This window comes from Archocentrus centrarchus, chromosome 24 (assembly GCF_007364275.1).
Source record: "Archocentrus centrarchus isolate MPI-CPG fArcCen1 chromosome 24, fArcCen1, whole genome shotgun sequence".
NCBI lineage: Eukaryota > Metazoa > Chordata > Actinopteri > Cichliformes > Cichlidae > Archocentrus > Archocentrus centrarchus.
In genome coordinates, this window is record NC_044369.1 from 25,333,214 (window position 1) to 25,438,768 (window position 105,555).

The window sequence follows — 105,555 nt, forward strand, 5'->3', positions numbered from 1 at the left end:
CAGGCAATGATGCTGGCCATATACACGCCCAGTTCCAAAAAAGTTGGGCTACTGTGTAAAATGTAAATAAAAACAGAATCCAATTTTAATACTTAATCATATTACTGACCTGCTGCCAGTTAACCTAATTAGACGTAAAATGTTCCTCCATCTGTTTCTTTTTGGTAACACTTTACCAGCCTTTTGTTGCCCCATCTCAACTTTTTTGAGACATTTTGCTGCTATCAAATTCAAAATTAGCTAGCAGTGAAATTGTATACGTTAAGAAATCTGCAAATTGTTGCATTTTTATTCTTTTTTATTATGCTTTTATTCAGATTTTGCACAGCATCCCAACGTTTTCAGAATTTGGGCTGTAGTTGCTAAATTTGTCCATATGCCATGTGCCACTCCGGTATTAGAATAATTCAGTTTCTCTGAAAGTGCTAAAAGTAGATACCCGCCTAACATAGAGAAAAACATTGGTATTCTTGTTACATTGCACTGGCTTGCTGGGAAACCTTGGGTCCTGGTACTGCATGCACTGTAGACAAGAGTAGTTGGAGACATATAACTCACCTAAATATTATAGCAAACCAAGGTCAGTTTCCATGGCAAAAGCACTCCTGATGGAAGTGGCCTTTTCCTTTTCCATCAGAACCATGCAGTCTAATGCTCACAACAAAGAAAGGCAGGCAACTCCAGGAGTCCCAAAATCATTATGTGTGTCTGTGTGTGTGTCTGTGAATGTTTGTGAACATGCGAACAAACAGAATTTTTTAAGCAGTTCCTTTTTAGATCACAGCAGTGTCTTTTCTGAACGTCATGCACTGCTGTATTTGAATGCATGACTAAAACCTGAGAACAACCAGTTATCTCATCAGTTAATTTTTTCACGGGTTTCCCCCTGCCCTCATCTGTCAGTCTCACCTCATGGTGAATCCATTATAGATGCCCACTTCACAGTGTGTCAAATCATATCTTGATTTGCATGTGTACCACACATTTGATCTTCTTCAAGCAGGAATAACAACCAATGCCGAGAGATCTGAGAGATTTTCAGTAGTAGACGAGAGAGTCGTGGAGCTCAACACTAATGAACACATCTTTGTGCTGAGGCTCGGAAATGATGTTGAGCTTGTGATGTTTTCCAGAGCAAATGTATTTGAGCTACAGTGCAGCCCGAACTTTGCCTGCATAATTGAACTGCAAAGGATGTTTTGCAATGAAAATGCACTACTTTCCTGACTTCATTTTCCAAGCCAAAATTGAAATAGCTGCAAAAAACAATATTTAACAGTGATGACCCTTTTCTAAATGCACACAAGCCAACTGTTAAGTCCACAGCAAGGAGCACAGCTGTTAGCCAGAGTACAACCAAAGCACAGGACATGGGAGTGGTAGTAAGCCTCTTAGCGTTTACCAATGCTATTGTGTTCTACATTGTGCAATTTGTGCAGATAATTTCATTCATGGTTTAGTCTTCTGTCTGCAGTAGCTACCTTTCTTGGAGCCTGCCAAGAGAATTCAATCTTAATCTATGGGTCTGTCTGGGATTCTGCCTAGGTGTATTGTGACAAACTCTTTACAAAAATAGTTCATATTTCTTTTACAATATCTGCCAAAATCAATCAAATACAGTGCAAAAGCAGAATTATGAAATGGCCAAGCATTTTTCATACTGCTTACAGCATTTAGCTTGTCCTGAAAGCCCCTTTGAAAAGATTCACCCTTTAGGTCACAAAATACAGTATGGTATTATAATCTTAAATCAGAGCTGTCTTCAGGGTCTTGAGCTTGTTCAGTCTGGCTTTCTCGCATATCATTCCAATTATCTTCCGACATCTCAAAGGCAAAGACATAAACAGTAAAAGTTCAAAAAGTCTAGTTTTGGCTGCTCCAGTCTGCATGCCAAAGTATCCTTGGGCAAGATACTGAACCCCTAAGTTGCTCTCTGATGCAACCGTTTAAGTATGAATGTGTGTGAAGGTTAGATAGTAAGCACTTTGCTGTAGAAGGAAGTGGTGGTGCGAATGGGTGTGAATGAGTAAGTGTAAAATGTGTTGTATAAAGCACTTTGAGAATATAGTTCTATATAAGAACTAGTCCATTTACCATATTTGCTATCTGTCATTTTGTGTGTATCACATGTATCATTGAACTAGTTCGGTTAACTTTATGTCATTTTCAGGGTAATTAAAAAAAACAGCATTATCACTAAGGTGTTACAGGTTTATATACCCAGCTCTATGGACTGTTTTTTTTGTTTTTGCTTTTCCAGATCTTAATCTATACTCTGAACACTACCTTGGTCCAGTTGTTTTGCTTATCTGGCTAATATTCCTGGTGTTAGCGACTACCATTTTACCTAGTAAAACATTTTTAAAATACTTTTTTTTTTAATTCAGATCGTAAATGGGTAAATGGATTGGAACTTGTGTTTCTTTATTCTTATTGATCACTTAAATCAGGATGAACCTCTGACCTTCCAACTACAACTAGCTCTATCTCCTGAGCCACAGCCACCTCAGTTCTCTGAGTATTGTGTATTCCACCATTTTTCCAATTCAGCAATTAGAACAATTCTAATCAGAAGTCTGGCTTTGAGAAGCAGGCAGTATTATTTGTAATGTCAGTACTTGTGTGACGTAGACAGTGTCCAGTTAGTCCAGTTTGGTTCTGAACTAAATAATGGCAGTCAATAGTGAGAACACTTTACTCTGATGCTTCTTACACTTCCCATACATTTCACAGTATCATCAAGGATAAATGAAAGGTCAGACTGATACCTAACATCTTGGTTCATTAGCTTTTTGCTTCAATATCTTTTATATGTTTAATTACAGACCAGGCAGAAAGGCAGACAACTGAGCTCTTCAAAACACTTAGCCTGGCCAAGCAAACTGCAAACATCTGGCTTTGTTGTGTTAGCTTAATTCCAGGTAGCCTGCTCAGCTCAAAATTAATGCTAACACTAGAAGGCTCAGCAGAACCAGTGTTGCCAACGCTAAATTTAGCAACAGCCCCCCCAGCAACATTTTTTTCCAAAAATCAACTAGCGACAAGTCTAGCAACTTTTTCCTGTGACTTCAGCAACTTTCTGAGACTTTTGGAGACAGCTCAGAAAGCTGAAATCGTCTACCATCACCATGTTTTGTGTCCATACAGCTCCCATAACATATCCCTTCGCACCGAGAGGGAGCTCCCGATAGCAACTTCTAGCAAGTTTTGATACAGCCACCATCAAGTTTTCTCACAGAAAAGTAGGCAACAGTGAGCAGAACTAGCTGCGCAAACAAACAGCTAACTGTTGCCTCTGCTAAATTAGGTCTAACCCCCTGCACACATTGTGATGGTACATGCTGAAAATTATTTGACATAATTTACTGATTCACTTTGGGACATTTAATTACCAAAACTATTTTTTTTATATTCCAGAGCCCCCTCCCCAAGATATTTTTTTGTTGCCTAGGGGCAACGTTGTGCAACAATGGTATAAAACTACAGAGAAAATTATTAACTCATAGATCATTAGGCAAGTGTTACAGAGCAATAAAAACACCAGAAGTGTTTCCAAAAATGTCAACAAATGATGAAACAAAGAACTGAAAAACACTTGAAACATATAGGCTCAGGTTCGTATGGCCCATTGTCATGCCACGTTGATACTCATGTTGTGAGACATTGCTGTCATTCTGTGTGTGAAACTTCACAATACAGTTATTGTATGTTGTAAAACAGAGGTGCACATTACATTTTATACACATTGCTTTTGGTGTTCCTGTGCACCCAGGAACGCTCCATCTTCCTTTGTGACAGTGGCAGTGGTGAAGAAGGTAGGTGCTCACCTTACAACCGGAGGGTTGCTGGTTCAAGTCATCTTCTGAGCGCATGCTGTGAAGACATTTAACCTACATTGCGTAAGTGTCAATGTGGTTGTGTGGTGTGGTCAGAGAGGCTGTAGGTGCAAGTTGGTCAACCGAGTATGATTGAGGTGTGCATGAAATTGTAAAGCATCTTTGAATATCTTGAAAAGTGCTATATAAGTCTAATTTATTATTATTTACTCTCACATATTGTTGGCCATTGTGATGAAATGTCCAAGCGGATAGATATCATGTTTAGGAATGGGGCCATGGGCCCCTGCTACTTCCTCTTCTCATACTTTTGAGATATCCCATCTCTGGTTTGCCCTCTCTTGCTTTTCTATTTTTGATTTGGACAGACTTTGCAGAGAATTGCACACTCTTTGTGCAGTTTGGGATTTGAATCCATACACTTGCATGTGGTCACTTTTTGTCATCCCATTCCTTCTTGCTCCAGCCTCTGACGGGGACGGTCGCATTCTATCTCTCTCCCTGCCCTCCCTATCTTTCCTGCTTGCTGCTTGCTGTGAGAGCGGCTCTTGCACACTGTTCGAATAAGAATAAGATTGAGAGCAATATGGATTTGGCAAACTGGGCCTTCAAGACCATGGATCGAATTTTTTCCACTATGAGATCTGGGAAAGGGGAGCCTGCGTGTCCGAGTGGAACAGACCCGGTTGGATACGTCATCGACTCTTGGAGCTCGTGGAGACCTGTGTGCTTCTCGGCCCTAGAGGTGGAAGACGTGGAAGACGCTTACATATTTGGCTATCTGGTAGTGGTATCTTTTCTGTTTGGGCTTGGAGGATACCTGATTTACCGTGAAATCAAGAAAACCTGGACGGCAGTTCGACATCTGCAGAGGCTGCCGACCCAGGTGGATGGGCTGACCAGAATGGTACAGACTCAGACTCAAAGCCTGATGAACCTGAGCCGTAGACTTGGGGAGTAGCAGGTGAGAGGGGTTCGATCTGGAGATAAGGTACGGTTCTGCTCAGTGAGGACGGTAACTAATGAATTTGGATTATTGGATTTATTGAATGGTTTCCCAGTGAGACTGAAGGCTGTTGAAAAAACAAGCAGCCTGTTCCAAAACAACATCTGCATTATCAGAATTCGGCTCCCTAGCCGGCCTTGGCTGGCAATCATATCTCTCCAGAACTATGTGTGAAGGCCGCTATCCCCCTCAGCCCTCTCTGTGATTTGTGAAGCTGGATCTGGTGTACCAAGGCTGCTGATGAACTTCCATCACTATCAGCAAACTGTTTGCCTGGGAGCTGGCATCTGGGCTCCACAATGCCCCCACCCTCTCGTCTCCGTCTGCGTCCCCTCCTGACCCTGACCCTACCCACCATACTGCTATCCCGGCTTTATATGTGCAATATGCTTTTTGCTGAGGTGTTTTTTGGAACCTCGTAAGGTGTTCTTTATGAACACAGTATGAGATGATTTTTTTGAACCTAACTATCCCAATGTATCTCTTTCTGTCTCTCTGCTAAAGGTAGCGCCGTTGAGAAACGGTTGCATGACCTCAGACATCTGTCCCCCCCTGTCTGTGTTATGTTTTTTTTTTGTTTTGGATGGATGTTCTGTTAACTGCAATTTCCCCATTTGTGGGACTAATAAAGGCATTCTTGATTCTTGATTCTTGATTCTTGATTCTCAGTGCAGTCCAGTCTGTAAAGCCGCCAGCATGTCACCACTGCCATGTATATCAAAGTAAAGGCAGTGGTACCACTTTTTTTGAGTGTTTGGTTAACTTACCTTAACTTACCTAAGGTGCCCTAAGCCCAAGCCTATAAGTCTCCCTCTAGAAGTACCCCTTACTGCACAACGTTGCCCTGAGGCAACGAAAAGAAAAACTGAATTTCTGAAAATTGAAAAAAATTCAAAAAACCTGACAAAATCCCTCTCTACAACTTCATAAACACTCCTGGATTTTTTTAATTGAGGATTTATGTCATTTTAAATGATTACTAGGGCAATTATTCTTACCTTCTTCTCACACCATGTGCTGCTTGGACAAGGATGTCCCGCCTACAAATCATGCTTGATAGTGACTCCAACATGTTATTGGACTGAAATTTAATCCTTTTTAAAACATTCTGATTGGTTTGCATCATTTAAGTTCACATGTACTGGGCATGGGGCTTAGAAAAACTTTCTGTTGCCCCAGGGAAACGCTGTGCTGTAGAGGGCTAATGCTGCATCTTGACACTGTTTACAGGGCAAACAAAACTTTTACTGTCAGTGCTCCTGTGACAGTACAGATGGTACTGCACGGGGGGCGGGTGATGGAGATCCCGTTCTGTTCCAACTGTTCATTATAACACCAAACACGACTGTTTCAGAGTGAAAAACATCCACCAGCTAAATAAAAGATAAATGAAAATTCAGATCAACAGATCATCAGATTTTTGTGAGGTTTTTAAAGAAGCCACACAAAAAACAAACAAAAAACTATTGAGTCTGAAGTACGAGGATGGGCTGAAAAGCTCATAGGTTGACCACGATGCAATGGTCGAACTTGAGCAAATGTGTTTTTATTTTTCAACATAGTCTCCCCTGCAGTCCACAAACTTCTTCCATCAGTGTTGCAGCGCTTGGATTCCCGTGGTATACAAGCTCTCATCCTGACCCTCAAAAAAGTTCTCAACAGCGAAGATGACCTCATCATCAGTCTGATACTGCTTCCCCACCAAGTGTTTTTTCATGTTGAGAAAATAGTCAGATGGTGCTAAATCAGGAGAATATGGAGGGTGATCAATCAGATCAAAGCCACAGTCATGCACAGTAGCCATTGCAACCAAGGACTTGTGTGCAGAAGCATTGTCCTGGTGAATCAGGACCCCCTTCGTCAGTTTTCAAGGCTGTTTTGACTTGATTACCTTTCGCAGCTGCCTCAGAAAGTTGGGATAGTATTCTCCATTGATAGTATGACCTTTTTGAAGGTAGTCAATGAGCACGATACTCTTTGCAGCCCAGAAGATGGAAACCATCACCTTCCCTGCCAATGACACCACCTTGGCTTTCTTTGGTAGGGGAGAAGACGGGTGTTTCCACTGCATGGACTGCCGTTTGGTCTCTGGCTCAAAGTGGTCAACCCAACATTCATCTCAGGTGAGGAAACGTTCAATAAAACCAGCTGGATTTGCTTCAAAAAGTGCTGAGTTTGTCAGCCTGGTATGTTTTTTTGCTCAGGCGTCAAAAGTTGTGGCACCCACCGAACAGAAACCTTTGAAAACTCCAAGTTTGTTATGCAGAATGTTCTCAACTCATTCACAGGAGATCCCTACAGCATTAGTTATCTGATTAACAGTTGATAAAGCTTGAGCATCATCCCCTAATGTAGCAACCATGTCAGCATGAATGTCCTTGGGGGTTAACCCCTTTTTCTGCAGATATTTGATAACAAATTTGATCCATTTTCACAAAATGTTACTAGTACTACTTTCTAAGTCCTTGATTCTGTATCCAATGTGTGTTTAGCTGGAAAGAAAACATGCAGTTGACATCAGTTAATTGACCTCGCCCCTCCTTATCTAGCTGAAATTCTTCACATCACCTCCTCCTCCCACACCCTCCAGTCTTCCTCCTCTATCCACCTTACTGTGCCCTCTGCCCGCCTCAGTACCATGGAGAACAGAGCTTTCTCCCACTCCCCAGCTGTGGAATTCTCTCCCACCAGACCTTCACAATATTGACTCTCTTCAGGTTGTTCTGTTTTAACACCTGTAAAGTGTCCTTGGGTGTTATGAAAGGTGCCTACAAATAAAATTTATTATTATTATTATGATATCTCTTCTTAATCAGCCTATGAACTTTTCAGCCCACCCTCGTATACACCTGCTCCACATCACAATTCCTTACAAAGGTGAGAGCAGCTGCTGTGATGGACAGATAGAGAGGAGCAACAGCACTCCTACATGAAAGATCAAACCGAACCCGATTGTCACTCAGTGCATCAATCACAAGTTGGAACTTGGTTCTCTGATTATGCAAAACACGTTACAGAGTCAATTTCAAGTATTTACTGACTCTCAAATTTGGCAAATCTGCTGCTGAGTTCAGTAACTGAACCAAAGGTCGCCTCCTTCCCTGTCCAGAGGTTTCCAGAGATGTGGGTGAAAGAGAGGTGATGCCCCTCCAAAGGAAAGCAGAAGAAGTCTTTTTTTTTTTTTTTTTTATTAAACTGAGCACTTATTAGATTTAAGATTTATCTCCTTGTTTGATCTCTTCCTTTAACCATCTTCCTTTGTTATTACTATATTTGATGTTTTTCTATAGTTAAGCACTTTGTAAAATCATATGTTCAGTCTACAAATGCCAGAGTTGGTTCATAAAACGCCCAACATGAACATCAACCCTCAAAAGTTTGGTAAAAAAAAATAACACATTAAACACTGATTTTTCTCAGATGATAAAAACAGAGTTGAAAGGGTGCAGCTGGACGCACAATCTCAGGAAAACAGAATGCTTTTGAATTTACATCATCAACACTTTCTTGATGATACAAGAAGAAGCACGAAGAAGTTTTACGGTAAAACTGCAGAGAGGAATGAAGTGTCGAAGGCGTGTTCTTGTTCTGAAAGAGGACTCTGAAAGAGGAAGCACGGAGCAGGAAACATCTGTTGCGCAATTTCAAGTTAATGCAATGCTGCAATAAAGTATTTAACTATGCAAATACTTCTTCTGTAGGTTGTGCAGCTTGTAGATGTCTAGGTTCTCCAATCACCAGCAGATTAATGCTCTGCCTACCAAATATACAATTCTGAGAAAGTTGGGAGTATAATGGAAATAAAAGCTTGAATGCAATGATTAGCAAATCTCATAAATCCAGATTTTATTCATAATAGTACATAGAAAACATATCAAATATTTAAAACAGATCAAGTACGTCATCAAAGCAGACTGCTTTCCAGGCTGTTCTGGAACGCTGCTCAATAGCTCAATATTTTATTGTTTGGTTTTGGGGGGTTTTGCCGCTGTAAAATTTTGTAAACCTTACACCGACAGTGGTAATAAATAATAAATACTCTAACAGTTCAGAGTATACAGGCCCATTGTGGTTCATGAAGAGAGGACAAAAGAAACTGGAGCTAAAATTTGCAACAAACTACTGTAGTTTGTTGCTACTGTAGCAAACTAGATGAGCATACTAGTTGTTTTACTAGTAAAACAACTAGTATGCTCCTGTGCACGTTCACATGGACTGCAGAGATTTCCATTCGTTGTAATGCAGCGAAGCTCTGATAGAATTCTGACTGGTGGACTGCACAGATTGGAACTGTTTCGGCACTTATACAGAGCTGCCCACTCAGCTTTCTGATTGAGATGCTTCTTACTCATTTTCTTCACAGAAGTCATTGTGTGTGTGTGGGCGCTGACAAGGGAGATAAAGTGTAAGTGTGCTCATTGTGTAAACATTCTGCTGCAACTTTTCCACTGACAGGCCAAAGGGCGAAGAGTTGTTTGAGGCTGATGGCCATCAGGTTGCACGTACTGTCTCTGCTGCAGTGCCGATCAGCACTCTTTGAAACCCCTGGAATTTAGTCGCCAGACTGCAAACACTTACACTGCAAAGTTTTCAGCCACCTAATCCACTGACCTGGCATTTATTTCTTTATTTTGGGAAAAAATACTAGAATCAAACTCACATATTTGATGTCCTGCTTTACAAACTTTTCATGTAACTACAACAAAATATTCTTAATTGTACTTTTGTCAGCCAAGTGAAGACTAATGCCCCTACAAATATAAAAATGTAAAATATAAAAAGTCTTTTCAATCATGATCGAATCCTCATCATGACATCTGTGATCACAAGTGTGTGCTGTTATGAAGCTGTCAGGTTGTCGATCTTGTCCATGAAGAGGATGCTTCCAGTAGAGTTCTCCAAAATGAAAACCAAGAAAGGTCTGTGGAAGGAAAAGAAAGGAGGCAGTCAGAGGCTAATTTCTAACTTTGTAGTGAGTCTTTCTTGCAATGTGTACTTAAAGGAAGAATCAGTGGTTGTGGAAAATATTTGGTACATAAAGACCAACACACCTCAGAAACAGAGAAACAGCTAACTATACAGTTAATTAACTGTGAGCACCTTCAGGTGACTCAAATACATGTTGTTCATCCAGGTTATATATTCCACTGTTAGCTCACCATACCAGATATCCTGCTTCAAGCACACTCTGTGTCTCAATTTGGATGTTTCTGTTAGTGCATTTATATGTATACTGTGTACTTAATTCCATAGCACATGGATTCTGGGCAACATTTTTACTGCACAGTCAATTAAAAATGCCGCAACACCTGTAACATGAAAACCTGACACATTTCTGCCCATTTGTAGCTAGCTCGTAACACTGGCTTTGCTGTCATGGTTGATTATGGAAATTTGGGAAACCAAGATGACAACATTTAGGGAGAGAGGTGTGCAGCCTTCCATGTTCAACTTTTTAACAGTTATGAGTACAGCATGTGCTTGCAGTGCATTTCACGCAGCTCTATTTGTCAGTGTAAATGGACCCGGGCACTCAAGATAACGAGTGTGAGATCACACGTAAGTGATTTGAGACACAGCTAATGCTGGCAACACACTTCATCTCCTACCAAGCAAGAATATTCAGCTATAAATGGGATTAGTCTTCCATCATATAAGCTGTTTTTTATGTGCTCCTAGTTGGTGTTTTCCTCCACCCTCCTCATCCAGCCTTCATTAGAAAGGATAATCATCATGGAGGTGTTAGTCTTATAGAGCAGCAATGATGATGTTGCCATAGTTCATCCCCTCCTTCTCCTCATCATATCAACCTGAACTTCGTTGCCCTCAAAATGGAAGTCCACTTTATGTGGCATTTGATTGTCAAATGGGTTCTTCCAGTATCCTGTATGACACAGTGGACAGTGGTGATGAGCCATAGCTGCTGTGGAGGTGTTGGTCTGCCCAGGTTATGGCCAGCAGCAGTGCAATGAGTGCCCAGTTACAAAAAGGCAACTTTAGAGTGTGCGTACTGCCCTGGAAATATGTAAAATCCCTATCGCTACAATTACCAGGATATAACAGTAATATATAACGGTACCCAGCAGAATGTTTTTCATCTTCCTTGAAGAAGCAGACATTATAACGGAGGTTTAGCTCTAAAGCACATTTGAGGGATTTGAAAATGTCTCTACCACAGCAGATGTTTGGATTGTACATAACAGGCATAACTTTATATTAAATAATGAGCACAAAGACAAAAACAGTTACAACATCACTAAAATAATAAAGTTAATGACAGAATGAAAGTAGATATTTAAAAGTAAAAGCACTTCACCCCAGTAACTAATTACTTTTATATGCAGTGACTGGTAAAGTAATTCAGTTATATCTGAGAAGTAACTACTCGATAATTTTCAGTAAGTTTTACAACACTGTTCTTAAAAGCTTTGGATCACTTCATAAATACTGGGGGAAAAAAAAGCAAACAAGGAAGAGAATGAAGTGAAATGTTGAGAGCTCTTCATAACTCTGTGCACAATATAAACAATGAAACAAATGGAAGAAGCAGCCAATGAATGCTAAATAATGGCATATCCATTAAAACTGCATCATTACATCCTCAAAGGTTCACCTCTGAACCTCTTAACTGTCATTTCATTCTTGTATTTAAGTCCCCACAATTTCCTATTCAGCATGTCTATGCAGGCTGATACCATTAACATCTTCTTTAGTGCAACTAAAACTCTGTTATATTCAGCACGCTTAAAGACAGTCAGCTGACAGTTCTATAAAACATTCATGAAAATCTGCCTTTTCTTTACTGAACGTTGATTCTTTTGACTTTGTTCATACGACATACCATAACAGGACAGGTAAATACCTGCAGGTGACTCAGGGTCCTTTTGATAAAAAAATATAATTAATAAATAAATGCTGTCTGCATATAAGCCTGGAGGAGTCATTGCATAATTCCAAAAATACTCAAGACAGCAGAAATCTGGAGCCTTTGATGAAATATGTGGCAAATCATTCAAATCTGTCATTTCAAATTATTTCCAGTTTAAATCATTTCTGGAAAAAGACACAGTGGCTCCTTTTCCACAATCAGGATTAACTGGCATTGCAAATCATACAGACACCAGACAGCAAGACTGAGCTTGATACTAGTATTCATTTAAAGCTGAAAGAGTTAAACAATATTCAGAATCTATGAGCCACACACACACTGTTATTAAAGTGCATCGTAAGTACAAAAGTCAGCTGGATAATAATCTATTAGATGTTAAGTTTAGCATCATGGGGAGTCTCCTAAAGACCAAAGATGGATTTAAAAACTAATGTTTATGTTATTTATTTGATTGGTTTGTTGTCCTGTTAAGCAAATTGTCCTCTATTAATCATCTCCTCAACCAGCTAAAGATCCCAGTTTTATCCATGCAGTCCTGACAAAAGTAAACATATTTTAAAGCATCATATAAAAAAAAGTGAATGGAAAGCTTATGTATATAACTTTTGTTCTTCCTGTGGGGGAGGAGTGAAAGAGTAGATGAGCACTGCCACCTTTCTAAGTTGAAAGAGCAACATGTAGGCTATAAACTCAGTCCTCACTGAGACTCAGCAGAGCCTGAGGAAAGTAACTCCATCTAAGCCCATCTTTACCTGCCCTCAGGCTGCATGAGTGTTTTCTTTTAGTCTTTTTTACAAAAAAGGAAGTGGGTGTCTCCAAAACCATATTTTCCTATCATGACATACACGCACAAAAAGCACGCACACATGCACAAGGGGGAAAAGAATACAAGCAATGCTGCTGTGGCTGATATAAAAGATGTGAGTCATACATGAACTGATGGAGTTTTAGGCTAGCTTAGGCATGTGTAGCAGTATTTTAATACACAATTACAAGGGCACTCAGTGCAACGCAAACCTCGTCCACCCCAGATTTTCTATGTGCTGATATTATGCTGCAATACATCCCACCCAGTGTTGTCATACTTCATCAGGTTCATCTTTATTTTGGTGTTAGTTGTATGTCACTGCCTTTCTCACTCTACAGGAGTGAATTCTTTTTTTCCATCCATTTTCTTCTGCTTACCCGGGGCCGGGTCGTAGGGGCAGCAGCCTAAGCAGAGAAACCCAGACTTCTCTCTGCTCAGCCACCTCCACCAGCTCATCCAGAGGGACCCCAAGGCATTCCCAGGCCAGCTGAGAGATACAATCTCTCCAGCATGTTCTGGGTCTGCCCCAGGGCCTCCTCCCAGTAGGACATGCCTGGAACACCTCACCCAAGAGGCGCCCAGGAGACATCCTAGTCAGATGCCCGAGCCACCTCAACTGGCTCCTTTCAATGTAGAGGAGCAGTGGCTCTACTTTGGGCCCCTCCCTGCACTCCTCACCCCATCTCCAAGGGAGAGGCCAGCCACCCTTCAGAGGACACTCATTTCTTGTATTCGTGATCTCATTCTTTCAGTCACTACCCAACGCTCGTGACCATAGGTGAGGATAGGGACGTAGATCGACCGGTAAACTGGCAGCTTTGCTGAATTCTTTTTGTGACCCTAAAAATTTCAGCATTCTGGATCATTACATCCAGAATACTCCTTGGATAGTGAACAAACTTTGTTGTATGACAGAACTTACAATATTAAAGAACACCTCAAAAAATATGCCAAGCCAAGTGGGAGATGCTACACATGAACTCCTGTCATTTCATAGTGCACGCTCTGACTCATCTCAAATTTGGTGTGACAGTGGGCACAGGGTTCCTCTACATGTCTGAAAAAATAAAATGTGAATATCTTGATTCATTGAGGAAATACAGCTCTGCAAACACAAAAGCACAGTAGGCAGAAATTGCACATGTGAAGATCTGTCATGATGTGTTCGTGTGCATTTTAACAGTTTCTGCTGGGATTGTCTTCCATAATTTAATTTACATGCTAATTGAGTGTTGATTATCATGTATAATATTGATTTGCTGTTTGCTAGTTGCAGCACAAAACTAAAAAAGGACAGGTTGAGAAAAAGGGAAGAAAGGCAGGCAGCCCAGGGTAGCAGCTCTCTTCTGTCCCAGACTAGACGATGTAGCAATAAGGAGGCTGAGGGAGATCACTCAGTATGGAAGCAAGTAAAAGCTGTCCTACTGTGAGCAACTTGATTTTTTTGTTTTTTATAAATACTCTTTTGTTTGTTTGGTTGTTTTTTTTTTTTGGCTTGAGCACCTGCCTCCCAAAATGTCTGTGCACGACTGTGTGCGTTTGTGGGTCCCCTGCAATGCTCAGGTCCTGCTGTGCTGTACAAATGTTACTGTAGTTTTTAGATGTTTGCTAGGCAATATGATGATGTGATACTATAGCATAGATAATTTAAGTTGTGTGGATGTAAATTAGATGATAGTGTTGTGAAATGAAAACAACACAATGTTTTTATGTGATGTGGTACTGCAGGTGTTTCAGTGCTATGGATGGGTCATTTTAACCTGCTGGTAGGTGATTGATATGACAAGTTTGGTTGCTCAACACCTGATTGTGTAGGAGTTTGCAGACTGATATTTCATACAGTAAGTATCATATATGTGTGATTTTATTTTTGAACAGTTAAATATAGTTATAACTATGTAAATAATATGAATGTCTAAATATACACATTTTGATATTAATTATTTGGCTAAAAAAAACAGCGAGATTTACAAAGATGCATCAAGAACTGTGTAGAACATTCTTATATACATATGTTTACAAAAAACAGTCTGCAGGTGTGTGCGTGAACAGACTGGCTTAAATTCCCAGCCTGAATTTAATCTTTTTCAGGACTCATTGGCCTCACTGTGTGTGATTTGATGCTATCACAAGTTAATCTTTAACAATGATTCCCCAGGCAGAAATGCATCACTGCAAAGAGATCGCTTAAAGTCAGACGCTAGCTTTTGAAATTTTCACCTGGGAAAAAAAAAAATCTCCAAATTTGTCTGAATTTAAGTCCAAAATGAAAAACCTCGACTTCTATGGATACGTGGGTGAAACCCTTGGGTGACTTATGAAACATTACAAGCCTCTATTGCCAGGTCAGAGTGAGATTTAAAGAACACCAAAAACATCATATTTTTAATTCTGCCTAAACACAACTGTAGATAAGAGATCAAACAACACCCTTACAGCGATGACACTGACTCCATTTCAGAACAAAAATTGTGTGAACAGTAGCAAAGATAACAGGATGGAAACAAAATGAAATATAATATAAAATGCAAAAAATTGTGCACAGCAAGTCTTTATTTCACCTCATGTTGAACTGTATTCAAAACACAAAAGTACATTAAAAAGTTGATCTGCTGTGTTAGTAGATGCTTCAAATGATACACCGACTTGTGTTTGTGTCATGAATTGCTTATATTCAGACATCTACACCCCTAGCCAAGTTCAGTTTTTAATAATGGTTATAAATGTTTCATGCTGACAGATTAATGGACTAACATTCCTGTTATCTGTTGTCCTGTTCATCAAAGTGTTGCCTAAACATCAGTCCCCAATGCTCTTCCTGTTAGTCACACCTCCACAACACTAACGAAAGATACGCTAATGCCGCGGAGCTACTGCTGCAGTGTGAAAATGGAACAAATGTAACATACACTTCTCAGGCATCTTTAGGCTGTGGGGTTGTTGATCTTGCCCATGAAGAGGATGCTCTTTGTTGAATGCTCAAGGATGAAGACCATAAAGGGTCTGTTGAGTGTGACGACCTTGGGCATACTCATTGGCATGACCTCAACGGTGGTGGCAGCTGCAGCCTCTGTTCCTGTTTCATCCACGCTCAGTACAGCCTTGTGAGACACCTGTGGGAGGAACCAGTGGACAACAGTCGATGTCAAGTTTGATAAAACTCTGGATAAAAGCTAGGCAGGCCTTGGAGCACAAGCTCCATAAAGTGAACTTCAGTCATATTCAATGATCCTACCTTTGAGACTTTGAGCTTGACATCAGACATGCCAGAAAAATCAGCTTGTTCTCCAAAAGCATCCGTTATTCCAATTTCTTTGAGCGTGTCATCCAGGGAGGCTTCAGCAGAGATGGAAAATTTTGGCATGCCAACATTCACACTCCTGCAAAACAAAGCACATCACCAGTGTCAGAATCACGAAGATATACACACAGACAAACAGCTTTTCAAAGTGCAGCTAAAATGCCAAGACATTCCCCATCCCCCCATATCTATAATACACCTTACAATCATGAGGCTGAGGATGAAAAAAATTATCTCTTACGTCCTATAGAGCGAATCATGCCAGTGCCTGAGGTGATCTTTGCAGATGTTGTCCTCCACCTCTTTCATTTTGCCTTCATTGGGGAGGACAATCATCATGGAGGTGTTGCCCCGGTAGGGAAGCAAGAAAACAATGGCGTGGTTCTTATCATCCTCGAAGAAGTCATAGCGTCCTGACCTCTTCATCATGTCCACCTGAACTCTGGTGTTTTCATCCACATGGAAATCCTCTTGGTGTGTGAAATTGCCATCAAAAGGTTTCTCCCACTGTCCTGTAATGAGACGAGTGACAGTTATACTGACAATGGTTACTTAGTTTCTAAAGCATCCTTCAAACTTGTCATACACTTGAAAATCTTGAACAAGACATCAAGATGTAGACCTGGCTAACACTGTCTGCTCTTTGTGCATGTGCCTCACCTCTGAAGTAGACATAGTTGATTAGAACCATGGCCATTTCAGGATCCAAGTCCTTTACCATATCTTTGATCTTATCCTGTGTTTTGCTGGCAATGTGTCTGTTGATTTCAGCTGCAGCCTCGTCAGGTTTGGTAAAGTCAACTTGAAAGATTTCACCAGAGTAGTACCGCTTGAGATCATTTCGGAACTCCTCCAGGGGACTGAAACCGGAGCGCACCGCAGCAGCATTGCCAACATCCAGCTGTTGTTGAGCTTGACTTTGACCAAGCATGTGGAAAAGATGCTCATAGCCTTCGTTGACCTGCGTCTGGTTAAAGGTGCTGTAGCCCAAGCTGGAGAACAGCTGGCTGTGGGTTTCACCGCGGGCTCCTGAAGACAGCATGGACAGAGCAGTGGAAATGCCCAGTGGTGAATAGAAGATGTTTTTTCCAGGAGTAGCCTTAGCATTCAGATTTTTGTAGAGGGCAAAGGCAAAGTCAGCATTAGGACGGGAGAGCTTGCGGCAGCTCAGATGGTCCTCACTGCTGTGTGCAGAGCTGTGGTGGTGGTGGTGGTCTGCCAAGGCTACAGCCAGCAGCAGTGCAACGAGGGCACAACTAGCAAAGATTGTCCGCATCTTTGGAGCCTGTCAAGAGAAAGTTGAGTATTTAAAATTAAAAATAATTAATTTTAAAACACACACACATATTGTGGAATGACAGGATTAGTAATATGGGACATCATGATAGTATGATTTGGACTGTAAATTGCTATAAACCTCAGCACGTCATTTCCAAACGTAGTATTTAGGAACAAATAAAGTTTTCGTAAAGCCCTGCTAATCTTTGAGCATATGAATGTACTTACCTTTCAAGTCCTCTTTGCTGCAGACTGTTGGTCAGAAACTTCCTCTTTATATATGAGAGCACAGCTTTGAGAGTCAGTTGACAGTTTGGTTACAAATTAACCAAGAGTGATCTCTCTCCTCTGTCCTGTGGTAGGTGATATCTGGCTGGACCGTCTTTAATGATGCAACACAACTTACACAGCACAAAAAAACACCGATGGAATAATGAGCACATCTGTATTGTATCTTGTTATTTTGTGCTTGTAATAATGAGCGGACAGATCAGTTGATTCGAAAATGCATTCTGAAAGCATTAAATTTTTTTTCAAAAAATTTTTTTTTTTTTAATTGCATTAACATGTTCTCAGTTGTGTAGCAGTGTTTGGTAATGAATGTTATATTGATGGCACTGGTGTCACCCTAATAAAGTTGTACTTTATTAGGGTGACACTCTTAGGTACTTCTCTGTAATGTAAACACTGATGACAAACTGAGCGTCATCAAAGAATGTGCAGGTTAATTAGGATCAGATAGCAAACAAACAGCCCACCAACTGTTATCAGTTTGTGATTTAAATTCTGTAAAATCTTCTATAAAAATGTGGTATGGGCTAAATGGCAGTTATTTTTTCAGAAATGTATAAATCTATTTGATCGCGATAATGTGTTGAAATTTGTCTTAATGCACCACAGTTTGGGGTAGTTGGCTTTGTGGTCATGTAACGGGTCCTCTTACAAATTATCAGTCTGAACTCTTGCCTGCCCTATTGACAAACTAAGTTAATAAATAATGGAAGACAGTAGGGGAAAAACCACTGAAGTTTTTACATTACAGCTTAAACATGTCATATTCAAAGGTGACATGAAAAGCCTTTAATTAAAACCCTTTATGACCTATAATAGAACAAGTCCGCCAGACCATAGCTTTACAGTTATACATGCTGAATGCAGGATATTTAACTGTAAATTCTCTGGTTTTATATGCAAAAAGAATTATTGCTCTATCGTATGTGGTTGTAATTCGACCTGCATTTAAATACAGTTACACAATTGGTCGGTAACAAAGAGCTACTTAAGGGTGTGATGCAATAGTTATTTAAATATGGACATAATGTTACAAATCTTTGATTCATATTGCTGCATTAGGTTTTTCATTTGAAACTGACAAAACTAACTGGTATGTGTGAATGTGAGTGCGAATGGCTGTCTGTCTCTCTGTGTTAGCCCGGCGACAGACTGGCGACCTGTCCAGATTGTACCTGCCTCTCGCCTTATGGCAGCTGGGAAGTTCTGTTGGAGGTGGTAGTTGAAGAGCTTGGGGACTGGGGACTCTGCCAGGCATTCCCAGAGCACCCTCACTGTATGTTCTGTGCTCCAGGTCTCTCCAGCATCCTCCCCCACCACCGGATCCAATTCAACACCAGGCGGTGATCAGCTGACAGCTCAGCTCCTCTCTTCACCTGAATGTCCAGAACATACGGCTGCTGATCTGATGATAGGATTGCAAAATCGATCATCGACCTATGACCTAGGGTGTCCTGGTGCCACGTGCACTTATGGACATCCTTATGTTCAAACATGGTGTTTGTTATAGACAGAAGTTTAGGCAGGCCGTTCCTCCCAGTCACACCCCTCTGTCATTGCCCACATGAGCGCTGGAGTCTCCCAGTAAGATGATGGAGTCAACAGATGGAGCACCCTCAAGCACCCGGCCCAGCGACTCTAAGAAAGCTGGGTACTCTTAACTGTCTTTCAGTGCGTAAGTGCAAATGACAGTCAAGATGCGCTCCCCAACCCAAAGGTGCAGGGAAACAAGCCTCTCGTCCACTGGTGAAAACTAATGTACAGGCAGCAAGCTGAGGGGGTTACAATACCCATCCTAACCCGCTGCCTCTCACCAGATGGGAACAGAGTCCAGCTTCTCACCAGGAGACTGGTTCCATAGCTCAGGCTGTGCTTTGATGTGAGCCTGGCTATATCTAGTCAGTATCTCATGTACTAACTCAGGCTCTCTCACACAATCACCAGCCTCGATACTTGAGGATCAGTCCACCAGGGCTTCCACCCTTGGCTGCTGCCTGACACACACTGCACCTGACCCCTACAGCACCTCCTGGTGGGCCTACAGAAGGGTGGGTCCATGTCTCCTCTTTGGACTATGCCTGGCCAGGCTCCATGGGCTAAGGCCCCTCACAATTTGCCTTGGAAGACCCAACCAAGTGGGTAAATCCCCTGAACAACATAGCCTCTGGGATCCCTGGGACACATGAACCCCTCCACCATGCTAAGATGTTGATTTGTGGAGAGGAATCTGAATTGATATGGGTCAGCAGCACATTTATTTATGTATTCTGTAGCACTGTAAATATTTACAGATAGCTAGGACCAGAGTCTAGGTTCACAAGAGCAGTTTACCACAGTGAAATCTGAACTGCCAGCTGGCTGACACAGAAATATACATACAATTTCCAGTGCATATTAATTTATACATCCAAATCCCAGAAGAAAAATACAAAAGAAGAAAAAAAAAAACAAACAAAAATAAATCTTTTTCCCCGTCCAGTTCAGGTTTGGTTTAAATCCTTATCTGTGTTAACTATGAGTTAACCTGTATTAGTTCCTTGGAGTTAACCTACATATCTTTTTTGCTGCTGTTCTAACTCTCTGATCAATATGAGTCAACTCAGTTCTAATATCTCAGTTTAATTAGGCCTGATTCAACTCATCCAACCCTTTCACTCACTAGACCTGCAGAGTAACTGGTTAGAAATACTCACTGATGCGTCAATGAGTATCAGTACTACAACAGAATGAATGAAATGAAAATGCTGAAACATGAACTGTCCACAGATTCACATTTCCAATCTAATGTGTACTCACTTCTTGGGTTAAGCCCACTGTTCGTTGCAGTTCAGAAGTGTAGAATTACTTTTCTTATCTCTGGATTGTGAGTCAATCCAGCTGGAATAGAAGGCTACAGTGGAAGTTCAGTTCTCCTCAGAGTGGCTCATCATCATGGTTCAACAGTCTCATGTTCACAAGTCTCAGGTTCTCAGTGCCAAGCTAAAAAAAAAAAACTGGCCTGTTGTGCAACAGTTCAATACAAACATTTAAGTCTTACTGTTGGCATTACTAAAAGGTCAGTTGTAAATCAGATCCAAACCTCACTCTGTAATGGCGGTGACAGCTTATTTAGTAAAGAATATGAGGGATCCATCCATTTTCTTCTGCTTATCCGGAGCCGGGTTGCAGCCTAAGCAGAGAAGTCCAGACCTCCCTCTCCCCAACCACCTCCTCCAGCTCATCTGGGGGGACCCCAGGGCTTTCCCAGGCAAGCCGAGAGATACAATCTCTCCAGCATGTCCTGGGTCTTCCCCGGGGCATCCTCCCGGTAGGACATGTCCGGAACATCTCACCCAAGAGGCGCCCGGGAGGCATCCTGGTCAGATGCCCGAGCCCTCTCAACTGGCTCCTTTCAATGTGGAGGAGCAGTGGCTCTACTTTGGGCCCCTCCCTAATGGCAAGAACACAAGGGAATAGCATGCTAAGTGACAGCAAAGAAAAGAGCTTTGACTCACCAAATCCTCATTCAAACTCGACCAAACGCACAGGGGCCGACGTTAGACACCATTACACTCAAAGACTGAAAATAAAATACATCTGTTCCCAACTTGCTTGGCTGTTTAATCTCTGCCTCACTCAGGGTTTTTGCTACTCACGGTCTTACAATCTCCTGCTCGTCCTCGTCTACTGCTGTTTTCTTCCACCAGCGAGTGGCACTTTGGTTATACTGATAACTGTCGCTGGTAAATTTGATAAAAGACCAATGCATCAAAAACAAAAGTACAAAAAAACAACAGAAATGAAATTGTAACTGCTCACATTCATGTATGGACAATTTTCAAACATGCAAAATACGGTTCACATTAGATCATAGTAACCTGGGTTACAGTTCTACGATATCACCTTGTAGTGATGTCGGCAGAGGTGGAAAGTAATGAAATACAAATACTTCATTACTGTACTTAAGTAAATTTTTTAGGTATCTGTACTTTATTTGAGTATTTATTTTTCTGACTACTTTTTACTTTTAGTCCCTACATTTTTACACAAGTATCTGTACTTTCTACTTCTTACATTTTTAAAACAAGCTTGTTACTTTAGGTTTAATGCGTCTGAGAAACTCAGACACTCCAAACAGTAGAGGGAGAGGCTCCTGCAACACTCGCCCAGAGACCAGAAAGAGCCAGAGGAAGTTGCGCTTTACATAGAGGCTGCACGCCGGAACGGTGAGGAATATAAGTGACAGAAAACATAAAGGACAAAAAAAAAGTGTGTGCAGTTTGTCACAGTGTGTCTGCTAGCTAAAAGAACAGCTGCTGTATTTTAAGGGAGAGCAAAGAATGAGCGATAACTTCACTCAGATGGAGAAAGATGTAAGAAAAAGGTAGAAACGTCCTCCAAGGAGCTACTTTTACTTTCTTACTTTGAGTAGATTTCAGAGCCTGTACTTTTTTTACTTTTACTTGAGTACAGAAGTTGAACCAGTATTTCAACTTTTACCAGAGTAGTTTTTAACACAAGTACTTGTACTTCTACTTAAGTACAGAATGTCAGTACTTTGGCCACCTCTGGATGTCGGGCAAAATAACTGTTGACTTAAACTTTGTTGACTTGGAGGGGTGTGATTGAATTGACTACTAATGAGAGTGAAGAAAACTACTGGTTGATATATGATGGTGTATTACACACATTTATGTAGAGTGTCACCTACACAACCTGATGCCTAACAAGCTGTCATGCTCCCTGGGTTTGGGACCCAGGCTTTGAGTTTTGAGTGTATGGGATATTTAGAGGTTCTCTAGCTTTGCATTGTTTATAAGTTAGTTTTTTTCCCTTCCTGTTCCCCAACTCTTGTCTTTTTCAAGTTTATGTGTGTAGGTCTGTTAACTGTTGCTTCCTGTTTTACTGTAGTAGTCATGTCTCTTGAGTTTGGGTTCAGTTCTACTTCCCCTGTCTCGTCATCAGTAATTGGTGTCAGTGTGCATTTATTCGCTCAGTTTCTCCTTGTGCTTTGTCACGTTCTCCCTCTTGTTGTGCGTTTCTGCGGACAGCTTTAGTTATTCCCGGCTGATGACCAGCCAGGCTATTTTTTAGTTTGTTGAAGACTTCAGCAATAAAGGCAGTTAAAAGTCTAATCCTGCTTCTTGAGTCCTGCACTGGGGTCCTATTTCTGCCTGTTATGCGGCGGTGCCATGACACAAGCAGACCAGTTTGCATGTGGTTGGGCCTAAACCCAAACATATATAAAGTCCAACATATGAAGTCAAACAGTAGTATCATGAAATCAAAGTGATTGTTGCTACCCAGTTCTCAGGACTTCATTGTCAATGGCTCTGAACCTGGAGTTTCTGTGACTCAGTGGGATTCTTCCCGATTAATATGGTGACATTTCTGTTGCTTGTGATAGATCTGCTGTCCTATTAATCAAACTATTATCCATTCATCATCTCCTCAATGAGCTTAATATTGTTACAATATCTGCACAAGACTGACTGAGGTGAAAATGAGCTAATGTCCCAGAACTGCTAAACCTTTCTACAGTGTGTTAATGTGACACTATATCGTGAGCATTTTCTTTTGATGTTGGCGAGATGCTCTTGCAAGACAATTTCCAATAACTGCACAGGATGATAAAGAGATGATACAGGAGGAAATGGATTTCAGAGTGAAAAACTGACAAAAAGAGAAAATGCTTTTGTAATGGGAGAAAAGCATTTGTATGTTTTTATTTTGCAAGCATAGCAGAGATGCAGTCACGGGGATAAATTGCTGCCATTTAAATCTCTTTTCATCATTTTATGAAAATGGAGAAATAAACCATAAATCACCCTGTGTTGTTTGAAAAACAAAACTCCCTCCGCAACTTCAGTGAAAGTGCTGTAAATGCCTGTTTTCTTTCCCAGAAATGATATGCTATACTACCGGGACATATTCAAACTCAAACTGTCATTTTCTCTACGTGAAAAAAGTATTACATCAACAGCAAAACACGGGAAAGGTGGGAGAAAAAGAAACATGTGATGTTCACTCTTGTCTAGACATCTGTGGGATCAATAATTCTTCAGATGAGCAGGATGAGCCCTGTGAGAGCATCATAGATTATGAGCATGAACGGTCTGTCAAAGGTTATTCTTGGGGGAGGGGGTCTCCCCCCTTCTATTGCCTTGGTCTCTCCCACCTCCAGCATAACCTCATGAGGTGACTAAGTGTAATGACACAAAAAGAGGAGCAGGTCTTTGTAAGAGGTAAAAGCGGCAAGGGAAAAGTAAACTTCAAAATTTATTTTGCATATGGTCGAATTTCAGGAGGCTTGACATTTTTACAGTATTCCACTTTAAAAAACAAATAGGATATTTGGTTCTTTCGTAACCTTGGTGAGTGTCAGCATCTTTCCCTGCGATATTTCAGAGAAGTTGGCTGAGTCGGAGTAAATGGATGATACTCCAGCGTTCCTCAGGAGACTCTCTAAACTGTAGGATTTCCTGAGCTGAAACTTGGGGAAACGGATTTCTGCCCGCCTGTGAAAACAACAGTCAATCTGTTAATGGATTTGCTCTAAGAAGACTTGTTATACAACTTGTGGGACCCATACACTTCACTCACTGATCGTAATTATATCTGACTTGTAAACTACTCAGCATCATTTATCATGCTACCTAACAGCAGAAAGCAATTGACTGCAGAGGGAGTGACATAGCTGCACGGACTGTGGATTCAGGAATAAGTAAAAACACTTAACAGTGAGCATATATCATAACAGGGTCGTGCTTATGCTAACCTCTGCATAAACGTGGTTATATTCAAACCGACAAGAATGATTCACCACTGTTTGTGAGCACAGCTCACTGTGCCATCCACGAATGCAAGTTAAAGCTCTATCATGCAAAGAAGAAGCCACATGTGAACATTTATACTCTGTTAACTTGCATCTCTATATGAAATGGAGATGCAAAATGACACAAACGCAGTCAGATATCTTAAATCTGTACTTAAGAATCTGTACCCAAAATACCAGAGCACTGTTTGCAAACAGTTCCACTGGTCTTAAAGTTTCTGTATTCACTTGATCACTTTAAAAAGGGATGCAAAATGGTGCAGGTGTCAAATAGCTCATATCTGTATTTAATCACAGTACTTAAGCACTGTTTCCAAACACTTCCCCTGGTCTAATCTTGTAATTTTTCTTCTGCATTCACTTGGAGCAGTTCCAATAGGGATCCAATGTGACACAATTACAGTCAAGAAAGCCTAATTGCAAGCAGGTAGATCAATATGTACCCAAGTTTTAAGTTGTTGAGCCACAAGCTCATGACACTGGCAAAACAGGCTGCAATTCTACTTTGGGTAGGAGCAATGAGGCCAGGTGCTGTCAGCCTGGGGGGAAGGGGGGGGTATCCCCCTGAGTTAATCGGAAGACCGTTGGGGGGGCTGGCATACATGGGTGGGAAGTCACGTGTGCATCGTGAACCAAACTGGCTGCTTGGAAAGTCCTCATGTGCAGGAGGACAGCAGCCTCAATGGCTGGAGCAACTACTAAGACACTGTTGCTTCTTCGATGGGCCTCCAATTGTGCATGGCTCCTGGGTATTTGCCAAGTTTGCCCATTGTATACTCTGGCCTTGGCTCTGAGTAGGTTAGTCGTACCACTGTTGCTGAGCAATTGGTGTCATCCAGCATCATTGCCTCTGATAAGGCATCCCTGAACATCACACCAACTTCCATGATGCTTCCTATAGCATTCAGCTGGAAGTTGTGTAGCACTGTTTGCTCAAATGGTTGAAGACCTGAGTTATGTGTCATTGACAAATGGAAAACAATATGGATAAGATATGAAAGTTTCATACCTATGAAAAGTGCTTACTTTTTTTATAACCACATATTCACATATAAATATATGTAAATAAAGTCTTTTAAACTCATAATAATAAACTACTTTTGAAATACACATAATTGTTAAGTATAAGTTTGTCTGAGGCTTCCAAGTCTTTTGTCAAAGTTGACGTTGAAGGCAAAGGACTCAGTTTTATGAGGAATTCTCATATGTGGGCTGCTCCACAATCTTAACTGACCCCCAGCAGGAACACCATCAATTCCTGTTCTTTCCCTTGCATCATCATCTACATCAGCCCCAGCATCCCACCCTCCATTTGCCACTGCTGCTGTGGTCCCACCAAGCCCAGCATCTGTCCTGGCTCTAGCCTTCTCAAGCCCACCTGCACTCCCTCCCTGCTGGAGAGCGAGGCTGCGTTGCAAATCTGTGAGAACAGATATGATGGCCTGCAGGCTCCGCTCTGTAGAGTTGGCTGTCATCCCCAGGGCCTCCAGGGCCTGGCTCCGGCTATCGGGCCCAGAAACTCACCACAGCAGAGCCAGAGCTGATGCCAGGCCCAAGGGTGAGAACAAGATGTTGTGATGCTGCTGCTGGCTGCCCGGCTCATTAGCAGTTTTGGTGGCCAGGACACGATACGGTTCAAAGGCCAAGGCTATGTTTAGGACTGATATATTAAGCTGCTGCAGCTGATTGGCCTCTCTTTCCCTTCACAGAGACCTGCTCAAGAGTTTCTCAGGCTTTGTTACAGCTGAGCTATATGCCGAGGAACACGTTAGCGGTGTTATAATGTAAAACTACACACAGAACACATCATTTCTACTTCTCTCACAATCCTGGCTTGATCGTACATAAGACCAGCAAAACCCGTGCTTTGGGGAAGTGCTGTTCTCGTGGCTTGGTGTGGGGGTGGTGGTGTTGAAAGCATATCGATCTCCAGGGCTGAGCTTTTGACCCAGGGGTAGAGCTCCAAGCAAACAATGGCTGCCTGTTTTTAAATTCTTAGAATTTGACCGGCAGTGAATGTCTGAGTATTTGATGGACAGGGAGGACAGAGCACACTTTCTGGTCAACATGGATTTTGAACACTTATGCAACTCATGCACACTTTTATTTGGCTCTGTTTTCACTGTGTACACACTGCAAGAGATACTACCTAATATGTCTAAGCTGCTTAAAATTACAGTATTTACAGGACTGGTTCTGTTATGGACTGAAACACATGTACACAGATCACAGATATTGTTTATATCACACATGGTCACAAAAAAAAAAAAAATCACAAAGAAAGCTTGTGGCATTAATAAACTTTAACTATCATACAGCATCTGAGATGAAAACAATAAAGCAGTCCACATCCTAAGCCATAAGTGACACAGTGAGAGAGTGTGAAATGCCAAAGTGCTCATTAAGTATTATCAGCTTAATCTTGGCATGTCAATACAGCTTCTAATTAAACAGCAGGTCACATGGGATCTTCAGCAGGCTAAAGAATGCTGTATAGGCAGTTTGTCAAATAAGACAGTTGCTGCGATGCTGCGATGCCACCATGTGGTCGACTATGCCAAGTGAAATTCAAAAGGAGTAATTTTGCAAGGAAAATCAATTAAATAAACAGAGGATTTTGGACATGTATTCAGCAAAAACAGCCCCCAAACCATGTCTGATAATGTGTGTAGTGCAAGACCAAGCAGCTTAAAATCTGTGTAATAATGGGGATTACAGGATTTATGTTTATCTGAAACTATGGCCCAAGTTTTAACAGATTAAAAATCTGCTTAAACGTTGCTTGAGGGAACTACGACACAGATAAAGAGTCGGCTTGTCCCTGTTTGACTCATTAGTGGCAAGTGAGCTCATGAGCACATCATAATAAGAAGGGTGTACTGCAGTGAGACTCAGAGGTTCATCTGACTTCTGACAATGAGGCAGGAGTACAGCAGGATCCACAGGACCAAGAGCATTCCCAGCTCTGATGGAGTTATACCACAATAGGCTGCTAAAGGTTGAAGAATCGATCCTTCCTCGCTGCTGGAAAAGGAGATAAACACAGGAGTGTGAGGTTAAGGCACTGCACACATTACAGCAACAAAATAAAAAATACAGACAAAAATGTTATATGCATCGTCCGCATAAATGAAGCAGCTGTCTATTAAACGCTGCCCTCAAACTGCCAGTACGTTACGTCAGAGTTTCGTGAAGGTTTCTTTTTTTCAGAGCTGGAGACACACGTGTAAGGAATGGATCTTCTCCCGTGGTAATCCGGGAACCCATCAGATGATGACTTAGCCCCAATATTTCAGGGCCTCCTGTGTGGACCTCCCTGTTCAGCGTAACCAAAACTATGCTCAAATGTGATTGGTCAATACTACTCTGACTACAACTGGAAACCAGGAGGTTTCTGGTACCAAAAAAAAAAAAAAAAAAACTTCATATGCAGATATCTTCATAGGCATTATCCTAACAGAACAGCTTCAGCAATCTCAAGTTCGTGTCAAATATTTACCAACTTTATTTTCTGGGGCTAAAGTTGAATAAATAGTTGTTCAGGACTGAAACCAACCTGCATCAGAGTTCAGGATAACTCTGCTCAGGACTTTTACCAATCTTATGAGTTAAGTGCAATCCTAAAATATTCTTAAACATTTTCAAAACACTACTCTGTCCACAGTGTGGCTGATCTTTTCCTCTCCAAACCATTCAAGGCTACTGTTTGCACAAAGGCCCTTTTAGACAGTGATATTAACTGGCTTTAAACTGCAATTCAAGACAAACAGCAGGTGAAAAAGAAAATGATTGCTGGTTCTTCTTCTGTGTGAAAGCCCCACAGTTTCAAACATTTAATGAACACTTCTGTCTCTGTTATCAGTGTAAACTGTGTATTGAGTCATGCCAAAATAGAAAGCTTAGCAAATGAGGTAACAGTGCTGAACTGTATTTATACTGATAAATCATCACCTGGGTGACTGAGGGGTTGCAGTGCAGGCAGGAGGCCAGTTCTTATTATCATCGTGGACGCCAACGGCTCCCTGTGCGTCTTTTTTGGGAGTAGTTTTACCATCATGTTCTGTTGTTGTTGTTGTTGTAGATGCCAGATCTTTGTGTCTCGTGATCTCCGGTCCCTCCTCCCCATCTGCTGTTTCAACGGGCCCAGACGCTGCTGAATTTATCGGCTCATCAGTGCCTTCCATCTTTTCTTCTTCTTTACCGTTCCTGCCACTTTCTTCTTCTGTGTTACTTCTAGCCGTACCGTTCCTTCTGACTCCATAAGCAGCCTCTTCAATTAATATTTTTCCATTCACTCCATCCTTTAAACTTTCTAAATTTACACTTTTCTGAATGCTCTTGTCTTCTTTTATCATGTCGTCTCCTTCTCTTTCATTCCCTAAATCATGCCCTTCCTCAGGTCTTGTTAAATTTTCTGCCTCATCTTTTTCCTGCACTACTTTCCACTCGCTCACTTGTCCACATATTTTGGAAAGCTCTCTCTCTCCCTCTTCCTCTGTGTCTTCCTGCCAACTAGCCACTTCAATAATTGCTTTCACTGCATTATCTTCTGTTTGCTCGAGCTCATCCTTCACCAATCTAGCATTTTCCATCTCCTCCTCCCTCTCTTCCTCACAATAATCACCATCATCATTACTCTGTCCTGTATTAGCCCGCTCCTCTTCGTGCTCTTCTCTGTTGTCTGTCATTTTTTGGAGACTACTTTCATTTTTGTCCAAATCAAACTTCCTGTGAGCCGCTGACTGAACTCCAGCATCTGATTCTAGATCAAAATCTGCATTTTGTGAAAGGAAGCCTTCTTGATGTTTGGACTCTTCACTCATTTCCTGTGTGGTTTCCTCGTCCACCTTCGGCACTTGTTTCTTCGGCTGATTACATGGCTGGGAAACCTCTTTATTCAGATCCAGGATGTAACTGTATGCATCCTCCTCATCTGAATCCAGTGCTGACAAGCTGTAGATTCCTTCCTCAGAACTCAAGGAACAGCAACTTTCATCTGCTCTTAGCATGCCGTAGCCGTGATCCGGTCCATTTTCCAACCACGATCTGACCGCCTGGCTGAATATGCCGGCGTCCAGTGGACTGGGTGGCTGGAAAGTGCTTTTTCCACTGTCTTTCCTTTTGTTGAAAGGTGAGTCTGGAGCAGTCCCAGCGGGTTGCTCATTGATGCTTTGGTGACTGCTGCTGGAGGAGAGGTCAGAAGAAAGTGCTCCATTTGTGTGAAAGGTGGTGTAACGAGGACTCCCTAAAGATCTCCGGGACCAACGCTTCCATAGAAGCTGCTCGCTGCTCTTCTCCAAGCATTTCAGCAGTGTTTGGGCTTCTGGATCATCAGCGTGAGTCTCTCCAAAGCTGACTGACTCGAGTGATCCAAAACTGGGGCTCTCAATATCAGTAGTGCAATCCTGTAATATAAAGCATGTCAGTGATGTTTACATAACCAAAAAAATACCTTTGGTTGGCAGTTTGCAGTGCATTTGTGTTTGTTGATAAAGAAACAGAATTTTTTAAGAATAAAATAAGAAGCTTGACAGAACTCTGTGATGCTCAGCACTAGATCCTCAGAAAATAAAATACCTGAATGTAACTTGAACATCAAGGTGGCACCCTTTAGAGTAGCTATTGTGCCCTTTATAAGGGATGCTAATTTGAACCCTTGTGGTTTCTACTTTACAGAAACCAGGATGAACCTCAACTAACAATGACACAAAAACCGGCCTTAGTACGGGTTATTAGGTACATGTATACAATGAAACTGCATTAAATTATTTTTCTTTAACTTTTGTATTTGTTTGAGCACAAACTGTCTCCTGAAACAGCAAATATGTGACCTTTACTCCTTGGAAACATACGGCAAGAACCAGATTACTCCATTGTTGGCCGGTCCTCGCTGGCTGTAATGGAATTCAGTATAAAGCTCATGCTCTGCAGTACAGGGTTATTGGAGTACAGGCGCTGGCTTAAAGTAGCAATAGAAAATTTCTTTACATTCACTTGTCAATATACAGTAAAGAATAAAATGTCGAAAACTGTTACTGTGCAACTGCATTTTTTACTTCCCTAAAACTTTGGAATACTATACCTCTGATGTTTGGACTGTACCACCACTTTATGTTTCCTGCCCTTTGTTAATTAACGTCTGTTGTTATCAAATCTGTTCTATTCTCTGTACCATTTGGTTCTTTTTGTTTGTAAAGAAATTTGTAATTGTTCTTTGTGTGTTTTTGCACTATTTTCTATTTGCTGCTGTTTTCTTAAGTTGCAGTGCATTTGACCTCTCAGGGCCACTGTATAGAGATCCTATCCAACTTTGAATATTAATTTGTACACTGACATTACTGAACGTCTTCTCGTAAAGAAATAATTCTCAACACAACCCCTCTAATTTTGTTGTAAGCATTTAACATGTTTTTATTTCTTATTTTAATTTGTGAATTTTTGGGTATGCTGAGCCAAGCTCCCTCCTTCACCTGTTTTCAGTCTTTAAGCTAAGCTAACTGGCAGCTAGTGGTAGTTTCATAAATAACACAGTGATGTTAGAGCAGTTTGTGTTTTCCATTTACCTTGTAGTGAAAGTGTATTGCTCAAAAAAATTCAAATGCAACACTAACCTCATCTATGCCTGAATGACACTTCGGGAACATAGACACGTAGGTAATGATGGACTGTTCATCTGGTGAAGTGCATATCACATCTGCAGAGAACAATTAGGAATTAAGTCAATAGCCAATACTGCCTATGTTTTGGGTAAATTGGTTGAGTGATAATTTTAACTCAAGGCCATGCTGTCCTGTAATCAGGACCCTAAATTCACAAGCATAACACTGTGTACATCATCATGCTGCAAGAATAGGGGCATGGTAACAGGACCTCTGGGGCTGACCTGTAATAAAATGTATTGCTGAAAGTATTTGCTCGTCTGACTTCACACACATATGAACTTGAGTGACATCCCATTTTTAATCCATAGGGTTTAATATGATGTCAGCCCAATCTTTGCAGCTATAAGAGGTTCAACTCTTCTAGGAAGGCTTTCCACAAGGTTTAGGAATGTTTATGGGAATTTTTGACCATTCTTCCAGAAGCATATTTGTGAGGTCAGACACTGATGTTGGATGAGAAGGCCTGGCTCACAGTCTTCTCTGCTCTAATTCATCCCAAAGGTGTTCTATCAGGTTGAGGTCAGGATTCTGTGTAGGCCAGTCAAGTTCTTCCACACCAAACTCTCTCATCCATGTCTTTATGGACCTGCTTTGTGCACTGGTGTGCAGTCATGTTGGAACAGGAACGGGTCATCCCCAAACTGTTCCCACAAAGTTTGGAGCATGAAATTGTCCTAAATGTCTTGGTATTATAAAAAATTAAGAATTCCTTTCACTGGAGCTAAGGGACCAAGCCCAACTCCTGAAAAACACCCCCACACCATAATCCCCCCTAAACCAAACTTTACACACAGCACAGTGCAGTCAGACAAGTACCGTTCTTCTGGCAACCACCAAACACAGACTTGTCCATTGGATTGCCAGACGGAGAAGCGTGATTCATCACTCCACGTCTCCACTGCTCTGGAGTCCAGTGGTGGCGTGTTTTACACCACTGCATCCGATGCTTTGGATTGGTGATGTAAGGCTTGGATGCAGCTGCTCAGCCATGGAAACCCATTCCATGAAGCTCTCTACACACTGTTCTTGAGCTAATGTGGAGACCACATGAAGTTTGGAGGTCTGTAGTGATTGACTCTGCAGAAAGTTGGTGACCTCTGTGCACGATGCACCTCAGCATCCACTAACCCCACTCTGTGATTTTACATGGTTGAGTTGTTGTCGTTCCCAATTGCTTCCACTTTGTTATAATACCACTAATCACTGATTGTGGAGCTCCTGAGATTCACTGAGCTCCTGAGAGCGACCCATTCTTTCACAGATGTTTGTAGAAGCAGTCTGCATGCCTAGGTGCTTGGTTTATACACCTGTGGCCATGGAAGTAATTGGAACACCTGAATTCAATGAGTTGGATGGGTGAGTGAATACTTTTGGCAATATAGTGTATCTGGCACCTAGATGTTGGCAGCTGATTTGTCTGACAGTTCTTTCAATTCTCTTCTGATTTTTTGTGCACCAGCTTGTGCCTTTTCAGCATCTATGATCTGCTGATGATATGTTCCCCTGAGTGGTAAATTCATTAATTTTGATTTGCTTTGTCACCCCACCCCCCCACCCCCATGGGCTAGAATTTCTTACATGCATTTAAGAAGACTTCTTCTCATGTTTAAAATTGGCTGGATATTGAAAAAAACTCACTCATAACTATATACGCATAATAAATATTATTAAAAATTTTGCCAAATTGGTCCAAAAGATCACAACAATGATATTAAAAGACAATGGACAGGCTATTCAGAGCAGTGTAGTTTCTCAAAGTAATGCAGTCACCTGCATTTAAGATGTGGCACTTCACAGAGCCACAGAGTGAACCCTTTTTCTTACTATATATAAGCTTTTACCTTCAGGCTCCAGCAGTGGTGGTATATCCAAGCTGTGATGGGCTATCATGAAAGCCTGCTGGATGTTTTCCTTTGGATCTCGGAAAAAGCTTTCCCTCAGATCAACCATGACTGGGTTTATGGACTTAACCAAAGCAAGAAATGCCAGCCCACTCCTCCAGCTCTTCCCAAAGTCATGCACTTCCACTCCGTACCTGCAAAATTTAACATGAAATTTAATTAGCTGGCAGAACAATTTTATTAAATTGTTCTCCAATATAAATGATTTTAGTCCTAGCAATCAGGGAACAAAGAACATAATCTGACACTTATTCAAAACTATTCTTATTTTTAACAAAAAAATCCATTTTAGACTGCTCCAATACCCCATGGTGACGTAGACCTCGGAAGGTAAAGTAACCAGTTGGAATTTTGTTTTACTCACTGTGCTTGTATGGGAATGTTCTTGGATTCAACATGACTTAAATGACTTTGTAACAGATTAGATCTTTTTTAAACTCACTGCAATGTGCATCTTTGGACCCACTGCAGAAGCACCTTGATTGCTTTCCCATGGTGCTTTGGTTTCCTGGCAGCCTTTCTGCCTTTGCTTGGCAGAGTGCTGCAGGAGTAAGTGCTAGTGTCACTTGGCTGGGGTGAGAGGTCACTTGATGATGGGTAACTGCTCATTGATAAAGAGGAAAGGCTGGAAGACAACTGCCTCTGAAGGCCTCCCATCACTTCCTTTACCTACATAGGAGTAAACCAGAGGTATGAATCAGTCATACGCACCTGGGCAAGAAGTAAGGTAATACAATAAGACATTTGACTGATAGATGATCAGAGGGGAACCCAACCTGGAAATGCAAGATGATGTTCCAAACAAGGTTAAGAACAACAGAAGGATTGCCATCAGCAATTCCAGAGGCATCTATGCCAAGCAGCTTTACCTGGGAAACAAGTTATTCCTGATTTGAACGTATGCAAGTTAGCAGGCGTGTAATACATGTCAGAGCAATGTCGCTGAATTTACAAGGAAAGACACTCACATGTCTGTCATCCAGAAACGCCAAGGCTTTGGAAATGTTGTTCAGTCTAAAAATGCGATGAGAGGATGACCTAAACCTGTAAAGCTAACATAAGAAATTACAGGATGAATCCTTGAGGGAATAGTTGATATTTTGAGGAATGTGCTTGTTGGTTTTCTTGACGTCAAGACAATTAGTATATACCGTATATATCAAATGTGTTACAACCAACAGGCAGTTAGCCTAGCATGAAGACAGTAAACAGGGGGAAACTGCTAACTTAGCCTTGATCAAATCTAATAAGATAGTTAAGCTAACTGGTCTCACAGTAAGGGTTAGGTTTGAGATTGATTACATGAATAAAGGAAATGTTATCAACCAAAATACATGCAAGAGGCAGTCGAAACATTTCACAGCTCTGACCATAAAAAAGCAAAAGATTTCACAGCCACTGTTTCCTCCAAGGTTGTCTCCATATGAATCACTGCTTTCAGCGCTCCTGCTACACTGGAGGAAATAATTATTTGATCCCTTCCTGAATTTGGAAGTTTGCTCACTTAAAAAGAAAGCAGTCTGCAGTTTTTACGGTACTAATTTTAATGAGAGAGACAGAATCAACCAAAACTCCAGAAATGTTATTGAGTTAAATAAATATTTGATCTCTAAGAAAAACATGACTCAGTACTCGGTGGAGAAACCCTTTTTGGCAAGCACAGCTGTAAGATGTTTCTTGTAGTTGTCATCAGGTTTGCACACATCTCAGGAGGGATTTTGGCCCTCTCCTCTTTACAGAAACTCTAAATCCTTTAGGTTTCTTGGCTAGCGCTTGGCAATTCAAAGTTTGAGCTCTCTCCACAGATTTTCTGTAGGACTGAGGTCTGGAGACTCGCTAGGCCACTCCATGACCTTAATGTTCTTCTTCTTTGGCCACTCCTCTGTTGCCATGTCAGTGTGTTTTGGATCACTGTCATGCTGGAAGACCCATGCGCAACCCATCTTCAGTTTTCTGGCTGAGGGAGGTTCTTGTTCAAGATTTTATGGTACATGGTCCCATCCATTGGCTCCTCAATGCATTGAAATCATCCTGTACCCTTAGCAAAAAAAAAAACAGCCCCCAAAGCATGTTTCCACCTCCGTGCTTGACTGTGAGGATTTCCTTCTATGGGTCATACTCAGCATTTCACTTCCTCCAAACAAGGTGGGTCGAATTGATGCCAGAGAGCTGGAGTTTGGTTTCATTTGACAGCAGCACTTTTTCCCAGGGCTTCTCTGAATCATTTAAATGCTAGCTATCAAACTTAAGACGAGCCTATAAATGTGCCTACTTGAGCAAGGGGCCCTTGCAGGCGCTGCAAGATTTCAATCATTACACTTTAGTGTGTTACCACTGGTGTTATTGGTGACTGTGGTGACTGGATTATTGGTTGATATTCTCTCTCCATTAAAATGAAACTACCATAAAAATAGAAACTGTTCATTTCTTGTGAGCAAACCTACAGATTCAGCAGGGATCAAACAATTTTTTTCCCCACTGTACATTTTCAGTGGCCAGATTTAAATCAAGGTTTTGGCATTTCTATAGGTGGAGTCTCACAACTTTTATTGTTCATATATTTTCATTTTTCTTGGCATCAAATTTGTCCACTAAATAACATGATTCTTACTAATCTGCACCCAGACAGCTCCTCCAACAGGGCCATGAGTATTCTGCCATCCTGAATGTCTGTGAACAGGTCGTGCACTTCAATAGGAGGATCCCGCTGGAAGAAACAAGGAATATGACCCTCACTGATGACTGAATTTTTTTAGAGAGACATGAAGGACTAAAACTATTGATTTGTGCCTTACCCTCTGCAGAAACACATCCATCCATCTGGTGAAGGTTCTCTTCTGCACTGCTTCTCTCTCATCTGAGGAAGAGAAAGCAGGGCCTTGTCAATCCAGTTATATATATATATATATATATATATATATATATATATATATATATATATATATATATATATATATATATATATATATATATATATATATATATATATATATATATATATATATATATACATACATATTCATGAAGACAGAAAATGGCAAGAATGGCACCAACACTGATTGTCCATAACTTAAAAACAAGTTCAAATGAACAACAACACTTCATCTTGAATACAGTGTACTCGGCAACCTTTGGTCTTTGGTATTCACGTCAAAGTTACTTTGACACATATTATCCACCTCAAAATTGACGCAGACCAAAATACACTGCACATACAAGACCACAAAAACAAGAAAAAGTGCCCATGGTGTTGACCTGGTCTCCCAAACTCAATCCCAATCTGAACAAGCACCCAAAAGGAGGCACAAGAACAAATCTGATCCACGGAGGCCCCACCCTGCAACCACAAGGACCCAAAGGATCCGCTTCCAATGCCCTGGTGCCATTAACTACAGGACATCACATGGCCTGTCTCAGTGTCATGATGGGTCAGAGCTGTTTTGGTAGTGGGATGGAGGCCTAAAAATATGAGGCAGCTGGTTTTAATGTTGTGTTGTGTTGCTGTGTGTTTATCTAAGAAGAATACAGAATGTTGAGATATCTAGTATTCAGATGTCTTTGATCTCAATCTTTTTATCACATGGTTTATATGAAAGTCCCACAAAACTGTGTTATAAAAGGAAAGCTTCAACAGATCATAATTAAAAAAAATAAATAAATAAAAGATTGGGCAATCAAATGCCTCAAAGCCACAGGACAGCTACCTGGAAAATTCCTTAGGAATCCAGTTAAGGAAGTAAAAGAGGAACAGTAGTCCGTTTTTGTGTTTTCATTTCAAAAGTAACATGTATACAAAGGTGTTGAACTAATTAAAACACACAGGATAAGACTATACCTTGAGATGTGTATTTATCGTTGATCTCTTTTCCTGAGTTCCTCTGCGAATCCCAGTTGTCCTGCATTCTCATTTAGTCACTTGGCTCGTAATCCATTTTGGGGCTAAAGAGTGAGAACACTTCAAACTGTCAGCAATCAGAGGCACTCTGAGGTTTCCTTAAGGAAAAATGTTGAAGGCAAAGAGAGGCACTGTATCTTGCCCGAACACGTTAAAACCTCTCTCTGATGCGTTCTAGCACCACTCCCCCCCAACCACAGTGTGAATCCTATTGGCAGGCTGTGGTTCATAAGGTCCCGTGTGTGGAGGTGGTCACACTATGTCCAGGGGTCTGTTTTGGGTTAGGGGTTTTAAGAATGTCCTACAGAAACAAGGAACAAAGCTGACTTATCATGAGCAAATTATTAATCAAAGTAAATACCTATGTTTCTCCATAGCATACAAGCTCAGATTAAAGGCGTGAGCAGAGGTAGCCAAGGTCTGAAGTTCTTGCAATGCAAAAAAAAATAATAATAATTTGAAAAAAAATCCTTTCAAATGGATCTGACAAAGTGAAGGTTTGTCAGGTTGCTCTACTAAATTCTACAACACGGTTATTATAATAAACCAAAACTAGATGTGAAAAATGCAACGTTTTGAATTACTTACTAAAGGCTTTGACAGACATGTTTACTGAGATGTTGAACTTCCACAAGTCTGTGAGTCACCTGCCTTCAAAAAGTGTTGTTTTTCTTATAATATCTACGCTGAAATTTGTCTGTGATCAATACCGCAATCCAAAATTAATTGAAAAGACTAAAACTTGGAAATTCGTCTTCCCCAGTGATCATTGTAAACATGGTTATCATATCTGGGTCAGAGATATGATAACCATGATAACTATGACTTGTCTTTTACCCCCCCGCCCCATGCCACCAAATTTTTAAAATATTGGTTTTTGGTTTTAGATGTTTAAGATGTGAAGTTAAACAAGTCCCACCCTGTAAAGCAGCTGTAAACATCCATCCATAGACCTGACATAACACAGCATGTTGAAAGAGTAGGTTTGTCTGTGCAGCCCTCCCTTCTCAGGTTTATTTAGGCCTAGCAGTGCGGGCCCCAGCCCATAATCCTCCTGCAGACACACCTTTAGAGAAGAGTATAAAGACCCGACACTGAACTGTGTCAAACATGAAGCTCCAAGGAGTCTCTCCACAGCAGTTCTCCACAGAAGCTCCACAGACCCACTCTGAAGATGAGTCCCTCTGTCAGCCTGCTGCTGCTGCTCCTGCTCGGCCTCTCTCAGGCTCATCCTGCCATAGAAGAAAGAGAAGACGACGGCCAAATAAAGGAAGATGATGCTGTGGATATCACCACCAGGATTCTGACTACAAATAATGGCACCAGTGAGATCCTGCTGGAAGGAGACGTGCTGGTTCCAAAAACCAGAAACGCCATGAAATGCTTGTACCAGAAATGCCTGTGGAAGAAAGGTGCCGACGGCATGGTGACGATTCCTTTCACCATCAGCAGCGAGTACAACAGCAGAGAAAGCCAGCTGATCAGAAATGCCTTGCAGTCCTTCCACAGCCAGACTTGTGTCCGCTTCGTCGACCGTCGGAACGAGAACGACTACATCAGCATCGAGAACCAAGCTGGATGCTTCTCCGCTCTGGGCAGAGAGGGAGGCAAACAGGTCCTGTCTCTCAACAGGCAGGGCTGCATCTACTTCGGCATCGCCCAGCACGAGGCCAACCACGCTCTAGGCTTCATGCACGAACAGACCCGGAGCGACCGAGACAACTACGTCAGGATCAACTGGGAGAACATCCAACCGCAGATGGCCTACAATTTCTACAAGGGGGACACCAACAACCTCGACACTCCCTACGACTACTCCTCCATCATGCACTACGGAAAAACGGCCTTCTCCATCGATAATGTAAAGGAAACCATCACCCCCATCCCCAACCCCAACGTCCAGATTGGCCAGAGGCAGGGCATGTCGTTCTGGGACATCAAGAGGATCAACCTGCTCTACAACTGCTAACAATACATCTGAACTGGTCTGATTTGAAGAGCTCATCAGTTCCTCCACTTACCAGTTTTAATTAAAAGTTAGTAGAGCCCCTTTGGTCCATGTTTGTGTGTTCAGTACAGGGAGTTAATGAGCCCTGTTATGTCAACTATGTCTGTCATAAAGCTGTTAAACACATAAATAAAGTGCACTAAAATGGTCTGTTAGCTGTATGTGATTCAGTTCTTTGACTTCCACCAATGTGTAAAGGTACACCCCGGGGCCTGGCGATGTCTTCTTCAATGCATCATTGGTCAAATAACTAAATCATTTTAATAATATACATTGAAAACACTTGTGATAATTATACATGCAAACAGTGCTTTTTAATACTCCCCATTATATGCCTTACAGTGGCTTGGTCCTCTCTTTCTATTCCTTAACTCCATCACTTTGCAAAGGTGAACCTAATACAAAGGATGTGTGAGACATGGTTCTTTACCTCTACAACAAAATAAAATAAAAAATATATATATATAATTGTAAGCTGACTATGTTAGTGACATTATCTCAGGCTGAATCTTCTGCTTCAGTACAGCCACTATATTGTTACAGAGCACTTGATTCACTACTGTAGATACAGCTAATAGGTAATGTGTAGGATGGCATTTACATATCCTTTTCTTTCCCAAAGGACGACTCACTAAAGAGGCTATTACAATAATAAAAACTGTGCATATGAAGGCTGAGATAGTCTGAAGCAGGGTTATTATAGTTAACGAAAACGAACGAAATAACGAAAACTGAAATTGAAAAAACATTGTCGTTAACTGAAATAAATAAAAACTAAAATTAAAAGGAAGAAACGACAACTAACTAAAACTGAATTGTGAGTTTACAAAACTAACTAAAACTAACTGAAATTATAGATATTGTTATTTTTTCAAAAGTCTTGTGGATTGATATGAAATCATTTTTTTCCTCTCTCCGAGTTTAAGCTCGGAACGCCGTCGGGCAAATGGGTGCGCATGTGCGTCCGTGCGCACACCGCGCTGCTCCTCAGAGAGTCCCATGTGGAGTGTTTTTTTTTTTTTTACTATGATAGCACAGATAGCAGCGAGTGTCTTGTTGTGGATGATGTTGTGGATGATGTTGTGGATGATGTTGTGGATGATGTTGTGGATGATGTACGGAACACTTCTTAGTCAGGAAAAAAAACACCAACATCAAAGTAGACCTGAGAAGCGCACACAAGGCAGCTACGGAAACCGCTCTCATCCTACAAGGCAACCTGGCCTGCACCTCCAGAGAAACGTGACTACTCGTCGGGTCAACGCAGCCCACAGCGTTGTGTTTAGTCCTTGTGCGTTTCCGACTACTTTATCAGTCAGATAATAACAATCAGGACTAATAATCAAAGCATCAATATAAGGACTCACAAATGTCAGCAAATTCCTGGAGGGAGCTGCTGAAACTATGGGAATGGACGTGAAGGAATGAAGAAAGTGAAAAAACAGGGACAAATATGTTTGCACCCTAAAAACTGAGCACAAAGAGCGAGGACCAAAAAACCCCCAGCACACAACCACAAGGTAATTAACACACGCAATCCAGCTATACATGCATAAATGCGGACATGAGGTCGGACACTTCCGTAGGCTACAGAGGCCGCAAAGACCCTGCAAGTCTAATCAGCAGCATCTAACCAAGCTAGCTCCAAAACAGAAGCAGCATCAGGTGGAGAGAACATCAGGATGCAGCTGGATTTGAGCTTTGACTCCTTCAAGGAGTTTGTTTTTGTCAAACACCACATGTAGCTGTTATTAATCTGCTGCCCTGAGGCTGAACTTTATTGGGAGTTTATTGTAGAATTTATCGAGTTCTGGAGTTCATATTGTTCTTTGTTTCTCCCTGTTGATGTTCATGTGTGTCCTTAATATGACACACATTTAGCATGTAGTTCTGCTGTCTGTGAACAGTTGGTTGCTGAATTTATTTCTTTAAAGGGTATCTTTAAAGGGTACCTGATTAAGTATGAAAATACTAAAACTAATACTGAAACTAACTAAAACTAAGCATAAAACCAAAAATAAAAACTAATAAAAACGAGCAAAACCACTCTGAAAACTAATTAAAACTAACTGAATTAGAGAAAAAAAAAGTAAAAACTAACTAAAACTAAACTATAATGTAAAATCCAAAACTATTATAACCCTGCTGGGCAGTGATGATGTACACAAAATGCATTACAAACATTTGTTGCACTGAAAACTGTTCTTTTCTCTTACAACCTAATAAACAAACATATTTACAGCTGTAGGTAGACTGAATATTGAATGCTATTTTACTGCAGGCTGAATCTTTTGCTTTGATGCTCCACCATATTGTTATGGTGCACGTTTATTGAAGCTCGTAGTTTGTCCATAATATCATTCCAACAATCTGATAGTTGAACCAGTTTTCAGTGGTTTGCTGTTGATATTTGAAATCATTCCATGAACAGCCACCCACCTCCTTCTGACTGGGTCTGTGCCCCTTGTACCACTGCACTGATGAGTGCTGGAAATAGCTCTGTATTAATTATTAAACAGCTCAGTAGCATTTAAAATAGTTAAATTCTGTCCAAAATAAAAATGCTGCTTAGATGTTTATACATAAATAAAAATGTCCAATAATAGGTTTGCTCGATTCAATTTAGCTCATTGATGAAATGTTTAGTTTTACTGGATTTTTTATTTGTTTCAGTGTAAGTTTTAGTCTTTTTGATTAATTTTGAATGGCGGTATTGATCAGAGGCAAAATTAAGCATAGATTTTACAAGAAAAAAACAACACTTTTTGAAGGCAGGTGACTCACAGACTTGTAGATGTTCACTATCTCAGGAAACATGTCTGGCAAAGCCCTAAGTAGTTTTCTTAATTCACAAAATTGCTTCTTTCATATCTAGTTTTAGTTTATAGTTTATTATAATAACCACATTTTAGAATTTAGTAAAGCAACCTGACAAACCTTCACTTTGTCAGATCCATTTGAAAAGATTTTTCAATTATTATTATTTCTTTTTTTATTTATTTTGTTGCATTACAAGAACTTCAGACAAAACCTTGGCTCCCTATGCTCATGCCTTTAATCTGAGCTTGGCAACATAGGTATTTACTTTGATGAATAATTTGCTCATGAGAAGTTTTCAGTGCAACAAACCTCTGTAATGCATTTTGTGTACATCATCACTGCCCAGACTATCTCAGCCTTCATATGCACAGTTTTTATTATTGTAATAGTCTCTTTAGTGAGTCGTCCTTTGGGAAAGAAAAGGATATTTTGATACCACCTTACATGTTACCTATTAGCTGTATCTACAGTAGTGAATCAAGTGCTCTGTAACAATATAGTGGCTGCACTGAAGCAGAAGATTCAGCCTGAGATAATGTCACTAACATAGTCAGCTTACAATTATATAGTGTTTTCAGTCTATATTATTAAAATGACTTAAAAAGCCTGGGCTTCTCTGCTTGGGCTTCTACCCCTGCGACCCGGCCCTGGATAAGCGGAAGAAAATAGATGGATGGATGGATTTAGTTATTTGACCAATGATGCAATGATTAATTTTATTTTGTTGTAGAGGTAAAGAACCATGTCTCACACATCCTTTGTATTAGGTTCACCTTTGCAAAGTGATGGAGTTAAGGAATGGAAAGAGAGGACCAAGCCACTGTAAGGCATATAATGGGGAGTATTAAAAAGCACTGTTTGCATGTATAATTATCACAAGTGTTTTCAATGTATATTATTAAAATGATTTAGTTATTTGACCAATGATGCATTGAAGAAGACATCGCCAGGCCCCGGGGTGTACCTTTACACATTGGTGGAAGTGAAAGAACTGAATCACATACAGCTAACAGACCATTTTAGTGCACTTTATTTATGTGTTTAACAGCTTTATAACAGACATAGTTGACATAACAGGGCTCATTAACTCCCTGTACTGAACACACAAACATGGACCAAAGAGGCTCTACTAACTTTTAATTAAAACTGGTAAGTGGAGGAACTGATGAGCTCTTCAAATCAGACCAGTTCAGATGTATTGTTAGCAGTTGTAGAGCAGGTTGATCCTCTTGATGTCCCAGAACGACATGCCCTGCCTCTGGCCAATCTGGACGTTGGGGTTGGGGATGGGGGTGATGGTTTCCTTTACATTATCGATGGAGAAGGCCGTTTTTCCGTAGTGCATGATGGAGGAGTAGTCGTAGGGAGTGTCGAGGTTGTTGGTGTCCCCCTTGTAGAAATTGTAGGCCATCTGCGGTTGGATGTTCTCCCAGTTGATCCTGACGTAGTTGTCTCGGTCGCTCCGGGTCTGTTCGTGCATGAAGCCTAGAGCGTGGTTGGCCTCGTGCTGGGCGATGCCGAAGTAGATGCAGCCCTGCCTGTTGAGAGACAGGACCTGTTTGCCTCCCTCTCTGCCCAGAGCGGAGAAGCATCCAGCTTGGTTCTCGATGCTGATGTAGTCGTTCTCGTTCCGACGGTCGACGAAGCGGACACAAGTCTGGCTGTGGAAGGACTGCAAGGCATTTCTGATCAGCTGGCTTTCTCTGCTGTTGTACTCGCTGCTGATGGTGAAGGGAATCGTCACCATGCCGTCGGCACCTTTCTTCCACAGGCATTTCTGGTACAAGCATTTCATGGCGTTTCTGGTTTTTGGAACCAGCACGTCTCCTTCCAGCAGGATCTCACTGGTGCCATTATTTGTAGTCAGAATCCTGGTGGTGATATCCACAGCATCATCTTCCTTTATTTGGCCGTCGTCTTCTCTTTCTTCTATGGCAGGATGAGCCTGAGAGAGGCCGAGCAGGAGCAGCAGCAGCAGGCTGACAGAGGGACTCATCTTCAGAGTGGGTCTGTGGAGCTTCTGTGGAGAACTGCTGTGGAGAGACTCCTTGGAGCTTCATGTTTGACGCAGTTCAGTGTCGGGTCTTTATACTCCTCTCTAAAGGTGTGTCTGCAGGAGGATTATGGGCTGGGGCCCGCACTGCTAGGCCTAAATAAACCTGAGAAGGGAGGGCTGCACAGACAAACCTACTCTTTCAACATGCTGTGTTATGTCAGGTCTATGGATGGATGTTTACAGCTGCTTTACAGGGTGGGACTTGTTTAACTTCACATCTTAAACATCTAAAACCAAAAACCAATATTTTAAAAACTTGGTGACACCAGGGGGAATAAAGAACAAGTCATCTCTGACCCAGATATGATAACCATGTTTACAATGATCACTGGGGAAGACACCCCACCCCTGTCCACCTGTGATTAGTGGACAGGTTTTTCAGGTTGCAGTCAAATTTCAGATTCTGAAGAATTATCTGCTTCTGGAACTGTTATTAAAGTTTTGTAATTAGGAATTAGTTCACATAATGATCTGTTGATGCTTTCCTTTTACAACACAGTTTTGTAGGAGTTTCATATAAACCATCTGATAAAAATAGATTGAGAGGAGAGACATTTGAATACTAAATATCTCAGCATTGTGCATTTGTCTTAGATAAGGCACTGGAAGCGGATCCTTTGGATCCTTGTGGTTTCAGGGTGGGGCCTCCGTGGATGCTTGTTAAGATTTGGATCGAGTCTGGGAGACCAGATCAACACCTTGGGTACTTTTTCTTGTTTTTGTGGTCTACATTGCCACTACATTGTTACAGCGCACTTGATTCACTGCTGTTGCTACAGCTAATAGCTAACATGTGGGATGGAATTAACATATCCTTTTCTTTCCCAAAGGACGACTCACTAAAGAGTACAATAATAAAAAATGTGCATATGAAGTCAGGGCAGTGATGATATACACAAAATGCATTACAAACATTTGTTGCACTGAAAACTGTTCTTTTCTCTTACAACTTTATAAACAAACTTATTTACAGCTGTAGGTAGACTGAATATTGAACGCTATTTTGCTGCAGGCTGAATCTTTGGCTTTGATGCTCCACCATATTGTTATGGTGGGAACCAGTTTTTAGTGGTTTGCTGTTGATAGTTGATATCCCATGAACAGCCACCCACCTCCTTCTGACTGGGTCTGGGTCCCCCTTGTACCACTGCACTGATGAGTCCTGGAAGTAGCTCTGTATTAATCATTAAACAGCTCAGTAGCATTTAAAGTAGTTAAATTCTGTCCACAATAAAAATGCTGCTTAGATGTTTATGCATAAATCAAAATGTCCAATAATACATTAGACAAGGATCCAAATTTGTTTCACCGCTGCCACTATAGCTAATGAAGGCCTAACTGTACATCAAAATAGGACTGTTTCTTCCTGAAAGGACGACTTTTTTATGAGATTAAAAAAATGAGAATATTAAAACTTATTTTAATGATGCTCTGTCTTTATTAGTGATGAGAGAGTTTACAACTCCATAAAATCACTGCTTCAAATCTTGCTTCAGGACGAAAAAAAATCACGTGACATATGACGTCCGAAGCAGCAACTGCTTCGTTCTCGGAATGAATCACCTGACTGGTTCAGTGAAGGAGTGAGAGCGAGGCCGTCAGCCAGGTTCATACTCGGACAGTTTTAGCGTTGTTATGGCCAACAGTTACTGCTGAGCTATGAATTAAAGACAACCTTTGCTGGCTCATCCTTTGAAGGTGATGACGGATGCTGTCGTATTAAGATTAACGCAAAAGCAGTAGGTGCACAAGCACACCCACTTAATGCCATGCTTTCCCAGCACTCAATTACACAACACACACATTCATCCATCTTTATTTGTAATAGAACCTGATATCATGATATTTAGTCATAACGTGTGTGCCTCAAACATGACGTTTCAAAAGCTGGAGAAGTTGTCAGCAAAAAAAGAAATTGCCTGAGTCCAAAAACAGTGGAATAACTCTTATTCCTAAAAAAAACCCTCTGAATTCCCATCCCCAAATTTCGTGACTGAGTTATACAAGCACAACCCACCTTCCCTGCACCTACTTTATTTCCTAAAGCACACCCGCTCTCAATCCCAGATACTAGTCAACATCAGCCGGTTTCCCAGTCATGGATTGAGCATGGTCCTAGACTAAAAGGAAAAAGTCAATGAAGACCACAATAGGAAAAAATATTTAGTCCAGGATTAGACATAATCCCTGTATGGCAGTGATTCTCAAATCCAGGCCTTGGGGCCCAGTGTCCTGCAGGTTTTTGATGTGTCTCTGCATCAACACACTTGAGTCAAATGTAGAGGTCATTAGCAGGACTCTGGAGAACTTGACTGCATACTGAGGAGGTAATTCAGCCATTTGATTCAGCTGTGTTGGATCAGGGACACATCTAAAACCTGCAGGACACTGGGCCACAAGGCCTGGATTTGAGAACCACTGCTGTACGGGAAACTGGGCCCATATGTCTACAAAATCAGCTGAACATATATTGACAGTGTTTCTTATCTACTATTTCACCACTAGATGTCACTGAAATGAACCTTTGACTGAATGAACCCATGTTCAATACAACTGGAAAAGTGGTTCAATACTGCTTTATTGCTTCATTTGGGCATCACCAGTCTTTATATTCTTCTAAATCAACAGAGAACAAGGTGAATTAATTTTGGTGCGTGTGATATGGAGCAAGTAAAAATGGAACAAATTCTTCATTTTGATCTGCAGTAGCAGTCAAGGATTAAGGCTGAAGGAGTACTACAGTCTTAGCTTGATTGAAAAGAAATGAGCCGATCTAAACATACTAAACTCAGTGGTCTCATTTCCAACAACAGTTTTGTCATTAAAGGAGCAAACAAGCAGGCGTAGGCAAAGATTACACTGACTTAAATACATGTCCTGAGTTGTTTTTTTTTTTTTTTTTATTTGTTAAAATAAAACAGCAGTGGCAATAATTAACAGACATTATTGTGACAGCTGACAGTGTCTGACAGGCAGAGCTTCCCCTGTTTCAGACAATATCCGGCTGCCAGGGTTTACTCTACCTGCCTCAAGAAAGGTGACGGCTACTGAGTGAGGTCATCACCACCGTGGAAAGCAGGGGCCTGTGCAAGGAACATCGCACGTGAAGCTCCTGAGCCTCCAGAAGCCACGCCTTTTCATTCTTTGAGTTGCTTTCTGCAACCTTGTTGTACCCACAGGCAACAGGCTTGGCCAGGGGCAGCTTCACAAGGCTGCACAGGAGAACATTAAGTATAAATCACATCACACACACTTGCTTGCCTGCATGTCTAATAAGATCTTGACTGTTAGGCCTCATGGGGAGCAACTTACACAACACCTGGATGTTTTATTATGCAATTTTATTAAAAAATATTTAACACATTAAATTATAGATTATTCCCACGTTAGAATTCTTAGCTTTATGCCAATTCAAAATGTCCCTGCAGACAAACCTGACATACTAAAATATGACAACAAAGCATAATGAATAACTACAGTGAACAATGTGTCTGACAATCATTCCCGTTGTGGATCCTCCTGCCTACTAAACTAGGCAGTCCACGTGGTGTCTCTGCTAATAAATGGCAAAGTTTTTAATCTTTGCAGCAGATCAGATCCAAATAATCTCCATCCTCAAAGCCTCTAAGCAGCGCTGGTGTCCCATCAGCAATGAGCCTGACAAGAATACAGCGGTCTAAGATTCGCAGTTTCATTTCTTCCCCATGATGAAGCTAGGCGCTTCTGCATCATCCTCAGCTTCTCTTTCATCTTCCTCTTGCTCCTGCTCCTCCTCCTCTTCGTCGTCGCTGTCGGAGCTCTTGTCCTCTTCCTTCTTGCTTTTAGCCTCAAGTTTAGCTTTCTTCACCAGCAGCTTTTTCTGCTTCAGCTTCTCTCGCTTTTTCCGCCGCTTCGCCGTCCTCTCTTCAGCTGACTGTTTGTTCTGCTCCAGTTTATTCAGGTACTCGTCATCCTTATTTTGCTTCTCTGATATCTTGTCCAGAAAGTCCTGCCTCTGGTACTCTCTGCGGCGGAGGTGCCGGTAAACGTGGAACTCGCCGCTGCCTGCACCCGCGCTGGAACCCATCACATCCCGGACGAACTCTGGCGGAGCCCGCGGGTTCCACTCTTTCGGTCGGTCTGGGATCGGAGCAGGTTTATCCGGGTTTCGCATCAACTTCTCCAGCTTCAGACGCTGTTCCTCCGCCGGTGTCTTCGCTATTATAAGAGGCTGTGCCTCTTTTCCCACAGGTTTCCCTGGTTTGTTGTTCTTCTGTGCGGGCGCCGCCATGCTTCCAAGAGTTACAGTCTTCTTCCGCTAAGTGGAAAAATGCTCCGGAAGTTCTTTAACGGCTTCTATAATCGAGAAAAATGTATATATTTTAAAATGTCCTTTTTCCAAAGAAAACACAAGGGAATTCAATATTATTTGTATTTTTACTATTGCAGTGTTACTGTTAGATTTTAAGTAGTCACTGTGAAAAGTGTTCCTTTTACAGCTAAAGTAAATGGCGTGTGATTTTACCAATGGCAAATCAGACGTGATTTATTGCGGGCGAAGTTATCCAATCAGCGTTTAGGTAAACGCCTCTTTACGTCTCTTTATTTTGACGGGTTTTCCTCTTGTTCAGAACTAAGTTGTCCCGTCGCTAGGACTTTTCTTCTGCTGGTTTAACGAGATAACCGACCACAGATCATGAACAATTCATTTAGATTTGTTGCTCGGTGTGTGCGCTCGGGGTCGGCTGTCTATATGCCCAGACAAGCCGACCCCGGCCGCTTGAGGTGGGCCCCGGTCCGGGTCCTGTGCTCGGCGGCGGATCTCCAGAAAAACCTCGGTGAAATGGTGAAGAAGGACAAAGTGGTGGTGTTCATGAAAGGGACGCCGGCGCAGCCCATGTGCGGCTTCAGTAATGCTGTGGTTCAGATCCTCCGGATGCACGGGGTGGATAGCTACGCAGCGTACAACGTGCTGGATGACCAGGACCTCAGACAAGGTCAGTACACCGGAATCAACCTTAGGGCAACAAGTTGTCACCACTCAGATGAACTTTTAGATTTCACAACTGACAGAGGACCCATAACATGCCGGGCGCAGCTGATTTAAACAGCCTTAATGTCTCAGTTAGCCTCTGTTTGTGTCCCTCCTCAGCCTGACTATGACCTCATTCAAAGCAGCCATACCTTTCGGTTAGCATAGCCGTCAACGGCACACTGTGGCCAGTTTTTATCAGTGTTGTGCAGCAGGACCGAAGGGTGTGGTAACGCAAACGTTACCATCAGTATCAGTGTGCCAGGCTTTGTAGCCGTTCACCCCGACGCGCTGTTTTTGTCTCCCATTGTCCCAAATACTAACTTAAGACATGTTGAACAAGGAAGCGTACTTGGAAAATTACGTCAGCGTTAGCCTTCTCCCTGTTTGTGTGTTGTCATATATTAAGCTGAAAGAGACACCTGACGAGGGTTAAACTGGGGCAGTGCATGCATACTTTGTAAGCTGTAGTTGGATGTGCAGCTGCAGTGGGAATCTCAAAGCCAGGCACATGTGTAAGTGTCTCACAGTTTTCAGCATAAGTGTTAAATAGACTTAAACCACATGATAGGCCTAAAATACATGATCAACTTGTCCTACTGGATCACTTATTTATTGTTATTTCTGTCTCCCTCCCCTCACCACCAAACAGTTGTGGCAGATGGCTGCCCCTCCCTACTGGAGGTTTCTTCTGTTGAAAGGGAGTTTTTCCTTCCCACTGTCACCAAGTTCTGCTCATAGGGGTCATCTGATTCTTGGGGTTTTCTCTGTATTATTGTAGGGTCTTTACCTGACAATATAAAGCACCTTGAGTTGCTTGTTGTTGTGATTTGGTGCAATATAAATAAAATTGAATTGAAGAGTTGACGCTGCTGCTGACTGAGATCACCACACTGAGTTTAGTCAATGAAAAATGACCCACCCCTCAGATTTTCCTTTTAAAAACCATTAATGAGATATGCAGCCATAGAGCTACACCTAATTTTAAAACCCCTGAGGTGTTAATAGTTCATTTTTCACTCTTACGTTAATGCCACCTACCTTCCACAGGAGTCAAAGACTTCTCCAACTGGCCCACGATCCCTCAGGTGTACTTCAACGGCGAGTTTGTGGGAGGCTGTGACATCCTCCTGCAGATGCACCAGAACGGAGATCTGGTGGAGGAGCTGAAGAAGCTGGGCATTCGCTCTGCAGTGCTGGACGCAGAGAAAGAATCCAAGTAAAGGACGAGTATAAACACGAAACAGACGACAAAACAGAGGACACATTTATCAGGTTGAAGCCCCGTCTCCCCACCACCACCTATATATATACACACACACACACAGACTATTGCAGATAAATCAAGTCATAAACGCTGGCCAACAATGCAGAGTGATAAATATAAGTTTTCCCAGGGATAAGATAATGTATATTCGAGTCGGTATGGTACAGCTTTTTTCCAGCACAGCCTGCTGAGGGCAACATGACACTATGAGCGCAATGGGAGTCACCCCAAAGTTAAAGCTGTGGGCCAAAAAAAAAAAAAACCCTAAAACAAGCTAAAAGAAGCTATAAAACTGTAGAGCTGAGCAATAACTTCACATGAGGTCGTCACAAGGAGCGACACCTTTCACATTATGGAAGTGTTTACATCCATTCCACTGTCGCAATAAAAAGTATTGCTGACAGCAGCTTTAATACTTCTACACCTCCAAGAACAGCTGTGACATTATCCTCTAATTCCCACCTAAAACTGCCAGCTTTTTGTGACAGAGCCAGTAATGAGTGCAGTATTTAAGCTACCACACGAGTGCTCCCTGTGCTCTCATTGGTTTACATGAGAGTCTTCTATGATCTTGCCCTCCAGAAGCTTGGCTACCTCTGCTGTCCTCCACACTCAGTATAAGACCAAATGAGCCTCAGTCTTATCTAACTGCACCACGGCTGAGTTAAGGTCTGAGTTAGCGCCTGCTAATGATGTCATCACACTTTTAAATGCACTGCCTGTATTTTCAGGAAACTCAGAACAAGAACAAAAAGGGGACAACAGTGCAGCTTCATACTGATACGAATATTTTCTCTCTAATGAAGCCACAGATACATTTGCTGTTAGTGGGGCTAACTACAGATCACCTGTTCACTGCAGTCCCCTGTTTGTTCTTCCTGCCAGGAACTACATGCAAACTGTGTCCCCCTCTGTTTCAATATCTGTCTCCGCTGAAACGCAACAAATGTACCTGGTGCGCCCCCCCCCCCCCCCCCCCCCCCCCCCCCAGGGAAGACTGATTTACTGCACATCTGGACAAACAGAAGCAGTTAATGTTACATCTGTCTAATCCTGTGGTATCTCATCTGTCATTTGAGGAAAAATTACTTTGTTTTGTTTTTCTTTTTAGAACACCTGACATTTATCAGTCCTAGATGTTCCTCCTGCTGCAAACAGTTGTATTATCAAAGCAACATGTAGTACACTGTAAGATATTGTACATTAAAAGCTCATTATTAGATGTACTTAAGACGTATGTAATAAATCCTGCACCAATTAAATATTTTGTGACACAACTGAGTTGTTGGCGGAGTTCCTTCTCATTCACAACTTTGTTCAGTTTGGTTTGTGAATCATAAACAAAAACAAGGCAATTAAATCTCTGCATTTCAGGTCAAAGCAGAGCAAGAGTGGCAGTGATTTATTGAAACGTGCCAACATTCATGGTTCTCCAGGCGTCTTGAAGGACATTCAAAGCTCTTCTTTGGATGTTACTGCCTTTTGTTCTGTCAGCATGATCCCACACTGCTTCAGTAATGCTGAGGTCCGGGCTGTGGGGAGGCCGATCCATGACCCATGCTGTTCTATTGTGTTCTATCAGGTTTGTTTTTCTTGTTTTAACTTCTCCCTGATCCCCTTCATTAAGACACCCTCCCTTCCACTGAGACCAGTTTTGATGAGGCTTCAGTGAAACAGTAGCTGGATCAGCAGAAGGCTCAGCTGCATTCCGCAGATCCCGTGTCAGGTCTCTGCGGGATTTTTTTCCTCTTTCTTACAAACATGATTAAACTACTGTTCATCTGCTGTAGAGTGTTTTTTTTTTTGGGGGGGGGGGGGGGGGGGGGGGTGTAAGGTCTGCTACTTTTTTTGGCCTCTAGTTTCATCATATTTCTTAACGACACATTGCACAACATGCTGCCAAGTTTCTGGCCTCAGGAAGTTTTGGCAGGATTCGTAGTCATTGTGAGATTGGGCAAAATTGTATGTAAATGTTAAAAGGCAAAATTCCACATTATATGTCCACAAATGCATATCGAACTGTTTTTTTTTTTTTTTATATATATATATATATATATATATATATATATATATATATATATATATATATAAAAAATTTCCCTCACAAAATTATCTGAATCCAGGGAGTGAATTTGTACTTGGAGAATTTTCAGCCTTAACTCCCAGAGTACAGAGTTCAAGTGATGCAACACTGGTGTGAGAATAGCACAACTATTCCACTGTATTTCCAGCCAGCATGTCATGCCCACATGGGTCTGAAACGTGAAGCCACCATCAAGAGGCCACAAAACTGCATTCTCGCTAATGTTCAGCAGGGGGCAGGAACTCCACCTGGAAAAACGTGCAACTGCGTTAAAGCCTTGGGGAAAATGGCCATCGGCTCCATTGCTCTGCTTAAGCTGCTCCATCATCTCAAGTAAACGGAGCATTTCCAGATGTGAGACTGTGGCACGTTCAAACCACCTCCTGCTGTGTGCTACACGTGAGAAAGAATTTTGGACAATGTTCGGATCTGATTATCGCAACATTTCCACGTGTGAGAAAACACTTTCATCAAAACACTCTTGTTCCACAGGCTTTTACACAACACACTAGTTGCCACTCAGAAATCAGACATCATGAACACCAACAGAGGCTCTGATCTGTTCAGGGGTACCAGGAAGCACGTGTAATATAAGCACCATGAAATGAAATAGGCTAACTGAAGTCCTCAGTCCTTTTTAATGTGAAAACACCTGCTCTGGCTGCTGCTACAGAGCTTCACAGCTCACAGGAGGTGCTGGTTACAATTTAACAACCACAACTTGTCAGACAGGAGTAAGCCTGAAGAAACATCTTAGACACCTTTGTGGAAATGTGAGTATAGAACAAGTGAAGCACTGATCTTTCCTCCTGATTTTCTTCTCTCTTCCTCCCCTGCAAAGCACAGGCTCATGAACAAAATCTCTAGTTTCACTTTTGCAGTTTAAAAGATTTCAGTTTCCTTAATAAGATTACAGTGAAAATTTTTTATTACAAAATAATATATCTGAGTTTTATAAAATAAAACCAAACAGCAGCTTACAGAGAAACTACTGTAAATATGACAGTTCAGCATCCACATCCTCCCCTTCTGCTTCTGTCCTCAGCCCAATACAAAAGGAAATACTGCTAAAAAACTAACAGTGAGACAGCAGGAGGCCTCCGGTCAGAGTTTCTGCAGGAAGCGGAGGACCAGGTCTCTCAGCGTGGTCCGCAGCGGCTCACTGTCGCAGACTATGTGCGTCCCGTCCTCCTCCAGCTGAATGAGCGTGTCCTCGGCCTGCAGGTGCAGAATGTGCCCGTCTGCCGTCTCCTCCACTTTAACCTCCGTGATCCCGTGCTGGAAATGAGCAGATTTAGCTTTGAAGTAATTGCTAATCTCAAAGCAAATATTTTAACTGCTGGCTGACACCACTGTCGTACACGTTTCCCACCTTTTGCAAAGTGGCCAGAAAAGCTTCTAGGGCCACTGCTCCACTCAGCATGGGTTTAGGGGCCAATGCCACGGGGGGTTCCTCGATCACACGCTTCCTCTTTTTGCTGGGGGGCATGGGAGGGGGTTTGGGCACCGACTGGCAACCCGTGAAAGAAAGATCTCACAGGTCAGAGGAGGCTGGGTGTACTTTTGACAACTGGAAATGAACATGTTGTGGGCTCACCTGTAACGTGTGCTTGTTGTCCTTTGAGTGCAGCACCGCAGATAAGGTCGCCACAGAGACGCCCGGTTTGATCTCAGAGGGAACGAGGGAGTTGGCCAGCTAGGAACAGAAAAATGGGACTTCTAGATATTAAAATCGTCCACCTGCTTTCAGGCAGCATGAGTATTTCTTAGTACACACAGCTGTTCAAACACCATGTTGTGACTGTGATCAGAGAATTCCTCCATCTGCTTCTGAAAACACAGAACCTCCAACACTATTAAGCGTCTTTTAACTAAAATCCATCTCAGAGGCTTTTGAGTTCCTTCTTTTCGGCTCCTCACCTCAGGAAGGATGTAGACGCGTTCGTAGCGGCGTCTGAATGGCAAGTTGAGAACAGAGCAGCGTCTGTAGGGCATGGGAGGAGGCTGCAGCTCCAACATCAGGTCAGAGCGGTGGGACTGGGTCACAGGAGGCTGGGTGTACTGCTCAGGACACACCACGTGGAGAGGCTGCAGAGGGGGAACACAGCTTTAGCTTTTACACACACCTGGTAGGAGACTTAAGCTGGATTTATTAAAGTAATGCCACGATTACACCATAGAGGAACTACAGGAAAGCTTGAATCAAATCCCTCAAACATCAGTAGCAAGAGCTACTGCTCCCTTGTGCTCTGCCCTGAACGCTGCCATTTATTTGTAACTCCCCTGTTAGCCTGTAAAATTGCTTTCCATTCTCCTGTTTCACCCACAGGACTCTCACAGCCTCAGTCATTATTTGCTTGTTCTGCAGATCTCTTCCTGCCATTATTATTTGTAAAGAAACCCATGAGGCAGCCTTTTCGGAGCAATCGCGATTATTTCACTGTCGTTGGCGCCGTTTCAGCATTTTTTTCTGAGTCTGTCCATCTCTGCATTTCTCTCATAATTTAGGGATGATGATCAGGTGTTAACAGCATACCTGGACTTCCTTGAGCAGCTTTGATACTTGGTGGAAGTTGAGCCGTGTGTCAATAGGACAGTAAACGCACTTCATAGCTAATGGCTGGTATGGAGCCAGGGCATCCAAGTAGGAGAAGTCTGGCTCTGGGGATAAGAAAGATCAGCCACAGAAGATGTTAGAAACTCAGTTTTTCCCTCTTTTATTCACGTCTAAAATATGACACAGCAGTGTTTTGTAACAATAACTATAATTACCAGTGAAGATGATGGTGTTGAGGTTGGATTTGCCCCAGAGCTCCATGAAGTGAACGACGTCTCCAAAGCGCAGAGAGGGGTGGCCGGTGAAAACCACGCAGGGCTGCCGGAACTCACTGCTGAAGTCTCCGTGAATGCTGGGGTAGTGCTTCAGCTTGTTGGTTTGGATGAGCTGAAACATCAACAGCACATTTAATCAACAAGCTCAAGTAAGAAACCATATCCACAGACCCCAGAGGTATACTTACTGCCACTTGGATACTGATATCGTCATATCATTCTTTTCTGTTTCAATTAGTGCTTTTAATAATATGCATTCGAGTAAAAGCACCCAATTCCAGCAATGCAGTTTTATGCCATGCTCCTGATTTTAAGTATCACACGCTAACAGTGGATGGAAGCATGAGGTGCAGTAGGTATGCAATTAACTCATGTGCTCTGCAACAAATTCTCCTCTGATTAGCTGCACACTGTGGCATTTATAGGCAAGCACCATTCATTTAAGTAAAATATGACATCATCTGAATCTGAATAGAAATTTATTCAGCCATTATTCTCACAGGACTCTGAGGTCTTTAATAACGTTAAGACAAAATGTTACCACGTTGCTGTAAAGGTTGTTTCGGCTGTTCATCCTTATGCTCCACGGTGACCCCAGTCAGCAGTGCTTGTATGATAAATATGTTGGGCTAGTGTGAGGGATAATAAACACACTGCTGGCACATCCATAACAACAACATGTGTGAGCATATCTGACCAATATTTGAAGTGGCTCTTGGCTACGAACCTTTTCTTTTATTAAATGTTATAATATCTTTGCCCTGTCTGTTAGAAGTGCAGGATTTGCCTGATGTTTTCCAATTCAAAACACGGTTTTATCCACCCAAACTTGGATTTACATAAAATATAAATAGAAATGAAGATCTACTTTCCTCAGTACTCTGCAGGAAATGAATTTCAGAATGCTAGAAAAAAAAATTTTTTTTTTTTTTTAAATGGTCCTTTTATGTTTTTCCTTCTTATGAAAATTATATCTCATATCAGGGTAAGCACTGATAATATAACATTTACATAACATTTAGTTAACCATCATTACCACAGCACACAAATATTTAAGTTCATAGTAACATTTTCTAACTGTGGTCAAAAGTCATACCAAATGAATATTGTTTTAAAGGTTTTTAAATCCAGTTTTACTCGTTTCTTGTGGTATCCGTATAGGCTGACTCGAGCCAAATGCAAAAATCATTGTTGCCCCTCTAGCGCACCTGTTGTTAATTTCACGAACACCAAAGCAGCTGAAACTGATTAACAACCCCCTCTGATACTTACCTGAGCAGATCAATAGCCCAGGAGTTGACCTGGCCTGATGCTAAACTCTCATTAAAACCTGTTCCTTTAGTTTTTTCTGAGCAGTGTAGATTTTATAAATCACATTTCATACAATCTAATCCAACACAAGTCATATTTTACCTCCCTTTGTTCAGTATAAAGGAGAAGTGCACTGCTGTTGCTGTAACCTTAATGATAAAGTGTTCTTGACTTACCTCTGCATGTGGGAAAGGAGGCTCTGGAAGATAAACCTTTGTTTGCTTGTTGTGACAAAGCCTGAAAAATATGGGGGAGAAAAAAAATCTCAATCATTCTGCAGAGAAAAGAGGGCTAAAATAAACACGCTTTCTGATTTCTGTGGCTTTTTGCATTTTTGAGGGTGGAACAAAATATCAGTACTGCAATATATCCTATCACTTCATTTGATGATGCCATTATCAGTACACTGGCTCCAAATATCAAGATTTTTTTCACTGAAACATGCAGGAGTGCTTCATTACCAGAGTATCTACATCATGGCTTCATATGGAAGAGGTGAAAAAATTAAGACACGCCAACTATGTGCACACTGGAGAAAGCAAATGATGCACATTATTATTAAAGCACTTCTTTAACCCAAGAACACCCAGGTGAAAGTGAGTGACAGTCTCTCAAAAGTCACGTTATTGTTCTGTGGTTAAAAGCAGGGCTTAATGTTTGCATGCTGAAACCTAAACTGCTGTACTGTCACAACAGAAAGTGCTCACCACTCAGCAAAGATCTGAGAGAACTCCAGCGAGCTGTTGGCTATGGGTGAGATGAAGTAGAAGGGTGTGGTCCCCAGGTTGGCGCTCTCAATGAACTGGTACAAACACTCCAGCAGGTCGTAGATCACTCCTGAGGAGTAGCACGGCACCAGCACGTTGCCTCCTGCTCGGATCGTCATGGCTGCGGGCCCCATGACAACACACATAATCTCATTCACCTTTCAATAAAGCTCAATTTAAGGAGTATGAGGATTACTTTATGGCAGTGTTTTAACATTTGGTTCTTTTTACATTACTACATTAAAACCCACCCAAGTTACTGCAGAATTCTCCCAGCATGCCATCAGGGTTGGCGGTAGGCATCTGCGTGAGGCCTGTCAGAATGAGGACGTCACTATTTTTTAAGGAACTCTGGTCCATGGGCTGAGAGTAGAGAAGAAGAGACGTTACAGGACAAAACACATCAGGCTTCTCAGTCATTACAGCTTTCACTGACAAACACACTCCTAAAGATTTACCTGCAGGACAGGGAAAACGAACATGACTAAACAAATGATAAATGAATCAGGGTGTTGTTAGCTTTCTAATTTCATTTTACCATCCAACTTTACACCAAAAGTGTCAGACTCTAGATTAGATTAGATGAGAAAGGTGTTTCCTCAATCCCTTCAAGTAATTTTATCGAACCTTAAGCCTGCCGGCCTACCTGAGGATGTGTGGTGAGGAGGGATGAACCAGACACATAGGACACCTTCTCGTGATGAGACTGGATGATCCAGTTGGAGCTGCCCAGCGAGTAACCAGAGCTTAATGGGGAGACCTGTACAGCTCCAAACAACTCCTGCAAGGAGAGAAAAAAAAAAAAAAAAAAAGTTACCACAGAAGGCAAAATGTGAAGAAAATGAAGGGTGTTTATTGTTTGTGTGTGTGTGTGTGTGTGTGTGTGTGTGTGTGTGTGTGTGTGTGTGTGTGTGTGTGTGTGTGTATGTATACACAATAAAAGGACATTCTTAAGGAAGTTCTTACCACTTTCTGTGAATAACCCACAAGTTGCACTTTACTGAGAGCAGAGTTAACCTCCTGCATGCTGTAGCATCGCTTCCACGTCCACACGTCCACTGCATCCTTCAGCGGCCCAGGAAGCATCCTAATAAAATAAAATGGTTATTTATTTAAATGGTGGTGTAATAAGTTTAAAACACCTGAAAAATAAGGGAAGGTAAAGAGAAACTGCAAAAAGACAGATTAAAACTAAAAGTCTGACAGATTAAAAAAAAAAAAAGTAATTACCGGTTATTGAAAAAGTCAGTAACTGTATTTTGTGTGTCAATTTTCATATATTACAGTGAAAAGAAAAAAAAAAAAGTCCAACATAAAACATTATATTTCTAACTATACTTTCCCAAAACTGTATTACCTCTGTATTTCCTTGTTTTTCCAGCATGTGGCAGACTGGGCTTTGGGAACTCTCTCCATGAAGTTCACCAGCTCCTCCATCAGCAGCCTGAGGAAGGAAAGAGCGTGTGAGAGTGTGAATTCACACCTATATCTCATTTTACCAAACAATAACTAAAAAACCAACAGTGTTCACACGAGATCCATAATTTTGTTTAAAATAATATAAAAACAGAAAGATATGTTATTCATCCCATGTATCTCTCACCTGCCAATCTGCAGCGTGGGCTCAGTGGCGTAAACCGTCCCAGTGAAGCCCGTATGCTCTGTGATGTAAGGCAGGGCCATCATGCAGTGGTAGTTGGAGATGAGGATGACATCAATGGTGGACAGGTCCAGCAGTTCTCTCTGTGGGTTATTCAGACCAAATAAGTATCATTGTTCTACGTAGGGTGTTTATTAGCATTTATTTTTTAGGTCCTACTGTGAAAGATAACTGCAGTAATCACACTGTGTTGCTCATAGTAATTGTTCACCCCCAAACCCTAATGGTTATGACATGCATGCTGATCTGTGGCTCATGTTTTTCATGCTCTTCCCCCTCACATGTATCTAGTGTGACCTGATAAAATGAGAACTAATACCAGCAGTTTGTGTGTGGCTGGTTTGGACCCGCTCATATCTGTAAGCTTTTGTTCTAATGTTGAATTAGGTTATGGGGAGGATATCAGAGTCTACAGTCCCTCTGTAGGCTGATCTGAGTGGTTTATTGGGTTTTTGTCCTTTGTTTCGTCTTATTTGTTTAAAATAGTTAAATTTGCTGCAACTCTGACTCTTTTCAGTTTCCTTGCATCTGTTCTGCAGAGTCGTTCTAGGGGTCCTAACGGTACTGAATACAGCAAAAGGGTTTTATTAATCAATGCTTTAAACTAAAGAGTAGCACAAGCTACCAGCCCAGTTCTCAAATTAATTGACTTTAAAGGCCTTTACGCACCAGACATGTAAAATCAGTGTGAATATTTCTTGCATTAAAAATATTTTTCAGTCTTACCTATTCTTAATGCAGCCGTTCACACCGAACACATAATTTCTCAGCACAAATTTGTGGCATTTATTTTTTCAGCTCGAGCTCAATTTTTTTGCATTTGAATAAACAGATCTGAGCAATAAGACCACTGTATTTTGCAACAAGTGTGCTCATAGCCCAAAATACACATCGATACTGAATATACAATGATACAGAAATAATATATTAATACTATTTTACCTCAGACACACAGCTAAATGCTGCTCCAGGTCAATCAGCTCTATCAAATTATTTCTCTGCCTCCTCAGATCCAATCCCAACTCTGCCAACAAGAGTTCAAACCGCCCCACTGACATCCTGAAATATGTATGATGGTCGTGATGCAGCTTCAACTCCCAGATTAAACCATGAAGTTCTCCCTGCTGCTGCTTTCTTGTGAGAATTGATTGAACCCAGAATCTCAGTTTCTTCCTTTTCTTGTTTAGAAACATCAGGACCAGCTCTTCATTGCTTGATGGGTAAATTTTTCGCAAAAATCTCAACGCTTTCAATGTGTATATGTTACACGACAATTTTGCATCTGAAAAATACTGAATTTCGTGTTGTTGTTCTTTTTTCCACAATGCACTCAGTGTGTAAAGGCCTGTCGAGTTTTGCAAAGTACAGGCTAGACTCACCCCCCCCCCCAATTATGCCAGCACTGCACTATAGTTTCCTGATGTAAAAATGAAGTGCAGTATCAGCAATGACTACCTCAGGGAGACAGAACTCTGGCTGTGAGTCAACAAACACCCTTCCTGCACACTCCTTCAGCTCCTGCAACCAAAGGGAAAATAGTGTTTTCTTTTTCACTGATAAATTGTCACGTTTATACAGAAAGGAAGACAAACTGCAGTAATAATACACGTTACATGACAAGTAAACTAAGCACACTATAAACAGCTTCTCATACCTTTTCCAAATTTATTGTTCCATCCTTGGAGACCCAACCGGGTAGCTTAGAGAGTCTTGGACTGAAAAATGAACAAAAACATCACCATCACTCAAAACATCTCTGTTATCCATGAATGAATGAATGAATGATGATGGTGCCAGTGACTCACCTGTGTATCAAAGGTAAGGGCAGGAAGCTGAGGACAGAGGTGGTGTCCAGTCCACAGTCCAGCATGATGGTGGTGGACTTGAACTTGAGGACATTGCAGGGCAACGTAGGATGACCCGACAGACAGTACTGCAAGGAGGAAATAAGCCATTAGAAACACAGCTGTGTGGGGGTGTGTGTGTGGGACACAATGCAGACACAGTAAAAGCAGGAAAAACGCGACACTAAAATAACCGAGGTGCTTGTGTTTCCGCTTGTTTGTCTGCATAGTTAAATACTTGTAGTGTGGGCTTATTGTTAGCTGCTTAGCTTTTCCACTCAATGAAACTGTACAAACAAGGCTGCTAGCTTCCAAGCTAACATAGTTAGCCATTAAAGGCACCTAAAAGTGAGTGTCATTTTCGGACATTTCTACATTAATTATGCTCTTTACTAATGTGCTTTTTACTCACCAATTTCATTTTTTTAACACAGGGAACGGCTGATACATTAGCTGAAAACAGTTAGCTTTGCTAACAGCATCGTTTTGCTCTGCTTTTCTGCTCCCGTCGTTTCCCAGCCGTCTGTCCTCTACTGCCCCCAACAGACGTGGAGTCATATAACATATACAGACGCTTCAGATGTGTCATTTTCATGAGATGCACCTTCCTTGAAAATACCTTTTTAACTCACAAAGTATTATTGAAAATATTGATTAAACCGTCGATAATTGTTGTCAACAAATGTACGTGTGTATTGATTCCAGAGCTGTCAGTGTGAGTCGTTGTGATAAACCAGAGCCGTACACACCTGGGATCAAGTCATATTTACAGCCAGCTACAGTAACTGAAATAATGATCGAAGCACAGACCCCTACTGTTAAATAATAAGATATATAGGTCATAACACGTTTAAGTCGGGGGCGTTTCTGGGCTGGCAAAAGGAAGGGCTGCTCCGGTTTAGCGCCCTCCTTTGCTAGCAGCGGCTAGCGTATAAAAACATTAACCACTCCCAAAGTTGTACGTTTATCCTGTGATAGCCGGTTTAGTCCGCGGTAATATTGCGAAACCGATGTAGTAACACCGGCCGGGCACGTACTTCTGTATCTCCGGTAGGCTTTATTGTATTTTATTTAATGAGTGTGTTACATTTGCCGAGGACGAGCGAGAAAACGTTTGGTTAGCTCGCTGTCGAAAGTACTGTAGTCGATGCTTTCACATGGAGGGTTTCTTCAGTTAGTAGTTAGAAGAGTTTACGAGTGGGCAAGAACAGGTAGGACTTAACACGCCTTTTTTTTTTTTTTTTAAACTGACAGCGCAAGCACCTGAGTTACCTCAGCCAGTTAAACCAGCTAGGTGACGCATCTGTACGCTCCTGTACGGCTGTTTGCTCAGCGAGTAAACTTCGCGACTCAGATACATCTGAGATCATTAACGATACATTTACTACAGCTGACCGTTATTTGTACTAAACTACATTTAAAAGAAAAGGTACAGTACCATGTAGCTTGTAAAGGAATATCAAGCATGTCGCATATATTATCATACAGTATATGTATACATTATGCATATAAACATTATTTGTAGTCTCAGCAGTGCAGAATTGCTTGTTTTTTTAGTCATGTTGTCTTTAGCACAGTGGTATTATTGTAGGTCAGTGGTATTGCTTGCTGCAAGAGATTTCTCAAGTGTGTGTGTGTGTGTGTGTGTGTCAGACCGCAGGAGGTACAGTTTCTTCACCATGGGGAGCAGCTGCAGTAATCACCTTGGGATCCCTCCAGCCAAGGGCCCTAACCCTGTGGGCTGCACTGACTTCATGATGGACCACACTGCACAGGTGAAAACACAAACTTTATGCTTAGAGGATGTGCCCACTTTCTCTGTGTGTATGTGTGTGTGTGTGTGTGTGTACAAGTACTTTTACCAGAAGGAGCTTAACAGGAGATTTTCCTTAAACCAGGAGAAAAACAAATTTTATGGCTTTATTTTAGCATCTAATAGCTGAAGTCGCACATTTTACACTCATGAATGTGTTGAAAATGTTTGTTATTCAGCGTGGTACTCACCCATATTATGTAAAGCAGGTATTTGGGCCACGCAGGGGACAGTAGCCTTTTGCTGTGTTGCTTCAACTACCGTCTGTCTCTCCGACAGGGTACCTTCTTCCGGCTGTACTATCCTTGTCAAGAGACTGAAGGTGCTGAGAAGCCTGACTGGGTCCCATGCAGGGAGTACTTTAACGGTCTGGCAGACTTCATGAAAATCAACAGAACCTTCAGTGAAAGGATTTTCAACTACCTCTTTGGTGAATAACTTCGAGTAAAATCCAGTATTTATAATAATGTAATGGCAGCGAATAAAGTGTGTGTGAGTTTTATCCATTTATTTGTTCACCTATGGCGAATCCTGTACGTGAGCATGTTTATTAAAACGTGTTTGTCATGTGTTTTCCATTTCAGGGTCCTTCAAGATTCCAGCCTACTTGGATGCTCCATTTAAATCAAATGAAAAATGTCCTGTAATCATCTTCTCCCACGGCCTGGGAGCCTTTAGGTACACACCGTACACTGTTTGTCACTGCTGCAGCATTAACTCGCTACAAGTGTTAAGCTCTGCTCACATATTAGCTGCTTTGCTTGTTTCTTAGGACGCTGTATTCAGCTATATGTGCAGAAATGGCCTCTCAGGGCTTCATCGTAGCGTCTGTGGAACACAGGTAACTTTATTCTTAATCAGTTCTTATTTAGTTCACATGTAGTTTTCATTCCATTAAAATCCAGTCCTAATATTCTGTAGGATCTTTACATATTTGAACTGTACCCAAACTCAGGCTGCTTCATTTGGAAGAAATTCTAGCTGAACATTTGCCCTCTGTTACTGTTTGCTTGGCTGTCTCCTCTGCGAGCGGCTGTCTGTTTATGTGTGGAGTAGGAGTGGAAAGGGTGTGCAGACAATGGTACGAACCAGGTCATCACATTTCTTTTCAGTATGCAGACAAGGGGACCATATGGAGATGAACATAATGGCCACAGCTGGTCTGTCGCTCACGGTGATGGAAGCGTTATTTGACTGAGTTTTAGCAGCCGGTGGCAGGCTGAAAAGCCACGGATCGAGCACATGCCAGCCGTGTGAGAGCAGTGGCATGAGAGTGACTTGCAGCGATGGTCATACGCTGCTCCAAACAGGATGCATGTGCTAAACCCCGATCTTTCCAAGTAGCATAAAAGGAAGTAGTGTTCATTTCTAGGGCTGGAACCGCCAGTCACGATGTTTTCGGTTTTAGCTGCAGTGTGATGTGTTCAGCTGATTGTCGACTTACTTAAGTTATAACTTCCTGTCACTTCTCTTTATCTCACATTTCTTTATCTTACTAGTTTTTTTTTGTTTTTTTTTTAAGGAAAATGAAGAAATTAAACACTTCTAAGTCGTATTGAACACAGCCATCTTTGCTTGTGTCACATTTGTCATCTTTTGAATTATTGTCATTTTGTAGATTGGTGCATGGATTTTATTTTTTTTTTCTCTCTCACAGGGACCAGTCAGCCTCAGCTACATATTATTTTTGTGAGAAGCCAGAGTCAGAAAGGTCCAAAGAGAATTTGTCAAAATCATCAGGTGCAACTCAAGGCAACTTGGTAAAGCAGTGGATGTACTACAGAGCTCTGCGGCACGGAGAGAGCGAATTCCCCCTCAGAAACAAACAAGTATGTTGACTCAGTACCAAAGACATTCATCGATCTGGCTGGAGAGGCGATTACTCAGGCTCACTCTGTATTTTGATTGCACAACTCATGAACTGCATACCCATTTGCTCATACGCAGCATGCAACTGATGTTAAAATCAAACCACATCCTTGTTTTTTTTGTTTTGTTTTTTTCTGGCTCACGTTCTTCTCTTTTCATCTGAGCATAGTAAATGGTGGGGGGGGGGGGGGGGGGGGGGGGGGGGCTACTGTGCTTATTTCCACCTTCATATTTCTTTTAATTGGACTTCACTAGAGTAGCTTTGCAAAATTTAGATTATAAATGTAATTTATTTATTTTCATTGGACAGGCTACCAAAAACAAACTGTCTGAACTAAAGCTTTAGCTATTGGTCATTTATGCAAATTCCTGTGTATTTAATGATCTTTAATATTTAATGTCAGATATTTAATTTTTAAAATTTCTGAAATACAAAACAGAATAATGTAGGTAATCATCTGGGTAGGTTTTGTGTGTATCAGTTACATTTATTGCCTTTTTTTTTTTTTTTTTACCTCCTGTGTTTCTCCTTTAAGCTTAAAGAATGATTCCATTTGATTGGCTAAGGCTGAAATATAAAGCACTATCACACAATCAAACGGGCTGTGAATTTAAACAGGAAACTTCACAAATCGATCCACTACTTTATAACGGGACATTGCTTTACAGCTCTCTACAAGTCCAGTAAATAATGCAGTCTTATAGGTGTGGGTTCGAGAACCTAGGGTGGAGACAGAGGAAGTTAGATTTGGTTTTTCACTGAAGAACTGGTTTTGGATTCAGTTTGCTTTGTTAGATGCAAGGAGCCAAAGAGTGCAAACCTCACTTAAAAAATGAATTTAATGTAATTTTATTTTGTTTACTAAAATGCATTTAAAGAAGCCAAAAGATAATATTTGACTTTTTACCTATTTGACAAACTGGTCACTGATATTTTATCAACTATGAACTCTATTCCCTGTTAATGAGGGACCTATCCAAAATGTTGTGGAAGATAACCTTAAAGACCAATGACTGATGGATTTTGTTCCCTGTTATTCTGAAAAGCCTCTGCTGTGGCTACATTTAAAAAAAAAGTCATGCATGACTTGTGTGTAAAGATGTAATGACTGTACAAAAAATGTTACTGGCATGCTAAAAAAAGGAAGAAAAAAAAGAAAAACACTAGATGAGTTCTTTACTCAATCTGCCCTACTTTTATTTTTGTGTGTTTCTCAGGTGAAACAGAGAGCGGATGAATGCATTCTGGCTCTGGATAAACTCACTGAAATCAATTCAGGAATCACGGTGCAAAATGTTCTGCAGACGCAGTTTGACTGGTCGACGCTGAAGGTAATTCTCTGGGTTAACTTTGGATTTCAGAAAACATATGAGTGTCAGCAGGACGGCCGCATACACTCTGTGGTGGCAAACAAAACAACGTGGAAGTCACAAGAATACAGAAAGTGGTTGTAATACAAGCATGGGCATGTCGGCAAGTGTCACAAGACTCCAGGAAACAGTTGTAGAAAAAGATGAGTGAGTTTGTCTCTTTCAGAATCAGAATCAGAATCAGAAGGTTTTTATTGCCATATGGGTGAACAGGTTCACAGCATTAGGAAATTGCTGCGGTACTTCGTGCTTACAGAAAAAAAAAACAAATAAGTATAAAAACTATAAGACAATATACAAGTATACAAATTGCAAATATACAGAGATATTAGAGCTTACAAAATATACAGTGCAGAGACTAATTAAAAGATAGAAGAATGTAAACTATATTCCACTAATATGTACATCAGTGCAATCAGACAGGTGCATAGACATAGGGTCATCAGCGTTTGTGGAGGGTGGTAGTAACAGTCTTAGGGTAATTGTTCATGAGTCCAACAGCAGAGGGGAAGAAACTGTTCTTATGGCGGGAGGTTCTGGTCCGTATGGACCGTAGCCTCCTGCCTGAGGGGAGAGGGTCAAAAAGTCTGTGCCCAGGGTGAGAGTGGTCGGCTGTGATCCGACCTGCACGCCCCAGTGTCCTGGAGGAGTACAGGTCCTGGAGAGATGGGAGGTTACAGCCAATCACCTTCTCAGCAGAGTGCACAACGCGCTGTAGTCTCTGTTTGTCCCTAGTGGTGGCTCCAGCGTACCACACAGTGATGGAGGAGGTAAGGATGGACTCAATGATGGCAGTATAGAACTGCACCATGGTCCTTGCTGGCAAGTTGAATTTCTTCAACTGCCGCAGGAAGTACATCCTCTGCTGGGCCTTTTTGACGACAGAGGTGATGGTGGGCTCCCACTTGAGGTCCTGGGTGATGGTAGTTCCCAGGAAGCGAAAAGAGTCCACTGTGGTGATGGGGGTGTCAGTCAGGATGATGGAGGGTAGAGGGGCTGTGTGCTTCCTAAAGTCCACTATAATCTCCACTGTCTTCTGGGCGTTCAGTACCAGGTTATTGTGGCTGCACCAGGACACCAGACGTTTGACCTCCATCCTGTAGGCCGACTCGTCCCCGTCTGAGATGAGTCCGATGAGAGTCATGTCGTCTGCAAACTTAATAAGCTTGACAGACTGGTGGTCAGAGGTGCAGCAGTTGGTATACAGGGAGAAGAGCAGAGGAGAGAGGACACAGCCCTGAGGAGTGCCAGTGCTGATGGAACGGGAGTCCGAGACATTCTTCCCCAGCCTCACGTGCTGCTTCCTGTTCATCAGGAAGTCAATGATCCACCTGCAGATGGGATCTGGCACGTTCATCTGGGACAGCTTGTCTTGGAGGAGATCAGGGATGATGGTGTTGAAGGCAGAGCTGAAGTCCACAAACAGGATCCTGGCGTAGGTTCCCTGGGAGTCCAGATGCTGTAGGATGAAGTGCAGAGTCAAGGTTGATGGCGTCGTCCACAGACCTGTTGGCTCTGTAGGCAAACTGCAGGGGGTCCAGAAGGGGGGCTGTGAGGGACTTGAGGTGGGACAGCACCAGACGCTCAAATGACTTCATGACCACAGAAGTCAGTGCCACAGGTCTGTAGTCATTTAGTCCAGTGATCCTTGGCTTCTTGGGGACAGGAACAATGGTAGCGGTTTTAAAGCAGACAGGCACGTGGCAAGCCTCCAGTGAGGAGTTGAAGATGTTTGTGAACAATGGGGCAAGCTCGTTAGCACAGTGTCTCAGTGTGGCAGGTGAGACACCATCTGGACCTGGAGCTTTGCGATCAAGACTTAAGATGAAATGGCTGTAATTATGTAACTTTATGGTGTTTAAAAAGCATTCACAGTGGGTACCAAGTTAAACTCTTCACCTTTAGTGACAAGCAGACATTCTGGGCTCCAGTTACCTAGGCATCCCTCTAATCTAGTTACCGTCCTGTCATACGTCAGTCGCGTGTATCGTCCACAGTTGCTTCAATCGCTCACTTTGAAAGAGAAAAGTTTCAAAGTCCACACAGGAATGATGACCAGAGACCACATTCAGTAACTTCAAGCAGCCATAGGTGAAATAACCACTGCAAGGCAAAGGGGGGCGTGGCCCAAGTTAAACTTTTCTCACATTTGAGGCAAGTGATTGAAACAACTACCAATGAGAGTGAATGGTACAGTCGACTGACATGTGAGGGGGGTGTCGAACACATACGACCTGGAATGTAAGCAAACCAACACATCACCTACTAATCAATGGTTGGTGGTTGACTGAACTGCTTCCTGTGTGGACACCCCTTTAAAGGCTATGTCCAACATTCCAACCCATTTCATTCCTTACTGAATATATTTTTTAAAACCATGTCTGGAATGTTAAATTTTACCCAGTGCAAAGGTGCACACTAAAATGTGATTATCCGAGCACTGTACACGACACCCCCCCACAGTGATAGGTGCAGATGAACGTATGGTATCACCTTGCAGACTAAAATGCTTTTTGAATGTATTAATCTTTACTTAGTTCACAAAAATTCAACTTATAGTCTTGGCACATCCCTGCTTCAAGGAGTTTGGCTGCATCTCACAAAGGTCACTCAGAGGTGCATATTAATAAAATGTGATGCACGATGTCTCAACAGAATTGCTGAGGATTTTTGTGTCAGCTTAGTAAGACAACGCATTTTTTTCTGGCTGCTGGGACGTGCCTGGACGTCTGCAGCAGTGTTCCAGTCGCTTCCACGGCCACAGGTGTATAACCCAAGCACCTAGGCATGCAGACTGCTTCTACAAACATCTGTGAAAGAATGGGTCGCTCTCAGGAGCTCAGTGAATTCCAGCGTGGTACCGTGATAGGATACTATCAGAATAAACACAATGCAAAGTGTTGGATGCAGTGGTGTAATGCAGAGACGTGTTCTCTGGAGTGATGAATTACACTTCTCATCCATCTGATGGATGAGTCTGTGTTTGGTGGTTGCCAGGAGAACAGTAGTCATCTGACATGACTGTACCAAGTGTAAAGTTTGGTGGAGGGGAGATTATGGCGTGGGGCTTTTTTTTCTTTCAGGATTTGGGCTGCGCCCTTTAGTTCCAGTGAAAGGAGAAACTCCATGTTTTAGAAGTTTATATACACTAATTTTATGTGTGTGTACACCACAGCAAACTTTACTAAGAAGGCCCAAGTAGTACTTTAGCTGTAAACAGATTCCAAGTAGTTTGTGTGCAGATGGTAGGATTTTTATCATTAAACAAAGCCTAATAAATGCAGAGGAAACTTTTCAGAAACCTAGGATTATCAAACAACTGCATAGTCCAAAGTCCACAAAATGCTGTCTTTCATTAACTTTCTTGACAAAGAACTTAGAGTATCACCTCTGATCTGTGATCCGATGGAAAAATGTGGAGCTGACTGGAACACATTGTAGTATAATTTGTGCCAATCGCTCATTCATTCTTTCTCATCTCCTGGTTAACAGAACTCCATGGACCTGTGCAGGATAGCAGTGATGGGACATTCTTTTGGAGGGGCAACAGTCATAGAAGCTCTGTGCAAGGAGGTTAAATTCAAGTATGGTTGTTTTTTTAAATGTTCATTGATTCTGGTAACTGGACTCTTTCCTACTGTCCATTATCATGTTTTCGTGTCATCACAGAAAGTCCTTAGTTTATTAGAATATTTTTCTTAATTAAAAACTAAACTGCCATTTAGAAAAGTAACTCCAGTTGCTGTGGCACAGACTTCTGGTCATATGTTTTAATAGTCCTTGATGTTGACTGGAGCACACATCAGTAGCAAACTGAAGGAATGGGATTGAGTTTAGGTTGACTGGTTAAAAAAAGCCAGTTGTATTCATTGTATGTTTTAATCTGAAGTGCAATTAAGTGCACTATAGGCAACAAGTCCAAGTGCAACAATAGCTAATAACAGTCCCAGATTATTGAAAGTAATGTGTACTAATAATCTGGCCTCCTACAATCCAAACAGGTGTGGAGTAGCGTTGGACTCCTGGATGTTTCCTTTAGATGATGAAATCTTTCCTCGGGTGAAGCAACCAATTTTCTTCATCAACTCAGAGAAGTTCCAGTGGGCCGGGAACATCAGTCGCATGAAGAAGCTCGACTCAGCCGTCATCCAGAGGAAGATGATCACCATCAGGTACGACTGCTAATCCACTTCATGCTTTGAGACTTTTTTTTGGGGGGGGGGGGCGTACTTTGGTCTGTTTTTGTGGTGACGTTTCTTCTTCAACTCCATTCTTTCAGAGGAACAGTTCACCAGAGCTTCCCAGACTTCACCTTCCTGACAAGCAACTGGATAGGGAAGCTGATGAAACTCAAGGGAGAGATTGATCCAGAGATCGCCATAGACCTCTCCAACAAAGCAACTTTAGCGTTTCTGCAGCGCCATCTTGGTAAAAACTCCCACTAGTCAGTCAGATCAGATCTAAATGTCTTTTTTGGAAGCAGAAATGTAAGCTGGCACTGAGCATAACTGATCTGTCAGGACAGCAGCTGAGATTGACTTTACTCTGTGCGTGAAGTAATTTTGCTTTTTTTCCCCCGTTCTGTGCAAATATCTTGCAGGCCTGGAGAAGAACTTTAACCAGTGGGACCCCCTGATTGATGGAGAAGATGAAAACCTTATCCCAGGAACTAATGTCATCGTGCTTCAGTCCGCGATCTGAACTGCCTCTGTGCCTCTTATACCGTACCCTCTCGTATTCGCCTTGTGCACGGGAGTCAGTGCAATGGTTTTAAAATGTCAAGACAGGTCTACTTGGCATTTTATTTTTAAAACGAACTCAGAATAATATTTTTAAAGCAGTAATCAAATGGAAAGCTCATCTCTACCTCATCAGAAGGATGGATTTGTTTTTTCTGGACAAATAAAGCACTCAGTCTAGCGGTGTTTGTTTCAAGAGGCCTGAATGTTGCATACGAGCAGCTTGAAACTTTCTTCTCACTGTCGGTTATCTCTTTACTATTAGCTGCAATTTCTTGAACAAATCCTTGTAATCAGTTTTATCTTTTAGTGTAAATAAATCCAACAACGATCTTTTTCTGTACCTCTCTTTGGACATGAAATTCTGGCAGAGACAAGGTATTCTATGATTGCTGTGTGATTATGTAACGAGGCCTATGATGAGAATCTAAGCTGTAGTATAGGGAAAGATATAGATTTACTTATTTGATAATGATTATTAGTCCAGCCAAGCTAGCATTTAAAAGGCATCCAGCAACTTCAAACACATCAAAGAATACTGTGAACACTAAAAAGCTGCTTTAATATCCTATGTGCCTTAACCACAATACAGTCCTTTCCTTGGTCAGTGCTATGTAAATTTTATACACTTCATTTGTACACATCAGAAATCCAATAAACCTGGTTTATTTACTAATGTTTGGCACTCATTTTTTGAAGACTTTATCTTTCAGGTTCTGGCAGTAAGGCTGTAAAATGAAAGCTCAAAGGGTTGTCCACACATTAAAAGGCTAGCAGCAACGCAGCAGCCAGACTCCATGAGCTGTGGGTGAAATTCAGGGACCTGTAGCGACAGACAGAACCTGATAGAACACCTTTGGGATGAATCAGAGCAGAAACTGTGAGCCAGGTCCAGTGTCTGACCTCACAAATGCACTAATGGAAGAATGGTCAAAATTTCCCAGAAACACTCCTAAACCTTGTGGAACGCCTTCCCAGAAGAGTTGAAGCTCTTAAAGCAGCAAAGGGTGGGCCGGCATCATGTTAAACCCTGTGGATTAAGAATGGGACATTACTCAAGTTCATGTGTGTGAACGAAGATGAGCGAATGCTTTTTGCAATACAGTGTGTATATAATAGGTTTAAAACCATAGACACCACAAATGATTTATATGCTTACATAACGCAATTATCTTGCTGTACATCACTTTACTGACAGTTGGCAGTTGCACAGGTAACCTAATCTAGTTACTCCACTGAGGTTTTCTTCAATTCCATAGGTAGTTGCTTTAATGTTGAGATTAAGTATAATTCAGTACGCACACCCACACTCAATCACAATCATTACTGTGTGGGTACCCATTTACAAACAGGGTCTGAGCCTAAAAATTGGTAATTATATTATTGTTAGTAAGTGAATACACACTGAATTCACATCCTTAATCTTTATGGTCCTGTTCATGCAACTCTGACAGGAGTATTATAAGATGCATGAAGCGTTTTGATAACTAAAGAAAACCTTATACTAAACATCGGCTGCTTCTAAGGAGGGTCAAAGTGCTGTTCTAGTCAGTGAATAATATCAGTGAATAAGTGTGTGAACACATCTAAGGTGTGAACTTGAAAATCCTAGGCGAGATCGTTTGAGTTACTGCATTTACAAGATTTTCAGAAAACTTGACCTCTGACCTTTAGCTTGAGGTCCAGGTTGCTGTGATTTGTAGTAGTCTTGAGATTTTTTTGTAGATGCATCTATGGTGTGAATTTGAACATCCTATATCACATCATTGGAGTTACGACCAACGTTAAAGTCTTTGTGGAACAGACGCCGCTGCCGCCAAGGCTCTGACAACAGCTCGACTTTTTCTTCCAAACAGCCGAGCTAAAAAAGTATTTTTTAGACAGTCACACTTGATATTTACACAGTTAAAGCAAAGCATCACCAAGAAAGAGGAAATCTCCAAATATTTTTTTTTCTATGACAACTGACCAAATGTTCCATGATGTGCTCTATTTTAACAAACGTAAAAAAGCACCAAGATGGAACTCTATTTTAATCAGGGAAGCAAAACCATGACTCATCGCCACTGACCTTTAATATTTATTGTCAACACAAATTTGTCTTTAACACATGCATCTGTCCACACCAAATACAGCTTTTTTTCTCCAATGTATTTCACAACAGTTACTGAAATCAGATTATTATTCAACTAAAGAATCAAAAACTGCCACACAATTCTTTAGATTTATCAAAACTAACACTGGATACTGAGAGAGAACTGCTAACATTTTGACTCATTCTGACTGACTTAACTGTATGGCTGTTTTTTTTTAAAGGAACAATTAAATTAGCCGATTAAAGGGTCTAATTGGCCTGCTAGGCAATTAACACACACACACACACAAAAAAAAAAAAAGCACTCTTAAGAATGAACACCACAAAGAAAACAGAACTGAACCGGTCTAATACAATACAAAACAATATGCAGTAACTAACTTTCTATCTGAGGTCACAAAAAGAAAAGAAGAGCCGGTCACTCTCCTGGCTGCTGCTGCTCGGCAGGCTGATTATCAGCAGAACCATGAGTGACAATCAGAGACAGGTGAGTTATGGTTGACAGCTGGATTGCTAAAAGGAAGTAAATGAGGAGGGAAAAAAAAAAAAAAAGAGTAAGCAAATGCAGGTTTTATTTTATTTTTTTTTACTTTCAACTAAAACTTCATCCTGTTTCAGAATAAAGGACCAAAATCTACATCTGCAGCAGGCCCGTGTTCCAGAAAGCAGATTTAACAGCTGATGAGGGGAACTCAGAGCCGAGAGCAGAGAACAAGAGCAGACAGCTGGATTTCCTCATACAGTTGATGACAAAGCACATTATTGTTCAGAATTTTCCATCTTTAAAAACACTCAAAGTCTTCTTTATTTAACATGACTGCTTTTATAATTAAGCCATCATTAATGCAGGGACTGAGAGCAATCACTAGACTAGATTTATTGTTAGCGCAGACTAAAATTCTTTCACTTTCACTTGTACACAAAGACAGAAACTGATCAAGTTGTACACAAAATGATTACGTCAAGTTATCGCTGCTGAAACTGGTTCTATGAGCTATTGAATCACGTGGTGACAAAACTTTCACATGGCTCGATATCTTTGAGTCATCACCTTCTGGACTCACTTTTTTTCATCTGTATGAAGCTATAGACACTATGTAGCGATCAATCACTGTAATTAAATGCTATTGAGCAACATTTTTTAACTGTACACAATTAGATTTTAGCTCCCCTGGAATAAAATGGAGGCTCTTTTTTCCATGTGTTGCCATGGTTAATCTTGGTGTTGGCTCCACTGAGTTGTTCAGGAACTGAAAGTTTACACATCTCAATTCATCAAGTCAGAATTCAGGGTTAGACTCAGAGTTTGTTACACCTGCTCTCTGAAACAGTGCCCAGCCCCACAGTCATGGTTATTCATCATCATATTTTAATATGAGCATGAAAAGAACACATCCTCTGATTGGAGATGTTGAGGTGAAAAGAAGAGGGACAGGAAAGTGATTAAACGTGTAAACATGACCTGATTATTTCTGAGACCACAACTTACCAAAACTGTCCTCAGCAGAGGACATTTCCTCTGTCAGCGCACCGTCATCAAAATCCTGGAAATGTGTCAAGTTCAGAATATCAGTATAGTTGATGGAAATAACTCATGTATGTATGTATGTAGTGAAGCTCACTGTTAGGAGTCTGAGGTGGGTGGTAGATTTTTACTAGCTGTCATAATCAGTATGTGTACACTGATCTGTGTGATCTGTGAAGTGTACGCCCATAAGCTGTGGGTTCTGTGAGAATGTCAGATATCCAACAGAAAATCTAAACATTTACAGTCATGAAAAAGAAAGTTTTCACAGGACTATGTAGAAAAACTAAGTACACCCCACGATTCAGTGTCTGGCAGAACCAGCCTTACCACAACTAGCCAATGACCAGTCAATCCTTTTCTGTATGACTATCAGTTTTTCACATTGTTGTGTGGAGGAACTTTGATCCGCTCTTCTCTACAGTACATTTGTTTATCCGTAGCTCTCTTAAGGCCCCTCCACAGCATTCCAACCAGGCTGGGGTCTGGACTTTGACTGGGCCATTGCACCACCCTGATATTTTTCTTATTCAGCCACTCTGTTGGAGATGTGATGCTGTGCTTGGAATCATTGTCCTGCTGTATGACCTGATTTATACCAAGCTTTAGCTGTTGGACAGATGGCTTCACATTTGACTCTAGAATACTTTGGTATACAGAGGTGGTAACGGTTGACTCAATAACTGCAAAGTGCCCACATCCTGTGGCTGCAAAACAAGCCCAAACCCTCATCCCTCCTCCACTGTGCTCAGTTAGTATGAGGTGATTGTGCTGATAAGCTGAGTTTGATTTTTGCCAAACATGGTGCTGTGTATTATGGTCAAACATCACTCTGCTCTGCCCTGTCCAAAGGACACTGTCCCAGAAGTCTTGTGGTTTGCTCAGATGCTACTTTGCAAACCTAAGCTGTGCTGTCGTGTTCTTTTTAGAGAGAAGTTTCCTCCTGAGAGACCTTCATAACAAGCATTACTTGTCCTGATTGTACTGTCATGAACATTTAACATGCTAACTGAAACCTGTAGAACCTGAGATGTAGCCCTTGAATTTTGTTGCAGTTTCTCTGAAACTTGTGATGAATTTGCTGGGACATCCACTCCTGGGAACATAGTGGGAGTGTTTTAACACACACCTGAATGCTCCAGACCAGTAAACTTCCAAAGCATCTGCTTTTATTGAGGTGTCCACACTTGCTGATGATCACTTAGTCCCGTAAAACTAAAATAAGCTAACACAGGTTTATGCCAGTGATTGTGTTTCCACCAACAGTAACAACTCTCAGTAATAAGTTCAGCTGTGAAGCATGCACTCTGAACCAATATTTGTTTCTTGCTGCCAATAATCTATTCTCAGATTAAAGGAATAGTCTGAGCTTCAAAAATAAAGAGGTTGACATTACAGACAGTTGTTACTGCTCACATTTGCAAGTAAAAGCAGCTGCACACAATTATTTACAGTATTTATAGGTGCATGTGTGCAAATATGAAATGAAATACTAGAAGGTTCAGCCCAGGGAGTGCAAGTTTCTTCACCAAAATGTTAATAACCCAAAAGCTGTCATAGTTTATGATAGGGGTGGAGCTCCTCTCTCACACCCTGCTGGCAGTAAAGAGGTTAAAGCGAGCACATATGGTGTGAAAAAATATTTTTCTTGAGTTTGTACAAGTAATTACTGTAATTGTTATCAAAATCTTTGTAAGTAAAATGCATTAAGAGTCTTATGAAATCACCTGTTCAACTAGCTTTAACGTGAGTAAAGGTGTAGGACAGTTCTGACAAAGAAGTTAAGATAAACTGCTTGTTTAGTTGGCCATGATCTTCTAATTTGGCAAACTATGCTGCCCATCTTAGACTGAACTCATTCTTACCTTATTTTGTTGGGGAGATGCATGCACCTGCAACTCACAGTCTTCTGTCACCATTTCAGCTTCCTGTTTAAGATCTGAAAGAACAAGGATGCACGAGTATAATGAGGGTCTCTGAATTCGCACACCAGAGGCATGGTTTTTTTTTTTGGCTTTTTGCATTTTTGTTAAATTAATCAGTATAAACACTTTCTAAATAATAATGTAAATCAATGGTTACATTAAGCATGGTCCAAGTCTCAAATAATGAGGTCAGTGTATGTATATAGGAGCCTAAAGCTAAGGCTTCAGACTCCTCTAAATGCTGGGCAGCCAATCAGACAGTGCATGAAATGAGGGGCTGCACCAAGGCACAGTACGGGATACTACGGCTCAGTTAAGCTGTGACTCATGCAGCATTTCTCTAGTAGACCAGAATAAAATTATGAAGCTGTAAATGAGCCCTCTAATTTATAGAATACCTTGACAGGCGTCTGTCAAACAGATCTCGCCAACAAGACAGGTCACCTCTTCAACCAGATTACTCTGCACAGCAATACAAACAGTGTTCACTCACTTTTCAAAGATAGAATGTTGCATTTTAATCTGTAAAATGGCAAGATATGCATTACCAAATCTGGAGACGGAGCTGTGCATGTCTGTGGCTCTGAGGCTAACACTGAAAATAAAGAAGATAAAATATACAGGAAATGAACAGATAGGGGAGGCAGCTCTAAGTATGTTCAGTAATCAGATTTGAATATTAAAGAGCCAAGATGGCAAACCAGAAAGTGCATCTTCATGAAGATCCAAGGTCTCATCTTCAATCAAGTCGTCCTAAAACAAAAAGATCACGCTCATTACTCCAACACACAAGCTAAGTGAGAACTTCAGAAACAGAGTTTGTAACATGTTTATACTGATGTTCTTACTCTGCTAGGAGTGGAAGTCCATGGCCCCCAATGCTGTAGGGCAACATCATCAATTTCCACTGTGTTCCCTGAAGGAGTTTCTGTGAAGGAAATCACACTTGATATCAACTCCACATCCTCATACAGTGTTTGATGTGAAACCACCACAACACAGTTTTTGCAACAATGAGAATTAAACTCTCTCACCCAGGTGTTAGTAAGCAGAGGCCTGTACTACAGAGCAAGATTTGAGGCTTGGCACGGTCACTCCAGGTTTACACTGTATTTTTAGCATTATACAAGACCCATCGCTGATAGAAATGTCCTCTCACAATTAGTAAGAATATAAAATGAAAGTAGAAGTCAGGATAACATTACAGCTCAATTTCATAATAGAAAACCCTTCAGCATCTTCTTATTTTCTGCAAAACTATTTTGGGCTAATCTGGAGGCCTTGCCCTAAACTTTTTGTCACCCCTGAATTATTAAAGATATCCCGACAAAAATGCTTCCAATATTAGCAATACTATTAGAATCAAAAGAGAATAATATTCTGTAATTATCTTTAACATTTCTACAAAAACATTTTGTTAACCCTGTCCTAGAAAGGACAGAAAGCCTCCATGCTAAACAAATTAGACAAAGTACATAGTGCACTCGAGTACGAGTATATACTACATACTGTCTTTCTATTTAGGGTTCTAGCCAGCGACTGATCGTGTGGCTCTGTGCCATGCTGAGGTTGTTTTGCACCGTGTTTGCTACTGGAACTTTTCGCTATCACTGCATATAGCAAGCAGGTGCGCACCCACACACTGGCCAATAACAGACTGATTTTTATCTTATATATTATAGTTTGCTCGTTTGTAAAATATGATGCTCTGTTGCTAGTAGACCCATCCATTTGTCCAACTGTCAGAGGCTACAATCAGGCACTCGTAGCTAAATTGGAAAATCCTGGGTAAACCCATTGAGTTAACACCACCTTTGTGTGACTGCTTAGCCTGACTGACAAAGTCAGGGCAAGTAAAGCCTGACGAGCAAAAGCTAACCTGGCTACACTGAACATACTTTGTAATACAGACCCCCTTGATATGTAAATGTCTGATATTACATGTTGCCAATTAAAATGTACCCAGATAGTCTGCCATAATAATATTGTAACAAGAAGCTTGCAGTGTCGAATACTGCTCATCTCAATATTAAATATTATATTAACTCAATATTAAAAATGACTCACCAACTGATCCATGCTGGACCTGCAAAAGAAGTTACACTATTTTACTGTAAAGAAATACAACTGAATCAACTGAAATAAAACATTCTATACACATCCATTAAGATAAAATAACTTAAAGCAAAAACGGCATGAACTAAATCACAAGGCAGCTTATTCTGAAAACCCCATAGATGCAAGTTACCATTTCCTCTGCTGTCACACAGCTCAGACAGTCATCACCATCACTGCTTGGTTCTTTTTGCTCTGCAGTACAAAGAAAAATACATATATAGAAAATGGTACTCTGCAACAGAAAACAAAGCTGGAAAATAAAGCAATTATCTGTTCATTCCCACATCTGAGGTCCGATACCTGTGCAAACATCTGCTGAGCAAGTCTCTTCGATACAACAGGTCACCTCTTCAACTTCATCATCCTAAAAGGCCATTAAAAATTAAAAAAATAAAATATTGTTGATTACTACAACATTTACAGTCATTCTGTAGATTCAAATCAGTATATTGTCAAACCTCTTTAGCTGTACTCTACCAAATCTTAAATCAAAATCAGTGCTTTAAGATATTTTTAAAACACCAATAAAAACAAATTAAGTCAGAACAATGCTGAAATTACACATTTTACCAGTCTTTTTATACATAAGACACAGCTGAGATTCCCACAGCATACTGTCAGCACTACCCTGAGGCCAGAAATCCTGTCAGTTCCATCATCGTGAAACTGACAGTGCCGTGGGAGGATTGCCTGGGAGAGGCGCATAAATGTAAGAGGACCAAATATGATCAATTGGTGACAAGCTATCGTGAGCAGGTCTGGAAGGCGAGGTGAAGGCCCACTGAAGTAGGTTGCATAAGTTTTGTGGGGCACTCACTGCACAGAGCGCTCAGTACACTGGGCATTACAGGAGGAGCAGAGCAATCAAGAACATCACTGAAGCAGCTGAGAAAGCCTCGAGATGGCTGTGGATACGAAGAGACGGTCCATGGGGATAAGTGGTAGCCACCTGAACACAGGTTGCAGTCTGATCCAACTGTGGCTGGGGTCGCCTGGGAGAGGGTGTATGATGTTGTAAGACCCAAAACACCCAATGACCCCAGGATACATCACTGATCATGTGTTCAGGAGAATCAGGAGATGAACTACAAATAACCCAATAAGTTGGACATAAAAACTACAGAGTGAATCTTTTTTGGACGGCTGGTCAGACCAAAAAAGAAAAACAATTCTCAAGATGTCACTTTGATGTGTTTGTAAGTATTTACTTTGCAATGTAGCACAAGCCCAGCATCCCATGAAGTGATCACAAATTTCATATTGATTTTTTTTTTTTTGCAGTAATGTTTGTAAGATACAAATAGTTGTTTCTGAGGTAAATGCTGTTTATTATCACTCATTTTACATTTAGTCCCATTGCTGATACTTTGCAGTTGGTCAGTGTATTCTGTGCACCATCATCATATCATTTTTTGGAATACATGTACAGTTGCATGTCTCTACACGGACCATGCAACACCTCTTAAGGACAATGACTGGCAGTCAGAAGAGAGTGGAGAGTGTCCAGCTGTAGCTAACTAGTTACCTTCTCCAGAGAGGGAACTGTGCAGGTGTTGGGCTCACTGGCAGCTGTGTCAGTGTCTGCTAGATCCAAACACAGACAAATCACAAACAGGAGCTTTTAATGGAAAATGATGAGATTATAAAAGTTTACATGCTAAAATTACAGTAACAGTGATCACTCCCATGTCTGATTCCATGTAAGGTTCGTGTTTGCAGTCCTGCATTCTAGCTTGACATGTAAATATCTGACATAATCTCATCAAACCTGATTTTGGGTTGTCGAGATGAGCCAAGGACGACTCCTCATGCACCGAGTCACTCTGAAAAAGAACAGATTAACATTCACTCACCTGAGTGCTCCATCTGGGATAATGTCAGTAATGTAAGAATGTTTTACAAATTAAACAGTCACCTAAACAGTAAATAATCAAACTGATATTTACTAATCACAAGAAAAGCAGTAGTGCTTAACCTCCAAATGAATACTACTATATTTTTCTATTATATTACCTCAGCTTGTGTGGTAGCACACAAAACCTCTTGCTGAGCGATGCCATCTTCAGCCTCACATTCCAGTTCTGCAGAAGGACCTGTGTGAACAATCACACCCATTTGTCCAGGAAACGTCACCTCAGAATTACATACATGCTACATTTTACTTGTCTTGATTTTGACAGATCTTTTTAAATAAAACTTTGTAACATATTGTGCATAAACCAGTCCTGTTGTCGGGGGGGGTAAAGTTACCCAAATCTGAAAGTAGCAGCAATATGGTAGGCTTATGCATGAATATATTAGAGTTGGATTACTTGATTACATTTTTAAATTAAAAGTTATTCTCTGGCAAGATCTGTGGTGTTGGAAGAGAATGGAAGTAATGGTCATCCTTGGTATATGCAGGCTATAAAACACAGGCTACAAAATATGTGCATCATGTTTGTCTACATTTTATGTACTGACATGACTCTAGATGAGAGTACTGAACAGTACTGAATTTCATGCAATCTTCACCCACTGGCTGCCTCTGTGACCAACTGGGCGTGTCTCAGCCACTGCTGCAGCTCCAACTGCCAGCTATGGCAGTGAGCTGGCCAATTTACAATAACCCTGTTTTTTTGGGGGGGGTTTCCATACCTGCCTGCACCTGCCCTTTTCACCTTAAGTGTCTCCAAATCAAAACCAAAACCACATATTTAGAATTGTGTAACAAAAACAGAAAGCACTCACCAAACAACTGCTCCCCAGGAGGGAGAGGGGAGGGCAGCACCAATTCAGTTGGAATCTGAGGAAATGTAGACAATGAACATAAGGGTTCCTATCAATATTTCAGCCATTACACCCAATCTCAGTTACTGCTGTATTATGCATGTGTCTAAAGCTATCAAATATATAAACTATGAGCAACAACATTTTCTTATTTATCGCTATATAATTATGTCAAAATCTACCATGCTCACTGCTCTCCTATGGTAAAGAGAAGTACCACTTCTAACAGAAGCCGTTTCGTCATCTCCATTTTTGACTGGATCTGGAAATGGAAGAAGGAAAAAGGAGCAACAAATATGAAATCATTAAGTACCTGAAAACATGTGAGAATCAAATCTGAATCCATCAGATTCCACATGCAAATTCTGTGTTTTTACATTGGAATTTTCCAGAATATGGCATTCACTATGCTTTAAGCAGATTTGCCAAGCAGGAACTCAATCATATTGTGCACCAGCTAGAAAAAAAGTATAGAGAAATTGAGCTGTTTCTTACCAGAAATGTTCATGTCAGCGCTGTAGGCAGCAGTGTCCACCTCTTCAAGTACAGGCTCCTTGTCAGTTGTTGCAGTTGTCTCCGAGTCATCCATTGCCACAAAAAGGTTCTCACCCACTGGCGAGCACAAGTTATCGGACCCAACAGTGACCATCACCGAGGCACTCTCCTCTTCAGTGCTTTTGTTAGTGTCCTCCACGCTTGTGTTACAGCTTATGTTATCAAGTGGAGATAATATAGTTTCATCTATACCACTATCACATGGCAAATTGTCCTTGATCAATATTGCAGAAGCTTGGACTATAATCCTCTCAGTGGAAACACCTTCTTTTGGGGACTCGATAAAAGAGTCAGGATGAATTGAATCTTTGGAGGATTTGCTGTTCTTCGGACTACTTGATGATTTTAGTACCTCATCTGCTGTGCAAAGATCCACAAATTCATCATTGCTGAACTCATCGCTGTTGTCTCTCTCAAAGTGGATATGAGAACTTGCTACTTCTTGGATTTTTGGATGCTCTACTTGATCCTTAAGTACCACAGACTCATTTACAGTTGGGTCAACTTGCAGTGGTGGTTCATCTGAATCAGGCCCTTCATCTGCTTCAGGTTTATCTTCAGCTGGGAAGCACTTCCACCAGGTTTTCATCACCTCATTTATCACCTGACCTTCACATTCCATCCTAACAAAGATTTTTCCTGTAGCTCTTGTTTGTTTAGTGACAGTCACCTGTACCAGTTTGTCAGCTGTAAGTGTAGACAGTTCGACTGCTGCTCCACTTTCCCAGGAACCACACGAAGCATCAAAGCCTTCAAGCTCACACAAAAACGCCTGTGGTGGAATTTCCAACAAGAAAGGGAGCATTTCTCTCACATCTGCTATGCTGACTTGGGACTTGTTTCCGTAGTCCACAAAGAAAACAGAGAGCTTGTCCTCAATTTTGTCAATGACCTCTGCACGATACCAAAGCTGATCGTCTGAAAAGAGAGCAATACATAGACTGCCAGGGCAGAGAGCATCTGGATCGATGCAGTTGTGATCTGCTAAATTCCCAACTTCAGACAGACTTAGATTGATCTTTTCCAGTTCCTCTGACCTAGCAGACTGACACCAGAAGGTCTGATTGTCATTTATGACTGTGATGCAGACCTCCAACTTCAGTCCCTCAAAATAGTTTTCCTGAAAATTATGTGAGGAGCACTGGCTCAGCACTGATATCTGTGTGTTCTCCGGCACGTCTCTGATGTCAAAGACCAGGGATGGCTCTTCCTTTATTTGCTCAGGTTTCTCTGAGGTGATTTCAGGATCTCTAGTAGGCACTTTACACGTTATATTCACGCCATTATATTCAAGATTAACTTCCCACACAGATCCAATCTGCCTGACAAACTGGCACTTGAGCAGTTTTCCTCCACTGCCAGCAATGTCCTCCTTGAAAGCTGACACCACATCTGGATCAAGTACAACCTCTTTCCCAAGACTTGCAGCATCACTCAGCATACAATGTGTGCTGTACACTGGCAGTTGCAAAACATTCTTGTGGAGTCTGCCTATCTTGGAAAGTGGAGTCATGGCTGTATTTCCAAAATCAACAAACTCAATGAGGGCCATTTTATTGCCATGGATTTCTCTTACAACTGCTCGGTACCATGAGGAATCATCTGAAAACTCTGCTTGAACAAGGTCACCTGGATGCACATCTTTGAGACTGTTGGCTTCTGGAGTTGATTTGGGGTCATTGAGCTTTTCTACCAGGGAAAATATTTCATCCTCTTCGCTTACACACTGCACATAGAAACTTAATGGGCTGTTGCACTGTGAGACATAGACATCTGCTACCATATCAGGTGCAATAGAATTTGAGGGCAAGTCTGAAAGTTTAGGAAGCTTTTCAGGAATACTTTCCTTTTGGGATTCTAGTCCATTTAATGTTGGCTTGATGAGCTTAGCATCTGTAGGGAGATCAGAAGGTTTGATATTGTCACCAGCTAGCTCAGAGCTGGCATCTGGCATCCTCTCACATGACTGCCTTTGGTGCGGAGGTGAATACAATTCTAATGGAGGACTTTTGACCTTTTGACCATTTTCATTAACACGGCCCACTGACTTTGTTGCTTTGTTCCACGGGTTCATATCATTAGATTTCCTGCCATCCCTTAAAAAATGTAGAGGTTTTGAGGCAGAGAAACTGTTTTTCTTCTGGAGTTGTGAGTCATCTTCCATGTTTGTGGCCTGCTTTAAGTAAGCGTTTGCCATCTTTCCTGAATGAGCTGCTGAAGTCTCGGGAGCTCTCCGACCCTGGTAGACAACCTGGCTTTCTGTGCGCATCTTAATCTGAAACTTTTTCTTGAGCTTTGAATTGATCTGAGTGTTTCCATGATACAGCTCAACTAGCAATTTTCCATCAGGTTCTCTGGCCACTACTAGTGCTTGGAATTTACATTCTGTTGCAGTTGTCTCAAACCAGCTGTCCACCTCACTGGAAACATTAGCAGGGACATCGGACAGACCACACATGACTGCTTGCACAGGGACAGACATGATGTCATTTGCCTCTCTGGGAACTGGAAGCAAGTCAGCTTTATCTACTTCAATAGTGTCACCGTAATCCACAAAGTGAACCAGAAGGACTGGCTTTGTAGCCTTAATCTGCCCCCTGTACCACTGCCCATCAGTATACCTTGCAAAGCACAAAGTTCCAAAGACTGCTGGAAGCGTCACATTCTCAAGCTGATGACAAAGTTTTCTCACTTTCATCTTGAGGTCATTCATCACATCAGCATTCTTTTCAAGGTGGCAGTAGAACTGATTGACACTGTTCACACATGTCACTGTGACCACTTCTTCTGTCCCTGTTTTGACATCGTGTGTTGAGTAGTAGTATGTATCCAGACGAAAAGATGCTCCAGCAGCTTTCTTGGGAGGTGCACTTTCCATTAGATTGACCATACTGGTGCTGACACTCTCAAATGGAGTTTCTAGATCCACAATGTTGAAAACAATCTTCTGCTCACTGTACATGACAGCATATACGGTGCATTTCAAAATCACAAAGTTGGATGCAGCCGAGTTGACAAAATTGTGAAACCTTGCTACTGCCTCTTTGCTCCACTCATTTATAGCAGATGTAGGGTCAATGGGATTCAACAGACTGCATCGGAAAGCTTGACCATGCAGAATGAGGAATTCTGGCCTGATTCTCCTCAGATCATGGAGGGAGACTGTCTCCGTCTGGCCATAGTCAACAAACAACACATCCACATGAGGGGTTTCATGTTTATGAATCACAAGGGCTCTGTACCACAACCTATTATCAGGGTGGCGAGCAACACAAACTGTTTCAACATTTTGCTGAAACTCGCTGCCTGCATAATGAGCCTGTATGTCATGCATGAGCAATTTCAAGTGTCCTGCATTATGTACTAGCTGGCACCAAAAGTCATTTGGGCTTTCAATGTAGGACACACTGACATCAAGGACACTTCCAATAGGAAACATATGCTCCTTATAGGTAGCAATTCTCCTTTCATTGCTTCCAAGGCCAATTGTGTTTTGGGTCCTGAAATCCAATCCAGTGTTCCTATTCACACCTGGAAGACTGGCATCTGGATGTGTGGGAGGAATGTCGTCACTTTGCATTTTAATTGTGGCTTTGCGCTGTCTTGGCATGTCAGCCCTTTCAGCAAAGCCAGAATTGCACATCAGTGTACCAACATCTCGTTCTTCTTGTGCTTTGGGATCTGTCAGTTGGACAGCATAGCTGTTATCATATTTGGCCAGAACATGTACATTTAGTTCTTTATCAGTGACTGCTTTGCTGAAAAATGCAGAGGCCCTCTGACTCCATCTTTCATCTTTTGGTTTAACACCAGCGAGAGTGCATTTCAGTGCCAGCCGTGGCAGCTTTTTGAACTCAGCAGGAAGTATCCTGAGATTTCTCCTATCAACCACTTCTGTGTTTCCATAATCCACAAAGAACACCTTGGCATGTGTCTCACCAACTTCAGTCACAATTGCTCTGTAGAAGTCACCATCTGCTGCTCTGGCAGCACAGTAGAGTCCAGCAGTTGGAATTCTAACTGCATCTTTATTCAGCGAATCTTTGTACAGATGGTAGATTTTATCCATCAGTTCATTCAACTGCTTTGTGTAGTTTTGTGTTTGAATGTAAAATTCTGATGGGTTTATTAAGTCCTGAACTGCCGCCACGTGTGAGGAGTTTAGCGGAAGAACTTCAGCAGGCACCCTCTCTGCTACTGCTTTCTCTTCTTTCTCTTCCATAGCCTGTACAGAAGATAGCATCGTTCTTTCTTGTTGAGCTGGATGCTTATGGCTGTGTGCAGTGTTGCGGATGGCATAATCTTCCAGTGTTTTCTTACAGTCCAGCAAACAGCTCTCCTGGAATCCAAACAGCATGTTAATGTTTGTGTTGTTGTCCCCATAAAAAGTGACATAGTGAACACCCTCTGAGATGCTTTGGTACTCAAATTTGACAATCACCGTCTTGTACAGCAGGAGGGACTTGAGGTAGTCAATCTGGCTGGTTGTCCATACCACCCCTTTGTCATTGACTCCATGGAGGGAGCAGATATAAGTGACAACTGGCATCCTAAAGAACTCTGAAGCCAGTGGTCTTACATTCTCCACTTGAACAAGCTGTTTAGTTCCATAGTCAACATTCAAGACTTCCACCACATTACTGGTTGGAAATACATGCTGCAGAACAGAGCGGTACCACCTTCCATCACTACTTCTTGCAGCACATGGAAATCCAATCATTTCTGGGCCTACAATGCAGTTGGACATTCTCCCTTCACAGCTCTGTGTAAGTTGATCTGACAGTTTCTTCAATTCTTGAGAGAAGACCTTCAACTGGCAAAAAATCCTCTGTGGATTTGTCACTTCTGTTACAATGACTGTCTCCACAGTTCCTCCCTGTAGCTCCGGGTACATGAACAGCACTTGCTTGTGCAGGCGTTCAACTGTTCCCACAGAGAGCTGTTGGTTCTCTGGAGAAATTTTTGCTCCACTTTGGGACTGGAGTGACAGCAGTACAAAGTCCTGGAACATGTTGGGAGACAGTTTCCTGGCAAATCCCATCTCATACATTTGTTTGGATATGCAAGGTATGTGCAGGAGAAATGTTCTGTTCACCACTAGCACTTCCTGTACATAAGCTGACACAGACTTCCCAGGAAGGGATTTCAAAAATTCAAGAGCCACTGGAGACCATCTGTTCTCAGGTGAGAGTGGTAGCACGTTAGCTAGCACACAAAACTCCACTTCAGGGGGTAGCTGGAAATATTCTCTTGTACCCCATGCAAGCTCATTTGTAGTGGCGCTGAATGTCATTCCTTTGTCCACGAGGAATACCGTGTAATTTGAGCCATTTCTTGAGACTATGCGGGCTCTATACCAAAAACCCTCAATCTGAACTAAGCACTGGTGACCAGGCTTTCCCTCCAGTTCTTGAAATGTGTCCCCAGGAGACTGAATGTCTTTGGCTAGGCATTCATACTCTGCACTCCTCTCCTGGCTAAATTTTGCCCAGAATTCCACAAGCACACAAAGATGATTCAAGTGGACTCTGGATATGATAACTGTTACATATGATCCACGTGTGGGGAGTCCTGGGATTGAAGACATTTTTGCTTTCATAAATTCTAGCTACCCATGATTTGTCACCTCAACACAGCAGCATGAGTTCAGGATGCTATCTGGAAAACAAACGTGTGTGCACACACACACACACATATTAATTGCAACAATACCAATAACTACTAGAATTTGCACAATTCAAGTCTTGAACCAAGGCTATGACAATTCATTATGCTAAAGAGTCTAATAAGCATGTACAGACACAGATTTTACCAACACTGACCAAAAAGTAGGTGGTAATGACAGGTGACCCAAAACCAAAATTTGTTCTACCTTAACCTGTTAACTGGCTGTGTCCCGCCCGCAGGACATTTGTAGCGCTCTCCGACTTTGAAGCCTCATAGCGTCACAGTAACGCTGCAGTCCGATCTTACGATGCTTTTATATGACAGACTAGACCCTCAGAATTGGATTGACACCTCATTTGGCCAATCATGTTATGAAATGGGTTTTCCAGAGCCAATAATAAGCAGACAGCGTCATGTGACTTTTCTGGACATGCCCCAACTCTTCGCCAATCGTTCTGATTGGTCGACTCTGATCCAAAATTCAAAAGCCAATAGCCAATAAAATTCCTGACACATGGGTATATGGCGCTATGGGGTGTGTTTTCACATGAATGCACAAACTCCCTGCATAGTCAGTGTGTCCTCCGTGTGTAAACCTGAGCAGGAAGTAAGAGTGTGTGCGCCGTCGTGCATTAACAGTGTTTCTCGCCAACGGGTTGTCAGAATGCATCAAACACATACTATATTTATTCAACAAAGTGACTAAATTACTCACGAGAGTGGATTATTATTTATTAGAGGACCTCGTTGCTGAGTCGACCGGTTTTACGAAATCTCACAAACGAACAGCCGTACTCTGGCAGCGATTCATGGTACGTGTTACATTTTATTCTCAGCTCATCCTCGTATTATATGCCGTTTAGATGTAAATATGTATGTAATGGTGAGCTTGACATGCACCATTAAACAGAAAATATCACCATACGCTGTTGTTACGCCACTTATATTGTGTGTATGTGCTTTGCATATGGAAATTTACAAGAGCAGTGTTGGGGGCAGGGAAGGTTGTTATAGGTCTCGATAAGGCTTTCACGGGGGTCTTTATAACATTTATTAAGGCAGGATGAGGAAGACAATGGCTCAGACCTTTTTTGAGCAGTTAAGTGTCTGAAGTTTTACAAAAAGCTTTATGCTTTGTGATGGGCTTTGTGTACGTTTTGTTTGTGGGGGTGGGGGGTATTTGTTTGGGAGGGGGTTGTAAGTTGTGTATCAGAGAAGGACTATTTGGAGGATTGTGGTTTTTTATTTTATGTGAATATGTAGTGTTTACATTTACTGTAACTTTTGATCAATATACAATTTATTTATTTAGGGTGTGTAAAGGAATCAATGAAAACAGACTGGGGTTTTCCGTGAATGAAGGCCTAACATTTTCTTTCTTTTACAAATTAGGGCAACCTCTGATTTATTTGTCTAATTATAATTAATTTGTACTATCAGTAACTTTGCATATAGCAGAAGATTCCTCAGGGTAGTATCTTTGATTAGAGCCCTCATTGATGACTGTATGTTGAAGCATTGAGGAGTTACAGCTATTTGAAGTTTGCATATCAAAGCCTGCTCACATATGGCACGCGGAGTCTCCAAATGGCACATGTGAGACTAAGCCTGGTCATCAACACACAAAAACCTTTACAAAACAGTAGGTTTTTGTGCTATCTTGATAAAATTTGAAATACACATTGAAGAGACTTCATTCTACAGCTTCACTATATTTTCCAATCCATACCTTCTACACTCAGTGTGTAGTTACATAAAAACAAACAGGAAAAATCTAGGCGAGGCAAAAATTATGTAATTTTTCTGTGTTCCAAACTTAATGGCTACATACTCATTACAGTTACAGCATTTTTTGACTGCAAAAATGAAAAATATAGCTTGTCTTCTTCACAAAAACACCAACCTTTTGCATGTACTCCAAAGAGTTCAGGAACAGCAGCTGATTTAATTTGGGTATGCTTTTTCAGGCGTTTTTGGTGATTTTGGAGCGGCCAGTTAACAGGTTAAATACCAGTTTCATTTACTGTGTACAATCCTGACTAGGAATGTTCTTTGTGACAAATTCATTAGCCATTTAAACCAGTGAAGAAAAGTCTAACTAGTTGATTAATCTAAAATTAAAAATTGACAAAACACCATCTTACTATGAGAAATCTCTATCCTTTTGTCTGTAAACTCATCTACCACAATCAGGAGCTCAGCAACCAAGCTTGGCATACAGTGGCATCTTCAGGCCATGAAAGTTAGACATGTTGCCTAGCAAACACCTACCAATGGGCTAAAAATTACCCTTTTTAACCCTGTATTAGCTACCATAGAGCAAGTCTGCCAGAGCTTCTGCAGTGCCATTTTTTTTTTTTTTTTGGAGTATTTCAACTTACTATTCTTTTAATACAACTTTTATATCCCAAATTTTAATATTATGTAGGTAAGAAGTCCATAGTGACTAAAGAAATTGCTTAAAAAGTGCAATAAGATTACAAGATTATAAAAGATTACATATTTGCTGTCCGCAAGAATCAGCAAGGTTATTCAAGTTAACTAAAAATAGACTGAAAAATAAAACTAGTTGTGAAAAACATTTATTTAACTAGAATAACACTAGTAATATTCCCAATGACAATTACGCTCCATCTTAAAAAAACAAATAAGCAAGCACGCTAATAAAAACTACAAGTTTTAAAAATTATTAAACAAAACAAGTGAACGCTATCTTGAAACTAAAGCTGGACTGAAAAATTAATATAAACTAATGAGAACTACAACGCTATGAGTCAGAGCACCTGAAACATTGTAGACGACAACTAAAATACAACACTAACACATCTACTGATTTTTGGAGTTTCAGAAAACATGTTAGTACTCACGGTCCACTAAGGATAACCAAACTTGAACAAATCCTGGCGAGAGGACATGCAGAGGCAAATCTGGAAACACCAGGAAAGCATAAGTTACAAAAAGATGCAGAAAAGAAGCTGCATTCAACAGAATGCTGAATGGAATTTTTTGTATTCTCCTTTAAGATTGTGAGAACCAATAGATTAATCAAATGTGTGTCTTAACACGCAGTTGAACTATTCCTTTTTTTTTTGGGAGGGGAGGGGATGTTAGCTGGCTCATCAAACCCTAAAAGCCCAGTCAGAGATAACAGATTTGGTATCACAATGGAGGTCATCAACCTTTTTTATTAACCCATAATTTCTGCTTCAGGCTCGGGTCATTTGACATCATTTAACCCTTCTTCTCTGCAGCATGACCTGACTGAGTGCCTACTTCACAGGAACAATGTTCAAGCTCTGTAAAGAATATTAAAACTTTACTTAAATAATTTGATTTAAAAATAAATAAATAAATCACAAATTTGTTGCTTCGATGCTTTGTTTAAACTCTGCAGCTCAGCTGTGTCCCTGTAAGTGAAGCGTTTCATTCACATTAGCAGCATTAGAGTTCTCTGTCGCTGTGACGCATTCTCGTCATTTGGAAAAAGTGAACCTTTAACACGAGTAGATCATCGCTGACATGTTTTTCCCACACCCCAGTGCTCTCTGCTGCGAGTTTTGCTCATTGTGCTGAGAATTTCAGATGTTATTTTTTTTTTCTTTACTTCAGCCGTAGCCACCAGAACGAATCGCTATAACCACAGTTTGCTAGAAGGCGCATATATTAGCATTAGCAATCATTCAGTACCGGAAGGACCCCGTGCCCCGTTCAGTACCGAGGGGCTCCAGTAAATTATTATTTATGTTTTAATCCCTGATTAGCAACTAAAAATAGACCTGCAGTAGAAACACATTTAGGAGGATGCTTGTGAATAAAAAGCATTACAACTTTAAGCTCATGCAGCCCCCAGTTTTCAACAACAACAAAAAAAAAAACAACTAATAACACAACAGCAGCAGCTGTTTTACACGTAGTCTGTCTGCACATGCACAGCAAGTGCAAATAGGTGGAGCCGTTACTGAGACGGTGAGCTCAGGTCGAGTGAAAGGAGACGTTTTTCTAGCATGCAAAGCAGCAGCGCTTTTTCCTGTAACCACCTTAAAACCTTTACTGGGAAACAACTGGAGGTCCTTCATCAACCACCTGATTAACAAGTGTCAACTTGAAGAAAAGAACTTTGTAGCTGCTCCATCCACTGCTGTTTGTTTCACATAGTGAAAAATCTGCCGTACAGAACTTAAAATATGCAGATGAATTGTTAATACAAAATAAATATATTTATATACAAAATATATATTGGCAAAAGAATACATTTATTTAGTTAAGAGATTATCCCACTAAATCCTGCATTTTATACTATTTCATCTTTAATTATTTAAAGTGCTCTATAAATGAAGTTGTTTGGACTTATAAAAGCACTTTAAAACAACCACAGCTTACACAAAGTGCTGTAGATTGAAACATACAAAAAAAGCAACTCTTTCAAGTTTAAAAACATACAGTTTAATACTAGGTCTCACTGGGGTCGAAAGCCAAGGAAAAAAAGACAGGTTTTAAGACAAACTTTAAAAATGGACATTGAAGGGGCCTCTCTAATATGCAATGGTAAGTTATTCTATAATTTAGGAGCAATGATAGAGAAAGTCCTGTCCCCTCTGAGCTTCCTTCTGGATCTCGGTATCTCCAGGAGCAGCTGGTCTGTTGACCTGACAGACTGACAATGTATGTAGTGATGAAGAAGCTCAGAGAGGTAAAGCGGGGCAAGACTGAAAAGATTTAAAAACAAACATAAGAATTTGAAATGGGTCCTAAAATATCCAGGCAGCCAGTGAGATGAACCCAAGACAGAGGTTATGTCCTCTCTCCTTCAGGTTCCCGCCAAAAAAAAAAGTCGCGCAGCGGCATTTTTAACCAGCTGCAGACACAAGAGTAACAACTGACTGACTCCCACATGGAGTTAGAGTAAACCAGATGAAATGAAATAAAAGCATGGATCACCGTTTCAAAGTGTTGCCTAGAAAGAAAAGATTTTCACTGTTGTCACCTTAAATGATAAAAAAGTAGACTTACCATCATTTGGCTGTCCCAATTTAACAATCACTGCCCATCTTAAAACCAAGATCAGTAGTAACAGGTTTAAATTATACCTCCAAGGGTCCCAAGGGGCCACTGGGTCCAAATCCCATCCCTTTTGTTTTCTTTGCATTAAAATTTAAAAAGTTCAAGGCCAACCAAGCTTTAATATGATCTAGGCATGCCAGGAGAGGTTTAATTTCATTTATTTAGAAAGCTGAATATTAGATATGAAACTTGATTCATTTAAACACTATAGGTGACTGTCCTAGAGCCTAATGCAAGATATCTGGTTAATTAGATTGATGGTATTCCTGTTAATAAAAAGCCTACAACTAGACTACTTTAAATTACTTTAAGTGCAAAATGGACTTGGCAGCAAATTGGGACTAAACAATGCATAAAAATATATATATAGTTTTTCTGCATCCAAATTTCAGTGGCACTGTCATGCACACTGTCTCCCAATCCACCACATCCCAATGGTACTTTGTTGGATTAGCATCCAGCATGTGATCGTCTCCTCCTCTACACCCCATACTGGATTCTGTGTTCCATGGAAAAAAAAAAAAAACTTACTCTCCATCCCTCACACCAGACTGTGGTCTTTCAGCAACAGCGCCTACCATACTGCTGCTCCCTCTCCAGAGCAGATCCACAATGCCCCAATTCTGGACATTTAAATAAAAAAAAAAAATACTGTTGAAATTCTACCTATTCACTGAGGTCTTTACACCACCAGCAGCAGCCTGAACAGCTGATAAAATATATTTTCAAGATGGCGCCGGTGAGGTCAGCAGCCGTCGTACCTGCTCCTACGCTTTGTCTGTATATATTAGCTTTAGCTTTAATTTTCGACTTTATAATTCCGCCTGCTCTGTGTCATATCACGTATGACAGACAGACTCTTTTTAATATCAGAATACAGCACTCTGGCTGTATTCTGACAACTTTTTCTCCCGACCCGGCTTGGCCCCAGGAGATCCTGCGCGAGTGGGCGTAGAGCGCACCAAACGCCACTGCCGAGCATACTGTTGGCTAATGTCCAGTCACTGGATAACAAGCTGGACGAACTCAGGGCCAGGATAAAGTTTCAGAGGGACATAAGGGACTGCAACATCATCTGTCTCACGGAGACATGGCTGACCCCCCTCATACCGGACCACGCCGTACAGCCGGCGGAGTTCTTCAGTGTTCATCGCATAGACAGAACGAGTGAGTCTGGAAAATCAAGAGGACGAGGTGTGTGCCTAATGATTAATAACAACTGGTGTGACAGTACAAATGTCGTCCCTCTGAAACAATCATGTTCGCCTAACCTGGAGCTCCTAACCCTGAAATGCCACCCCCACTACCTGCCCTGCGAGTTCCCTTCGGTCATCTTCAGCGCTGTCTATATTCCACCTCAGGTGGACACAAACACTGCACTATCCGAGCTACATGAGGCTATTTCCACCTATCAGGCTAACCAGCGTGATGCAGCTCTCATCATAGCCAGGGACTTTAACAGTGCAAACTTGAAAAAGGTGATACCGGACTTTACTCAACACACAGACTGCCCCACCAGAGGAGAGAGGACCCTAGACCACTGCTACTCTCCATTCAAAGAGGGCTACAAAGCAAAGCCTCTTCCGCCCTTTGGGAAGTCCGATCACACCTCTGTCCTTCTCATGCCGAAATACAAAAAGGCTCAGGCAGGAACCCCCTGCTGTGAGAGAAGTGACATGGTGGTCTGATCAAACAGAGGCTGCTCTGCAGCGTGCGTTGGATTCAACCAACTGGGACATGTTTCGCAGCAGCGCGGGCGGAGACATCGAGGAGTTTACGGAAACTGTTGTGGGATTTATTGGGAAAGTTGTTGATGACACTTCGCTTAGGAGAACCATCAGGACCTTTCCCAACCAGAAGCCGTGGGTGGATAAATCTGTCTGCGATGCTCTGAGGTCCCGCACCGTTGCCTACAACTCCGGCCTCGCCTCTGGGAACATGGACGACTACAAGGCTGCGTCATACAACGTCCGCAGAGCGGTGAAAGAGGCCAAACATCGCTACGGCTGCAGACTGGAACAGCAATTACAACAGTCTGACTCCAGGGGACTGTGGCAGGGACTACACACCATCACGGACTACAAAGCACCACACACACCCCGGGTGAGTGCCGATGCTTCTCTGGCTGATGAACTCAACAACTTCTTTGCGCGCTTCGAGTCAGGAAGCCGACAGCCCGCTGCGCTCCCGGCCGGAGACACTCACTGTGACGGAGCGCGACGTGAGGAGGGCGTTTAGAAGTGTAAACACCAGGAAAGCGGCTGGACCAGACGGTATTAGTGGACGTGTCCGTAAGACCTGTGCTGACCAGCTGGCACCTGTGTTTACACTGATATTCAACCTCTCACTGAAACTGTGTGTGATTCCCACCTGCTTTAAAAAGTCCATCATAGTCCCTGTCCCAAAGAAATCACACCCCAGCAGCCCAATGACTTCAGGCCCATAGCGCTCACCTCTGTGGTGATGAAATGTTTGAGAGACTCATCAAGACATTCATCACCTCCTCACTGCCCACCACCCTCAACCCACTACAGTTCGCATACCGGCCAGACAGATCCACAGACGATGCCATATCCTTCCTCCTTCACAAGACCCTTTCACACATAGGGGAACTATGTGAGAGTGCTGTTTGTAGATTACAGCTCAGCATTCAACACCATAGTTCCCTCCAGGCTGGTCTCTAAGCTGCTGGACCTGGACCTGGGCCCATCCCTGTGCATGTGGGTTCACAGCTTCCTGACCAGCAGACCACAGGTGCTACGAGTGGGTCACCTCACCTCATCCTCCCTCATCCCTCACGCTGTGTGCTCAGCCCTCTGCTGTACTCACTGTACACCCATGACTGTGTGGCCACGTCAGAGTCCAACGTCATCATCAAGTTTGCTGACGACACTGCTGTTGTGGGACTAATCTCCCACAATGAGGAGACAGCCTACAGGAGAGAGGTCTCCCGCCTGGAGAACTGGTGCCAGGAGAACCACCTCCTGCTCAACGTCAGCAAAACGAAGGAACTGATCGTGGACTTCAGCAGGAAGCAGCAGAGGGACTACCATCCACTTGTCATCAGTGGTGCTGAGGTGGAAAGAGTGGACACTTTCAAATACCACATTAAAATCACTGTGAAGAAGGCCAGACAGCGTCTCTACCTCCTCAGGTGGCTGAGAGACTTCAAGCTCCCACTCAAGGTGCTCAGGAACTTTTACACCTGCACCATCGTGAGCGTCATGCGTGGGAGCATCACCACCTGAATGGGAAACTGCACTAAGCAGGACTTCATGGCTCTAAAAAGGGTGGTTCGTTCAGCTGAACGGACCATCAGAACCACCCTCCCCAACCTGCAGGACATTTACACCAAGCAGTGCAGGCTGAGGGCCATGAACATCCTAAAACAGCCCAGCCACCCCGGACACTCTCTCTTCTCCCTGCTCCCATCAGGCCGGCGTTACCGCTGCCTGAGGGCTAAGACTGAAAGGTTGAAGAAGAGTTTTTACCCACAAGCCATCCGTCTGCTCAACTCTGAGCCCTAACTGGACTATTATTGCACTATGTAAATATTATAATCTATAATTCCATGTAAAAGTGTGTATAGTGTATAGTATATAGAGTATAGTGTGAATTACTTATTTTTATTCTTATTTATATGTGTGTGTATATATGGTTGCAGGTACAAAATACATTTCACTGTGCATTGTACTGTGTATAACTGTGCATGTGACAAATAAACACGATCTATCTATTGTTGAGAAAAGAATTAGTGATTAAGGGTGATTTTAAACAATTTTAAACTGAATGTACCATCCTCTGGACAAGATTGTGTTAAGCTAGGAATACTAAGCCCCCTTTTTGGAGTTAAGTTGGGCTTTAGTTGCTTTCTAAGAGCATAATGACTGCTCCTTAAACACTTAAGAATGTAACAGCTCAAATGTCAAAGTCAGGCCTTAGAATTCTAAATCTCAATTAAAGCCGCAAGCGGCGTTAAAGGCCCTCGCCGCCTGCGCGCCCGCCAAACCCCACGCGAGCCGCCTGTGAGCCCCCGCGAACCCCCAGCAAGCCACCTACGAGCTCCGCAAACCCCCAGCGAGCCGCATGCAAGCCTCACAAACCCCCAGCGATCCGCTTCTTCTGCCAAATGTAAAACACGAGTTAGAGCTGTTATTGTACGTGTGTCCAGTAGGTGGCGCTGCGGCTATCATTCAACAATGTCATATGCATGTGTTCAGGAGTGGGTCCTTATCACACTTTTGAAGTTTGGTGCAGATTAGACAATGAGTGTTTGAATTAGAGCAACTTCCTATTTCCAGTAGGTGGCGCTGTCACAGTGATTCAATGTCATATGGATGTATGCAGGGGTGTGTCCTTATCACACTTGTGAAGTTTAGTGCAGATTGGACAATGAGTGTTTAAATTACAGCAACTTCCTTGTTCCACTAGCTGGCAGTATCACTGTCATTCAATGTCACCTGGATGTGTGCAGGGGTGGGTCCTTATCATATTTTTGAAGTTTGGTGCAGATTGGACAATGGGTGTTTGAATTAGAGCAACTTCCTGTTTCCACTAGGGGCGCTATATCTGCATTCAATAATGTCATATGGATGTGTGCAGGGGTGGGTCCTTATCACACTTGTGAAGTTTGAGCGCAATCGGACAAAGTATATGAGAATGAGAGGGAATCAAAAGGTCATGGCGAAGGATCGAAGCTCGCCATGGCGCCAGGACCACGCCCCTCTGCAGTGTAACATCATCATGGGCTTCACTGGAAATGTTTGTGGTCAATGTACAGCTGAAAAGACGTGAATAAAGTGTGTCATGCAGAAATGTTCGTTTTTCCATTGAAAATGAATGGGGAATTGGGGGCGTGGTTACAGGGGCGGGGTGCAAAATGAGGCATGGGTCTGATTGACTTTTTTGATCAGGGTGATATACAGAATATGTAAACCAAATTTCATAATTCTAGGAGTAACTAAATAATTTGAGCTCCATGTAAATTTTAGTTTGATTATGTAAGGGGCGCTATTGCAGGAATTGCCATTGTTTCTCCATTTATGGATTTATGGTGGGTCTGTACACGAGTTATTAAAGTTTGGGAGAAATCGGGCAAAGCATGCACGAGTGATGACAGAAAAGGTGAAGGTAAAAAAGGCCAAAACGAAGGCCAAGTTCAGCGCCCCCTTATGAGAAGACCGTTTAATATTCTACAAAACCATGAATAACTTTTGATGCCCTACTTGTGTAGATTATGCTCAGCAATTTTGGTGTCTGTAGGTATAACGCCCTAGGAGGAGATGTTTCAAATACGAGGTGTGCGCAATCGCTGAATTGGAAAAGGTCAAAGTTCAGGCCAAGATGGCTGACTTCCTGTTTGTTGTGTGGGGGTGCTCCAAGAGGATTTTTTGCTTGTCTTGACATGATCTGTGTGTGACACGAATTTTGTGGTTCTATGAGAAAGTTGATCATGGCCTCTCCCATAGAGGGCCGAAAAATGAAATTTCCGGGGGGCACCGTGGAGCCCCCTTTGAGAGTTTGCTCTTGGCGATAGTAAAAAACAAAATTTTTCACCAGACCTGACCACTGTAGCGAAAATGGTGACTTTTCGTGCATGTTCAAGGGGTCAAATTTGAGGTCAAACTGGCAGAAAGAAAAATAAGAAGAAAGAAGAAAAAGAAAAAAAAGAATAACGTTAACAATTCCAATATTCCGCCTTTCCAGTCACCCACATATATACCTTTTCGGAAACGTCTCGACATGACGCACGTTCCCATGAGGTCAGGGGTCACTTGCGACCGCGTCCCATGTGACCGCCCCCATTTTTGCACCGCCACCCCCTTACAATCACTATAGGCTCCTCGCCGACCCTTCGGTTGGCTCGGGCCTAATGATGCGGTAGAAAAACTGCGATCGTATTGTGACTTTCAACCTTGATTGAAGCACCCGCTCCGCGGAGACCTTGACAGACACACTGCACTGTTGTGCTGCAGTGATGATACACAAACTTTTCTAACATTGGAAGCACAAAACCTCAAGTGTATAAACAGCAGGGACTTTTTTTCACAACACAATTAGGTTTCCAAATTTAAAATAATAATTAAAAAAAAAAAAAGCACCGAGTGCATCACAGATCTGTTTGGCAATCATAACATTAGCACTATCGTTAGCACAACGCTAGCGCCTAGCGTGGTCGTTTTATCATGTCTAGTTATTTTCTTTGACAGTCCAGCGCTTTACGTTAATTAAAACCTTTCATGGCAAGCGTATGGCTTTTCTTTGATGTTAATGTTAACCAGTGTTATCTTTGCTATCCAACGTTACTTCGGGAGCGCAACCGTTAGCATCACGTCAAGTACTAAGTTAACACTAAGTTAACTCATTACCATGATCAGTGTCCCTCAGTTTGAAAGCACACACACTTACAGTAGCTAACTAGATAGAAGTTGGCACAGGATAACTCACCGTTTTTCACAAAGATCCCGCCGAGTCTTCGGAAACTACTGTTGACGTTAACTCCGGGATGCCAAACCTACCGTCTGCCTAGCGAAACCCGCCCGCAGCCGCAGTGGCGCTAAACTTATCCTCACCTAAACTTCTCCGCTTTAACTCAGCGAGCCAAACCTCAGTCCGGTCTCACTGCTTTGTTTTTTCGAGTCGTTGAATCTGACGAGATGTTTAAGTTTTGAAGACTTGAGGGGACTTTTTTTCGGTGGCAGCAAAATTACCGAACTCCACCGCAGCTCAACGGCTGATTAAATCCGACCCGCGCGCGTGGCAGTTTCCCTCCTCCGCCTCCACCCGGAAGTGTTACGCTGCAGAGGACAGCCATTAGCTTTTTCCTCCCTTGCTCGTTTTAGTCTACGATGCTATGTAAAAATGACATAAAATCACACTAACTATATTTATTAGAAACTACAGTGTGTCAAATAACCCTAGACAATGTAAAATGTACTAAATGAATTATTAATTAAACCTTTATTTTACCAGGAAAAATGTCTGAGAATCAGTTCTTATTGACAAACAGGACCTGGCCAAGAGGCCCCAGCAGGAATAGGTCCACGATACATACATATAAACATACCGAGGATAAAAGAAAAGTCACAGATTAAGATGTAAACCACGAGAATAAGAAACAGGAGTACAAAGAAGAACAGGTCAGTGTGTGTGTGTGTGTGTGTGTGTACAAATGTTAGTGTGATCTGGGGTGACCAGCAAGGGCAACAATCAATTATAATCTGCCCGAGTTTAAGCTTGAAAGTAGTGGTATCAAAAAGATCTTCCCCCGAACTGCAAAGCACAGCTTGTCCATGCATTTGTTACCTGTAGGCAGGACCGTAATGGCTGTATTCCCTACTATCACCTTCTTCTAAAAGCGACCTGAAAAGCCTTCAGGTGGGGTACTGACACGGCTTAGAGAGGTCATATTTCTGCTGTATAAGCTTCTCTACATTGGCTCCCTGATAAATCAAAAATTAAATTTAAAATACAAATTCAATATATGTATAAGGATAAGCAGAAGAAGATGGATGGATGGTATAGTATAATTTCTAAACTATAAAAAGTCCTGATTCTTAAAGTTTCCAAGAGTAGAATGGGAGGCAGAGCCTGAACGATTCTTTAATTATGCTGTAGATTTACAGTCAGGCTGCTAGGGGACACCCTTAAACCTGGAGTCAGTCCCCTTCCTGCTTAAAGAGAGTTCTTCCTCCCCATTGTCACCAAGTTCTTGTTGATCAGCACCGACTGATCCCTTGGGTTCTCTCTTTAACAGGTTATTGTAATCTGACAGGATATATATACTTTTTATAACTGATATAAGGTATTTTTTAGGGGTAAGACTGACCAAGATTAAAGTGGGTATTGCAATACAAACAGCATGCTGTGAAGCATCTAACTCACAGTCACACTGAGGCTTCGTCTGCTGCACTGACATGTTCGACCTGAACTGATGAAGACTAATTACATGTTCTTTTGTATTTTTGTGATAATTAGTTTGGGGAATAAAAAATACACATAGCAAAAGAAATTAATCAAATTTTATTTTAGCTTTAATAATAAAAAATAATTATTTTCAAACTAAAATATTTATTTCATAAACTTTTACATACAATGATGTAATTATTGGCTCTTTATTTATAAATCAAGGCAGTTTAAAACTTCATCGTCTCCTCAACTGGTGACCTTCTTTGCAGCATTGAGGTTTGTGCAAAGTAAAACAGTAAGAAATGTAGAAACAGCCAAACACTGAAGTTTTTGAAGACTTCACAAACTCAGTATTTCAGTAAAGTACTGCAAAACATGTCTGACTCATTATTTACAGATGAAATCCAAATGTGCAAAAAAAAAAAAAATGCTGCTATTTCCTTAGAATGCAATCATATAGGCTTGAAACTATCATAACAAACAATATTTTGATGTTTCCTTCATTTTAATTGAATGAAGCATCTTCTGTCTGATTTTTTTTTCATTTCAAGCATTTCTGCTCCATTTCTGCTATAACTTTTTTTTTTTGTCTTGAAGTGAATGAATGCCTAAAAGAATTTTTCAAGTGTGCTTTGGTTTAAGAGCACATTTTTATGAAGAGGTGAGTGGAGAAGTGAGGAAAGTGTTGCCTCAGGAGTTATTTCACCACAATCCTTCCTCTACACCAGTGGTTCCTAAAGTGTGGGCCAAAAGGTACTACAGGGGACCGCAGCAATAGAAATTCAGTTTGAAATTACTCACAAGTATGCATAATTATTCACACATTATTTACACTCATACCGCCAGTATGAGTGTTCATATTCTGAGACAGAGATGTTTGCAGAACTAAACAGGGGCATTATGGCAGAACCTTTTACATCATTAAATTTGAGCTTGTGTCAGAGCTTTATTTAACATCAAACAACGGGTTTCATGTATTGGAAAAACAAAAACAAGTATAAGAACAGCAATAAAATTACCACAGATCTTTCATCATGTGCTTCAGACCTGCCACACAGACTGCTGTGCATCATGGCCACATTTCTTTCTGTAGTTTCAGTTGTTATCACCAGTGTAATAAGAAAAAAAGACCTGTTTGCAGAAATTGTCATTTGAAAGGAGTGAATGTGCTTAGACAAGATCAGAGGGACCGCCCCCAAAATGTTTCTTATAATTTTATAAAAGATAATGATATATGAGGATGAGCGCAGTACTGCAGTATAAAGTCATCCTGCAGGGGGCAGGATGCTCCGCACTGGATTCACGTTCAGTCGGAAACCGGAAGTTCGTCACCAGCCAGCGTCCTTTGCCATTTTGAGGAGAAGTATCTGTCGAAGCTGCGTGTTTGTCGTTCAAAGGTGTTATTGCCACAAAATAAAACGTCGCCATGGCTATGCAAGCAGCAAAACGCGCTAACGTAAGTGTGAACGAGTCGCCCGGTGTGCTCTGTGTTAAATATGACTTCAAAAACATTAGTTATCCTAGGGGCCAGCGTTAGCATGCGGCTAGCCGCTTAGCACGTTAGCGCAATAGAAACAACAACACTGTATCAGAACATTTCTTTGTGTTGCCTTTCATTGACGCTGTTTTTAGCTCACGGTTAAATTCTTTTACTGTTTAAGATGAATTATTCGATACGCTTCGTGGTCATTTTTTGTGAATATCTTAATTATATCCATAAGGGCAGCAGAGGAGTGATACGGCCTGTGGTAAAAGAAATGAGAAATGCAGATTGTAGAGTGTGAAACTAACCACTGCGGGCAGAAACCCAGTTTGACTTTTGACTTTGAATGTTCCTTGATGGTTGAAATTTAACACTGTCTATTTAATACATCTGCTTTTTTGTCGCTGTGTGCTGCAGATCCGGTTACCTCCTGAGGTGAACAGAATCCTGTATGTCAGGAATCTTCCGTATAAGATCACAGCAGAGGAAATGTATGACATCTTTGGGAAATATGGGCCAATACGTCAGATCAGAACGTAAGTGTTTCACTGTAGATTTTCTGAAATAGCAACAGTTGAGGTTGTGTTTGGACAAGTATGTGTGTGACTCTTAAAAATAACACTGGAGGTGTAGGTAAATCTACCTTTATTTGTGTCTTGCAATTGGTGAGTAGAGAATTGGCTCGAAAGCAATCCTCCAGGTGCCATCATAATAAATTCAAAATAGAAAAAAAAATTATATATATATATATAAATTAAAGGATCTGGTATTTTCTACTCAATTTGAGCACACAGAGTGGTTTCTTACTACAAGCCTGACTCACCAATTCTAACACTCATTTATACAAGGGCAGTATTCTGTGCCTAAGCAATTTTAACCTAACATTCACACACTTACACATTAGAATAGAATAGAATAGAATAGAATAGAATAGAATGCCTTTATTGTCATTATACAGGATGTACAATGAGATTGGAGCTACATCAGGGAAAACTTGGTGTTCAATATGCTCCTCAAGGATACTGTAATATACAGCCTGGAGGAGCTGGAGATTGACCCATGAGCTTTTTGACTAGTAGATGACTCATTCTACCTCCCGAACTACAGCTGTCCCCAACATGAATAACATTTGTATTTGTAACCTTTGGTAAACATCACTTTGGATTGTCTGTAATTGTTGGGGGGGTGATATGGCAAATTATGGGCATTTAATTTCTGCTTTTGTCTGTACCACATTTACTTACTTGCTTGTCTACATTCAGCTTTCAGGAATTGTGCAAATTTGAGATATTGTTTCTCAATCCGATGGCTATTCATTCCAACAAAAGCTTCACAACAAGTTAGAAACTGTCTCAAACCAGTTTTTTAAACTTAAATTTGGTGAATGTTTTGTGGATACTAAAAGCTCTGCTGCTGATGAGCGGGAAGATGATTCTGGCCAGGGCACTGACTCTGCTTGGGTCCTGATGGAACAGCTGATGGAATTCCATCAGCCTTATGTGTACCCTCTTCTTTGTTTTTTATGTGGACTTGTTGATGTGATCATTATAGTACAATGGCACCAACTGCACATGCACAGTCCCGCAGTTATGAAGTTACTACACTAAGGACTGCTGTTGCTCATGCTGTCTGCATGTGCACATTGACATGTCCCAAAGTTGGTATAATCCCTGCCTTAAACCTGGGAGAGCTCCTGAGCCTCCGGGCCCATAAAGTAAATAAAATGTAGAGTTAATTCAGCTCATGGGAGGAATAATAATTATCAATAGATCACCCTGTTTTCATGTGTACAAAACAATAAGTGAGATAGCTAAATAAACAGGGAAATGACTCACCCTCACCCACCATTGATTATATTCTTAGCTCTAAATAGCTGTAAGATTCCACTGATTGTTCTTTTGATTGTGTCTATTTGTTTTTCCATCTCTTAGAGGGAACACACCTGAAACAAGAGGAACTGCCTATGTCGTATATGAAGACATCTTCGATGCCAAGAACGCCTGTGACCACCTGTCAGGCTTCAATGTCTGCAATCGTTACCTCGTGGTCCTCTACTACAATGCAAACAGAGTACGTATGAGTATTACATCACTGCAGGCATAAGGGTCTTTTGGACCAAATAGTTCTAGGGACTGTCTAAAAGTAACTTGGCCACTGAGGTGCTCCCTCAAGAATTGCACACCTTCAGGGCTCCCTGATGTTTGCATTTTCACGGCCAATATAACTGGTAACACATCCTGGCAGCCAGCTGGTGATTGGTGTAGCAAAAAGTCCAACAAGATGGTTGATGTCGAGATCGGAGCTGTGTCATGGCTTTCATGATGACAGCAGCGTTGTAAATGCAAGGTTGTTAAAGTCAAGTGTGCGACCAGCATGAGGGGAATAGGATGGCAGTTTAACGTGCAGCACTACCTGCTCAGTTTAGCACTATTGCGCTACATGTGAAATGAAACAGCTGAAGCTGTGTTGAGGCTGTAAATACAGCAGATATGGATGTTTACTTTCTTGTAATCCTTTCTTGTCAGCCTTCACTTAAGTTCCCAAAACTGAATTTTTTATAGTTCCTGCGTTGTAGTTTTTATAAAATATGAACACAATTTTCACGTTTTTTGTTTTGTTCTATCAATTCTTTTGCAGGCTTTCCAGAAAATGGACACAAAGAAGAAAGAAGAACAGCTGAAGTTGCTAAAAGAGAAATATGGCATCAACACAGACCCTCCAAAGTAGTCTTCATAAAGCCCCCCCCCCTCCCGTTCCAAATCTAAACTTCACATGTTGCTCTGTTTGTACTGGTGATGATGTACTACTACAGTTGTTGAAAATACAACCTTATTTGTATGTTTTCTGATTTTCATTATCAAATCTGTACGAACCCTCAGGTTAGACTGGCAGTATTTGAGTTCAGACTGGGGCTGAACTGTTGTTCTGTATGCAGTTACAAAGAATATGCCTGGTCTCAAAATTTGCTCGTCAGTTTAACTTTCAGACTTCCAGTTTTTGTTGTGTTCCTGTCAAAGTGATTGACAGGCAAGACAACCTCTTTAGCAGGAGACATGTCCTAGTTTTCACCAGGGCAACATGTTAAAATCTGCTAGAGCACATTGCTTTACTCTCTCTACTTTTTTTTCCCTCACACTTTTAATTTAAAGCTGTGGTTTTTCACTTCTATAAAATAAATCTTTTTTTTTTTCTAAAAGCTCTTGTCTCTCTCTCTTTTTTTTAATTTTTTTTTACATACTGTAGATGTAATTCAGTGGAAGTGCTGTCCTCTGCATGAACCCATTTAGATCAATAGACTGCACATTTTCTGCATTTGCACAAGGGTTAGGAGGTCGCCCAATTCTTAGTTTGCCTGAAGCTTTAAATGGCTTGTGATGCAGTCCCTGTGGATTTAGTGGGATGATAATTGTTGGGTGAGTGTGAGGGTGGGAGCCGCTAAGTGAACCCTGTGCAATCAATGATGTGCCAAAGAGTCACGGGTAAACACTGCAGGCTTTCTCTGTCATTTCCTCTGAACATTTTTTCTTCATTGAATTTCTGCATTCTGACTTATTACCAAGAAAACAACATTGCCACAGAAAAAGGACAAAAACCACAGTTTCAATATTAAATTTCTTAACAGTGAGATCTAGTGGTTGCACAGGGACATTTCAGATTTTTTGTTAGCTGCATCAGTACGAGCTTTTCAGTGTCATCTTTTAGTAACGGACGGAATTATTTTTATTTATACTAATAAATTTGAAATAAGAACATGGGATTGAGTCCCTGTTAAAGCTGCAGATCATCGTATGTTTCAAAGACCCTACAACAGTGTGCAGTTCCAAAGGATCCCAACAGGTTTTCTAAGATGGTGATTACTAAATAGGTAATTGAGCTACAATTAACTGGGAAAGCTAGATCAGAAATAGCATATTGATTGACTGAAATACTGTGATTATCTAATAATACCAGCTTCACCCTTGTGAGGATTAATTGCTTTTCCTTATCCTCCATGGCAGTAAAGATGTATATCACAGTGTATGTTTAGTTCCTGGACTGTTGAGTACATTAAACAAGACTGGATATGTCCCTTCTGACATTACATGAATTGTAAAACACGTTAATGCACTTAAATAACTTTTGCGCTCACTGTTCAGGCTTTAGTGGTTTACATATTTACCTAACAAGTGAACAATCTCTAGTTTGCTCCCGGGAGGAGATGCAGATCCCACTGTGGTGACCCTCCAGCCAATCCCAGCTGTCAAAGGGTGAGAAGCAGTGTACACCCTGGACATGTTACCAATCCATCCCAGGACTAACATATAAGAGACAGAACAC

The 105,555-nt window shown here is 41.5% G+C and overlaps 10 protein-coding genes and 1 non-coding gene across 19 annotated transcripts; 4 read left to right on the forward strand and 7 right to left on the reverse strand.

Annotated features, from left to right (window-relative positions):
* Positions 1-15,074: 15,074 nt before the first annotated feature.
* LOC115774332 (alpha-1-antitrypsin homolog) lies at positions 15,075-17,488 on the reverse strand. Of its 2 annotated transcripts, XM_030721542.1 has the most exons (5): positions 17,347-17,488; positions 16,501-17,125; positions 16,082-16,352; positions 15,775-15,919; positions 15,075-15,652 (listed from the first exon to the last, which is right to left on the reverse strand). In XM_030721542.1, exons 2-5 carry the CDS (start codon positions 17,114-17,116, stop codon positions 15,464-15,466), a joined length of 1,221 nt encoding a protein of 406 aa, XP_030577402.1. In that variant the 5' UTR covers positions 17,117-17,125; positions 17,347-17,488; the 3' UTR covers positions 15,075-15,463. The 2 variants fall into 2 exon arrangements, with proteins under 2 accessions (XP_030577402.1, XP_030577401.1); XM_030721541.1 differs by lacking the exon at positions 17,347-17,488 and having other exon boundaries at positions 16,501-17,153.
* Positions 17,489-26,422: 8,934 nt separating this feature from the next.
* Positions 26,423-36,794, reverse strand: clmnb (calmin b). 2 transcript variants are annotated; one of them, XM_030721891.1, is made up of 10 exons: positions 36,622-36,794; positions 35,582-35,643; positions 35,398-35,493; positions 33,755-33,838; positions 33,563-33,655; positions 33,229-33,455; positions 32,727-32,920; positions 30,835-30,917; positions 28,175-29,628; positions 26,423-27,244 (listed from the first exon to the last, which is right to left on the reverse strand). In XM_030721891.1, exons 1-10 carry the CDS (start codon positions 36,692-36,694, stop codon positions 27,115-27,117), a joined length of 2,496 nt encoding a protein of 831 aa, XP_030577751.1. In that variant the 5' UTR covers positions 36,695-36,794; the 3' UTR covers positions 26,423-27,114. The 2 variants fall into 2 exon arrangements, with proteins under 2 accessions (XP_030577751.1, XP_030577750.1); XM_030721890.1 differs by having other exon boundaries at positions 26,423-27,247.
* Positions 36,795-37,809: 1,015 nt separating this feature from the next.
* Positions 37,810-38,650, forward strand: LOC115774158 (high choriolytic enzyme 1-like). Its single transcript, XM_030721284.1, has one exon. The coding sequence runs from the start codon at positions 37,856-37,858 to the stop codon at positions 38,648-38,650; it is 795 nt and encodes a 264-aa protein (XP_030577144.1). The 5' UTR covers positions 37,810-37,855.
* A 4,060-nt stretch (positions 38,651-42,710) lies between these two features.
* Positions 42,711-43,551, reverse strand: LOC115773997 (high choriolytic enzyme 1-like). Its single transcript, XM_030720995.1, has one exon. It carries the CDS (start codon positions 43,503-43,505, stop codon positions 42,711-42,713), a length of 795 nt encoding a protein of 264 aa, XP_030576855.1. The 5' UTR covers positions 43,506-43,551.
* Positions 43,552-46,509: 2,958 nt separating this feature from the next.
* On the reverse strand, positions 46,510-46,784 carry LOC115774982 (small Cajal body-specific RNA 13). Its single transcript, XR_004019253.1, has one exon.
* A 105-nt stretch (positions 46,785-46,889) lies between these two features.
* On the reverse strand, positions 46,890-48,299 carry prkrip1 (PRKR interacting protein 1). Its single transcript, XM_030720996.1, has 2 exons — positions 48,070-48,299; positions 46,890-47,900 (listed from the first exon to the last, which is right to left on the reverse strand). The coding sequence occupies exon 2, from the start codon at positions 47,833-47,835 to the stop codon at positions 47,257-47,259; it is 579 nt and encodes a 192-aa protein (XP_030576856.1). The 5' UTR covers positions 47,836-47,900; positions 48,070-48,299; the 3' UTR covers positions 46,890-47,256.
* On the forward strand, positions 48,133-50,116 carry glrx5 (glutaredoxin 5 homolog (S. cerevisiae)). Its single transcript, XM_030720997.1, has 2 exons — positions 48,133-48,541; positions 49,627-50,116. The coding sequence occupies exons 1-2, from the start codon at positions 48,241-48,243 to the stop codon at positions 49,797-49,799; spliced, it is 474 nt and encodes a 157-aa protein (XP_030576857.1). The 5' UTR covers positions 48,133-48,240; the 3' UTR covers positions 49,800-50,116.
* Positions 50,117-52,576: 2,460 nt separating this feature from the next.
* On the reverse strand, positions 52,577-61,179 carry ints9 (integrator complex subunit 9). Its single transcript, XM_030721724.1, has 17 exons — positions 60,753-61,179; positions 60,302-60,429; positions 60,151-60,211; positions 59,952-60,014; positions 58,440-58,579; positions 58,194-58,280; positions 57,803-57,923; positions 57,483-57,617; positions 57,088-57,199; positions 56,777-56,957; positions 56,246-56,306; positions 54,699-54,870; positions 54,463-54,587; positions 53,847-54,014; positions 53,524-53,622; positions 53,299-53,436; positions 52,577-53,204 (listed from the first exon to the last, which is right to left on the reverse strand). Exons 1-17 carry the CDS (start codon positions 60,759-60,761, stop codon positions 53,031-53,033), a joined length of 1,974 nt encoding a protein of 657 aa, XP_030577584.1. The 5' UTR covers positions 60,762-61,179; the 3' UTR covers positions 52,577-53,030.
* A 31-nt stretch (positions 61,180-61,210) lies between these two features.
* pla2g7 (phospholipase A2, group VII (platelet-activating factor acetylhydrolase, plasma)) lies at positions 61,211-70,790 on the forward strand. Of its 3 annotated transcripts, none has more exons than XM_030721725.1 (11): positions 61,211-61,551; positions 61,994-62,115; positions 62,433-62,583; positions 62,738-62,831; positions 62,926-62,994; positions 63,811-63,982; positions 65,241-65,354; positions 68,886-68,977; positions 69,395-69,565; positions 69,673-69,821; positions 69,994-70,790. In XM_030721725.1, the coding sequence occupies exons 1-11, from the start codon at positions 61,488-61,490 to the stop codon at positions 70,092-70,094; spliced, it is 1,299 nt and encodes a 432-aa protein (XP_030577585.1). In that variant the 5' UTR covers positions 61,211-61,487; the 3' UTR covers positions 70,095-70,790. The 3 variants fall into 3 exon arrangements, with proteins under 3 accessions (XP_030577585.1, XP_030577586.1, XP_030577587.1); XM_030721726.1 differs by having other exon boundaries at positions 61,213-61,390; XM_030721727.1 differs by lacking the exon at positions 61,211-61,551 and adding an exon at positions 61,612-61,769.
* Positions 70,791-72,198: 1,408 nt separating this feature from the next.
* On the reverse strand, positions 72,199-98,623 carry tdrd6a (tudor domain containing 6a). 5 transcript variants are annotated; one of them, XM_030722237.1, is made up of 18 exons: positions 98,295-98,623; positions 89,654-89,713; positions 81,060-86,773; positions 80,747-80,826; positions 80,526-80,580; positions 79,809-79,888; positions 79,564-79,618; positions 79,321-79,379; positions 78,096-78,159; positions 77,926-77,987; positions 77,745-77,763; positions 76,526-76,605; positions 76,379-76,430; positions 76,226-76,272; positions 76,076-76,139; positions 75,618-75,691; positions 73,717-73,771; positions 72,199-72,740 (listed from the first exon to the last, which is right to left on the reverse strand). In XM_030722237.1, exons 3-18 carry the CDS (start codon positions 86,716-86,718, stop codon positions 72,646-72,648), a joined length of 6,600 nt encoding a protein of 2,199 aa, XP_030578097.1. In that variant the 5' UTR covers positions 86,719-86,773; positions 89,654-89,713; positions 98,295-98,623; the 3' UTR covers positions 72,199-72,645. The 5 variants fall into 5 exon arrangements, with proteins under 5 accessions (XP_030578097.1, XP_030578100.1, XP_030578096.1 ...); XM_030722240.1 differs by having other exon boundaries at positions 79,321-79,376; positions 81,060-86,777; XM_030722236.1 differs by having other exon boundaries at positions 81,060-86,777.
* A 2,449-nt stretch (positions 98,624-101,072) lies between these two features.
* sf3b6 (splicing factor 3b, subunit 6) lies at positions 101,073-104,434 on the forward strand. Its single transcript, XM_030721612.1, has 4 exons — positions 101,073-101,211; positions 101,656-101,774; positions 103,170-103,308; positions 103,876-104,434. The coding sequence occupies exons 1-4, from the start codon at positions 101,182-101,184 to the stop codon at positions 103,963-103,965; spliced, it is 378 nt and encodes a 125-aa protein (XP_030577472.1). The 5' UTR covers positions 101,073-101,181; the 3' UTR covers positions 103,966-104,434.
* Positions 104,435-105,555: the final 1,121 nt, after the last annotated feature.

Excerpts from the sequence above, each read along its gene's own strand:
- LOC115774158 (XM_030721284.1), top strand. The coding sequence starts at position 37,856 with ATGAGTCCCTCTGTCAGCCTGCTGCTGCTGCTCCTGCTCGGCCTCTCT.
- clmnb (XM_030721890.1), bottom strand. The coding sequence starts at position 36,694 with ATGAGAATGCAGGACAACTGGGATTCGCAGAGGAACTCAGGAAAAGAG. Across the intron at positions 35,644-36,621 it reads CGATAAATACACATCTCAAG|ATGAGAGAGAAGCAGTGCAG; the intron begins GTATAGTCTTAT and ends TCTCTTCCTCAG. Across the intron at positions 27,248-28,174 it reads GCAACCCCTCAGTCACCCAG|CAGCGAGGAAGGATCGATTC; the intron begins GTGATGATTTAT and ends CTCCTTTTCCAG.
- ints9 (XM_030721724.1), bottom strand. Across the intron at positions 60,212-60,301 it reads CCCTTACCTTTGATACACAG|TCCAAGACTCTCTAAGCTAC; the intron begins GTGAGTCACTGG and ends TTCATTTTTCAG. Across the intron at positions 57,924-58,193 it reads AAAAACAAGGAAATACAGAG|GATGCTTCCTGGGCCGCTGA; the intron begins GTAATACAGTTT and ends TTATTTTATTAG.
- tdrd6a (XM_030722239.1), bottom strand. The coding sequence starts at position 86,718 with ATGAAAGCAAAAATGTCTTCAATCCCAGGACTCCCCACACGTGGATCA. Across the intron at positions 80,827-81,059 it reads CGCTGACATGAACATTTCTG|ATCCAGTCAAAAATGGAGAT; the intron begins GTAAGAAACAGC and ends TTCCATTTCCAG. Across the intron at positions 79,889-80,525 it reads TCCTGGGGAGCAGTTGTTTG|GTCCTTCTGCAGAACTGGAA; the intron begins GTGAGTGCTTTC and ends TTGTTCACACAG.
- prkrip1 (XM_030720996.1), bottom strand. The coding sequence starts at position 47,835 with ATGGCGGCGCCCGCACAGAAGAACAACAAACCAGGGAAACCTGTGGGA.
- glrx5 (XM_030720997.1), top strand. The coding sequence starts at position 48,241 with ATGAACAATTCATTTAGATTTGTTGCTCGGTGTGTGCGCTCGGGGTCG. Across the intron at positions 48,542-49,626 it reads TGACCAGGACCTCAGACAAG|GAGTCAAAGACTTCTCCAAC; the intron begins GTCAGTACACCG and ends TACCTTCCACAG.
- pla2g7 (XM_030721725.1), top strand. The coding sequence starts at position 61,488 with ATGCTTTCACATGGAGGGTTTCTTCAGTTAGTAGTTAGAAGAGTTTAC. Across the intron at positions 62,832-62,925 it reads CACGGCCTGGGAGCCTTTAG|GACGCTGTATTCAGCTATAT; the intron begins GTACACACCGTA and ends CTTGTTTCTTAG. Across the intron at positions 62,995-63,810 it reads GTAGCGTCTGTGGAACACAG|GGACCAGTCAGCCTCAGCTA; the intron begins GTAACTTTATTC and ends TCTCTCTCACAG.
- LOC115773997 (XM_030720995.1), bottom strand. The coding sequence starts at position 43,505 with ATGAGTCCCTCTGTCAGCCTGCTGCTGCTGCTCCTGCTCGGCCTCTCT.
- sf3b6 (XM_030721612.1), top strand. The coding sequence starts at position 101,182 with ATGGCTATGCAAGCAGCAAAACGCGCTAAC. Across the intron at positions 101,775-103,169 it reads CCAATACGTCAGATCAGAAC|AGGGAACACACCTGAAACAA; the intron begins GTAAGTGTTTCA and ends TCCATCTCTTAG. Across the intron at positions 103,309-103,875 it reads TCTACTACAATGCAAACAGA|GCTTTCCAGAAAATGGACAC; the intron begins GTACGTATGAGT and ends ATTCTTTTGCAG.
- LOC115774332 (XM_030721542.1), bottom strand. The coding sequence starts at position 17,116 with ATGCGGACAATCTTTGCTAGTTGTGCCCTCGTTGCACTGCTGCTGGCT. Across the intron at positions 15,920-16,081 it reads CATGATTCGCTCTATAGGAC|GAGTGTGAATGTTGGCATGC; the intron begins GTAAGAGATAAT and ends TTTGTTTTGCAG. Across the intron at positions 15,653-15,774 it reads TCAAGCTCAAAGTCTCAAAG|GTGTCTCACAAGGCTGTACT; the intron begins GTAGGATCATTG and ends TTCCTCCCACAG.